Source organism: Peromyscus californicus, unplaced genomic scaffold (genome assembly GCF_007827085.1).
Source record: "Peromyscus californicus insignis strain IS unplaced genomic scaffold, ASM782708v3 Scaffold_17__1_contigs__length_78620276, whole genome shotgun sequence".
NCBI lineage: Eukaryota > Metazoa > Chordata > Mammalia > Rodentia > Cricetidae > Peromyscus > Peromyscus californicus.
The window spans coordinates 78,460,641-78,604,819 of NW_026294469.1; the positions used below are offsets into that span (position 1 = coordinate 78,460,641).

Consider the following 144,179-nt stretch of genomic DNA (forward strand, 5'->3'; position numbering starts at 1 on the left):
AGTTCCAACCAACTCCCAAAATACCAAATGCCATCATTTGGCAGCAAGCATTCAGCACAGAAGCCTGTGGGGGACATTTCATCTTTAAACCTTACCAGATGGGTGACATTCGTATGCATAGAATTGTGTACACGTATTGTACATGCAACATTCAAAGCCAAAAGCATGCTGTATACACCTGCATTAATGAGACATGCCTATAAGTGGTATATAACTTGGCCTCTGAAATTCTAGGTCTATATGCATTATCCCCTAATGTTTTATTGACTCACTTGGTGTCGTGGTTTTTGTCAGCATGACACAAATATAGACATACCTGGGAAGAAGATATCTCAACTGAAGAATTGTGTCAATTAGATTTGCCTGTGGGGATTTTTTTAATTACTAATTGATGTGCAAAAGCCCATCCCTGGGCGGGTGGGCCTGGACTGAATAAGAAATGTACCTAAGCAAGTCAGGGAGAGCAAGTCAGTAAACAGCATTTCTCCATGGTCTCTGCTTCAGTTCTAGCCTCCAGGTTCCTTACTTGGGTTCTCTCCCTGTCTTCTCTCTATGATGGGACTGTAAGGTAAATGTAAATAAACACTTTACTTTTGCAAGTTGCTTTTGGTCATGGTGTTCATTCCAGCAACAGAAAACAAAGTGGGACATTTAGTTTCTGCATATTCCCTGAAAGTAGTGCTTAGAAAACTTTCTTCATTTCCATTACCTATCATTAGGGTACTAAGTAGGATTATCTAGACCCATTTAAATATACATTCCATACTGGATAAAGAATCTATTGCCTTTAGTAATTTAATTACTTAAATAAAATTTGCATTGATATATACTAATTAATTTAAGTTTTAATTCATATACATTAAATTATTTTTAGCATTAGAGTCTAAGTGTTTTTATTAAATCTATTATGGAAAAAAAACATGTCATGTTATATTCCATTTCAATAAATTACTGACAAATTTGTGGCATTTCTTACTTTACATGTTTTATGTCATGTTAAACATGATAAAAAAAACTGTAATTTTTACATTTGCTCTGGATGTCATAACTTTTAAAATATATAGATTCTCTTCTACTCCCCACAATAAACATATAACATATATAGCGGAAGCAAGTCCCCTTCAGAATTAGGAAGAGAGAAGTTTTGAAGCTTGGAGATTTTCATGGCTTCTGTAATTGTTCTCTAAGTTCATCTGTGGGGAGTTTGAACTGATTCTGTCAGAGTTTAGCATGAAGTCATGCTCACATCAGTCACAGAAGAACCTGTCTATGTCTATGTCTATGTCTATGTCTATGTCTATGTCTATGTCTATGTCTATGTCTATGTCTATGTCTATGTCTAGAGTCAAAAAAGGCAGAAATAATGTTGCTACAAGGACTTGAATATAGTTTGTGGCAGTGTCTCTCTTACACGTGCTTTTTTCTGATGGTGGTAACTCTGAATAGAAGCAGGTTTGAAATGACCCTTCATGCTGAGAATATCAAGATTAAGTCACCAGCACATTTAGAACTATCAAGAACCCCACATGTATTACAGACTCCTAGCTTCTCCCTGAATTTTCATTTGGTGAAGTATCTGGAAAGCTCATTGGGGTTTCTTAAGGAGGACATTAATCTCATTCACAAGGTTCTTACCTCTTGAACAAATCTCATGTTAAAAGCCCTATCTCCAACATGTTTCCATATTTATATAAATTTAGGGGGATACAAATATTTAGTCAACATCCGTCTCCCCAAATGACCTCTCCCTTCAGTGCCTTTACCACACCACTTCTGTATGTAGAACCTTAGCTCAGACAGGAGTTTTTTCATCCATGCATGCAGCCTGCTAAATTCAGCTATATACATACTAAATTTAGTAGCTGTTTCTCTGGTTCCTGTAATGAGGAATATGCTATCCTTTCATTTACAGAGGACATGCAAATTTTTCTTTTCCATTTTTGATATGCTACATGTCTGAATGGGATTTCAAAAGATTGGAGAAAAAGAAATATTCTCTGTTTTCATTGTGGTTTTAGTTGTAAACCTTCTCAAATCCTTTGCAGAATAATTAACATTCAACTAAATAATTCCTTTCATAAGACCAACAAATATTTTTGTTTTCCAAAGAAGAGAACTACACAGTGATATTAACAGCTTTGCCCACAATCAAGATGCTTTCATGAGAGGAGGCTGAATGGAGCTTCAAATGAGATTTCACAAGCTTAACACTTACAAAAAACAAAAACTCACTTATGTTTTTAAACCTCACGTTGCAGATATTAATATTAACTATAAGAAAAACAGAACTTCATACATTTTATTTTCTTGTTTGAGATGGTTCATGTTAAAACATGAACCAGAGCTGGGTGGTGGCAGTGTACTCCTTTAATCCCAGGACTTGGGAGGCAGAGGCAGGTGGATCTCAGTGAGTTCAAGGCCAACCTGGTCTACAGAGTTCCAGGTACACAGAGAAACCCTGTCTTGAAAAACCAAACAAAAAAAAACAAACAAACAAAAAAAAAACAGTTCTTATCTCTTATTTTCTTATCTCCTATATTAGGAACATCTAAGTTTTTAAAAGAAAATATTGTTTCTGCTAAAGAAGGGGGCAAACACAGCCACACAGTCCCAAGGAGTATGCCGTCAGATTATCTTTTTTTTCTTTTTTTTAATTTAACAGAATAGTTTATTGTAATGAACTTATAAATAAAAAAATTACACAGTTAGATTAATGTAACTACTCAAGCAAGCACTTGCCCAGTCCCAAATCTTTTTCATCTCAATGAGCTTCTATGAATGAGTGGCCATTCTGTGACACCATGGAGTTTTGCTTACAATTTTACCTTCACTATACATTAAAATTTTATTCACTTATCCACCATAGAAGAAGACAAATCTATAAAAGTTTTAAAGCTAGAAAAACAATTAGCTTTATGTCTTCTTTCGTGGCTATATGTCCCTTTGCCTACATTTTATCCTTCTTCATCATCTAATATTATTCTTTCTTGGTCTCCTTTTTATTTTTTTTTTCATTTTTCTTTATTAAGAAATTTTCTACTCACTCCACTTGCTATCCACAGAACCCCCCTTCCTCCCTCCTCCCACCCCCCAGCCCTCTTTCTCAAGCCATCCCGCATCCCAAATCCTCTAAATCGAGGTCTCCCATGGGAAGTCAGCAGAGCCCAGCACACTGAGCCTAGGCAGGCCTGTGGTGGTATTTTACTTGTACTGAAATGTGATTTTAATTGTATGTTAATAAATAAAGTTGCCTGGGTGTCAGAGCTATTAGAGCCATAGCAAGTGCATGGCAGCGGTGGCGCACGTCTTTAAGGACCTGGACGGCGGTACATTCAGGCAGTGACGAGGCAGTCACATGTTTGGGTTTACAACCAATGAGAAGGCAGAACAGCTAGACTATATAAAGACATACACACAGGAAGTAGGCCCTTTTCAGAGAGCTCTCTTGGCTGAAGAGGATTGCTGAATCAGGAAGGGTGAGGCTCTTAGCTCTGACCTCTTGGCTTTCTTCTCTGAAGCGGCTCTGTGTTTCTTATTTAATAAGACAGTTGGTTATATCTACATTTGGCGCCCAACATGACAAGAATCCATTAAAAACCGCTTAACTTGGCTTGGCGGAAGGTCCGGTTTCCTGCCAGGGCAGCCGGCAGGTCTGGTTTCCCTCCAGGGTGGCCAGCAGGTCCAGTTTCCTGCCAGGGCAGCCGGCTCCCTAGCCTGTGCCCAGGTCAACTTGGCCTCAGGCCAGACTAACCTTGAGCTACTTGCTTAAAGCCGGTGCTACAAACAACTCAGGCCTGCCCTGCGGAACAGGGCCCCTGCCTGTAAAGTCAATGCACGTGGTTGGAGCTTAAGGTAGCCAGAGCCAAGGCTTGACTAGGCTCAAGCGGGAACACGTGGCTGGATTCAAGCTCTTAGGCAGAACTTGCGGCTACGGTTCTTGCGTGTTTTCTCTCTCTTTCTCTCTCTCTCTCTCTCTCTCTCTCTCTCTCTCTCTCTCTCTCTCTCTCTCTGGATTCACACCTCAGACACTAGGTGGCTGTTTTGAAATTCCCTCGGATTGGTACTGTTCTATGAGGACTTGGTAAGTCACTTAACATATCAGATATTTTAAAGGAAACTATTTAGAAGAGAAATTTTTTCCACATTTAAAAAAAAATGGGTTTTCTGTGTTCATTGGAAGAAAATTGGGCTTTGTTTGCAATTTTAGGCAGTCTGACAATGGAACAGCTATATGAGAAGATTAATGTTGATCGAATTATGCATTTTATTACTATGCTTATCCTCATTTTACTATTTAAAAAGATAGTCAATTTAAGTGCCAGGGTGACAGCTTTAGAAAAACTTGTTAAACCTGTAAAAACTCAGACAGAAGAAACTAACAGTGAAGTTGCTTCAAGATTGGATCATAGGGTTACAGAAAGAAAGCCTGTTTTCACACAGTCACCCTTAGTTTGTCCAGTAACCGTACAGCAGTTGCCTGATCAAATGACTACACAAAATATTTGGGCTCCAATTGAAATGTTAGATTTACGAAGGTTTAAGGAGGCAATAGTATCTTATGGCATGCATTCCCCATATGTAAAGCAAATGTTAAACTCTTGGTCAACATATAATAGGATTGTACCACAGGACTGGCAGGAGCTGGCACAAGCTGTTCTTGAACCCAGTCAAAGGCTTCAGTGGCTAACTTGGTTCAAGGATGAAGCTAAAAACATAGAAAAACAGTGGAGGGATAAAGGAATACAAGTCTGCCAGGATCAGCTTATTGGAGAAGGTCAATATGCTTCAGCACAAACACAATGTTTATATGATGTCCAAACCCTAATTTTATGTCGAACAGCAGCCTTGAATGCATGGGACAGAGTTGAGGAACCAGGAAAAAAGACTGAATCATTTACAAAGGTTGTACAAGGCCCAAAAGAATCTTTCACAGATTTTTTACAAAGACTGGCTTCAGCAGTAAAGAGAATGGATTCAGAAGCTAGTAAGATAATAATTGAATCTTTGGCCTTTGAGAATGCGAATGCAGCATGCAAAACAATAATCAGGCCGTTAAAGGCAAGATCTGCACCTTTGGAAGATTGGATTAGAGACACGGTTAATGTTGAAGCTCATGAGCATGATGATACGTGGGTAGGAGAAGCAATTTCAAAAGGTTTGAGGAATGTTAGATGTTTTGGATGTGGAAAGCAAGAACATTTGAAAAGGGACTGTAAACAGGTCATTCCTAGAAACCATGTTTCTTCAAGGAACAATGGCAACAGAATGCCCCTTCCTTCTGGAGTATGCAGAAGGTGTGGTAAGGGAAAACACTGGACCAACGAATGTAGATCAACAAGGGACAGACAGGGTAATCCTTTGCCTCAGTCTTCGGGAAACTCCCAGAGGGGACTTGTGCAGGCCCCAATAGCAAATCCAGTTCAAACCTTTCCTGCAGTCATAGAGGAAACCCCTACTCAGAGCAATTAAATAACCAAATGCCTATTGGAATAAGTCATGCTGGTCAGGATGATGAAACAGAGAGAATAGAAAATTCAGGAGAAAACATAAAGAAAATTTTTTGGCAAACTTCTATTAATGAACAAAGACCAAAATTATCGATAAAAATAGATGGTGTTTTGTTGTCTGGTCTGGTAGACACAGGTGTGGACGTTACCATAATTGCACCAGAATTTTGGCATCCAACTTGGCCTCTTCAGGAGGTAAACGTTCAACTATTAGGAATTGGGACATTATCTCAGGTGAAACAGAGTGCAAGATGGCTTGAATGTATAGGTCCAGAAGGACAGAGAGGAAAATTAAAACCATAAGTGGCTAACATAGCTATGAACCTGTGGGGTCGAGACTTGTTGCAACAATGGAATACTCAGATTAACATCCCTCCAGTCTCAGAAACAAATCATAAACTAGCACATGTTTCTGAGAGAAATATCAGAAAGCAATATTCTGAATGGTCACCAGCCATCCATATTATGCAAGAACAGGGCACAACAACTGATGATCTTCCAAAAACATCAACAGCTCTACCTTTAAAATGGTTAACAGACAAGCCTGTATGGGTCCAGGAATGGCCTTTAACAACAGAGAAACTCCAGGCTTTAGAAGAGCTGGTAGAAGAACAGTTAAATGCTCAGCATATTGAGGAATCAACCAGCCCTTGGAATTCTCCTGTATTTGTTATTAAGAAGAAATCTGGTAAATGGAGAATGGTAACAGACCTTAGAGCAATTAACAAAGTAATTCAGCCAATGAGCTCTCTACAATCTGGAATTCCTTTGCCTACTCTGTTACCAAAAGGATGGCCTCTCATAGTTATTGATTTAAAAGACTGTTTCTTTTTAATACCCTTACAAGAAAAAGACACAGAAAGATTTGCTTTCACAGTGTCTACTTATAATAATTTTCAACCAGTTAAAAGATTTCAGTGGAGGGTCCTCCCACAGGGAATGTTGAATAGCCCGACTCTGTGCCAATATTTTGTACAACAGCCATTGGAAGTGATACGTAAAAAATTTCCTAAATCTATAATTTATCATTATATGGATGATATTTTACTAGCTGACTCAAATGCAGATACTTTAGAAAGAATGTTTGAAGAAGTAAAGAAAATTTTGCCTTGCTGGGGATTACAAATTGCTCCTGAAAAGATACAAAGAGGAGATTCTATTAATTATTTAGGATATAAAATAGAGCTACAAAAAATTAGACCCCAAAAGGTGAAAATTAGGAGAGATTGACTACAGACTCTTAATGACTTTCAAAGATTATTTGGAGACATTTCTCATCTACGAACTATTGTTGGGGTAAAAAATGTTGAACTGCATAATTTGTTCAAAACCTTAGAAGGTGACAAGGACTTAAATAGTCCAAGAGAATTATCACCTGAAGGTAAGAAAGAATTGACCTTGGTAGAAAAGAAAGTACATGAAGGGCACGTGGATCGTATTGATCCAAAGCTGGATTGCATTTTGGTTATTTTACCTTATAGGCATTCTCCTACAGGAATATTAATGCAGAGGGAAGATATTATATTAGAATGGATATTTTTACCAAATAAACCAAATAAAAAATTAAAAACTTATGTGGAAAAAATCTCTGACTTGATTTGGAAAGGAAAATTGAGACTTCGTCAATTAGCAGGAATAGACCCAGCAGAAATTGTCGTACCTTTAACTAAGGAGGACATTGAAAAATTATGGACAGAAAGTGAACCTTGGCAAAGAGCTTGCAGTAATTTTTTGGGAGAAATTAACAGCAAATATCCCAAAAGTGATAGAATTGATCTTATAAATTGAGCTGATTGGATCTTGCCTCGAATTGTACGGGAAAAACCCATATCTGGAGTTCATACATTTTATACAGATGCCAACAAACAAGGAAAGGCAGGTTACAAATCAGAAAATTTAAATAAAGTGGTTCAAAGTCCTTATAATTCAGTTCAGAAATCAGAATTTTATACTATTCTGTTGGTATTAATGGATTTTTCAGAACCTCTCAACATAGTAACTGACTCTCAGTATGCTGAAAGAGTAGTATTACATAGTGAGACTGCAGAATTTATCTCTGATGCTTCAGAATTAACTTCACTATTTATTCAATTACAAGATACAATCAGGAAAAGGAGTCAACCTTTATATATAACTCACATTCAATCCCATACTGGTCTGCCAGGCCCTTTAGCACAAGGCAATGATGAGATTGATAAATTATTGATAGGAAATGTGCTGAAGGCCTCAGAATTTCATAAAAAACATCATGTCAATAGTAAAGGCTTTAAAAAGGATTTTTCCATAACCTGGCAACAAGCCAAAGAAATAGTAAAGAAATGTCCTACTTGTTCCTTCTACAATCAAACACCATTACCAGCTGGATGTAACCCAAAAGGTACTCAAAGGAATGAAATCTGGCAGATGGACGTGTTTCACTTTGCAGAATTTGGAAAACTGAAATATGTACACCACACTATCGATACTTATTCAGGATTTCAGTGGGCAACTGCTTTGAGTTCTGAAAAAGCTGATTCTGTAATCACTCATTTGCTAGAAGTTATGGCCATCATGGGTATACCTGCACAAATCAAAACTGATAATGCTCCATCATATGTCTCTGCTAAAATGAAACAGTTTTTTGCTTATTACAATATAAAGCATATTACAGGCATACCACATAATCCTACAGGTCAAGCAGTTATAGAAAGATCAAACAGAACTCTAAAGGATATGCTAAATAAACAGAAAGGGGTAACAAAAACCCCCAGAAATAGAAACATAATGCTCTATTAACTTTGAATTTTCTTAATGCCAATGAGAAAGGAACAACAGCTGCAGAGAGACATTGGATAATAGAAAAAAACTACAGAATTAAATCAGCCTATATACTTTAAGGATGTGCTGACCTCAGAATGGAAACCAGGGTATGTGTTACGTTGGGGATGAGGATTTGCTTTTGTTTCTACAGGAGAAGATAAGTTGTGGGTACCATCAAAATTGATAAAGGTTCGATTTGAAACAAGAGAAACCTCTTAATTAGAGGAGATGATAGTTCTTCAACCAGCATGAACATCCAATTTAAACTAAGTTATACCAGTAACAAATGTCTTTTCATTTAATCAGATAATAACTTGCCAAAAAGGAACATCCCCAAAATTAGTTTTGGGGAAAGGTTTTTGTTTTTGTCTTTTAGGAGAATGAAGGTTAAGGAATCTGAAGAACTCTGGACAAATGTGACAACTGAAGAAAAGGGACAAATCATCTATCCTATGAAACAGAGTGAAACGGCGTATGGGTATATATTATCTAAAAAATTTTATGTCTTCCTAAATGTTTGTTTCTGCTTTTCTCTAAAGATTTAACACTATTGGTCTTCTAATAGTCCCAGTTCAATTAAAAATTAAAGCTGACTTTGGAGTTGGAGAATGGCTCTCTCCTTCTTTAAACTCAAGCATGTTGTTAAAAGGAAAATGCAAACTCCCTGTATCATGCCAGAATAAAAGAGCCATCTTCTGCTATGGGACAGGAGAAAAGCCAAATTAATTAAGGGACTATTCTATTACTAATCTCAACTCTTTGATTCTATTCTGATTCTTTAAAACTTTTCTTAAAGTATTATAATATATTTATATATATATAGTATATTTATATCAAAATTTATAAGATTAATATATATAGATATATAGATATATATACATTTTAAACTTTGTTAAGATATGAATGGTCATATAGAGTACTAATTAATTCTAGAAAAAAAGGCTTCAATTAGCTGCATATATATGTCTTTGTGTTCGAGTCTCTTATCAGTTTTCTGCAGGTAATCATGGCCAGGCCTAACATCAACTGAAGTCTCCAGGAAGAAGTAGGGGCCCCACAACAACAACAATTCCACGTGGACAATAATAACATCATTAGGCTGACAAACATCATCTACAGATCAGCTTTGAACTACAAGGTGCACAGAGCAATTTTGAGATGACTAGCTGAGATGACCCAGTCTCAAAGACTACTTGAATAAGGACTTGAGATAAACCCTGAACTTTGGCATTATACACAGACTGGATAATGAAGGACATAGTTACCTTTCCTAGAATTTGACAATTAACCTAAAATTTTTCTTTCAGGATAAAGATACCTTCGCCCATACCCAGCAAGAAGCAATTTTAAGAATACGACGCCCACATTCCCAAAGAGGTGGTGTGGGGTGGGTGGTTTTTGGTCTTTTTAATGGGTTTTGGGTCTGGGATAATTTTCATTGTTTAGGGGGGTTGGTTACAAGTTGTTGTCAAGGGTTAGGAAAAAGGCTAAGCAAAGGAGAATAGATTTAAGGTTCTTGTTTAAAAAAAAGAGAGAAAGAAAGAAAGAAGAAGGAAAAGACAATTACTAGTTTTAAATACTTTACATTGGATTGGATTGTTTTTTATTGTATACAAATTATATATATTGAAATTGATATTGTTAGAAAATGCTATATGTATATTTTTAATTGTACTTATACCGTTCATTTAACAATGCAATTTTCTGATCCTTGAATGTTATTATTACCAACTATTAGGATATAAAGAAATGAAAGTTAGTAGTTAGACATTACAATAGAACTTGTAGTCATATTAGATATGTTTTAAAAATTGAGCAGATATATTTTAGACAGGTCATCTTCAAACCCTTCAGAGATCTACAGAATATGGCATTTAAAATGTTTTAATAACTTAGAAAATTTTTCTTTTTTGTTATGACTATGAGACATGTCGGCTCCTGGCAGTACCAATCTACTTCAGAGAAAATATGGGCATTGAAGAAACTGCGTATGGAGTTAACTTTCATTGTGCCAAAAGTTAGCCACTGGACAACAAAGTATCCTTGAATCAACTGCTGACAAAATGGACAGACAGGACATGAAACAAAGGACTACTTATTCTTGCCAAAACAAGTGTGGTTATGGCTTTATCAAAAGGCATCTTCTGAGGCCAGGACAATATGGCACCATCCCTGAAGTGGCCTTCGCAATTCGGAAAAGGTACAGTGCCCTTTTCTTCGAAGGCAGCTGAACAGGCAGTGGGCCGATGGCTTCTGATGTGCAATGGAACAGCAGCTGAAACAGTTATTCTTGAAGAGTAACTAAGCTCATGCCTCTCAATAGTAGACTGGCATTTGATAGAGGGATGTGGAGAAGAACAGAATGCTGAGATGAAGCCATATATACACAGCCAAGAAGAATGGACAGTTGAATTAAAAAACCATCAACAATTTCCAGAATTTAAAATCCTGAATCATGACATGACACTAGTGGAATTCAGGTGTTTCTGGTACATGGACTGCTCTCACCCAATGTGAGGTTGAACTGTTGACCTTGTGTACATCCTACTTCACAAATGAGTCTGTCAGATATGCTAAGCCTATAGGCTGAAGATGAAGCCCCAGCATTGCGGAGAAACCTCAGGTGACTGTCCAGGCAGCTGGCTGTTTCTGTCAACTCACAAATTTTTTGGAAGTTGCTTGCATGCACTTTCTGTTTTTATTTTTGTTAGCTAATATTATTTCCTTCTTGGGTCTCTGAGGGAGTTGAAGATTAGTTGGTTATAGTTGAAGGTTAGTTAGTTATAGTTGAAGATTAATTAGGATAGAAAGTGAATTAGATACATTTTGGACTTAACAAAATAGGATAGATAATGAAATTATTTTTTCTGAATTTGTCAAATACAAATGGACTAGACATTGTTTAGATATTCATTACTTGTATATATTGTATATAGTTATTGTACTTTTGTATATAGTTTTTCTTTTGTTAGTTATAACCTTTTTCTTTTTTTCCTTTTTATTAAAATAGAAAAGGGGAAATGTGGTGGTATTTTACTTGTACTGAAATGTGATTTTAATTGTATGTTAATAAATAAAGTTGTCTGGGGATCAGAGCTATTACAGCCATAGCAAGTGCATGGTGGCGGTGGCGCAAGCCTTTAGGGACCTGGAGGGCGGTACATTCAGGCAGTGACGAGGCAGTCACGTGTTTGGGTTTACAACCAATGAGAAGGCAGAACAGCTAGACTATATAAAGATATACACACAGGAAGTAGGCCCTTTTCGGAGAGCTCTCTTGGCTGAAGAGGATCGCTGAATCAGGAAGGGTGAGGTTCTTAGCTCTGACCTCTTGGCTTTCTTCTCTGAATCAGCTCTGTGTTTCTTATTTAATAAGACAGTTGGTTATATCTACACAGGCCCAAGCCCCTTCCCACTGCACCAAGGCTGTGCAAGGTGTCACACCACAGGCACTGGATTCCAGAAGCCTACCCATAGACCAGGGACAGATCCCGATCCCCCTGCCTGGGTGCCCCCCAAACAGTTTGAGCCAAACAACCGTCTTGCGTATCCAGAGGGCCTAGTCTAGTCCCATGGGGGCTCCAAAGCCACCAGTCCACAATTCCACTAGTGTGGCCGGTCATCTCTGCATGTCCTCCCATTATGATCTCGACGTCCCTTGCCTGAAGTATCTCTCCTCTCTTTCATCAGTTGGATTCCCGGAGCTCAGTCTGGTGCTTGGCCGTGGATCTCTGTATCTGCCTCCATCAGTCACTGGACAAACGCTCTATGATGACAGCTAAGTTATTTGCTAGGCTGGTCACCAGAGTAGACTGCTCCAGGCACCCTCTGGACCACTGCCAGCAGACCAAAGTGGGGTAAACCTTGTGGATTCCTGAGAGCCTCCCCAGCACCCTGCCTCTTCCTATTCCCATGATGTCCTCATCTATCATGGTATCTTCCTCCCTGCCCTCCCACTCTGTCCCTGTTCCAGCTTGACCCTCCCATTTCCCCATGTTCTCATGCCCCACTCCTCGCCCTCTGCCACCCCACCCACCTAGTTCACTCATGTAGATCTCATCCACTTCTTCTTCACAGGGTCATCCATGTGTCCTTTTCTTGTTAGCTAGCCTCTCTGGAGTTGTGGGTTGCAGTCTGGCCATCCCTTCCCTCCCATTTAGTATCCACTTATGAGTGAGTACATACTATGTTTGTCCTTCTGAGTCTGGGTTACCTCACTCAAGATGATATTTTCTAGATCCATCCATTTGCCTGAAAATTTCACGATATCATTGTTTTTTTACTGCTGAGTAGTACTCCATTGTGTATATGTGCCATATTTTCTTTATCCACTCTTCAGTTGAAGGCCATCTAGGTTGTTTCCAGGTTTTCCTATTACAAATAATGCTGATATGAACATAGTTGAGCATGTGTCCTTGTGGTAAGATTGAGCATTCCTTGGGTATATGCCCAAGAGTGGTATAACTGGGTCTTGAGGAAGACTTATTCCCAATTTTCTGAGAAACCGCCATACTGATTTCCAGAGTGGCTGTACAAGTTTGCATTCCCACCAACAGTGGAGGATTGTTCCCCTTTCTCCACATCTTTTCCAACATAAGCTGTCTTCAGTGGTTTTGATCTTAGCCATTCTGACAGGTGTAAGATGGTATCCCAGAGTTGTTTTGATTTGCATTTCCCTGATGACTAAGGATGTTGAGCAATTCCTTAAATGCCTTTCAGCCATTTGAGATTCTTCTGTTGAGAATTCTCTGTTAAGCTCTGTAGCCCATTTTTTAATTGGATTATTCAGTATTTTGATGTCTAGCTATTTGAGTTCTTTATATATTTTGGAGATCAGCCCTCTGTCAGATGTGGGGTTGGTGAAGATCTTTTCCCATTCTGTAGGCTGACATTTGGTCTTATTGACCATGTCCTTTGCTCTACAAAAGCTTCTCAGTTTCAGGAGGTTCCATTTATTAATTGTTGCTCTCTGTGCTACTGGTGTTATATTTAGGAAGTGGTCTCCTGTGCCAATTCGTTTCAGACTACTTCCTACTTTCTCTTCTATCAAGTTCAGTGTAACTGGATTTATGTTGAGGTCTTTGATCCACTGGGACTTGAGTTTTTTGCGTGGTGACAGATATGGCTCTATTTGCAATCTTCTGCATGTTGACATCCAATTATGCCAGCACCATTTGTTGAAGATGCTTTCTTTTTTCCATGGTACAGTTTTGGCTTCTTTATTGAAAATCATATGTTCATAGGTGTGTGGATTAATGTAAGGGTCTTCAATTCAATTCCATTAGTCCACATGTTGGTTTTTATGCCAGTACCAAGCTGTTTTTATTACTATAGCTCTATAGTAGAGCTTGAGGTTAGGGATCATGATGCCTCCAGAGGTTGCCTTATTATACAGGATTCTTTTAGCTATCCTAGGTTTTTTTTTTTTCCATATAAAGTTAAGTATTGTTCTTTCCAAGTCTGTGAAGAATTGTGTTGGGATTTTGATGGGGATTGCACTGAATCTGTATAATGCTTTTGGTAAGATTGCCATTTTTACTATGTTGATTCTACCTATCCATGAGCATGGGAGATCTTTCCATTTTCTGATACCTTCTTCAATTTCTTTCTTCAGAGACTTAAAGTTCTTATCATACAGGTCTTTCACTTGCTTAGTTAGGGTTAACCCAAGGTATTTTATATTATTTGTAGCTATTGTAAAGGGTGATGTTTCTCTGATTTCTTTCTCAGCCCCTTTTTCATTTGTATATAGGAGGGCTACTGATTTTTTTGAGTTGCTCTTATATCCTGTCACATTACTGAAGGAGTTTATCAGTTGTAGGAGTTCCCTGGTAGAATTTTGGGGGTCACTTATGTATTCTATTATATCGTCTGCAAATAGTAAAAGTTTGACTTATTTCTTTCCAATTTGTATCCCCTTGATCTCCTTTTGTTGTCTTATTGCTCTAGCTAGAACTTCAAGTACTATATTGAATAAGTATGGGGAGAGTGGACAGCCTTGTCTTGTTCCTGATTTTAGTGGAATCATTTTGAATTTCTCTCCATTTAATTTGATGTTGGCTGTCAGCTTGCTGTAAATTGCCTTTATTATGTTTAGGTATGTTCCTTGTTTTCCTGATCTCTCTAGAACCCTTATCATGAAGGGGTGTTGGATTTTGTCAAAGGCTTTTTCAGCATCTAATGAGATGATCATGTGGTTTTTTTCTTTCAGTTTGTTTATATGGTGTATTACATTGACAGATTTTCATATGTTGAACCATCCTTGCATCCCTGGGATGAAGCCTACTTGGTCATGGTGAATAATTTTTTTGATGTATTCCTGGATTCGGTTAGCCAGTATTTTATTGAGTATTTTTGCATCAATGTTCATGAGGGAGATTGGTCTGTAATTCTCTTTCTTTGTTGCATCTTTGTGTGGTTTGGCTATCAGGGTAACTGTAGCCTCATAAAAAGAATTTAGTAATGTTCCTTCTGTTTCTACAGTGTGGAACAATTTGAAGAGTATTGGTATTAGCTCTTCTTTGAAAATCTGGTAGAATTTTGTGCTGAAACCATCTGGTCCTGGGATTTTTGTTGGTTGGGAGACTTATAATGCCCATTTCTATTTCTTTAGGGGTTATTGGTCTATTTAAATAGTTTATCTGGTCTTGATTTAACTTTGGTATGAGGTACCTGTCCAGAAAATCGTCCATTTCTTTCAGATTTTCCCATTTTGTGGAGTATAGGTTTTTGAAGTATGACCTGATGATTCTCTGGATTTCCTCATTGTCTGTTGTTATGTCCCACTTTTCATTTCTGATTTTGTTAATTTGGACTCTCTCTCTCTGCTTTTTGGTTAATTTGGATAAGGGCTCAAATTTTCTCAAAGAACCAACTCTTTGTTTCATTGATTCTTTGAATTGTTCTCTTTGTTTCTATTTTATTGATTTCAGCCCTCAATTTGATTATTTCCTGGCATCTGTTTCTCCTGGGTGAGTTTACTTCTTCTTGTTCTAGAGCTTTCAGTTGTGTTGTTAAGTCACTAGTGTGAGATTTCTCCAACTTCTTTATGTGGGCATTTAGAGCTATGAATTTTCCTCTTAGCACTGCTTTCATGGTGTCCCATAAGTTTGGGTATGTTTTACATACGTTTTCATTGAATTCTAGGAAATCTTTAATTTCTTTCTTTATTTCTTCCTTGACCCATTGGTGATTCAATTGGGCATTATTCAGTTTCCATGAGATTGTATGCTTTCTGTGATTTTTGTTGTTCTTGAAATCTAACTTTAAGCCATTGTGGTCTGATAAGACACATGAGGTTATTTCAATTTTTTTTGTATCTGTTGAGATTTGCTTTGTGACCAAGAATGTGGTCGATTTTGGAGATGGTTCCATGGAGTGCTGAAAAGAAGGTATATTCTTTTGTTAGGGTGGAATATTCTGTAGATACCTATTAAGTCTATTTGAGTCATAATCGGTTAGTTCCCTTATTTCTCTGTTAAGTTTCTGTCTGGCAGACCTATCCATTGGTGAGAGTGGGGTGTTGAAGTCTCCCACTACTAGTGTATGGGGTTTGATGTGTGATTTAAGCTTTAATAATGTTTCTTTTACGAATGTTGGTGCCCTTGTATTTGGGGCATAAATATTCAGAATTGAGACTTCATCTTGTTGGATTTTCCCTGTGATAAATATGTACTGTCCTTCCCAATCTCTTTCAATTGATTTTAGTTTGAAGTCTATTTTATTAGATATTAGGATAGCTACACCAGCTTGCTTCTTAAATCCATTTGATTGGAATGTCTTTTCCCAGCCTTTTATTCTGAGGTGGTGTCTGTCTTTGAAGTTGAGGTGTGTTTCTTGTATGGAGCAAATGGATGGATCTTGTTTTTGTATCTATTCTGTTAGCCTGTGTCTTTTTATAGGTGAATTGAGACCATTAATATTGATGTGTATTAATGACTAGTTATTGTTAATTCCTGTGATTTTTTGGTGATAGTGTTGTATGTTTGCCTTCTTTGGTATTTGTTGGTATGGGACTATCTATTGCCTGTGTTTTCATGGGTGTATCTAACTTCCTTAGGTTGGATGTTTCTTTCAAATGCTTTCTGTAGGGCTGGATTTGTGGAGAGATGTTGTTTAAATCTGGTTTTATCATGGAATATTTTGTTTACTCCATCTATGTTGATTGAGAGTTTTGCTGGGTATAATAGTCTGGCTTGGCATCCATGGTCTCTTAGTATCTGCATAATGTCTGTCTAGGACCTCCTGGCTTTTAGAGTCTCCATTGAGAAGTCAGATATTATTCTTATGGGTCTGCCTTTATATGTTACTTGGCCTTTTTCCTTTGCAGCTCTTAATATTTTTCTTTATTCTGTATGTTTAGTGGTTTGATTATTATGTGGCGAGGGGACTTTTTTTTTGGATCCAGTCTATTTGGTGTTCTGTAACCCTCCTGTATTTTTATAGGCATTTCCTTCTTTAGGTTGGGAAAGTTTTCTTCTATGATTTTGTTGAATATATTTTCTGTGCCCTTGAGTTGGTATTCTTGTCCTTCTTCTATCCCTATTATCCTTAGGTTTGGTCTTTTCATGGTGTCCCAAATTTCCTGGACATTTTGGGTCATGACTTTGTTGGCTTTAGTGTTTTCTTTGACTGATGAATCTATTTCTTCTACCGTATCTTCAATGCCAGAGATCTGGTCTTCCATCTCTTGCATTCAGTAGGTTATACTTGCATCTGTAGTTCCTGTTTGTTTACTCAGATTTTCCACTTCCAGCATTACCTCAGTTTGTGTCTTCTTTATTGACTCCATTTCAGTTTTGAAATCTTGAACTGTTTCCCTCACTTGTTTAATTGCTTTCTCTTGGCTTTCAAGGGATTTACTGATTTCTTCCCATTTTTTGTTTGACTTTTCCTCAATTTCTTTAAGAGAATTTTTCATTTCCTCTTTTAAAATCTCTAATATCTTCTTAAAGTCATTTTTTATGGTAGATATCTTCTGTTTCTTCTGTGTTGGGATGTTCAGGTCTTTCTGATGTAGGTTCTGATGGAGCCATGTTGGTTTTTATGTTGTTGACTGTATTTTTGCACTGGTGTCTACCCATCTCTTTCTCCACTTGGTGCTAGCAGTGTCTGTGTCTGAGGGAGACTCTCTTGGTCTGACTGATACTCTTTATCCAGTGGGAGCTCTTGGTCTACTCGATGCTGATGGACTTTTTGTCTTAGGGAGCAGCTCTTAGTCCAACTGGCGCTAGTGGGCTCTGTCTCAGAGAGTAACTGCAGTCTTACCGTGTGGTAGATGGTGGTAGCCTCTTAGTCCAGTTGGGTGCTGGCATGCTCTGTCTCAAGGAACAGTTGCAGTCTCAGAAGATGGGTGGGATTTGGGGGAGGTGGGACTTGGGTTAGAGGGTCTGATGGTGGATGGTAGTAGTCTGTCCTGTGTGCAGGAGGTCTGCCTGCCAACTGGCCTGAAATTAGAACTGCAGTGGGTGGTGGTGTCGGGGCACAGGGTTGTGCCCCTGGGCTTAAAGCCTAGGGGCTGGGTGTTCTGGTATAAAGATAAAGACTCACCTCTTAGTCCATTTGGGTGCTAGCAGGCTCTGTCTCAAGGAACAGTTGCAGTCTCGGAGGATGGGTGGGATTTGGGGGAGGTATGACTTGGGTTACAGGGTCTGATGGGGGATGGGGGTAGTCTGTTCTGTGTGCAGTAGGTCTGCCTGCCAACTGGCCTGAAACTGGAACTGCAATGGGTGGGGGTGTAGAAGCACAGGGTTGTGCCCCTGGGCCCAAAGCCTAGGGGCTGGGGTGTTCGGGTATGAGGATAAAGACTCACCTCTTAGTTCAGTTGGGTGCTGGCAGGCTCTGTCTCAGGGAACAGTTGCAGTCTTGGAGGCCCGTCAGATTATCTTGAGGAATTTTTCTCATATATAACATATATAAATAATGCCATTATTAATACTTAGTTATTAATCAGCCATTTAAGAAATAAAAGTTAAAGAAAATATAGCTTTGTTATGCAGTTCCCATACTGCCAATAGTAACTATCATCTGAATCTGGAATTTTCATTTCTATGTATGCTCCTATATGTTTACTACATAGGCAACTTACCAGTGAGGGTAAACACACAAAACACAGAACCTCATTACTAGACTGAAGCAAGAAGTTAATTGCTGCATATTAAACAGAATACAGAATGAAAAGGGATAGGACCATCTTTAGACTGTACCTCTGAATTGGTGTGAAGCCTATAAGGGACATGCTATTGCTGCTGCCAGAAGTTACTGCTGAGGATCCACTACCACTATGAGGACTAAAGAAATACAGATTAGTCAGCTAGGTAAATAGCTGACCAGAGGGAGTCTGCCAAATGAAGAAATGTTGTCTCCACTCCTGGCCAAAAATGTGTCAGGTAGAGCAGTGAGATGGCTCAGTGAAAGCCAGGAGACCTCAGGTCAAATCTCCAGTACCTATGTAAAAATTAGACATGGCTGCCCATGTGACTTAAGTGTTGGAAAGTGGAGACAGACAGATTCCAGGAACCTCGCTGGCCTGCTAGTCTAACCAGAAAGTTGAGCTTCAGTTTCAATGAGACTCTTTCCCCTTAAAATAAGGTGGAAAATGATAAAGGAAAATATTTCATGTACTCTGCCCACCAGATGCATGGATGGGCATTTGTAACATGCTCATACGCAACACACACACACACACACACACACACACACACACACACACACACACACACACACACACACTTTGTAAAGTGCCAGTTAATAAAATGAGTATCTGGCACTCAACCAGTTCAAGCTCAATCCTGTATGCTAAGATACTATCAAATTCAGTTACAAATAACAAGAAAGAATTCACATTTTGACTCTAGTTCAGGCAGCTGAATAAGGAGCTAATATTCAAAATTCATAAGAGAATTCTATAATTTGCTATCAATCAAATTCCAAGAAACTAATTTTTAAATAAAGTATTGGATATTTCTTGAAAAACATAAAAAGTCATGGAATATATGAAAAGATGTTAGCTGTGCCATGGTGGTTCATACCTTTAATCCCAGCACTCAAGAGGGAGAGGTAGGCAGATCTCTGAGTTCTAGGCCAGCCTGGTCTATAGAGCAAGTTCCATGATAGCCAGGGTTACACAGAACAACCCTGTCTGAAAAAACCAAAGGAGGAAAAAAATCATTATTATCAGAAGAGTGCAAGTCAAAAACCACAGTGTGATACTGCCTTGTATGTGTAAGCTGATGATTTAAAAGATGTGTTGGTGAAGACAGAGAATTTGGAACCTTCTGTTATAAATGGTTAAATCCACTGTGAAAGACAATATGAAGTTTCTTCCAGTGACTAAGAATAGAACTGGCCTGTTACTTAACATTCCTACATGCAGGTAAATATCCAGTAGAATTTAAATCAGTATCCTCAAGAGATACAGAGATACTTGTATTTCCATGACCATTGCAGCCATGTCCATCAATAGATGAACAAAAAGGAAAATAAAATATTTATATTGTTATAATTTTGGACCTTGAATATTCCCTAAATTCACAAATTTTAAATACTCAGTCTTGACCCAGGGATCTATTGAGAACAGAAACTTTAATGTTGGCCCAATTTGAAATCTGTGGGATCTGTGGGAGTTTATTCTTGAATAGACATTAAGACCCCTGCCATGTGATAGGCAGCTTCTTTCATCATTCTCTTCTCTGTCACACACTGTTCTTCCACAGGCTCTAAACAACAAAGTCAGCCACACTGTGAAATCTCACAAACAATTGAGCAGAATAAACTTTCCTCTTTATAAGTTATTATCTCACATACAGTGTCACACACAGCAACAGAAAGCAGATAGCACATGTCTAGAACAGAATTTTGTCAAGTCTCTATAAAAATGTTGAATCTTGGGCCAAGGGATGTTATTTAGTTGGTAGGGTGCTTGCTTATCCATGCACTAGGCCCTGGTTTCAAAGCCATTACCATATAAACCTGACATGGCAGTATATAGCTGTAAAATGTTAGATGCTGGGGGATATCTTTCTGTATGCTGTGGTGAATATATGTTGTTCCCAATGGATAATAAGTAAGATGCTTTGGCCTATGGCAAGGCAGCTTAGAGGCAGGCAGGAAATCCAAGGAGAGAGACAGGAAAGAGAAAGGTGGAGTCTAGGGAGATGCCAGCCTGCTGCCCAAAGAACAACATGCCAGCAAACTGTTAAAGCCAAGGAACACGGGGCAAAATATAGATTACTAGAAATGGGTTAATTTAAGATATAAGAGCTAGCTAGCAAGAGGCCTACCATAGGCTACACAGTTTGTAAACTGTTTAAGCCTCTGAGTGATTATTTTATAAGTGGCTGTGGGACCTAAGAACACTTTCAACTACAGTTAATTTTTCAAAAGATTACAACCTAATAATGATATATAATTGATGTAATTGAATACAAAAATAGTAAGTAATTTACCAGGAAAGAATTGTATCACTAGACTATAAAAATAGACAATTAAAAGGAAAAACTGAAATAAAATGTTTGCATATGAAAGTAAGATTATGCTTTTCCAATGATAGAAGGGGATAGAAGGCTGTTCCTCATTCTAATGAAATAATACAATTGTTCATTTGTAATTCTACCATGAGAGAACTTTCTGTTCCTTTGTGATTCTTAGCATGGTTTGAGTTATGAGGGAACATATCACATTGGTTAGCAACCATTTAAGATTCTTTTCTCAGAAAAGCTTAATACATCATTAACAATCTTCTGAAATTTATTTTTTATAGAAAAGAATTCCCATATGAAAGTATTCCAATTGGGGTTTGTTGAAGAATATTCCTTTACACTGTATGAAGATGAGTCAATGTAATTGGTTTAATAAAGAGCTGAATGACCAATAACTAGGCAGGAAGAGTTTAGGCAGGACTTTTGAGGACAGAGAAGACTTGGAGAGGAAGAAAGGCAAGGTCACCAGCCAGATGCAGAGAAAACATCATGAGTGGTATAGATTAGAGGTAAGCGAGCCATGTGCCAGAATATAGATTAAAATAAATGAGTTAATTTAAGTTATAAGAACTAGTGAGACAAGCCTAAGCTAAGGCCAAGATTTCATAATTAATAACAAGTCTCCATGTCATTATTTGGGAGCTGGCTGGCGGGACAGAAAAAGACTCATTTGCTGTGGGATGTTCTGTATGGCAAATGTGTTGCTGATTGGTCAATAAATAAAACACTGATTGGCCATTGCCTAGGCAGGAAGTATAGGCAGGACAAGGAGGAGAATAAAGCTGGGAAGTAGAAGGCTGAGTCAGAGACACTGCCAGCCATGGCCATGACAAACAGCATGTGAAGAGAGACACTGCCAGCCGCCATGATGAGAAACAGCATGTGAAGATGCCGGTAAGCCACGAGCCACATGGCAAGGTATAGATTAATAGAAATGGGTTAATTTAAGCTATAAGAACAGTTAGCAAGAAGCCTGCCATGGTCATACAGTTTGTAAGCAATATAAGTCTCTGTGTTTACTTGGTTGGGTCTGAGTGGCTGTGGGAATGGCGGGTGACAAAGATTTGTCCTGACTGTGGGCAAGGCAGGAAAACTCTAGCTACACTCATTACAGGGATTTTGTTGTTTTTGTTTGTATTTTAGTAATCTGCAAATATATTTTCACCTCTCATACGTCAGATTATAAATTTAAGAGTCTAGAAATTATATAATTTTCTAGGGTTTTTGCAATAAACTCTTAATATGGTTACGATATAATAACAAATTGTTTTCCAAACACACATCTGGAATCTATCTGTATAAAGATTGCAACAAGATTTCAGAAACTGTGTATCTTTTAATGTGCTATAAGTTAGTAATAAAATCTAAAGTCTACTCTGTGTGACAAGGTAATTCACATGATAGTACAAATAATATAACTGAATGTCTGATAATAACGCTGAGTACTGTCCTTGTCATCTTAAGGAAGTAATACCTAAGTATGCTTTATGCCATAGTGACATAATACCCAAGACTGAATAATTTATGAAGAATAGGGAATTATTCCTTGCTCTTTTGAAGGCTTTGGAAATCCAATGACAGTGGATGTGATTTTGCTGAAAGGGCACTTTGCAGCATCATCTGGAAGAAGGCACAAGGTAAGAAAGGATAAGAATTAGAAAGCAACAAGGTTCTAAACTGGTCTTTCTCTCCCTCCTCCTTCCCTTTCTCACTCCCTCTCTCTCCCTACATCCCCTCTCTCTCCTCTAACCTCCCTCTGCTTCTCCCTCTCCCTCTCTTTCTCTCCAATCCTGCAATAGTGATTTTACATAACTAGATAATCTGTAAGAGCCCTTGGCACCAAATCCAACACATTAACTGTAGGGCCCACATTCAAACTGACACAGAACTAATAAATGATACTCCACACCCTGAGTTATACCTCCAATAAAAAGTGAAGCTGTTAGAGGATGCAGTATTTGATTATTCACAAACTAATGTGTAAAAAGTGTCGAAGAGCAATTGCATGTGGTTAAGGGAGATAGCTGATGTAGAACAAATCACAGAAAAAGATAGAATACCATCTGATTGGCCTACATGAGCTAGCTGTAGGCCTAAACATTTAACATGGCCAGATGAGCAGAGAATGTTTGCTCTCTGCAAACAGAATGGTTCCCAAAAGGGAAACTGGAAGGATAGTAGTTGAATCAGGCATATTTTGTTCCTTCTCTAATTTGTGGGGAGTACATTACTTCAGCTACATTCCCTCATACTTCTATGGGGAGTGACAGAGGGGAAAAGAACACCAATTACAGAAGTGGAGAAGAATAGGTCAGGCCAACAATACTCAGAGTTTCATTCCCTTTGCTGTCTACAAATGTAATGGCAAATCAAAAACCAGGCTTGTTTTCTTAAGAAAGCAAACGCTTTTCAGTAAGGATGCCCACTTTCAGCACTGACTGAATTACACCCTGGAATCCAACTACTGCTCTGTGAGTAGACTTCTGAGACTCAAGTTATGCTCAAGTTATGGTACTATATAACTAATCAATCAAAATATAATAATGCAGAACAATGATTTTTAGTGCTCACATAAAAAGAGTGTGGATATTTTGTCTTTGTTTCAGAGTCTCTGGGTACTTGCCAGCATGATCTGACAGCTGAGGATAACTAGATAGCAGAGAAATCTTCTGGAAGCATCTTCATGAATATGCCTAGTGATTGATTCCAGTTGGGTGATTCTAAAAGCAGAAGATGTCAACTAGTACTATGGGCCAAACACCTACATATTGCCAGTGTGTGGTCTAGGCCTTTTCACAGCCTGGAGAGCTCAGAGTGGTGGGATTTCTTTTTTTTTTTTTTTTTGATTTTTCGAGACAGGGTTTCTCTGTGTAGCTTTGTGCCTTTCCTGGATCTCTGTAGACCAGGCTGGCCTCGAACTCACAGAGATCCACCTGCCTCTGCCTCCCAAGTGCTGGGATTAAAGGCGTGTGCCACCACCGCCCGGCTCAGGGGATTTCTTATATAGCAATTAAAGGCTTCAAAACAAGATGTCCTAAGAGAAGGAAGAAGAAGCTATGTGACCTTTTGGGACTCAGCCACAGAAGTCAGGTATTTCACTTCTGATGCATTCTTTTCTTAAGAAACAAGTTCCTAAATGAGCCCAGACTCAAAAGGAAAAAATAAACCTCCAGTTTACAAAGGGATTATCCAAAGGTCTTTCAGATGCCTTGCCATAGTCTAATAGTTGCCAACATTTGTTTTGTCCCATCAGGATTTGAAATTGGTTAGAAGACTTTGCTGGTTCCTATCTATAATCACAACTTTTGGGAAATAGAGGGCAATGGTCAGTTGTTCAAGGTCATCCTTTGCTGCAGTGAGAGTTTGAAGCCAGCCTGGGCTACATGAGTCAAAAAAAAAATCAAAATGCAAGCAAACACACAAAAATTTAAAAAAGGAAAAATGGGAATATATTGATATGCTCCAAGGCAAATTTCCTATCAAGTTGTAAACTAGCCCTGTCCTGTATTCTATATCAACTCTGTCCAGTTAATAAGTTCAAGAGACCATACTGGAAGAACTTCATGAAGATTAAATGACAAAAATACATTCAGATAGCAAGTTTTCTAAATATACTCAGATAAAATCCCCAACAAAATAGATCAGCTCCACATATTTCATGATTATAATTTCTCATTAGTCATATTTCCAGTAAAATATTAAATGCAAATATTAGAAATGTTCAAGTCCAAAGGCCTCAAAATACAAAGATATGATATCCAAAGTAAAAATCTTGCTCCTGTAAATTAAAACTTCAAAGAAATTATTGTTTTATCCAATTTCTTTTTCTGTTTGTTTAAATTAAAAAAAAAAAACTATCTAGTTCTTAAAGCCTGAAAGGATTTGAATGGTTTAAAAGAGCTGCAAAACAGGAATTTCTTACCAAATTAGCTAGAGTTCTGTGAAGTCTCAGCAATTTCAATCCCAAGCCACCCATCAACCTCTGCAAATACTATAACAAGTTCAGATACTGAAAAGTTAAGACTCCATGAGGCACATGCCAACCGATAGGATCCCTTTAGATAAAATAATAGAGTTTAGGCAAGCATTGGAGGTTTGAGATATTTAGGTGCTGTCTCCATATAGTGTATAAAATGCATCAAGGCCTCCAAAGAGCTCAATGTAGAGTTCCAATGACATTTTCATGTGGCGCTGATTCTTAATCCTACATAAAACCTATAAGCAACTAAGAAATGCTGAGATCAGGAGAAAAAGTGTTCCCCAAGGAAGAACATATCATTTGGTTATCCACTACCAAATGGTCAGTCCTGAAAACATATACATATGAGTAATATTATACAGACTAAGCAGGTTGTTCTTATGTATTCATGAATACATATAAATATACAAGTATAGATGTAACAACAAATAAAAAGAATGATGAATATTAAAAAGAGAAAGAGGATACATGGGATGGCTTGGAGGGAACAAAGGGAGAAAGGGGAAATAATATAATTATATTATAATCTCAAAAAGTAAAAATGTTATTTTTAAAAGTTATCTGAACATGTGACAAATAAAAATTAACTCAAACTCAAATGCATAGTGAATCTGGAGTGTTTGGGACAGCCCAGGCCTTGTAGTTTTGGTTCTGAAGCAGTAAATACGCTCTTTGCATTGCACAAGCCATCATGCCATGCAATAACAATGAATAAATACTACTTGAAACACCTGAGTTCAGATTAAGGCTGTTACATGCTAAGAATGGCAGTGTTTTGGCTGTAATTACAGTGTTTTCTGCTCTTACAGAAACAAAATGGCTGAATTACGAAAAGAAAAGGCTTTTAGTAATTCTCTACCATTTGTGTTCAGCATTTAAGTATCAATTGAGTATATCTTTTGATTATGTCAGAATGTTTGATTTTTAAATTTTCTGTTCTAGATTTTGATTTGAGTTTATTTTTCTTTTCTTTTTTTAAGCCATTAAATGGATCTTTATGTAGGTTAAAACTATACTTCTAGTAATTTCTTAAATGAGCTTGAACATATTTGCTATCATTTATATTGTGTAGTTATGTGAAGCAGCTTTCTTAGCACTGACAAATATAAAAATCAAAATATTATTCAACTCTAAAAAATGTTGAATCATTTTAAGAAGCAGACAAAAACAAAAACAAACAAACAAAACCCACAGGGGTAGACAGAAAATTAATTTCAGGTAGAGACAGAAGTGGAGGTTGAGGTGACTATAAGCTAAGGAATGCCAAGTACTACAGCCCTTCAGAGGCAGGAAGGGAAGATAAAGCTAACTTTCTCTTGGTTCTTGGAGATAACTAGCCCTGAAGGCCATTTAGTATTAAATTCCAGCTTCCAGGAGTGTGATGACAAGAAATGTTTTCATTTTAAGCTTATTGTTGGTGACTTGCTATGCCAAGGAAATCACTATGTAGTTTGACTTTATTTTGTGATGTTTGACTACTGGCAGGTTTTTAACCTCCCATATTTTCCTTCTGCTCTGCATCTGCGAACACTGATAAAGATGTATAGATGCTCCCTCTGGTGTCCCTGGAAATTTCTGACTACCTGTGGGAATCTCAACAATAAATTATGCTGAATTTAGTCATTCCTGTTCACTTTGTGTAGATTAGATAGTAAAAACATCGCTGCTCTACCATGTGGCATTCAATATATGTCTATAGTTCAGTATTGCCCCAGAGCTCTCCTGGTGAGATCTAATTGAAGATACACACACGCACCCCTGCACATTCTTGTTAGGGTAGATTCCCATATCTTGTCCTTATTCCTCATTGCTTTTCTCCTGAGAACAATCCTTCACTAAATCACTTCTACAAGAACTCTGTCTCCATCTCTGCTAAAATATTTCACATTTTCTAAGTTTGGATTTCAGTGTTCTACACATATTGGATAGAATATAAATTGTTAAAAGAAAAACATATCATAAACATATCACAAATACAATGGAGCTACATTGTTTCATAAATAAAAAAATCTAACAAAACATTTCTAACTCACAGAATTGGGACTCAACGATAAAGGGATGCACACAGCACAGTGACAATAATGAGTTTGACCACAAAAGTAGAAATGAACAACATATAAATCTTTGGCTAAGGATATAGCACCATGGGTTCAGTACTTGCCTACCATGAACAAAGCTTTGTGTTTGATCTGCAGCAACACATAACACCAAGCATGGTGATGTTCTCTTATGTCATAATTGAGAGATGGAAGTAGAGGAATTAGTAGCTGTTGTAGAATATTATTTTAAAGTGTGTTGATTTTTTTATGCTCTGGAACATTTGTTTAATGATGCAAAAATGTGTTTGATTAAATAAAATTCACCTGCAGTCAGGAGGCTGAGTCAGCAACTAGCTGACAAGAAGTGGTAGGGAGGAGCCAAGTGGAAAAGGCTTTTTAAGGAGGGGCAAGTAGAAGCATGGGGGGGAGGGAACTTTTTGGAGGACAAGAGCAAGGAGAGGAGGTGAGCTACTTGCTATTCAGCCTCTCTGAGAAGCAGAATTCCACCTCAACCTGTGAATCTTGAGCTCTTTAGCAGAATAGAGATTTAGTTAAGATATTCCCTTCATAGCTTTGAAAGTGTTGGAGCCTGAGGGAACAGAATTCCCTTGGGCTGCCACTCTTGTGGCCAAACCACTGCTGGTAGCAGCAGAGTTAGAGTTGCTGATTTGGACAGCTATGACTTAAAAGATAGCAACAATTTTTAAAAAGCGACAACAAGTAGCCAAGGTTATCTGTGGCTACCCAGCAAATTCAAGACCAGCCTGGACTACCTAAGACCCTAAAAGCTAAAACAAAAATAAATAGAAGTCTTATATTAACTCAGTTAACATTAAAACACTCTCAAGTTGGAGAGTTATTTTTGTTTCTTTCAAAGAGCTATTTAGGAGCTCAATATTTAAGGATACCATCATTCCTTTTGCGAAACAAAAATTCATGTATTTTCTAAAAGCTTCCTCACTACAAATGTGACTGATTCCAATGTTGAATGGTGCTGCATTCCAGTCACTTTAAAAAGTATCACACACTAAAGGATTTTGTACTTTTGATTAGTCTGTGTCCTAAGGCAGCCTTTTGAATCTCATCCCTATATTTATTTATAAACAATTTTCTAATAATCCTAGAAATCATGTAAATAAGGCAATATTCTTCAATAAAAATATTATTTTGTGATAAATGTGGTATTGGACATTAAATGTCAGAAAAGGTACATGTGGTAACAGATGATTAGATTATCTCTTCAGGGAGAAGTAATTGAATGAGTAATAAAAGGGAGATATGTCTGCACCACCTCCTACTGCCATATGGGGTCTCTCCAAGGCAAGGTTATTAAGTATGGAAGACAAGACTCAAAAGACATACATATCCATTTTTGTGGATAAAATTAGTTAGAATAGGACAATACAGGTTTTGCAACATAAGTTAATTTTAATTGCTAAAGTTCTACATGGTCTCACAAGACATCAAAAAAAAATGAGTCACTATTTGTAGAGTTCTAGAGAGTTCTGAGGAATACCACTGTGGATATGCACTTGGTTTTCATTGCCAGATTTCTCTCTCTGTCAAATAAGATGGACAAAGACGCCTCCATGCCTGGAAATGCTAGGATGAAATTTAGATATAGCAAAGACTTACACATTATAGAGCTTGCAGGGAGCCAGATCATCTTCAAAAAAACAAGGATTAGAAATAGACAAAACTAACAGTGAAATGATTGTAAGAAAAGAAGAATGTTTTGATGTGTTGGAGGAAAGAGTGTTAGACATAAAATTAAGTGTAGACAGAAATGTCCTTTTAAAAATGAAATATGTATATTATGCACCACTAATCTCTACCTATCTAGCAATATTTCAGAAATGCATGTATATAAAAATCTTTTCTAAACACTCATGCAGTAAATAATAAAATTACTTATTCCATGACATACAAGAAGTTGATCAAATGACATCTATCAAAAGCCCCCCAGGTGCCTGCCCTGAGGAGATTTCTCCCAGAGTCCTGGGGAAGATGCTACAAGCAGCAGGGGTTACTAATCTGAGGGATATTAAATGAATCTCCTTACACAAAATTCTTTAGTCCATTCACTTTATTCTTCTGAGACAAAATTCTATCTACACAGCTTCAATTCTGTTCTCATACTTAGTTCCTCTCTGTCTCTCCTCCTGTCCTCTAGTAGTTCTAAGTTCTTTACATCTTGTTCTCATCTTTGTCTTCATTCCTAACCCCACCTTCGTTCCTTCCTCTCCTCTCACTGTGACCCATTTCCATATACCTACAATCAGCAATACTCTGGTCCTGCCACTCCCTGGTCTGGCAGGGCAAATCTCTTCAGTTGCTAGGAAACTTGCCTCACCACTTGAATGGACCTGGTATGAAAAAGCCCTTTTATTCTGAGTTAACTGTTGGAGGGGAAATCTGGGGGTGCCACTAAGGCTGTGTAAGAAAGGAGGGTCTGAGCTTAATTTGCCCAAGAAACAAAGCCATGTACCTAATGTGCCTGGCCTAAGCAGTGTCTCCCTATGGATATTACCTTAATTCAGGAGACTAGCAGGTGGTCTGAAATGCTTATTCTGTCTATCATTTGTCCTTGGATGCAGCTAAAGGAGATATCTGAGTCTAATGCTAAAAAGGAGAAACAAAAGGCCTGGAAGCAGGAAGCCTTGCCTGTGTGGCTGTTATCCAAATACCTTAATTGTATATGCCTGAAGAATGATCAGTCCTCACTGTTTAGAAGTTCTTAGGAAAAAGAATCAATTGGGGAAGCTATGATAGCGCACATGAAATTCACAGCAAAAAAACAACTGATACATTAAAAAAGCCAAATAACACCAATACTTCTTGGGCCTTGGCTTCCTCTGGAAAGTCCTTGATCTTCCATGTAATAGCTTTTGTCATAGTTAGCTGAATTCCTACTTCATATTTCTGTGGCCTGCAGCAGACATCATATTTTTGTGTTCTAAATTCCAATTGTTGAAGAAATTAAAAGAAAGACTATGTAAACTTGGTATAAATTTTTAGAAAATATCAGCAGGTTGAGGAAGAAGGCAAAATATATATTCATGCTACACACACATTGCCTACATTTCTGCTAAGCTGCTGATAGTGCAATGGAAAATGTATAATGAATGATGGCTGGAATTATCAATTATTCTTTCAAGAAATTTAGTTAAATGATTGTGATCTTTAGTCTGATAATATCCGGAAAAGCTTGACATTTATCAAACTATGAGAGGAATTAATAAGGTACTTATTTTTGTAAAGATGAATTAGGAAGCACTGCTTTAAATCTGAAATAGACTCAAAATTGTGACATTTGAGTCACTGTAAATAAAACCCCATGGCATTTATGGATTTCTATTTGTGGTTTAAATATATACAGTGCACAAAATGTCTCCCTAGGCAAAGTGATGACAATAATATTCCCTTGATATTGTCTTAATGTGGTATTCAAAACACCCTGTATCATGCTGACGATAAAATGCAGTCTAGATTTGTAGGGGAGGGTTAATGTACTCTGCCATTTAAGCTAATCTCTATGCCCCAAAGATGATAAAAGTGCATGCTTACTTACAGATAGACTAATTGGCTTTTCAAAGCTAGTTACCGCTGTCTCTTAATAAGCCCTAAAAACAGCATCCCTTGAGGCAGGAAACTATTCTGTTCTTCCCAGAGGACAGGTTTACATCAGCTACCATAGCAACAACAGCTAACTGCTTTCTCTGACTTTTTAAGCTTAGTGTGGGTTTCTTTGCAAAATATTATTCTGTATGCCACCAGTCCTGAAAATCTTGTTTTGGAAGAGCTTGGCTTTGTCCAAACTCAATTTTTATTTTAAATAAAGCATAAATCCTGTCATTTCTTCATTTTACTTGCATGCCTGTAACCCTTCCAAAAAGAGATGCAGGCCTTTTGTTAGAACCATTGATGTGAAGCATGTAATTCTGACACATCACCATTTTTGTCACTAACAAAAAAATAGGTACTTCTAGACTTCAAACTTAGTTTTTATATAAAGGTTTTGGCAAAAGTCATCACAATGTAAACACAGTATATCCATGTGATCTAGTTTAAATTCTCCTGTATACATTCCCTTATAGTAGTGGATGAAAAGCCTCATAGGTAAATTCTCATTTGAGGCCATTTTTGGTGTTTTTAATTTCCCACATTTCAGTTAACTTATTGTCTTATGGTTTCTAGTGCTGCCCCCAAAAAACCATGACCAAAAAGCAAATTGGAGAAGAAAGGGTTTATTTGGCTTACACTTTCACATTGCTGATCATCAATGAAGGAAGTCAAGGACAGGAACTCAAACAGGGCGGGATCCTAGAGGCAGGAGCTCATGCAGAGGCCATATACAGGTGCTGCTTACCAGCTTGCTTTCATCCCCTGGCTTGCCAACTTGCTTTCTTTTAGAACCCAAGACCACCACCCCAGGGAAGGCACCACTCACCATAGGCTGGGCCCTTCCTCATTGATCACTAATTGAGAAAATGCCTTAAAGCTGTATATCATTGAAGGCATTTCCTCATCTGAGGTTCCTTCCTCTCTGATGAGTCTAGCTTGTGTCAAGATCACACACAAAACCAGCCAGCACACTTATCTATAAGGAAGGGTTGCCAACTCACTATAATTGAAGTTATATGTGTTATTTTTATAACCTGTGCCGTTTGTCCAATTCAAATGTATTTTGTTTCCAGAATATAGGGATTTTGGTCAAGGCAAACTATCATGAACACAGACTGTAAATTTGGTGGTTGCCAGTGTTTTAAATAGGATAATTTCCACCATCCAGCATCTTCAATGTTTTACTAGAAAAAGCACTCTTACACTCTATTCCATCAAAATTGTGTTTCCATGCCTCTTTTTAAAGGGTTCTTTTTAATATTTTCAAACGTCTGCAACTAAAATTGCCCTTCCTTTCTTTTGCTAAATATCACAATAACACCTCCCACCTTATCAGCTTCCAATGACCACAAGGAAATTGTCAAAGGTGTTTTTTAAAAAAGAATTGTAATTTTGATATACTAAAGATGTGATTCATTGTTCCTAGTGCTGTGGCTGGGGTCTCACTGGCCCTGATACCCAGGGGCAGTTGGTGAGAGAATGCTAAGGCAACGACACAGACTTTGGGAGGTTGCAAGCAAGTTCGTTTATTAAACAAAAGGCTGGGGTATATATGTGGAGCTGTTAGCAGGCTTTCCTTCAAGCTGCCGTGGTGTTTCTTGGTTGGCCCTGGGTTGCACATCATCACTTTGCAGTTTAGATCTTATGGGTCAGGTTTCCTCTGGCCAGAGGACTTGTTATGCATGTCACAGCTCATTGTTTGCTTAATGCATGGCCCAATGCTTCAGCCTTACCTGCCTCATATCATCCTTTTTATTTTATTTTATAGTTGTTAGTAGAAATTAGAGTTCTTTGCTCTAATCTTGTTGTCCCTACCTCAGGGGCCCCCAATATGGTGACTGCCTGTCTTAGGTTGGTCTGCCTAACAGGCTCTTATCCATCTCTGGCTACCAGCCCTTAGAGGGTGGTTCCTCTGGAAAGCATCATGGGTGTTGGCCTTAGTATTCAGTCATTAAAGATTATGACTGTCTATACATGCTCTGATTCATGCACCATCCTTTCTGAAACATAGAAGCTGACAAATATTAAGCAATATCACCATATAATGTCCTCATATCATATGTACCTTCTGGGTCCCAATGCTGGACTTTCTGATATTTTACCTGTATAGTCTGAACTTCGATGGCTGCTATCCTGTTCTGAATAAAGGCCATCACTTTATTGAATAGGCAAGGTCCAAATGTTAGAATAAGGAGCACTATCATAAGAGGTCCCAATATTGTCAAGATTAGGGTGGTAAGCCAAGGAGATGAGTTGTATCAGGATGCGAACCAGCTCTGATTCACTTCTCTCTCTTTTTTACTCCTATTGAGTCTTTCCCTGACCTTCTCCATGGAATCTTTGGCCAATCCTGAGTGATCTATATAAAAACAGCATTCTTCCCCTAAGGCTGCACATAGCCCAGCTTGTCTAGTCCTCACCTATTTTGTAGTACCATTTCTGCGAGGTATGACAGGGATTCCTGTAAGTGGGAGATAGAGTTCTCAAGCTTTTGAATATCTAAATCAGTGGTGGTCCTCAGATTGGAATAGTGTTTCTCTTAGGATATCAAGGAGGCCTCCCCTGTTCCTAGCCCAGCCAGGTGGGCACCCAATAGAAGACTAATTGAGAGTGCTGTCATTGGCTCCCTTTTTATCCTCTTTCCCAGGGCTAAGCTCCATCTAGTAAGGAATTCTTCATCTGAGCGATAGAGGAGCCTGAGAACTAATCTAACTAGCAAACAACATCCCTTTCTGTTGGCAATAACCTGGGTATGAGCACAGGGTGTCAGTTCCATGGAGCAACCCCACCAGGTATCATACTGGGGGACAAGGTAGCTGGACATGGTAGCTAAGGGAAGGGTCTTGTTGCAGAGGGAATGATGAGTAGCAGCTGTTCCTATGCATAGCCCCTTTCCAATTACCTGCTGCAGGGTGAGTGATGCCTTGGAAGTGCATCAGCATTGCTCTGAATTATTGCTGGTAGAGCAGTTTCCCAGTGTGGCTATGCCTTCATAGTAAGGCTGAGCCATATCATAACAGAACCAGCAGGCATTGGTCAAATCAGGCTGTGAGGCATTTAAAATCTTATATGATTTTTCTACCAGATCTATCAGGGGGTTAATGTCATGAGCTTCGGCAGTAACCTGTGTATGGGCAGAGATGGTGGTTGTTTACTTTTTAGACTGTGATATTATGTAAATGTCTATTTCACTCTGGTTTGTGTGAAAAGAGGTGTTTGTGGTTGCTGACATGGAAGCAGTCCCCAGAGAGGGAGTAGATTTTCTTGCTGGGGGAGGAAGGAAGTGTGGGTTCCCTTTGTTGCACAAGTATGGTGTTAGGTCTGCCATTCTGATGTTCCCCTGTGTGAGTCTCAGGGTAAACAGTAGGCCAGGATTATGCCCAGAATGGTATAATCTCAGCTCCCCCATGTTTTTCCAGTAGTCTAATCCTGCTTCTTGCCTTCCTCTGTAAACCTGATGATCAACTAATTGCATTTACCTCCTGGGGTGGCCCAAGGAAGGTTAGGAAACCTTTCCTTGTCCTAGCAGGGACCACAATTTATTCTTTCCTCACCCTTGTAGCAGATGCCCGTGCCAGGCATTTTCATGTCACCTGCATGTTGTACAGTAATAAAATTCCCTTTGGTGGGGGCGCTCCAGGTGATCCATCCTGTGGATTCACATTCCCAGGCAGCACAATAATAGTCACTAGTGCCCCTGCATTTCTTTTGTCTTGGAAGTATCCCGGGCATACATAAAATCCACAACTTCTAGTTTTACTCTGTCCCCCATGGGAAATACAATCATACCCCAGGAACAGTTCCTGGTCGGATGGGTCCCAGGTCTCTCCTATTAAGTCACATAGGTCTACATAGAGGTCAGGGAACCAAGTCCCAGGAAGATAAAAGGTGGAGTTGGTGCTGTTGGCTAAGTTTCCAGTTTCTGTATTAACAATAAGCCAGGTGTGGTTGATTGGAACATGAGGATTACCTATTATGATCTCCAATGACAGGAGGATTAGTCCAATGACATAGATGAAAGGATGTGTAGCTGAAGTTTTCCTGTGTCCCACCTGGCCCATGGTCAGGACAAATCTCTCTCACCCACCGGTCTTGCAGCTGCTTGGACCCAAGTAAACACATAGAGGCTTATATTAATTAAAACTGCTCAGCCATTACCTCAGGCCTACCACTGACTAGCTCTTACATTTAAATTAACCCATAATTCTTATTTATGTTTAGCCACGTGGCTTGGTACCTTTTCTCAGTTCTTCCTTCACATCTTGCTTCCTCTGTGTCTGGCTGGCGACTCCTGACTCTTCCCAGAATTCTCTTCTCTGCTTGTCCCGCCTATACTTCCTGCCTGGCTACTGGCCAATCAGCATTTTATTTATTAACCAATCAGAGCAACACATTCACAGCATACAGAGCAATATCCACAGCAGGGATGTTTTCCTGATCTGTTGCTGGTCTAATGTCCCAGATCAGCACTCATATTGGCTTCATTTGATCTTGTGGGAAAACACAACTATACCTTCATCCCCTGTTAACAAAGGAGTGGGAGGTTGCCAGGCATTGGATAGAAGGTCTCTACATCTGACCAGGGGGAGTGGCATCTCTTTGGAGAGGGAGACCCAATGCTTATATGCTGGACTCAGGCATTTATCAACAAATGATAGAAAATTGCTCTTAAACAGAACTTCTACCAATGCCAAAAATGGGTCCCTCTTTGTTTCTTTTGATAATTTTTGTAGATTTTCTTTTAAGGAATGATTTATCCTCTCTACTATCACTTGTCCTTATGGGTTATATGGAACACCTGTGGTATTGTCAATAGTCCAGTCGTTTAGGAAATCCTTGAACTGTTGGGAGGTATATGCAGGACTGTTATCTGTCTTTATGGCCCAAGGCACTCCTGGACTATCATAGTTTTTAATGCCTTGATGGTCTGTGATACCTTTTCCCCTATTGTACTAGGGCATAGGTAAATGAGAAGCATGTGTCCACTATCACATGTATGTATTTAAGATTGCCAAAGCGGGAATGGTGGGTAATGTCCATTTACCAGAGCGAATTGGGAACAAGGCCCCTGGGGTTGACACCATGTTTATTCAATGGTCCCAAGGGAACTAGAGAGGCACAAGTGGTGCGGGTCTGGGTTAGATGTTTGCATTGGGCTATGGACAGTTTGGGCCACAATTTGTGCAAGTTATGAGGGGACAAATGAAATTGTTGATGGAATAGTCTAATCTATTCCAATAGGGGCAGGTGTACTGTCATGATGAGCTTGTCAACCTTATCATTGCCTCAAGTAAGTATTCCTGGAAGCCTCGAATGAGATCAGATATGGGTTATATACCAGGGATGCCCCTTATTCTCTAGCATGTCTTCTATTGCTTTCGTGGTCATGGAGATGGAATCTCTAAGGGTTTTTAGTTGTTGCTGGAGTTTTCCTGCCTGGCCCACAGTCAGGACAAATCTGTCAACCGCCAGTCCCACAGCCACTCAGACCCGACCAAGTAAACACAGAGACTTATACTGGTTACAAACTGTATGGCCGTGGCAGGCTTCTTGCTAACTGTTCTTACAGCTTAAATTAATCCATTTCCATTAATCTATACCTTGCCACATGGCTCGTGGCTTACCGGTATCTTCACATTCTGTTTCTCATCGTGGCAGCTGGCAGCGTCTCTCTGACTCAGCCTTCCACTTCCCAGCTTTATTCTCCTCCTTGTCCCGCCTACACTTCCTGCCTAGCCAATGGCCAATCAGTGTTTTATTTATTGACTAATTAGCAACACATTTGCCATACAGAACATCCCACAGCACTTCCCCAATTTTTTTTTTTCAAAAAGGAAGGTTTTAACCTTAACAAAGTAAAATTACATATAATTTGGGAATTTGGGCGTAGCTTCTCTTACTACTTCCTGCTGGAGGGGGGCGCTGTATCTTATGGGGATACAAAGAAAATTTTAGGATTATGGAATAGTCCATGAGGGTGTATCGTCTGAGCCAGTTGCCTTCAAACCATTCTGGATGTTGGATCATCTGGGCCATGGTGTCATCGGAGACCTTTCAGGGGGTCTTGGCTGATCAAACCTGATGTACCTTAATCTTGAACAAATCCATAGCCTCTGGCTTTCTGTGGAAACAAAAGCAGAGTCTCCTTTCCAAAGTAACATATCCTTATATCCAAATTTTGAAGTCAAGGTACCTTTAAAATATACATTTTGGCATAACTCAACAGCTTTTACAATCAAATGTTTTTCTGCAGTTAAAAGTCCCAAAGACAACACAATGCAGATTCTCTGTGTAATATCCATTTTTACGTGGCTTATTTTTATACTACCTTTACTGTCTCTTTAAAGACTTTATTTTTTAAAACTATGTATTTGTTTCTATAACTCTATATATCATCTTTTTTTGTCTCTTTCAAGCCTACGTATCTTTTACACACATTGTAAACTATTACATCTGAATCTGTCTTATTGTGAATCTATTGCCTTAAACTGCAGCAGCTGTGGCTGCTGGATCCACCCACCTCAGCTTCCCAACATGGCCATGGTTTACCGCCAGCTCTGGGAGCTATGGGGGGGGGTCTATGCTTTTAGCCAAGCAGCGTGTAGCCCAGAAACCTCCCCTTTTGCTCTGCACCAGCAAAGGCTAAATCCACCATGCAGCTCAAAGTGCCACTTGCAAAGGCCTCATTCCCGCCATAGGCAGGTCGAGCACGCACGCTAGGAACCCACCAGTAGCTCAAACCAGCAGCTGCCGCTCATTTGAGAGACACAATTAGGAACTGTTTTTAGCTCCGTTTTAGAATCCTTTCTCAGGTTTTAGGTGGAAACTCTTGCCACCATGTTGGACGCCATTTGTTGCTGGAGTTTTCCTGCCTGGCCCACAGTCAGGACAAATCTCTGTCAACCGCCAGTCCCACAGCCACTCAGACCCGACCAAGTAAACACAGAGACTTATACTGGTTACAAACTGTATGGCCGTGGCAGGCTTCTTGCTAACTGTTCTTACAGCTTAAATTAATCCATTTCCATTAATCTATACCTTGCCACATGGCTCGTGGCTTACCGGTATCTTCACATTCTGTTTCTCATCGTGGCAGCTGGCAGCGTCTCTCTGATTCAGCCTTCCACTTCTCAGCTTTATTCTCCTCCTTGTCCCGCCTACACTTCCTGCCTAGCCAATGGCCAATCAGTGTTTTATTTATTGACTAATTAGCAACACATTTGCCATACAGAACATCCCACAGCATTTAGTTTAGCAAAGGACAACAGCTTACATGCCTGGGTCATGTATCAGCTGTCTGAAAAATGTTTATGGGTACTGACTAGCTCAACTCCAGTACCTTAAGGATGGCCAGGAGTTCTCCCATTTGGACAAAGCCTGGGTAAAGTTGGATATGAGTTATTTCTTTGCTATTCGGCATTGTGATTAATTGGCCAAAGTTTGTTCTATAGGCATCTGTAAAGGCTATAGCCACTTGAGGAAGATAGACATTCAAGGGGTTAGCATACGGGCTTAAAGTTAACTCAAGGAGTGGCAAGGCTGACAAATGTTTATTTTGGGGAAATTGGTTATCCAAGGTCCCTGAAAAACCCATCATCATTTGTGGTGATATTTTATTTGTATGTTAATAAATAAAGTTTGCCTGGAGATCAGAGGAAATAGCAAGCCACTTTAAGTAAACACAAAAGTCAGGCAGTGGTAGCACATGCCCTTAATCCTATCACTTAGCAGGCAGGTTCTCTGTGTGTTCAAGGCCACACTAGGGAACAGAGCCAAGCATGGTGACACACGCCTTTAATCCAAGTACCAACCCTAGAGACCTGGAGGTCTGTACAGACAGACAGTGACAAGGAAGTGAGGTAGCTGGGCTAAGAGCCAATGAGAGGGCAGAACAGCAAGGCATTAAAGGCATGGGTAGACAGGAACTAGCACACTTTGGAAGCTGCAGTGTGGTGAGGTAAGGTTAGCTGGTGGCTATTCCTATTTCCCTGATTTCTAAGGCTTTCACCCCTATATTTGGCTCCAAGATTTTTATTTAATAAGACCACTTAGAAATTAATCTACAATCATTTTTTGGAAGGGAAGATAGTCTGCTCATAAGGGTTGGGTATTTTGGACAGGGAAGGGGAGGACAATCCTATCTGGTTCATGGCCCATGATTATCCTAGCAGTTGCTCTTGCTTTAATGCCTATCTCAAAGGTAATAACAAACTTCAAGGTGATACTGGATAACTCAGAATGTGACAGATGTATCCATATTAGGGAGCCTGATTGCCACAGTGTTCCCAGTATGCTGCCCTTAGTCCAAAGGACTAGGGCTATGAGGGGAACCTTTGGATCATGTTTCCTCAGAGAGGCATTATAGGCAAGTTCACTAGCCCTCTTTAAGAGATCCCTGGCCCCTGTCAATCATATATTTGCAGAGGGGGAGGAATGCCCTTTGAGGAGAGAAAACAATTGTCTCATGTTTTCATCAGGAGTTGGGAGAAATTGTTTGAGCCAATTAATGGTGCCACAAAGTTCCTGGAGGTCTGTAAGGGAGTAGGACTCTTGTATTATTATAGAGGCATTGAGAGATTGGATGGCTTGGCTGATTTGGTAGCCCAAGAACACAAATGGGGATAGCCATTGTTTCTTTTCTGGGGCCACCTTGAGGCAAAGGGCTCCTAAGTCCTCAAGGAGCTGGGGCAATAACTCCTGAAGTCTCTGTCTCCTCAGGTGCGCCAACAGGATGCCATCCATATAGTGGATCATTAATACCTCACTGGGGACCCTAGCTGAGGTCTGTTGAACATACAACTGGCAGATGACTGGACTATTTTTCATAACCTTCCAGTAATAATGGGAAGCAGGTTTTTGAACATTGGGCTCCCAGACAGTGAACACAGTGCTCTCTGTCCTCTGGAGCCAGTGGCATTGAGAAAAAGCAATCTTTAATATTCATTACAAGAATATGCCATCCTGGTGGAATAACACCTGAGTGCAGTAGCCCTGCCTAAGGGGGGGCCATCTTTTCCATTTGTGCATTGATTGGTCTTAAGTCTTGCAGAAGGCAAAATTTTCCTGACTTTTTCTTAATTACAAAATGGGGGTATTAAACCTACTGCAGGAATGTTCAGTATGGCCCAGTGACAATTGCTCTTCAATTAACTCTCTCAATGCTGATAGTTTAGGTTCTATAATAGGTCATTGGTCTACCCACACAGGCTTCTGTGATGTCCAATTTAATGGTATGGGCCTGGGAATATTTATATCTGGGGGGGGGGGGGGCAGTAGCCCTTAGAATTGGGAGTGAAGGCTAGAATTTCTAACAGATTGACCTGTCATGTCATATGTTTCTATATCCTCATAATGGCCTTATCATTTGTGGTAAGCATAGCCCCCATTTCCTCTAATAGATTGTGACCCCAAAGAGTACATAGTGCTTCAGGCAGAATCGCCCCTGATTGTATCAAGGTCCTTCCAGTGAACCGGGTGAAGGGTTGTTTTAGAAGGCTTATCCCCTCCTATCCCAGTACTGGTTGGGCGATTTTTAAGTTTCCAATGTGGGAAGGCCTGGCCATCATTAAGATATATTACAGAGGCTTCTGCCCCAGTTTCTACCAAACCCTTGGTGGGTCTGCCATCCAGATAAATAGTCATCATGGGAGAATGATGAAATATAGGGAGGGTCCAGAAAACCTTTGGCTATAGGGGGTCCCCTCTTATTTGCCAGGCTGAGGGGTGCCCCTCTTTAAGATTAAAGGCAACTGGGGAGAGCTTCTACAATCACATGCCCAATGAAATTCTTTTTGGCAATTGGGGCATTTGGTCTTGGGTAAGGTTTTAGGGCAATCTCTACAAAGGGGACATGACTGACCACAGCCCCAACAAGAATGGTTAGGTGGGTCCACAACCATTATCTTTGGAAGCAAATAGTGGGTTGACAGAGGCAGTAAGGGTTGCTATGGGTCCTGCCTGAGGGTTGAGATCATGAGTAGCAATCACCCATTTATGAATGTCCTCATTATGCACCACCACAACTGCATGGCAGGTAAGGGCATTAAGCCTTCCTCACATTGTTTAATGAGCATCTCCCTGGTCGGGTCAGGATCCACCTGTTTCTCCACTGCCTCATTGACTTGGGCCATGAAGTCAGTAAACAATTCCCCAGGCTGTTGTATCAGATTATGGAAGTAGGCAGTCAGATCCCGTGGAGTATAGGATTTCAAGGCTTTAAATGCAAGTTCAGAAACCTGCTGAAAATAGGCATGCAGGCCAATTTGGGCTTGAGTCACAAGATTAACATTGGCCCCAGCCAGTCAGCATCTCTAGGGAAATAACAACATTATATTGTATATTGAGGCACGTCTGTACTTCAGCTTGATTATTATAGGCTACCCACTAGTTACGAAAAGTGGTGGGTTCAAGCACTGCTTTCATCAAACAATAGCAGCCATAACAGATTTGAAATTGCATTTCCCACTGTTGCAGTACTTGCTCAAAATACGGGGAGTTGGGGCCTGACTCATTGGCAGCTTTATGGATCAAGGAAAGATCAGCTAGAGGGGTAGGAACCCATGGCTGAACCACTGTGTTGGTGCCAACATTAACTGGAAATGCAAAAGGATTTGTTGGGTGATAACCAGAGAATTTAAGCTGAGGTGTGGTGGTCTCAGTTATCCCTGAGGGGCAATGGGAAGCAGAGAGTGGGGAGGTATCCTGTAAGACTCCCCAGGGATAAATAGTACATCACGGTTTATCATCCTTAAGGACAGATTTCCTGGGTGTTTTCTTGGGGGGAGGTGGATCTGTCTATGAAGTGTCCTCTTCCCCATCTGAGGTATGTTCCTCATAAGGCAGTAGAGAGATGAGGGAAAGTGAGGAACATTTTTGTTCCACACAATGGTCATTAAAGGACCGGAGTACCTCCTCTGTAGTGCCCAATTTTATACATGCTATGATTCCCAAAAGAATTGGGACAAAGGCTGTGTGGGGTGATTTCCCTTCCTGCACTTCCTGTTTCCTAGTTTACAAAAGGTCCCTCATCCATAATGATAGGTCCCAAATGTTTTCAGGTGATATCCAGGGTGTGATAACAGAAGCCTCATTCTAAAATTTTTCTAGATGGGAAGTTTTAACTCTAATTTCCCTAGTCAGAAGCAGAGCTTTAAGGGACTTCAGTTGGAAAGTTTCCCATAACAAAGGAACTATAGGCAGGGGAGAGACAAACTAAAGAAGCCAATAATTCACCACATTTGATTTGCAGTGACTGGAGAATCATGACCGTGAATTTAAGAAATCGGGCACTGCCCTATTGGCTTTTAACTGGTAGTCACATAACTGATTTGCAAAAGAGAGAAGGGTAAACAAAAGGCTACCATCTACACCCTTCAGGGCTGTTGGGACCCTCCCAGGGAACAAAGAGCCTTTCAGTCAATCCCAGAGAGTTGCCCTGGGCAAAAGACACCAGTGGACTCAGAGTTGTGGGGGATCCTCGTGGAATCAGGGGCGTAGAAAAGATTGTGTGTGTGGAGCCGAATGAGAATGCTTTGTGAGGGACTTCTGGTAGTTAGGCCTAGGCCCTATACTCACACTGTGTCTCCAAGAGAGAAAAGACTGGTCAGAGGGTCAATTCTTGATCCCATTTCCTGGGTGACCAACCCTTATGTGGCAACGCCTCGTGGATCGATCGTAAACAGAGTGTACCCTAAAGACAAAATGAACAGGGTAAAGGAATGAAAAGATACATAGAGAAAAAGACCCCAATACTCACTGCTTGGGGGAGGAAAACATAAAACGTGCAAAATGGTCAACTCACCGAGAACAGATGAGGGGGGTGAATTAGCACACCGAGTCGAGTGAGGAATCGGGACAGCAAGCCAAACAGCACTAAAGAAAAAAGGCGACCCAAAAGAGGAAGTTAAAGAGGACCCAAAGGGCAAGATGCAGGTAGTCCATCCACATTAGGGGCCAGAATGTTTCTGGCACCATGGCTGGGGTCTTGCTGACCCTGATACCTGGGGGCAGTGGGTGAGAGGACTCGGAGGCAATGACACAGACTCCAGGAGGTTACAAGTAAGCTCTTTCATTAAACAAAAGGCTGGGGTGCTGTGGGATGGTCTGTATGTCAAATTGCTCTGATTGGTCAATAAATAAAACACTGATTGGCCAGTGGCTAGGCAGGAAGTATAGGCGGGACTAACAGAGAGGAGAAAAGAAAGAACAGGAAGGCAGAAGGAGTCACTGCCAGCCACCGCCATGACAAGCAGCATGTGAAGATGCCGGTAAGCCACGAGCCACGTGGCAAGGTATAGATTTATGGAAATGGATTAATTTAAGATATAAGAACAGTTAGCAAAAAGCCTGCCACAGCCATACAGTTTGTAAGCAATATAAGTCTCTGTGTTTACTTGGTTGGGTCTGAGTGGCTGTGGGACTGGCGGGTGACAAAGATTTGTCCTGACTGTGGGCAAGGCAGGAAAACTCTAGCTACACTGGGGTATATATGTGAGGCTGTTGGCGGACTTTTGCTTCTAGCTGTCATGGTGTTCCTTGGTTGGCCCTGGGTTGCACATCATCATTTTTTGGTTTGGAGCTTATGGGCCAGGTTTCCTCTGGCCAGAGCACTTGTTGTGCATGTCACAGCTCATTGTTTGCTTAAGGTGTGGCCCAGTGCTTCAGCCTTACTTGCCTCAATTCATATTTTTCCCCTCTTCTTTTTCTTTTTTCTCTCTATGGTTCTTAGAAAGCCACACTTACTATAAATTCTAGAACTGTGTTCTTAAACTCCAGTACAAAGACAAAGTTTGTATCTCTCCTTGTCTCTTGCCCTGTGTGAGATCACCTGCTGACTTTGATGTCATGTTAAGTTACTTAAGTTTAGCAACACTTGGGAATTCACATAAGGATCATTGTAAGATGAATTAATAAAAAACACAGGAGCCAGATATTGGGGTTAACCCTGAAAGAACAGAGACAGAACAAGCCACATCCAACCTCATCTTGCCAATTCCTCAGCTGATCTTGTTTCCTCAGACTGGAAGCGTCTGAGTCCTTGTCCAAATGGATCTCAGCTGAACTGCTGCTAAAAGCCTAAAAGCTTAACAAAGACTCTAGTTCCTGGTCCTCAGGCGTTACATACCTTTCTGCTTCCTGTCATCACTTCCTGGGATTAAAGGCGTGTGTCAGCCTGCCTGGCTGTTTCCAGTGTGGCTTTGAACTCACAAAGATCCAGACAGATCTCTGCCTCTGGAATGCTAGGATTAAAGGCGTGTGCTACCACTGCCTAAACCTATGTTTAATATAGTGGCTGTTCTGTCTCTGACCCCCAGGTAAGTTTATTGGGGTACACAATATATCAACCATAGATCATAAACAGGGTGATTTGAGCCTGTGATTCTCTCTGGCCCTCTACACCTTTCCCTCAGTTCTTACATCTTTCCTCTGTAGTTATTTTTATAAATTCATGTCTTATTTTTGTTCCTACATTATTTATTCAATCTGTAAGAGGGTTATGATCAAATAATTAAAAGTACAGCCCCATGCCATCATGTGTTATTCAACTGGCAAGGCCTGATCTATAACCTTGTAATTGACATTGCAAAGATGACTCAAAATACAGATTTATATCTATAGTTGTGGGAACCATGATGTCTTAGTTAGGGTTTCTATTGCTGTGAAGACACACCATACCCAAAGTGTGGTGATATATTATGCACCCCAATAAAGCTTACCTGGGGATCAGAAGACAGAGCCAGACACTAAATTAGACACAGAGGTCAGGCAGTGGTGGCACACACCTTTAATCCTATCACTGGGGAGGCAGACCTCTGTCTGAATCTCTTTGAGTTCAAGGGCTACATGAGAGAAACAGAGCCAGGCAGTGGTGACATATGCCTTTAATCCCAGAAAGTAATATGGCAGGACACAGAAAGGCATATAAAGTGTGAGAAAACAGGAACTCATGCTCTAAGGACTGAGGATTTCCTACAGATAAGAACTTGTGGCTGGCTTGCTCTTCTTCTCTGATCATTCAGCTTTCACCCAAATATCTGGCTCTGGGTTTTTTTTTTTTTTTAATTAAAAGATCATCTAAGATTTGAACAACACCAAGGCAAGTCTTACAAAGGAAAACAATTAATTGGGGCTGGCTTACAGTTCAGAGGTTTAGTCCATTATTATCATGGCAGGGAACATGGCAGCATGCAGGAAAACATGATGCTAGAGAAGGAGCTGAGAGTTCTACATCTTGATCCACAGGCAGCAGAAGGAGACTGTGTACAACACTGCGTGTAAATTGAGCATATAAGACCCCACAGTGACACACTTCCTCCAACAAGGTCATACTTACTTCAACAAGGCCATTCCTCCTAATAGTACCACTCCTATGGACCAAGCATTCAATTGAGGCCATACCTATTCAAACCACCATACACGATACCCTGAAATTTAACAGAAAAATTTAGATGGAGATGATGCCATATTATCTGTGGTCACTCAGGGTTATAACACAAATAACTTGAATGTCACTTGGTAAAAAGCCTTTGAGAAATGCAAAACACCCTTGAAGAAGAATAAGATTTCAAGATATAGATACTATTTCTTGGGCCATTTGTGGGATCCTCCACAGAAGTACTAAATATCCCAAACACAGGATACTCACAATATCCTGTTGGTGCTGTTTGGCACACAGATAGAGATCAAGATATCTTTTAGGAATCAGTATATTTCACTGAAATTAGTTATCCCATTTTATGGATGTTCACATTCAAATAACTAAGATGGCATCAAATAGAAAAAGTTTCTCAGGTCTCATGCCTTGGTCTCAGGGCCTACATCTCCTGTCCAACATAAACCATAGCATCCAAGCTGGCTGTGTCCAGGTTCTAGGATTCTCTGGTTTGGGTAGAGGGAGCAGGATAAACAAAGCTCTGTCTGCTTGAGACAGGATTCAGAAAACATCTGTTTAGTAACCTTAATTGTGTTCTGTTCTTAATCTCCTCAGCATTACAAATGGTGGGGTTTATATATGTTAACTACTCATATGTCCCGCTGGGAAGTGACATGACAATATAGAAGAGGAGAAGCCAGCTAAAACTCAGGCAAATGTCCCCTTGGGTGACTGTTTGTGGCCTCCCTGAATCTAGGGGAGGAGTTAGGGGATAATTGAGGCCTTAGACTGTGTACTTTGCAGACCTCAGTGAGGTTTCACTGATCCCCCCCTCATCACCTATTGTTGCTAGGAGAAAGTCTAGGCCTGGGCCCAAGTAACCATCTTCAGTGCTGTCTGAAGTGTAGCCTCAGATAGAGCATGGGTTGAGATGGAGGAGCATCACTGAGTAGACCCTACAAACCCAAGGTCTGCTCTATGTTTATCACTGGGCTCAATGCAAACCTCTTCAGAGGGCTGCCTTTCACAGCCTTGGGAGACCTTAGAAACTGGAAACTGGAACATATAGGTTCTTAGAATGGTGAAGGCCTAGCCCTGGCCTCTGAATATATGTCAAATCTCCATGGAGAGAAGTTCCACACCTCATTGTTTACCTAAAGCCATGTTGAAAACAATGCCAAAGTGTAAAGGAATAACTCATTACTAAATAGCTCAGGTGGACTTTTTGTGGATTGTTCCTTCAGTTGGTGCAGGAAGGACATAGAGGGTAACTCCTTCTTATACCTTCACCATTTGCAACTTAACTCTCAAGTTTCTCCTTGAAAACAGAGGAGCATTTATAGGAAACACACATTGACTCTTGATTATCCTACCCTACAACTGATTGTTGTGTCTTGTTTACAACTATTGACAGAAAGTTCGTCCCAAAGACCCATACATAGGGGAATCAGGAGAAATGAAATATTTCATTGTGCCTAGGAAAGTGAAAGTAGAAAACCTTAATGACTATTTAAAGGAAAATATTTCTCAAAAATATCTTAAAATAGTAAAACTAGGTGACTGAGAAACTGAAAGTTACTTTTATTTTTTGAGAAGTATTTAGTTGATTCTAAGGCATCTGAATGTTTACTTTTCTTTAATATTAGATATAATCACAGTTTTATAGTATAAAAGTTTTCTTGGAAAGTTTTGAGCTGTACTGATTTTAATAGTCTGTGCTTTTATTGAATGTACTGAGATTTCAAATTTTGAAGAGCATTTGAAAAGCATCCCTCCAAATCCATTGAATAATTAGCACATACCTGAATTAGCAATATTCTGTAGCAGACTATACACCCACTACAGGAATGAATGGTTACTAATGTAAATAATATAATTGTTCATCTCCATGTCCACTGCAATAATCTAGATTCAATGACATTTTAAATGGCCCAACCTAATTTATAAAGGGAACTCACTTGCATAGCTCCTAAAATCAATTTTCCAAGAAAAGGAGCTCAAGATTTTTTGGAAAGATAGGTAAGTCTAGATCAATGAAAAAATAATCTAAGAAAATGTGTTAGTTCTTATATAAGAAGCTAAGGTTTTCTTTAAAGAGTTAATAGAACTAAAGTAAGAGAGAACATGGAAAACAAATTATAGGGCTTGGACTGTGATAATATGGACATCACACATGCAATGGTGTCTGTGGATAACACAAATATATTGAGTTTCCTGTGGTTTTGAGTCCATGCGGTGAATAAAAAAAGATATATATTGAAGAAGCTAGGGAGATCCGAACATTTCCTAGGAAATCTTATTACTCAGTCCTTGTGATATGTCCATACATTTATTCCACCAATAAAGAACAGTCACTCAGCATTATATGTATCACTTAGATGGTATATATTGTGTGGCTCAACAGAATTACCCCATCACTGTGCTTTCTATCCAGATGAAATGTATAAAACAATTACAATCAGCTATCATTTTAAACTAGTATGAACTTAAAACTTGCAAAAATATGAATGACCTATTGTATGTTTATAAGTTCTTAACATTTAGAAGAAAAGATCACAGAATTTTAGCACTGTTGATCAGTAATGTGCTAGCCAGCTACTTGATTTGCATAAACTTGTGAACTTATATGGATAGAGACAACGAAGACTATGAAAAAAATTACAAGAAATAAGGCTTAAAGTGTTTCTTCAGGACTATGGATTAGAATCTAAGTTATTTCCCTGGAATCCCTCTCAAATTTTGATTAGCATCTTCAAGTCCAGAGTGACCTAGAAATAAGTATTTAAAAATTACTAAAAAGAAAATAGTGATAATATTTTAAAATTTTCATATTTTCTAAATGTATAGAAATCTAGCTTATTGTAATGACAGCCTGGAATCTTTTCTGAAACATGCACTCAAGAGCCTACTTAGAATTCAGTATTAAATATATAAAAAAAACTTAGTGCTAGGGGATGTCTTTCTGTACACTGTGAGTATATGCTGTTCCCACTGGTTAATAAATAAGCTGCTTTGGCCTATGGCAAGGCAACTTAGAGGCAGGTGGGAAATCCAAGGAGAGAGACAGGAAAGAGAAAGACAGAGTCTGGAGAGACACCAGCCTGCTGCCCAAAGAGCAACATGCCAGTAGACTTGTAAAGCCAGGGAACACGTGGCAAAACATAGGTTAATGGAAATGGGTTAATTTAAGATATAAGAGCTAGCTAGTAAGAGGCCTGACATATTAAATAATATTAAGCCTCTGAGTGATTATTTTATAAATGGATATAGGACTGTGGGGTGGGACCAGAGAAACATGAGACCTCAGGGCCAGGAGGAACCAGAGAAAACTTCCGGCTACATCTTAGTCTGACTGCATTTATAGTTTAGATCTGAATTCTATTCAGATAGTTCATGTAACCATATAAGCCCTTAGAAACAGAAGAGGCAGGGAGAAGCATCAGAACACTGCTGCTAAAGGGAAAAGGCAGAGAGGAGTAAGTAGAACTTGAACTGCTGTTGCTGGCTCAGGAAGGCAGGAGGAAGTTGGTGAATGTGTCTCTAGAACCTGAGAACTAGTACCCTCTAACAGCCATTAAAGAAGCAAGGCCCTCAGTCCTATACCCTCAGGGAAGAAAACTTCACTGGCAACTTGGAGAAGTCTGGAAGCACATTATTTTGTGGACTCTCCTGAAAGAAGCTGTGTTTCTTACATCCTGATTTTGTTTCTGTGAACCCACAGGCCTTGCTAGTTTCTTTGGCTTTCTAATCTGTAGAACTTGGAAATCACAAATGTGTGCTGTTTAAATTTCACCAACAGAAAACAAATAATACTTTTAGCCTTAGTACTAAATAAAATCATTTAAGTACTAAGTAAAATCATTTAAGAATTCCACATTGGAGGTTCATTATAAACTTTCTCTTTCTGAAACTCTACTAATATTGGGCAAGTTAAGATCTCTGTTTAGGTATTTTTTACATGCTGGAAAGTTGAAGGTATGCTATAATATTTCACTGACTTCATATAAGATTGCCTCAAGGTTTTGGTGGGCAATCTGCCAATTCCTTCTTTTGTGTGCTACTTGAAGTAAAAATTTCTACAACATTCCATCCTAAATTCTTGCACTTCAATTCTTCCCACCTCTTCCTCTTTTCTTTTTGATCTTCCTCTTTCATCTGTAACTATAACTTTTTCATTATCTTGAAATCTGATATGGAATCTGGAATAAAATTCAAAACTATTTCCTGTGCCCTCTTCTAATTAAAAGAACAAAATTATGTGTGGGGTTAGAATTGGTGGGTTATTTTATCCAAAATCCATCATTGCCCCAAGGGGCATGCCACAGAGATTTATTTCACCGTCATGTCAGTCCAGTACATTTTGCATGGGAGGAATTTTTTGATTCTTCAATAGACAATTTGAATAACAAGGAAAGCAGCATGGGTCAGTCATCCTTGTATATTATACTTCTCATTGGACAAACCACAAAGATAGCAGCCAATGAAGGACACAGGGTGGTACAGTTACACATTTACTAACTTATTAGGGCTCAACTTAGATATAAATTATTTATGTAAATTTCTCAGGAGTTATTTTAGCAGAGGTTCATGAACACAATGTCTATAGCATTTTTGCAAAATGCCTTCAATAGAATAATTCTTTCATGTCTTTTATTGGCAACTTCTCATTTGTGGATGGTCTACATTGCGGTGTAACTGATAGTGTTAGCTGCCTCTTCAAAAGATGTCCAGGTCTCTTTGGTTGGGGTTCCATTTGAGAGTTGGAGACTTCAAGGCTCAACCAAAGAGAGCATGAACTTACTTTGACTCTTGCTAATTCTGCAAGCAGCAACTTAAATTAACTTGCTTTCAATTTTCACACTGCTAAATTAGGCTCAACTGAAGGAGAGTCTGAACTGAATTTAACTTATGTCAGGGCTGAAAACAACAACTGTATTTTTCATAAACCTGACATAATTCTTGAAGTAAAAAGTTTCTTATCTGTAGCTGTCTTCAGAATATATACTATTCCAAACTATATAGCCTGGCAACTACCACTACACCAGCATTTCACTGTTATTTAGTTTATTAGCATTATCTTTTCTCTTTATATTAACTCCTTGAGAATTCCATACAATGTATTTTGATCATATTCAGCCCTTCCTTTAGGGAGCTAAGGAAGCCCGGAGTGAGTGAAGTCCTGAGGAAACGTGTGATTTGACATGAGTCCAGCCCGTTGAGGGCTCCAAGACCAATAGGCCCATCATAAATTTTCAAAGCTGTTACTCATATGTGCCAGGCTCAAGAGGGATGGCAAAACTTCCCTCAGGAGTGGTTAAGAATGACTGATCAGTGTGTGCAAAGACCAGCAACTGAAGCTTCCTCTGGATGTTTATAACCTGAGACTGCCAGTATACAGAAATGTCCTATCAAGACTACCTAACCCCTCCCCTTGTGCTGTACTTAATGAACAAGCTGAGGTTCCAGGTTCTGGCCATAGAGGTTAGAGAACCCTCACCTAATGCCAGCTTCATTGCATGTGTGTTTGTGTTTCTGTCTTTTTCGTTCCTTTGCTGACCCTGGCCAGGGTTACAGAACCCAAGTAGCACAGGACACAGCCTAATCCTTTAAACTTCTCCAAGGTCCACACCACCTCCCTGCTTTCATAGCTTGGTATCATTTCTTTAAACCCATCAAGTCCAATTTGTGTTGCACGTATACTCTAGGGTGCATGGCCATCCACTAGAGCATGATTGGCCTCCAAGGAGTCACAACCTTAAAGAAAACTCACTCTCTTTCTACAAACACCTATCAGTTCCCAATACTTCCTCAGCTCAGGGTGGGACATCATGCTTACCTCTCCTCTATAATGTTGGAATTTTCTGAGGAATAAGTTTGTAGAGGTCTTGTGCATGCTGTTACAACATCTGTGACTTCACAGTAAAACTGTCCTGTCTTATTTGGGAAACATTGTTTCCTTGTGTTTATCTTCAACCTTTTGATCTTACAGTATTTCCTCCCTAACTTCTGTAATGACACCTGAGGACTGGAAGAAGAAGTGGGATATAAATCTCCCATTTAGAGATGAGGATTGCATAGTCTCTCATTCTCTGCACCTTGATCAGTTATAGGTCTCTGTGTGTTTTAGTTACCTTTATACCACTATGAAGAGACACCATGACCAAAACAATTTATAGAAGAAAATGTTTAGTGGGGACTTACAGTTTCAGAGGGTGAGTCCATGACTGTAACAGTGGCGACCATGGCAGCAAGCAGGCAGACATGATGCTATAGCAGTAGCTGGGAGCTTACATCTGAACCACAAGCATGATGCAGAAAGACGTCTAACTGGGAACAGTGTGGGCTTTTGAAACCTCAAACCTACCCCTAGTGACACACCTCCTCCAACATGCCATACCTCCTAATCCTTCCCAAATAATTCCACTAACTGGGGCCCAAACATTCAAATATATGAGCCTATGGTCTTTCCTTAAGAACATCTTTTCTATTTTGCTCTTAAGTGAATTATCTGTATAATTTTCTTTCTCATATTTGCCTCTTCTGGGTTTTGTATTAACTTTCTACTGGCCTTGTATGAATTGGTGAATGTTCTCTATTGCGCCTATTCTTGGGAAATTTGAAACAATTTGATAGCTACTTTCATGTGCTAAATTACTGCATTAAAGCATTTTCAGACAGGTGTTAAAATGTTACTCTGTGTCTATGAAAATGTTTCTGAAAAGATTTATCAACTGTAAGAAACTTAGGAAAGTAGGCAGTTCTCTTCAGTGTGGATGGGCATCACTCACATTCACCTTTGATAGAACAAAAAGGTGATGGGAATGCAATCCACAACGTGCTAGACTGTTGCTGCTGTCTGACCTGAGTTCTCAGGCTTCAGAATTACACCACTGGTTTACACCTTCAGATCATGGGACTTGTTTATCTTGTGAACCACCCCCGATAAATCTTTTCCTACTGGTTTTGCTAGAAAATTATCAATAATAACTGATTTTTAAATAAAAATGGAGACTGGATCAGCACAGTTTAGAAACTGAATCTACTGCTTTCTTTATAGAATGATTTCAAATCTAAATCAATTTTTCAATTTTTCTAAAGGCTAATTCTAAAATCAATTTCATTTTTTAATGTTTTTTTCTTTATTTTTAATATCAACTTATAAAGTTGTTCATCCTATTAATTTATGCTACATATATAGTTGTATTAGTTACCTTTTTCATAGCTGGGAAAAATACTTGAAAGAAGCAACTGAATTTTTTTTAATGGTTAGAAAGGGTATATATAATATGACTGGGGAGGGTGCTGAGGCAGAGGCAGGTATAGGGCAACTGATTACACTAGCAGTGAGAGAGCACAGAGCTTAGGTGGATGGAAACATGGAAGTCCTTATCCTAAGGCTCTCTTTCAGCCAGCTAGGCCCCATGTCCAAGTTTTAGAACTTCCCTAAAGAGCACTACCAGGTAAGGAATAACTGCTCAAATGCATGAGCCTGTGAAGGGCATTTCACATATAAACTGAACAAAGGTAACTCATGTTTATAAAATTTGAGAAACAATGTTCCATATTTTATCTTTCCACTAAAAATAAACACAGTTTTTGTTTAATATTTAGTTTCAAATATTTTAAAACCTAACACTGAAATTTAAATTCATTTTCACAAGGTGAAATCTTTATAAGTAAACCAGATCAATAAAATATTTACCTGTATACTCTTGGTTAACCTATTTAAAGATGTTGGGGTAGGGACTGGTTATAGGCATTCAGGGAATACAGAGCTTGTTACATGGTGGATGTTGGTATCTCAACTCTGGTCCTCATGACAGTGCAGAAAGCATTAAGTTAAGCTCTTGGTTATTTTTGAGATTGTGAGAGTAAAAGAGCAAGTACCATTTTTTTTTAATTTGACTTCTCTTGCTCAACATTTATGGTATACATCCAATAAGTTCATAAAAGTTAACTCATTGTTTTTGTTTTGTATGTATGTTTCTTAGCTTTTGGAACAGGGTCCTACAGTGTAGCCCACACTAACCTTGAATTCATGGCAGTCTTCCTTGCTCAGGCTCTTGGGCACTGGGATTACAAACATGGGCTTACCCTGCCTGTCTCAATCATTTCTTATTGTTATATGTAGTATTTTACTATAGAAAAACAACACAACATATATATTCTACTTTTAGACATTTACAATCAGTCCTACTACAAACATTTCTTACATGATTTTCTTCTAAGTATGTGTTTCTTATCCTCTTCTCCCACTTCTACTCCTCTGCCTTTGCATGCTGTTTTCATAACACAAATTCTAAGAACTGGTTTAACCCAAATCCTCTGGTACCTCATTCCTATTTAAGGCATCTCATCTAACTCAGTGACTGCCACAGAGACCGACTTATAAAATGTGTATTGTTTTTATAAATCATTGTGTTGTAGGAAAGGTTGCAGGCTACAACACAAACATTTTATAGTAAGGATTTCGGTCCACAAATAACCAGAAAACAGTAAAAATATAATCAAGATAATATAATTAACTTTTTTTTTTAAGTTTCAGAAGAAGCAATTTTCTTATTTTTATTCTTTCACATTTTCAAACGTGTTTATGATGAACTTGATTCTTCTCATGACTCTATTGTCCCCCTGTGGTATTGAAACTTTTCTTGAAGACCTGCGTGTCCTTTCATGGGGGTGGGGTGGGGTAATGATATACTGAGTTTCATTGTCTTGTCGCAGCTTGCCTGAGCATGGCAACCTACCACTTAAGAAAATGTCACACATCCCATCCGAGCAACCATAAACTGTTGATACCTCTCCCATCCATAGTGGAATAGTAATGAACCAATTTATAATATTCTAACTAAATTTTAACACAGAGGGTGTCAGAGCTCAGCAATCCAGTCTTTTATTTTAAAGCATGACTTCCCACTTACTTATGTACTATCACAGTATACAAGTGTTTTCCCTGGACTTAAGTGACAAGTTTAAAAAGTGTGACAAAACTCAAGGGTGCATGTCGGACCCTACCTCACTTCCAGCACTAAATTCACCCGACAAAGCCATACGTGCATTCCGGGAAGAGTCCCATGGCACACTCGCGCCGTCACAGGAAGTACCCCACACGAATTCGCATCCTCTTCTGAGCTCTGAGGGCGCGAAGGCTCCGTGGGAACCCGAATGCGCATGCGTACTGCTCGGGCGCATGCGTCTCATCCCGCGCATGCTCAGAAGTTACAACCGCTAGGCTACCCGGGGCCTGAGGCAGGCTACCCCACCCTGCCCCGCCCCGGCCAGGCTTGGAGCTCTTCGGCGTGCCGGGTCGTCTTCGCTTCCCTTTCCGGCAGGCAGGTGCCTGGCGCCGGCGTTTCTGTATCTCTGCTCGCTCTTGGCGGGATCCATGCCACGCCCCATGGCCAGGGCTGCGGGACGGAGGAGCTGGGCGACCCTCCCGCTCTGCGCTGCCGGTGAGGAGCAAGCGGAGCGGTGGGGAGCGGTGGGAGGTTGTGCTGGGGATGGAGCCGAGCTGGATTGGGGCCGCGCCGCAGGGTCCCAGTCATCCTCGGTGGGCCGGGCTTCCTCAGCGGAACTCTGCAGTCATATGCCAAGAGGGTACTGCTACCCTCTGCCATCAGGAAGTTTCCTTGACTCCACTGATAGACTGACAAGGATGTTGAACCCCAGCTTGGTGTAGGTTCTGAGTCTTGTTACATTGGAAGGCTTTTCTTTCACTAACTAAGAAAGGAATGACGCCCAAGGGCAAATCCTGGTCAGATAGCCAAGACTATGTTGTGAAGAAAGACCCAGTGTCTTTTAAGCTGTCAGCGTGGTGTATTTGGGTTCTCTGTGGTTCACTCCTGACTCGGCCACCAATTTAGAACCCTCTGTGAGCCGGGCACTGCCCTGTAATAAGTATTAGAGCTGAAGCCCAGTTTTGTCGTCTTCTACCTATTTTGGGGAAATCCATTTGGACTTTGTACCGAGGGGATAAATGTTACTAGAGGAAAAAGAAAATTTTTATCTCTAGGCCAGAAAATTAGGTTAGTGAAAAGGAAAAATAAAATGGGAGTGGAAATATGTAGAACAATACAAGTAACAAGTATTGTGTACTCACCTACATAGTGCTTGCCCTTTGCAGTATGATTACATGCATTGTAAATTTTACTGAGTGGGTGAACTACTTTGCTTTTGTGTCACTTAACACCATGTAATGGATCATTGTTGAGCGTTTTGGTAAATAATAAAAAAAAATTCCAACATTTTATAGGCAATTTAGACTTAAGGTAAAAACAAAGTGATAAATCATTTATCTTCTACATTTTGTCCTTTTGTCCTTTCCAGTTATTTTATTTGACCTGGCTGTCTGTAAAGGATTTGTAGAAGATCTAAATGAATCGTGAGTATACGTACATGTCTTAAATACTGTGTAACATCATTTAACTCAGATGCCATCCAAATATCTACATAGGAATCTAACTTTTCAATAATAGGTGCAGTGGTGACCAGCATTAGCATATTGCCAAATTTGTTTCAGTTGCCTTAAGTGCCATTTGCATGCTAAATGGAGGAGTGCACCAGATAGTTTTGCTAATAGTTGTAAGGTGAAAAACCAGCAGATGTTTCTATATTGTTTCCTTTCTTTTTGTTTAATCATATACACTAAGTACTGGAATTCAGTGTTTAATCTGTAGTATAACAGGTTTATTCACAAGACCTTGCTCACAATAGGTGAGAAGTCTTAACTTTATTGCGAAATTCGAGGTCAGTCTTTCTGCCTGGACTGCACGTGATAACAATCTTTTCCCTGGCAGGCCACATGGGTGCCTTTCCCACACCAGATTTGGTGTACAGTCTCTGGAGGGACTTGTAGTCAAGGACTCAGACCTCCCATGCCAACCAAGCTCATAAATATACCAGCACTCCCAGCCTACTTGTTGGATCATTGGTGGCTTCACCTTTTTCATATACTTTACTACTAAAATGTTCTTATTGAGGTCTTTAACTTAGTTACTTTCCCACTTACAGAGAGGCAGAAGTCTTTTCTTCTGTGCTCCTTATCAGTGAGATGGATTTCCCTGTCTGTGTGTATGACATCTGCCTGATGTTTGTATGGTACTGTTTTCATAACAGAAACAAACAACGCCCATCCAAGGAGTTACCATCCTTTTTTTTTTCATATCTTTCACTGTTAACAGTGGATGAATCAGGACTTGTTACTTCCAGTTTTCTTTTTGTGTGTGGCATGTATGTAGGTATTTGTTTGTAGTTTGTAGCATGTGTGCGCACAATCTTTGCATGCATGTACAGAGGACAGACCATCACTCTGGAAGTTCTGCTTTACTGCTTTACATCTTACTCCCTTGAGACAGGATCTTTCAATGAACCTGGTGCTCACCAGTATCTTGCAAGCCCCAGAACTCTTCCTGTTTCTACCCCTGTAAACTGAGATTGCAAACATGGTGTTAGCTTTGTTGTGGGTGCTATATTCTAAACCCAGGTCCTCTTTCTTGCACAACAAACTCTCTTACTCACTGAACAATTTCTACAGACAGTTAATTTCAATTTTGTTCCTTGTCCCCATCAACCACCTTGCCACCTGACTGTGTGATTGAATTGCTGTAGTGAGTAATATGATCATTTGAATACAGTTACTCTGATGAATTAGCCAGAAGTATGAATATTACATGGGTTATAGTCATAGTAATGGGCCTTGTTTGAAGATTGTTTATAGAAACTGATTTTTGAGGAAAGCTCTTTGATAACAAGAAAGTAGCTTTATTTAACTCAATGGTGTCTTATGGGATATGTCACTATCAGCCACCTTTTCACACTGCTCTAATAATAGTAACTCTGTGTAAGGAGAGTTTCATTTCTAGTAATCACTTTGCTCCTTATGTGGATGTTCACCTGAAAGGCTCTTCCTTTGGGGAATATTAATGATAGAGTACCTTACTTGTTGGCTAAATGAGAAAACCAAAGTGTATCTTGTAGTAGTGCCAGCAGATGTTGCCACTCAGACCCACAAAATTCAGACATGATTCCAGACTGAGCAGGGAATTCAATTGTGAAAAAGCACCAAAACAGTATGAAAAAAAAAGTTCCATTTGTCATATCCCGGTGAAGATATCTCACAGGGAGATTGCTGAAGCTCAAAGTCATGCCGTCCTCACCATTGGAACATGTTGGACCGCTTGTGTTGTCTTAATATTCCTCTGGACCTGACTGCCAGTGATGTGTCACTGAGTTTAATCATCCCCATGCTTTGTGTTGACTTGACCCACTCTGTCAAGCTCATGTGTGCCATTTTGCTTCCTATTGAGGTTGTCTAAGAGTGTAGCATTTGATGGTGGCCCTGGAGTTTTGAATTAGCCTATATATAGTGGGCTCATTCAGGGGAATACATTTAATCCTATGCTGTGTCACACACATCCACAGGACTAGGTGAGTGTTAAGATACACAGTTAAAGGACAAGCCTAACTAGCTGATGGCATTTTACTAGTTTATTATAGCCTGGAATATGAATCTCAGACCTTTGGTCCCAGTACAGCAATTCTAGATTTGTTGCTTTTCACAAATATTTTATGAGAACTGCATTCTTTACCAGGAAATGATGAGACTCCTCTTAAAATCCTCGCTCTTAATACGAACAAGGGGCCAATCTTGTAAGCAGACTTTTCTAAGAATAACCTTGGGCCACAACATTAATTTCTTACATGGATTTAAAATGGAATACAGAAGAGAAGAGGTTAGGAAATACATCATCATCCCTTAGTACTCATGGAGATTAGTTCCAGGATTTTCTGTAGATAATGAAGTCTGGATGCTCAAGTATGTTATATGTATGATAATTTTTTACACTTATCTGTACACATCTTCCTGTGTATTTTAACTTATCCCTAGGTTTTGTGTAACACCTAACAAAGCATAATGTAAATACATTTGCTGTTTTGTTAATGTAATAAAGAAGTAAAAACCAATACTTATTCAGAATAGAGAAGCCCCTTGGTCCAAGTGGAATACCAGATAAAGGAAGCAGACTACATTTGTGGTTTTCCCCAAATATTCTTTCTTTCATTGGAGTTTTTCAATTCTTTGGACAGTTTTCAATTTTAATTCTTAAAATGTTTACTAAATAGGATAAGATTTAGCAATTACTGAGTAAAAATTTCATATGAAACTTTTATTCAGAGCATTTGTTCTGTGTCCTTGTATTGATCAGTTCAGTATTCTTAAATAAATTATACTAGTTATGGTAATAAGTACTATTAGTAGGGATGTTGTTTGTGAACATAAATATAAAATCAGATTTATTTTTCCTTTTGTTTTTAGATTTAAAGATAATCGAAAAGATGACATTTGGCTTGTTGATGTGAGTATGTAAATTTTAAATATCATTTTTGGTCTCTTCTGTGCAAAGAGACCAGTTTGTTTTCTCAGAAATTGCTACTTTTATTCCCCTCTAATGTATGTGTATGTGGTGTGTATGCATGTATGCATGGCTATTTCCAGGTGTACATTCACTTGCGTGAATGCGAATGCATGGTATATGTCTGTGCCTGTGACAGCTGGAAGTTTATATTGTGTCTTCTTCAGTTGTTCAACACCTTGTATAATGTAAGGCAGGCTCTCTCACTGATCCCAGATGAAACTCAAAATTTTCTCTGTTTTGGTTAGGTGTCTTGCTCTGGGGATTCCCTGTCTCTTCCTCCTGTGGACTAAGATATGTAATCATAGTTGCATGTTACCTGCCTAGGTTGTACTTGTGTTTTGGTGATCCAAATTCTGGTCCTTAGAAGTGTGTGGCATGCTCTTAACCCTCTCAGCTATCTTCCTGCCCCTATTTAGGTTTTTATATTTAAATGACCCTGAGAACTTTCAAGCTTCTGGCAAAGGAATTTATTTTCGGTGAAATGCTGGGAGTAGGTCACTCTGGGAGGAAGCTGGGACCATTTCTTACAATGAGGTTGTAGATTATATCTAAGGAGATTGTGTTATGATTTCAGTATAGACTTCACCCTTGTTCCTTCATTTCTTTATAAGATTGATCTATCTTAATATATAATAATACCAAACATACTTTTATCCCAATACTGAGCAAAATTAAATTTGGGGATTTACTTTAACATATATAAAGTATAACCCACAAAATGGAACAAGAGAACAGAGTTAGTTACTGTTGAGAGTAGAAAATAGAGCCTTAGAATCTTCTGTTTAATTCTTCCTCCTTTTATTTATGTTTGAATATTTCGATGGAATCACGTTTAAAATAAGTCTCATTTCATGGAAATACATAAATATTGTATTAATACCATGTAACTAGAGTTCGTTCCTAAGTAAACTCTGTTCGATGATTCTGAAATGGGAAGGGCTGTAATCAACCTGACTTTTCCCTGTGTCAGATCTCTCAGTGATCACCCAAAATCCTGCTAGTGAAAACAGTAGAACTCAGCAAATGTACCTACCTCTGTGTTAAATTTTTGTACTAGGAACAGATATTTTCTATGAATACAAGTTGCATGTGGTATGGTGCATCCTTGTTTATTTAACGGTTTTATTTTATGTAGAACATGGACACATTTGCACAGAATTAAAGACTTTGAATCAATCATGTTTCTATTCTAGGTAGGTATTGATAGTTAATTAAAATGAAACTAAAATAATAGTTTTGAGGTACGCCCTAAGAGGTATGTGATCTAGATTTATATGTTTTATTTTATTTTGTTATATTGCCACTTAAAAACTATCTTGTCTGAAATAGATTAATATTAGATTGCTTAAATAAATTCTTTGAATATTATGGTTGAGCTTCATAGTGGTACAACATTTTAGTGTGTTTTCTTTTTGTGTAGTTTTATGCACCCTGGTGTGGCCATTGTAAAAAACTGGAACCAATTTGGAATGAAGTTGGACTTGAAATGAAAAGCATTGGTTCTCCAGTTAAAGTTGGAAAGATGGATGCTACTTCTTACTCTAGTAAGCTCATAGTTAATTATTTTATTGTTCTAATAATGGAAATATTTTAATTATAACAATATTCAGGGTGAGTAGAAGAGATGTTTTATCACGTAAAGTTGTCTTAATAACTTAAGGCTGTATACTTTGAGTTAAATGAATTAGGCATTAAAATTTTAATATACAGCATGTGCTAATCTTAAGCATAACATAGACATGTAAACCATTATTTGCTCCTAGTTGAGTCCACGTTGATAATCTTATAAGAAGCAACTACAGAAAAGTTGAATTTGTAAGTGTAAGCTGAGGAAGCATAATATGGAAATAAGTAGGCACTTAAAGAATGAATTGAGTTAGAAAAATGTAAGTGAGGATTAGGAACGTATTGAAAGTTGAAAATGAAGTTAATGAGTGGTGCAGAGAACTAAATGAAGCTGAGACGATGGCACCCCATAGGCCAAGCTTGCCCTGCTGCCTGTTTTTGTAAACAGAATTATTGGACTATTGCCACAGTCATTTGTTTATTGCTATATAGTCTATTTTCATGCTCCATTGTCAAAACTGAATTGGGACAGAACTACATATTCCCATAACCTAAAATGTTCGCTAGCTGCCATTTCAGAAAATCTTTACTAGCAAGTGTCTTAGGGGAAATAATAAAAGAAGTTAAGTGTTGTTGTTTGCTTCTGCTGTTTTGGGGGGCCCACCACCCAGTTCCCAAATATATCACACACAGAGGCTTATACTTAATTATGAATGCCCGGCCTCAATTTGGCTTAGTTTCTAGCCAGCTTTTCTTAACTTAAATTATCCTGTCTACCTTTTGCCTCTGGGCTTTTCCCAGTCTCTCTCTTCTGTAAATCTTGCACTTTCTCTGTGACTTGCTATGTAGCTAGCTGGGTGGCTGGCCCCTGGAGTCCTCCTCCTTGTCTGGCTACTCCTTCTCCTCCCAGATTCCTCCTTCTATTTATCCTCTCTGCCTGCCAGCCCTACCTATTTCTCTCTCCTGCCTCACTATTGGCCATTCAGCTCTTTATTAGACCATCGGGTGTTTTACACAGGCACAGTAACAGAGCTTCACAGAGTTAAGCAAATGCAACCTAAGCAAAAGTAACACCCCTTAAAATAATATTCTACAACAGTTAAACTTAAAGAAGTATGAGATGACATATCAACTTGAAAAGAGCATGACTTCAAAGATAGTAATATTGACATTGCCTGTAGCTTTTGTGTGTGACACTGGGAAGGCTTCTAAAGGCCCTAAGCTTTGGCTTTATTGGTAAACATTTAATTGTGACATTTCTTTTACTGGCTATTTTGAAGTTTGAATGATGTGATGACACTTGTTAAATTCTTCATATTCAATAAGATTGGTTTTCTTGTCTTTTACTTATGAAAGTAGAAGTATGTTATGTGGCAATATGCATACTTGCTCTCTTTAAAACAAAACAATTCCCTGTAGTTTGGGCTGGCCTAGAACATTCTTTGAAGTCCCTGGACTCATATCAATATTCTTCCTCTGTCTCCCAGGTACTAGGATTACAAGTATGAACTACCAACACATCCTGCTCTTTACTGTACTTTTTTTTTTTTTTTTTTTAAAGAAAGTCATGTTCTAGATTGTACTTTGGGTCAAGACAGACCTATTGTTTTTAATCTCAGCTCTTATGTCCTATTTTGTGGCTTTGGGTGGGATTCATAACCAAATTTTAGTTATTGAATCTGTCAGAGTGATGATGTGATGATGATTGTATAATGTTTCATACTTAAAACTACTTGGTTCAGTGGCTAGTGCATGTGATGATGCAGAAGGTACCATATTGTTAATGAGTTTACCAGATGAAAGAATGCTGTACATTTTATCATTTGTCAATTGGGAGAAAACACATTTGAGGGAAAGCAAATGTGCTGTGGGATGTTCTATATGCTGTGAATGTGTTGCTCTGATTGGTTGATAAATAAAATGCTGATTGGCCAGTAGCCAGGCAGGAAGTATAGGCAGGATAATCAGATAAGGAGAATTCTGGGAAGTGGAAGGCTGAAGGTTAGGTGCCAGCCCACAGCCCAGGGAACAGCATGTAATGGCACACAGGTAAAGCCGTGGAACACATGGCAGCATACAGATAAACAGAAATGGGCTGAGTTTAAGTGTAAGAGCTAGTCATTGGTAGGCCTGAGCTAATGGCCTAGCAGTTATAATTAATATAAGCTTCTGTGTATTTACTTGGGGGATGCGAGTGGGAGAGGTTTGTCCCGACCGCTGGCAAGCCAGGACACAGTGATATTTACATTAACTCAAAGCTTGCAGTGTCTGATCCCTTGATATATTAAATTTTGTATTCAGCTACAGAAGGCTGAGTCAGGTAGACGCCAGCCCACTGTCCAGGGAGCAGCATGTAACAGCACACAGGTAAAGCCATGGAACATGTGGCAACATACAGATTAACAGAAATGGGCTGAGTTTAAATGTAAGAGCTAGTCAGTAGTTAGCCTGAGCTAATGGCCAAGCAGTTTTAATTAATATAAGCCTCTGTATGTTTACTTGGGTCTGAGTGGCTGCAGACCAGGTGGGACACAGGAAAACTCTCAGCTACACAAATGACTTGATCCAAATGTTTTTGGTAGAAACTTGTAAGATGAAAGAGAAGAATAATGCATACAGAAAGATCATCTATGTGAACTTTTGTATTCTGTGTAGGGTGCTCAGAATTCAGGCTTGAATGGAAGTAGCAGAACCATGAAAACAATGCTGATAGTCATTTGCAAGTCTAAAGTTACAGATTGGATAGATTGGCACTGTAATCCTCAGTTTACTTTCTGAGCACTGCTATATGGCAAAGCATGGTAGTTCTTTGTTTATGTTCAAGCTGTCAGCTAATCTAAATTAGCAATCTTTTAGATTACTGATGTTAATGAATCAGTGATCTAGAATGTAGTCGAGTTGTTAGCTGGAATTCCTGAGTAAGATAAGATAATTAACAAGCCATTGTGGAGGAGAAGGAGAATAATTCGTTTGGACTGGTATGTTTGAATTAATTTTTAACAGTGTTAGAAGGGGTTGGAGAGATGGCTCTGGTAAAGAGCACTTGCTACAATTGCAGAGGACCTGGATTTGGTTCCCAGCACTTACATATTAGCTCACAACCATCTGGCAGCATCCTCTGATCCCTAAGGCATTGTACACATATGGTACATGTTCATACCTGAAGGCAAAACACTTAAAAACAAAATAAAATAATAAATCTAAAAGAAAAACAATGTTAAAGAAGTTTGTGCGTTCAGTGATAACCAATTAAAGTAAGTTCTTGTCACTAGTCACAGCTTGATTACATATGCAGCCATGCATATTTACTCTTCACACATGTTTATTTATGGATGCACTCATTCACTTATTCACTCAATCATATTTCATTTCCTAACTTTATGAACCCATATTCTAATCTTTGGAGATTATTGAAAAGCCAACAAGTGTCACTTGGCCAGCAAATACTTATAGCCTGTTAGAGAGAAGGAGACATAAACTACTAAGTGCCAAAAAGTCTGGAAAAATGGTAGATTTGTTGATCATTTGAATCATTTAGTGGAAAATAAAATGAAAATATAAAAAAAGTCATTGGGAAAAATGCATACATATAGTACATGTAATGCATTTAAATCGTACATATTTTAAAGATAAACTGTGATGCCTCAAGTGATATTTACATTAACTCAAAGCTTGCAGTGTCTGATCCCTTGATATATTAAATTTTGTATTCATTAAGTGACCCTATTAAAGGGGTTCTGTGATTAGAAAAAGTAACCAAAATAAGAGTAAGATATGTTCCTCAACTGTAAAGCACTTACCTGTAATATATAAAGCCAGTAAGTTTTGTTTATAATTCAGGTGAGAAAGTGTTTTATATGCTATGAATTTGTTCATAGTTTTCTTTTTAGCTACTCTATATTGAGACATTTTAATTTCATAGATGTTGTGATTGTTACAATTTATATTTCTTGTTCACATAGTTTTGTTATGTAGAGGTAGCCATACAAGAAACATGTATTTAACACATCATCTTGTACAAACCATGTAACTTTAGGAAAGGGAAAAATGAAACTCATACATATGGTGCATATTAACTGCCAAGTATGTCATGAATTCTTTATACACCTTTTGTAATATACTCTGTGGATATAGACCAGTGAAACTTCTCCACTCTTCCCTTCCAACTTACAGCCCAGCCTGAATAGTAATGCATTTTTGTGAATCTTGTTATTGCTTGAATAGACCAAATATCTATTACAAAAGTCATTCTTTTGAAGAAGAGTTACAAAGTCAGCATTCATTTACCTAGATAATAACCTAGTGAGTGTTCACTATATGCTGGCACATGCCAGGCACATTCTAGATATTGGTAATATACCACTGAGCAAAAGAGAAACTGTGGGGTCTTACAGAACATAAACGATTTAGAAAAGAAAAAATAACAAATAAATATAAATAGCTTTTTTCAGTAGATACACGTTCCTACTATGCTATGCAGAAAAAATGCAGGAAAGCATTGATAAGTAGTCATAAACTACTGTCTAGAGATTACAGACAGAGTTTTGTCCTGTAATTCTCAGTGCTTCCTTAAATACTGCAAGACTTTTAATAGAAACATTTTAATGGAATTTAGAGTTAAATTGATAAAGCACTGAATTTTTTCAAGCTACCTGTCCATATTCTGTTTATTAACTGTAGAATAATAAAGATTTGGCTGTTTCATAGATAACCTCTCCAATGCACATTACACTCATGTGTTTCTCAGAATTTGGTCCAAAAACTGTGCACCTGCATTAAGATTACCTGAGTACTCACAGTCAGTTTAGAGTCCTTAGACTGTCCTATCATGAAGATCTTTCAGACTGGGTTATGAGAATAGTTTTGTAGGCATTCACATACTTTCACTGCAGAACTTAAGTTGAGGAACCATAAAATGCAGTATTTTGGTATGTAGTTACATGATTTGGTTTGATTTCAAAGAGGACTATTCAGAGCAGTTAAGTGTAGAAAAGTCTCTAAGATTCTTTTTAACAGTAGCTGTGTAATTGAACAAATGTCATCAGGTTCAACAAAACAAATGCCAATGTATAGAACTTTTGAAGAGGAACTTTGAAATAGTATGACTTATTTTTCTGTGTTGAAATTGTGCCAAATATTTTATGCAGTTTTAATTAGTAGTTAGTCAAGCAAGTTTTATGCCATCTATACATACACAGAGATCTATTCTTCCCAGGGTGAATGCTAAGAATATTTCTCATTTAGAAGTTAAATTGTATAATTTCCCCTATTGTAGTGTGTTTATTTCTATTGTGGAGCTCCTAAAACTCTGCTTACTCTCTATCCTACGTATAGCCTTGTACAGTCAGAGTCCTCTGCATCACTCACATGAATAAACTTGCACTGGTGTTTGGCTGGTACCATTCCTATTCTTTGTTCTTCTTAAAGCATTAGTTTTGCAAATTTCCTTTCTCGATTACAAACTCTTTTTAACCTATAGTTCATGGTTTCTCAAACTTTGTATTATTGACATTTCTGGCTTCCTCTGTGTGTGTGTGTGTGTGTGTGTGTGTGTGTGTGTGTGTGTGTGTGTGTGTGTGTGTGTGCGCGCGCGCGCGCGCGCTCTGCAGGTTGTTTTCCATGTGTTGGAATTTTTTGTTGTTGTTTGTTTGAGACATGATTACTTCGTGTAGTTTTGGTGCCTGTCCTGGATCTTGCTCTGTAGACCAGGCTGGCCTCGAGCTCACATAGATCCTCCTGGATCTGCCTCCCAAGTGCTGGGATTAAAGGCGTGTGCCACTGCTGTTGTTGGAATTTTTAGCAGCACCTTATCTCTGACCTAGATTGAAGAAAAGCCTCCTTACATCCCAGGTCTTTCTCCTTTGCCAATATGTAGATTAAAAGCATCTTTACTTACCTGAGAATCACTATTTGTGTGCCCTTTCCATATTGGTCATAAAGTGACAAGAAATATGAAGAAAAATAGTATTTTTTTTTTTTAGCTCCTAACTCTACCTCCCCTTTCAGTTCATAGTTAGTAACAGATGATAAATAAACAAAGTGAAAAGACTGATCTCACAGGCCAAAATTAAAGGCCAAGTTAGGCCCAGAATCCACATAAGTTTGTATGTGAACCATTTTTCTTTAGTGTTGGAAGAAAAACAAGTCTATCAGACTGAGTTTCTATTTCACTTTTGCCTGCTTATTTTCATTCAAACAAGATTTCCAGTGTTCCAGAGTTCTGTTGTATCTGAGATTGAACCATTTTTTTCCTCACACAAAATTATTTTGAGCTACATTTAAATGATATTAAAGCCAGTTACAACTATTCCACCTCAGTATATATTAGCTTGTGTACTGTGGTGTGCCATCAGATATCTCTCAGCAGTGAGGTCAGGATCAGGGGTCAGGAACTGGATCTTCAGTTACGGAGTTCTGTGTGCTAGTCTGTGTAGTAAATATTTTCCTTTGTATGTGTTCATTTAAAAATCCTTCTGCACACTTTCATGAGTCTTCAGAATTTTAATTTGTAGATATATGTATGGGGATTATAGATCATGAAACTAGAAGAGGGACAATGAGAGGGAAAGAAGATAATAGAAGAGGGGGAAGAACAAAGTGTAATCATTATTTTGACATTCACTTTTTATCTTTTCAGAGTATTTTCTAAAGTTCATATATGAGATTATTAACTAATTATAATAAAATTTCATGTCTGAGATTTTAATACTTAAAACATTCACTCAGGTTTATATAAATATATTTTTTTTTAAGTAAAAGGCTCATGTTACCTAGTTTTCTGAATTTAAAAAGAACTTACAAATATTTATTCTTTTTCTTATCAAGGCATTGCTTCAGAATTTGGAGTTCGAGGTTATCCAACAATTAAGCTGTAAGTTGAGTGTTTTATGTTTACATGTATATTTTTAATAGTTCACTGTTCTTCATTTTATTTATTCTAGTACTTTCTTTGGAGGGTGAAGTTTTGAGTTCAGCCATTGTTTTTAAGCCGAGTGTATGCTACACCTCTACAGGTCTTCACATTTAAGTGTAGTGTACAGCTTATTCAGTAAACATGTTTTGAGTGCTTACTGTGTACCCTGCACTTACAGGACGAGGTGTATATTCGTAAATTATGAAAGGTCTCCTCTGAAGGAGCCCCAGTTTGTGTTCTGCTTTACAACTGCAAATCACATTTGACATTAATTATACATTCTTGTATAATTAGAGTCTTACTTCAGAGAAAAAAGAAATCAAGAGAAGGAAAATTGATAGATGTTAATTTTAATCAATGAGTATTGATCAAGTCTTGTAGAGAAATTAATTTAGAAAAATGGTATGTTTATTCTAAAGGGAATTGTTTTGTAATGATTTTGCTTCATTTTCCTACTATTTTCATTAACCTTATTTTGGCACTATGAGGAGCTAAGCAGTTGTTTTCAAGGTTATCCCCTCTCCCCAATTATTTTAAAATCCCAAATTTTACAATTTTGAGTAAATATATTTTTCTGGGGTTTTGTATTGCCATTTTTCTTTTGTTTTTTAAAATGCTGTAATTTTACAGTACAGTGTGATGTTAATGTGTGTTAATGATCCTTTCTCTTTGTCATTAGGAGTTCTATTTTTGCTTATTTTTTTATCTGTACAGTCGATTAGATATAACTTTTTATTAACAGGTTAGTTGGAAGATAATCTATGTTTTAGGAAAGCTATTTTTATGTCTGATTCATGATTCGTATTGGAGGGTTTATGAAGTAACTTATATTGGTGAAAATGAGCTTTGCCATCACCAAAGTACTCTTTTATTTCCCACTTGATAGAGTCAAATTAAAACTACTTTGATTTAAACCCTTGACTGTAAATGTGCAGTTACTCACTTTTTAGAAGTACATACTAAAACTCTGCACAACAGAGTAAAATGTATTCCTGTTGTGTGAGTGGAGTATAGCCTTTTCTTATGAATCTTAAGGTGCTGTTCCTCAGAAGACAATTGGATACTCTATTTACACAAGTGTGCTACTCGTAAAGCTTCCCCTTATTTGGTGCTTTGTGCATTTTAAGCTTATATTTCAATAAAGGAGGATTGAGATTAAATATGAAGACAGTTAATTTCCAATTCTTACCTTTTATTTTTAAGTTTAAAGGGGGACTTGGCATATAATTACAGAGGACCACGGACTAAAGATGATATAATTGAGTTTGCTCACAGAGTGTCTGGGTAAGTTGAAAAAGCCTTTAATATATGATTTTAATCTTTGAAAGAAAATATATTTTAGTTGACCACATTGGACATGCATATTTTAGATATGAAATGTGTTGTACGCATTTATGAAAAATATAAGATTATATAGCACATGCAGTGAAATTCTGTAAAGAGATATCGTATTGTATAGTATATGTTAATTTTGTGTTTAAGGCCATTTTATGTTTAGAAGAACCTTTTTTTCTCCAATGAATTTTAATACATTTTCATATTTTTTTATTACTTACACAACAGTGTTTCCTATTTATAAAAGATATCCTAAGCTCCACACCTCACCCACCCCCACCCCCTACTCCCCAATGCTCGGAACTGTGCCTAGTACCACAGCATTTGAACATGCTCTATTTCTTTCTCTTAATATATCTTGTACTTTTAGCTTTTCACTTAAAAGAAGCACTTGATCTCCTTTCTTTATGATCTGGATTTCCAATGTCACTAACTTCTGCACTTTGAATCCATTGTTACACAAAGTCAGGATTACTTGCACTTAAGTCCTGCAATTCCTTCATAAGTTAGTCTGGTAACTCAAAGAGCTATAGAATTGCTAATGGTCAGTTCGTGTAGACAACATGCATACACTGATCGAAGGGGTGATTCATTGGCTTTCTATGTACCTTTGAGGGAAAATAGGTTTCATATTACTCAGAACAGTGCACAGTTTAACTTAGGGACTATTTCCTGTGGAAGTTCCTGTTTAGTATTATCGGACCATAATTGTTATGGGTAATTGGAAACATAGGAAATGAAATTGGGAGGATTACTCTAGCAATTTTGTGAATCTTAATCTTTAAAAACATTTTCCTTATGTAGTGATACCTTATATCAACTTATATTTCTTGTTCTCTGATTTTGGAGTCTTAAGAGAAACCCAGAGTGTTCTTGTTCTGATAGACTTAGGACTCTATCCCTAGTTTGTGGTTCTGAAAATAATTTTTAGATGCAGCTAAATTAATTTTCATCACATTTTATGCCATCTGCAAAGTATTCTGGAAGTATTTGCTTACCAGATGACATAGTTAGAACCCAGTGAGCCATTTGCATTGAATGGACAGATCTTTGACTTATTGTTGGTCAGGAAGTATATCCTTCCACAAGCAATTCTTACTGATTTAAATGTGATTTTTCAAAAAGGAAATATTTATGTCTTGCCAAGGTGTAGAGAATATCAGTGTTTATAATTATATTTATAATATGTTTGTGTGTATCTCTTTTGAAGAACATTTGTCAAGATCAATTAATCTATATTGGCTTTAAAGTTCTAGGGACTTTTTTATTAGCTTGACAAATATAGTGGTAATTATATATAGCTTTAAGTTAAAACAGGATAGTTTGTTGTGTAAAATGATGCCTCAAAATATTTGTGTAAATGCACAGAATTAGGAATAATCTTTGTTAAAGTTTGTGATGCTTATATGTAATTTCCATTGTATTTTCGTATTGCGATTGCATATTCTCTTCATTTACTTTGTGAATAAATATATTTTGAAATGGTTTTATTGGAGGTGAGTGCTAGTGGGATGCACTTGACTCCCCTGTGACTTCAGGTAGCTTTATATTTATCAGTCACAAGTTCATGTTTCTTTAACCCTAAGAAGGAATTCTCCTGATGTAAAGGTGCTGTTGGAGTAGGGGAGATTTCATGACTCAATTCTAGAGTTGCATCACTTGTTAATTATGAAGGATTGAAGCAGAGACTAGGGAGAGTGATGCAATGACCTTAAGAACTGTGTGTTTTGAAAGTGTTTGCTTTTGCAAAATAGGTTCTATTCATTTTGTAAGTTTTTAAGACTGAACGTATGCTAATCTATACCATTTTAAAAGAAGAAAGCATTTATTCCTTTCTTAACTGTGTTTTATAAGTGATATGTTTTATGGTAACCTTTAGGGCAATTCATTTATTCATTTGTTTTTGAAAATGGCTATAATAAATCTTGTAGAATTATTTTCTTTTTGTACTAGAGTAACTATTGCTTCATTCAATTTTTTTAAATAAATAGTAATAATATAAATTGGAAGCTTGAGGCTTTGACCTCCATAGAGTACTTAAGAAGTATGTAACATTTAAATTGACACATTTTATATAAATAATAACTCTTGTTGACTCCTAGATACTGTTTCATGATCTGTTTCTGTAAATAATGCTTTTGAAAAGGAAAGATTTCTGAGTAAATTGTCTTGCTTTTAGCCAAGGACTGTAAATGGGTGATTATCCTGTGTCTCACTAATCAAAAATACTACTGATGGTATCTAAAGAAATGTATTTGGAACTGGCAGATTTAATTCTGGGTACTACATAAAGTATTACTATGTACTACACAAACACCATAGGCTGAAATTTTACTTGGGTGTGTTTGGGATATAGTGCAGATAATTGTTAACACATTAAACATCATCAGCTATCACATAAATTGGAATGAATTGTGCATTGTCTTTAGTTCAGACCCATTTGTTTTGTTTTCAAATAGGGCTCTGATTCGGCCACTTCCAAGTCAACAAATGTTCGACCATGTACGGAAGAGGCATCGTGTATTTTTTGTTTATATTGGCGGAGAATCACCCTTGAAAGTATGAAATTATCCTTTTCTTCCACATAAACAGACATAGTGTAATTTTATTTGGTGTACAGCTATGATTTTGTAAAAACTTTAAAGCAAAATATTTTAGCTTATCTAAGTACTTTTTCACAATGAAAATACTTTATTTGATGATCTGCCTTACTAAATTTGCCATTATGAAATTGAAGTGAATAAAAAATTTGGGTAAATATTGCCTGCCTTAGTAATTTTTATGGTACTAACCAGGTTATTTAATTTTAATACTTTTAAACACCTTAAGTGAAAGAACGGAAACTGCAGTGAAATGTTACCTTTTTAAAGCAAAACACTGTGCCTAAGTTTGCTTAATGTATGTGTTTATGCATACCTTCTCTACTATCATCACCATCATCATTGTTCATCATTGTTAATCTGTTAATAACCTGAATTGACTGTGTTATAACTCAACTCTTTAAGGGGAGGATAGGAACACTTAGTTGATATGATTGTTTGCCTTCACAACAGTATATTTAGTTTGTTTATATTTTCTCCTTTCACTGAAAGGTGACATGGTAGGAAATTCTTACACTGCTTGTAAATAGCTTTGATTGTTAAATGAGAACCAAATTTTGGTCTTTGATATTCAAGATGTCTTTTTTCTGTTTGTATTATCATAGGAGAAATACATAGATGCTGCTTCAGAATTAATTGTATATACATACTTCTTTTCTGCCTCAGAAGATGTGGTTCCTGAGGTAATATTTAATATCTGGTTTAATGACAAAAATTCACTCTTAAGAATTACTGGCTGGGCGGTGGTGGTGCACGCCTTTAATCCCAGCACTCGGGAGGCAAAGGCAGGCGGATCTCTGTGAGTTCGAGGCCAGCCTGGTCTACAAAGCGAGTTCCAGGAAAGGCACAAAACTACACAGAGAAACCCTGTCTCGAAAAACCAAAAAAAAAAAAAAAAGAATTACTGTTTGATTTTATGTGCCTGGTTTATTCATAATGTTGTATGAAAAGAGAGAAATTTTTACTATTGTCAGACTATTTATAATTCATGAGCTAATACATCCATGATCTTGGCATATAGAGACTGCAGTTATCACATTACTGACTTTTTTCTCTGTGAAATAATACTGGTGAGCAGTGAAATACACCAAACTCCAAAGGTGCTTATAAGTAGTAAGTTATGTGTATGCTGCAAATGCAGTCTTCTTCTGACCCCTCGGACCCAGTGGTAAATAAATATTACAGAAACAAGTTTCCATCAATGCTACCAAAGTAAATGGAAAATATGAGTGTTGGGATTTGTAGGGGTGGACAACAGTTCTGCATTTTTTGATCCAAAAAAATAAAGACAGGAAGAAAAGAAGGGAGGGAAGGAGGTCTGAGTAGAAAATATGTGAACTGAAACCTGCCTGATGTGAAAGAGCCTCACACAATTCTATGAACAGAATGTATCAGAAACAAGGAAGACATCATACAGATGCCCAAGACAAGAGAATGCCTTGCCTATTTGAGAAACAGCACAGTAGCAAGTGCTCGTATAGTACTGTGAGAAGGGGATAGAAACATGCAGAAGACAGTTCCTGTCTTGTACATCATAGTATGTTTAATAAGGTTGAAGTTCATTTGAAAATACTAAGAGCACAATGAATTAAACAAGTGTGTGAAAGTAGGTCCAGAGATCAGTTGACCTTTGAGCTTGGGAGTCAATAACAAAGCAGGGGAATATGAAATAACTTATAGAGTGTTCACCTATTGTGCATTGCTTCTCAAACTTCCTAATGCTACAACCCTTTAATACAGTTCCCCATGTTGTCGTGACCCCCAACCATAACATTATTTTCATTGCTGCTTCATAACTAGTTTTGCTACTGTTATGAATTGTAATAGGAATATCTAAAATGCACGATATCTGATATACTACCCCTGTGGAAGGGTAGTTTGACCCCGAAGGAGTAACAACCTACAGGTTAAGAACCACAGCTCTAATACATATCTAGGTTCTTTTAATGGGAATTCTGAAATGATTTCAGTTTGTTGAAGAACCTCTATTTTTGCCAATCTAAATCTACTCCAGTTTACCTATTATTCCAGTTATAAGACATGTTATTTTTCAGAGAAGATTGTGCTAATATCCTTAATTTGCCATTTCTCCTTTTTAAATCTAAGTATTGATGTTTATATTTCACAGTCAGACCCTTTCATTTTAGTGTTCAGGTATATGATTTTTGACGAATGCAAATAGTTGTGTAACCAATACATCTTTGAAGCTGTAGAATTAGCTGGGCAGGATATTATACACCTGAAGATAGAGGCAGGAGCTCAAGGCCAGCCTGGGCTACATGAGACTTTGTATTTATAAAACAACAACAACAAAAACTAAAAAGATAGATAACAGACCTAGCACCCCCTGCAATGTGATAGTGAACGTCAAGGAATGTAGGAGACAGATGGATATGGAACTGGATTCTCTGCTGCAAGTTCTGCGAGGAAGGGCTACTTTGTTGCTTTGAAAGGGAAAAACCTGAAAGTAGAACCTTTTATATCATTTTTGTGGATGAGTTGCTAAGAACAGGTGGATCTAGTTAAGGTTGAGCTTTTTCACTACCTAAGGTAGTTCTTTTCATGATATTGTTTAATTTTTAGTTATAATGTATCAAGAACATTTACCATATTGCCTCTGTGCTGATGTACCTGGATCCCTTTATTTATTGTTATTTTCATGTTTCATGTGTTCATGAGTAATTGCTTAGCCAAATTATTTGTCTTCTGATAGTCATAATTTTACTCTTGAAATAAATGCAAAATAGAAGGAGATACTTTTAGGTGATTCCTTATGAATGACAAATGTGTTTAAAAAGCAGTTTAGAGAATTGTTCTTTCCTATGTCACTCATAATTACCCTGTGAGGTAGATGTCATAGACTTTGTTTTTCTAGAATGAGGCAGTCGACTCCCTAGATAAAGTGGCTGCATATCACATAACTAGTGTGGAACGACATCCTTAGGTAGACTGTTGAAGTGTTGGTCCTGCTGTTCTGTGTTCCAGAACTCTCCATCTTTCCCTACCCAGCATGCTATCTGTGGTCTTTTAGAAACTCTGAAGAGTAGTCTTTGTTTTTTCTCATGTTTTTTGGTCAAACAGGATGCTTCCAGGGAGATACCTGAAAATATTCGGATAGAAAAGTTGGCTGAACTTAAGATTGTACTCTATTTAGTCTTTTGTTGTTGTCTGTATGTGTTTCCGAGTTTTTTTCAGTGCTTTTGAAGTTGTAGGTACTAATTGTATTGTTAGTGTTGAAACAAACTTCTGGTGTTTTTCTGCAGTATGTGACACTGAAAGAGATGCCCGCTGTGCTTGTTTTCAAAGACGACACTTATTTTGTTTATGATGGTAAGTTCCAAAGTTTTAACACATATAAGCCTTTTGTAATTACATTGTTACACGGAGGTCTTTATAGAAGATTTTATAAGTGCTGCCAGTGTCGTAGTTCCCTGTGGTAAATGATCTTTTTAACCTTTCAGTAGTTTTTCCATCAGTGTGCTTTCATCTTCAGTTGCTTCCAATGATATTGTGTGTTGTGAAATTATTTGCCAGTTTAAGATATAAGCTGTATGTGATTTCTGTGCATTAAAGTGTTCAGAATTAATTTTAAGAGGATAGTTAACATTTCACCACACACAGATAAAATAAAACATCCTCAGCAGAATGAAACTCTATACTCTCTCTAAGTATTTTCCCCCTCTGACTGAAAGCACTTCCTTGAAGTGAATACTTCATTTCAGCTAAATTGTATTGTGATATCACTCATACATCATAAAAAGAATGGCATAATAGAACTCTGGTACTCACAGTAATATCGAATGGCTAACCGGACCTACTGCAGTTGCTTCGGGTTTGTTTCTTTTTGAAGCATTTCAGAGCAAATCATAAAGGCATTTTGTCACTGTTTCATTATTCTTCTTTTTGAAAATGTGGGCTACGTTGTTTTAGGTAGCCACTTGGTTATTCTACCACAGAAGACAGCTTTTTTATTGCTTCAGTAAAAGATTATTATTTTGATTATTGTGCTGAGAAAACTAAGCACCTCTATTTTTTTACTATGTTTAATTAAACTAACTTTAATTTCTTGATATATAATTATCACTTCTGTCCATGCAGTTAACCATGCTGTAGGTGTACTGTGTTAACCTACTTAATGTTGCATTGTTATTTTATCCTTTAAAGAATTTATGCAGTGGATAGTATGGCAGATACATGAATGTCCTACATCACTAGAACGTTAGATAAGGAAATTTATACAGTGAAATAGTAAGTCAGTTCATAGACTCATTCATTCAGGGGTTAGTTATTTAATGTTTACAGTTATCTCCAAGCAATCAAATGTTTGCCATCAAAGGAACATGAGAGGAACTTGCACACATAAAAATAGGGAAAAAGAGCCAGGCGTGGTAGTGCACGCCTTTAATCCCAGCACTGGGAGGCAGAGCCAGGTCGATCTTTGTGATTTCAAGGCTAGTCTGATTACTGAGCAAAATCCAGTACAGGCACCAAAACTACACAGAGAAACACTGTCTCAAGAACAACCCCCCCCCAAAAAAAAAAATAGGAGAAAAGAAATAACCCATATCTGTGTCTTTACCTTCCTTCTTTTTGATGACAGAATAGCTGCTAGAAGTACTCAGTATGTACTTGACCATTGTTACTATTTTATATATTTTTAAAGTAGAGTGTTTTGTTTTTTTTCTCCCAAGTTAAAATGCTTAACAGTATCTAAATTCAGCCTTCAAATCTCTTACTCTAGTCCTGCTAAGAAGTCCCTAGCTCAGACAGCTTCCTTTTTTACTTTCTTGGAAATACAAAAAAATAAAACAAAACAAAACAAAACTTGTCGTATCTGTTTAGATTTTATATATTCTTTGTACCTGCCTGAGAAAGTTCCCTTCCTTTCACCTTGCTTCCTGCTTCAGTTGTCTTTTGTGCTTGAGACAGAAATAGTAGGTGTGGTTTCTGCGGGTGTTGTATATGTCCAGCTTTGCTGACATTTCACAGACAGTATTTTGAACCTGTCTGAAGCCTTCACATGGCCAACAGGTCCCATAATAGCTCAGATGTTTATTCTGCTACTGATTATTTATGAATCTGGAAGCATTAGGATGCTACAGGAACAGTTTTTCTGAAGAGATTTAAGTTTATTACATTGTGCAGTCTTTAGGAAATTTGCTCTGGGCATGGAATTAAGATCCTTGCCCAGTAATCAACTTGTAGTTTTAGGTTCAGTTTTCTAATTTCTAAATTCAGCTCTATAAATACTTTCAAATTGGCATCTATTCTATAGGTTTGATTGCTTAAAAATGGTTTGTTTAGCTATATTAAGTGACAGGAAAAGCACACCTTTCAGTCGATGGGTACAATATAATCAAAACACACTGATAGGCGTTTAAAGACCTATACTTGTTGTTGTTTGCTTTTTTTTTTTTTTTTTTCTGAGACAGGGTTTCTCCCTGTAGTTTTGGTGCCTGTCTTGAATCTTACTTTGTAGACCAGGCTGGCCTCGAACTCACAGATATCTGCAGGGCTCTGCCTCCTGAGTGCTGGGGTTAAAGGCACGTGCTACCACCGTCCGGCAAAGACCTATACTTTTAATGGTTTCTTCATGCCATTATCGTGTTTCCAAAAGTATTTCAGAACTCTATTTAATCAGGATGTGATATTTCCCCAAAACATGGTATTTCCTGTCAGCCTAGAAAAAGATGTATTTGATGTTGAAATAAAGCTCATGAACTGTGTTTTATGTTTGTGTTTAAGTTGTACATATGAGAAACAATTGTAAACTAAGATAAAAATCTAAGAAACAGGAGCAAAGAAATTACAGTACGTATTACCTACAATGATAGGAGCCAGGTAACACCTTTACCAGGCTGTCATTGTAGGAGAATGTAACTCTCAGTGTGTAACTATCTTTCCAACTTCATTTTTAAATGAATATTCAGGCTATAATAACTGTTCATATAGTAGTATATGTAGTATAAGTTATTTTTAAATTTATAAATGGACTTTTTTAACATATAAAATATTCAGTTTTGACTTAGGGCATTTTAATTATTTCTTTTATTTGAATTATTTTTTGCTAATTTTATTGGTACTATAGTAAATAATTGCATTAATTGTGTTCTACATCTGATTGAGTAGAATAAACTACCTAAGAACCAGCTTAAGGTTTTAAAATTATGATACTGTATTAGATATTTTATTCACATTTCTGGAACGAGACATTACAGCTATCTTGTACTCTGGTGTATTTCATTTGCTTTGTTTTCAAGAGTATGAAGATGGTGATCTGTCCGCATGGATCAGCAGGGAGAGGTTTCAGAACTATCTTACTATGGATGGCTTCCTGTTGTATGAACTTGGAGACACAGGTAACAAGCATATGGCCATTCCTATTTCATTACAGATTTTTTTCTTTGATTCAGTACTTAATTACTGGTTCTTTTAAAAGCTGCATTTATTAATTAACATAGACTTATGTTTATTACTTCTGCTTTTTAAGAATTAAGACTTACATATCCATACCACGTATATAAATATATGTGCTTCATATGAGGATCAGTGTAGCCAAAGAAAGGGTTTTTCTAATAGCTAATGGTGATGAGGAAGACAAGGATCCTGGATGATTGAGGAATGTGGGGGAAAAAACAAAACAAAACATGAAGCTACAAGTTAAAATGAAGCTTTTTTTTACATTCTTCTAAGATCTTTACTTGTAAGTAGGAATCTATCATATTGTTCATTTCTTAAGATCATATGATAGAAAATTACAAATAAAACAAGAAAGTAAATAGAAAGTAAATATATATAAATAGAAAGTTCAAAACTTCTAGGACACTTACTTTTTTAGGAGAAACTATTGTGTAAATTTAGACCCAATTTTAAGTGAAATATCTATTTATTGTTACCACATGTATTTCCTCTCACAGTTTCATGGTCATGGGATAGAAGTGCAGCTATAGAGAAGAGGCATTTGAAAGTTAAATTAACACAGAATAAAAACTAAGGATGAAATATTTCAAGAAATGAAATAATCCTTATAGACTGATGTTTTCAACAAAAAGAAAACAGTGAGTTGAGATTGTATAGATGTATTATTTTTAAAGATGTGTTATGTAGGGCAAGATTAGGAAAAGCAGCAAAATAACATAGAATGCTATGTTTTGTTTGCTTAATCCTACGTTTGTGTTCCTGCCCTTGTGAAATAATGCTCCAGTATGTTTAGGTGTATAAGTTCATTCAATTTTCCTCATAACTCTGAAAAACTGTTGCTTTCCTAAAATAAATGGGCCTTTCTGGAAGTTAAGGTACTTAGCTAGTAAACAGTGGTGCCTCATCTGTGTTCTCCCAGGGCTTAGTGTAGTGCTGAGAAAATAACACCTTCAACCCACATCAGCACCACCAGAGCACCACTGTTCTATTATTACATCATTCTACCCTCCTGAACATTATCAGTATGCATATGGAGTACTGTTTCACTTATGCCTCAGAAACAGTGTTTCACTAAATTTGATGCTATACGTCATTACTGGTGAATGGTGATCCATTGTAATGGATGTAATAGAGGAAATGGCCACACAAAAGCATCTCCTTTGTGTTATAAACAATTGCTTTTTTAGCACCACAATTTTTATTAAATTTTTTAAAATCAACATCTTTATGGTACAGCTTTCAACAAAATACTGTACCAGTCTGTGGGTCACATAAAACAATTTGAATAGAGAAATTACTACAAATTTATTATTATTTACCTCCTAGAGGAAATTTATCATTTTAACTGACTAATTCATTGGTCCAGGCTACAAGCAACGTACCATAATATATTGGCTTAATTTTGTGTAACATGTAAAGGATGATTGGAATTAAAGTCTAGAAACATATTCTTATAGTTCCCAGTTACAGCAGAAGTAATATTTGACAAGCATATGTAATGTGAGTTATATCATTCTCAATTCCAGGAAATGAAACATATTATTCTTAATTTTAGGAAAGCTTGTGGCCATTGCAGTTATTGATGAGAAAAACACATCACTTGAACATACCAGGTATGGTTGCTTTGAAACGATTTAAGCTTCGAATGTCATCCAGATCTTGTTTTGCTTGTAGCACTTAGATAAGGGCTAAGGATAATGGGATAATTAAACTTTTTAACTGAAGAGGAGAAATATTTATGTATTTGTTCTTCTACAGATTAAAGTCAGTTATTCAGGAAGTTGCTAGAGATTTCAGAGACCACTTCCATAGGTATGTACCTGTGTTCTAAAAGGTTGTCTTTGTATAACTTGGTGTTACAATGAAGTAAATCTAAAACAGATAAATTGAGTATCCCTAATCTCTAAAATTTAAATCTGAAATCTGAGATGCTCTAAGGTCTAAGTGAAGGGCTGTGACATGACACTAAGTAGAAAATCCACAGCTTCCTTCACATGATAGTGGTCAGAGCACAAAATCACTTTTAAAGAATGTGCAAATGTTCCAAACCATGAAAATTTGGAGAAATATGAAGCACTTCTGGCCCCAGGCTTTTAGAAAAGAGAGTCCTTCTCACACTTAGAAAGGTGAATCAAGAATTGCAGTGAATAGCCAGGTGGTGATGGTGAATGTCTTTAATCTCAGCACTTGGGAGGCAGAGGCAGGCGTGTCTTAGTGAGTTCAAGGCCAGCCTGGTCTGCAAAGCGAGTTCCAGGACAGCCAGGATTGTTATACAGAGAAGCCATCTCTCGATAAAAGCAAACAAACAAACGAAAAAGAGTTGCAGTAAATGACCTGGAGCTTCAGGTCAGCATGAGAATAAATCCATGTCACATCTTACAAGTTAGAGAAGATGCATCCAGTCATTTATAATTTATTCCATTCATGCTTCCTGAGGGTGTTTGACATGTGTTTTAGGGTAGGAAAATATGCCCATAGACTTAACAAATTTGAAACAATTCTAATGAACAGTCACATGGCAGGTAGATATTCAAATTAGTGGAATATAACAATTTACTTAGGAATGAGAATTTTTGCTGTATTCCAGATTTTTGTGTTTGTTGGCTGCCATTAAAAACAATAGGAACTTACAGGATTCAGTATTTTCTTCATATTTCAAATCTACTGAAAGTTCATTGTGCAGCATGGTACATGGTAGCTGACCTCTTCTGAGCGATCCTATTTCATGGTATATTAGCTTTCCTTAAATCCATTTTACTTGGAGCACGTTTTCTACCTGCCTTTTAAACATGTAAAATGAGGTGAAATGTCGCAGTTTGTTGCCACTGCTCATGTACTTGTTTATAAAACCCGGTAGCACACACTATGTACATATCAGGGATTTCCATGTTCAGTATTGAAAGTTTATGTGCTTACCAAGGTCATGTTCGTGTTGTATACATTTTTTTTTTAATCTAGTTTTGTGTTCTTTCTCTTCTCTCTGTTGTTGATGGTGTCGGATAGAGATTTTCAGTTTGGCCATATGAATGGAAATGACTACATAAACACATTGCTGATGGAGTAAGTAAAGTGTTAATGGTTTTACTAGCAGTTTTTTTCTTTGATATTTCTGATTTTGAGAGATGGGGAAAGATTTAATTAGCTGGGAAAGAGATACCCAAAAAAACCACAAAAAACAAAAACACATCATTTTCTGATGTCTTATTTTAGTTTATAAATCCTTTTATTTTGAATTTATTGAGATTCAATTTTATTCTTTACTATAGAAGATTATCTACCACTTTAACATGATAACTTAGAGTGTCCTTAAATCATTCTACAACATATATATTTGTGGTTTTTTATAATTCCTACTTTAATAATTTTAATACGGAATTATGGGCTGGTAAGGTTGTTCACTAGGTAGAGGCAATTGCATACAAGTCTGGCAGCTTGAGTTTGATCCCAGTATACCACAAGGTGGCAGGAAAGACCCCATTCCTGAGTTGTTGGCTGACTTCCACATTTCTTAACACATAGTTTAATCAGATAGTAGAAAATCTGAGCTCAAATTAGAATCAGGAGAACATAATTAGCTTAAGTTGCTACATTTGAAGGGTATGTTAGTTTTTTTGTCTCTGACAAATACCTGAGGGAAAGATTTTAAAGGAGGTAAGATTTATCTTGGCTCTGGTTTATAAGTCTCAATGTTGGTGGGCTCCATTGCTTTCAGTCTAAAGGAGGCAGAGCATCATGGCAGCAGGAGTATGTGGCTGGTACTCCTCACTTTAGATGAATAAGAAGCAAAAGATGAGGAAGAGAAAAGGAGACCAAGCATCAAGAGCGTGTTTCCAGTGACTTGGTCCATCCAGCTAGGCTTAGCTGTTGAAGATTCTGCTACCTACCAAGATAATATCACCAGTTGGGGACCAAGGCTTCCACACATGAACCTCAGGCCATTTTATAGTCAAGCTATAATAACAGGTCTTTATGTGCTAAGATATGGCTTGCTTTGATGAATTTTTAAGTATATTGGAAAATACATGTATCCTCTTGTTGGATAGAGTGGCAAGAGACTACAGAGAATTCATAGTAGTGTTTATTCAACATGTTTTTATATGTTAACTCAACATATACAAGGTACCATGTGAATATTTAGCTTGAATTTTCTCATTTAATTGTTTAGCAAGTTAGGTACTATTTATGAGGAGAAAAAAAACTTTAAGCTAAATTACTTGACTGACATCCTGTAATGTTAAGAAAAAGCTCCATATTCAAACACATTGTGACTCCAGAGACCATCCTCTTGCCTGTGTAAGTTTTTGAGTGCCATCTGAGGTAGGGTAAATGTTATTAGTGTTTTGTATAATACTGTGCAGAAATTTATACTTTCTATTTTATTTTAATATAAATATATTTGTTTTTATATTATATACATGTATAATAATTTATAATATAAATATATTTATATATAATTATATTTAATCACTGTTGCTCAGGTGTTGATTATTAGAATATTTTCATACATTCTTGGTTAGTAGTAAATTTGATGGAAAATTCGAAAGGTTAAGGTAGACCACAGGGATAAAGATATTAAAAATCTCTTTTCCTCCTTAACTATAGTTACTAAGATGTAAATGATAATTAGGGTATTTATTATTATTGTACTTAACATAAATTTTTGTTCTTTTTTTTTTAGTGAATTGACAGTCCCAACCATAGTTGTACTGAATACTTCAAATCAACAGTACTTTTTACTAGATAGACATATTAAGGATGCCAGTGACATGGTCCAGTTCATTAACAGCATTTTGGATGGTACAATACCAGTAAGTAGTTCAGATCCATTTCAGAGGGATGAAGGGGAGGAGACTGAAGAAAAGTTAGCAGATCTTTACCTTTGATCCTGAGAAAAATAGGTATTTGAAAAATTGCCTGGAGAGAAGAGAGAATCAGCTTCCACCCACTGCATCCTCCTGTCTCATTCACCTAGTCTGTTAGCACATTCTTCTGTGGCAGAGGGTCATAGGTGCAAATGTCCTTCAAAGAGTTATCTGGAATACCTTGCTTGTCACAGTAATGGGAAAGGTGCTTGGCCTCTAGGGTTAGATTGGAGATATTAAGAGGTATTTGATGTGGAATAATGCTTTTTAGAGAATTTTCATGGCACGTAACACCCTTTTTGGTCAGTTGAATTAAGGATAACTGAAGTAAGTTACCAGAAATAGCAATTTTTTTAAAAAAGCTGTGAAAAACATTAGTTTTCTAAGCATTCAAGAAATGTATTGAGAATCATAGCTCCAGCAAAGAGTTCTAAAAATACTCATGTGAAAGAATTGTTATAAAGACTACGTGATCTTAATTTTCTTTATTGTTCTCTTTGTTACTGTAAATCCTATTGAGGTATTTCTCAAACTAGGTTGCAACTCATAACAGTCATGAAACCTTGCTCAGGTAGAGATCAGGTATCAATAGCACACATCTTAATTAGTTGAAAAAATTCAGGAAGGGTCTTATTTATTGTTTTCTTATTTTTTTTCAGTTTTACACAAACTTTGAAAAGCCAACATGCGTACCTACCTTGGTTTGAAGCCAATAAGTTGGGGAAACTCTCTTAGTCATATAGTAGCGATATGATATATGTAGAAATGATATTTTCATTGAATGAAACTCATTTGTAGTAGTGAGAGCCCTTCTGTTTGTGATTTAGTGAAACCTGATGAGACTTTTATAACAGAAATTGCATTGGTCCTGTAGCTTAGGAATTCAAAGAATGGGCAAGACTTCTGGGATGACTAGATGCCAGGGTTTGATTTCCTCAAGAACTCTCTTGGCTTCTCAGCACTCCCTGTTGAGCTCCATCTGCAGGAGGATGTCCGTACTTTGTAGGAAAGTCTTCTGCCACAGTGTGGCTAAGCAGCCCAAGAAATTCAAGGCTTGTACAAGCCTGGGGAGGGTGGGCCAGCGTCCCAAGCCACAAGGATCATGAGTAAGGGAAGATGAGTTTTTAGGGTGTGTTAGCATAAGATAGGAATATAGGACATGAGGGGGGTGTAAATATTTAACATGAATTTAGGAGGTGATGTGTGTAATATTTTGTAAGTCAACTTTATGACTTCCAGTTACATGATTGTGTAACATAAAATGGAGTACTAGTATGTGCATAACATATTTTATTCTTATTAAATTGAAGGCCCAAGGAGGTGATAGCATTTTGCAGAGATTGAAAAGAATAGTATTTGATGCCAAATCTACAATTGTGGTAAGTTCTGACAGTTAATTTAGTATCCTTGATAACTAAAAAATTGGGGGCTTCTCAGTCACCTCTCTCTTTCTTTCCACTTGTCTTCCTTTCTTTTGTACTTTCTTTCTTTAAATGGCAGACTTAATTGTAGAATTAAAATGTAACAGTAATTCTCTAACAATGTCTTCCTTCATTTATTTATTCATCCCAGCTGTCTTGCTAACTGCTCATGTCATTTTTCATTTGTTGAGGCCTAGGCCACCATGAAAATGTAGCTAGCCTTCTTTATTGATAAGGAGTAAAATTGAGTAATCTGAATTATCCCATACCTAGCATCCTTCTGTTTTTTCAGTCACATTTGGCTCCTTTTTATTTTGTCTGCCAGCTGCCCTCATTTTCATCCAGGTCCACAGTCCCTCTCACCAGTCTTCAATCTGCTCTTCATATTACTGCACAATGTCACAACAGCCATCAGTTCTGAGCACTTTCTTTTTCCAGTGATATACATCAGAAGACCCCATCCATCTGAAATACTTTCCTTACTGGCTTTTATATATTGCTGAGGCTTTCTAGGGATCATTGCTGGTGGTCACATGTTACCTCTGCCTCTTTCTCACTCATTTTTAAATTTCCACCTCTTACTCTGTGCATCAATCCAAAAATGATCTTTTTGTTCTCTAGACTCTTCTTAAGAATAACAGACCTAATCCATGAAATATGTCTTAGTGGTAAACCCGATTCAGTAATTTTTTTTTTTTTTTTCTGAGAGCTGAGGAAATAGCACATAACATAAAAGAAACTAGTAAGTTAATGTGGCTTTACTAGCAACCAGATGACTCATATATTAAAATACATATAGGACTATAAATAGATGGCTCTGCAGTTAAGAGCTGGTGCCTTTTACAGAGGACCCAAATTCAGTTCCCAGCTCACAGAGTAACTCCAGCTACAGAGGATCTGATACCTCTGGCCTCTAGGCACCACCAATACACACAGACACACACACAAATTAAATAAAATCTTAAAAAAAAAAAAAAACTATAAAAGCATGTATATAAACTCTTTATTGGAAAGCAACTTCCTAGAATTCAGACATAGACAGTAATCATCTAAGAGATCATAGGTAATGTGAGAAAAAGAAGGGTCTTCATTAAGTACTTAATCCATTTGGTTCCTTTTCATTTTCCCATAGCCAGTTCTACACACAAGCACACTCACATGTGCGCGTATGAGCATAGAGTTTAGAGTCTTTAACATGGTAGGTATTGCTCAGGTATTGACATGTATTCATTGAAACTAAGTTCAGTAGCAGTGAGTGGAAATCTATTGTGGCATTATATTTACATCATGCTTTTTATGTCAGAATTCTGTTCAAGTACAACTGACTTCTCTCCCCAGTCTATATTCAAGAGCTCTCCGCTTATGGGCTGCTTTCTCTTCGGCCTGCCACTTGGTGTCATCAGCATCATGTGCTATGGAATCTACACAGCTGACACAGATGGAGGCTACATAGAAGAGCGGTATGAAGTGTCCAAAAGTGAGATGGAAAACCAGGAGCAGATAGAGGAGAGCAAAGAGCAGCAGTCCATCCATGGAGGATCTCTAGTGCCTACTGTGCAAGAGCCCAAGGATGTATTAGAAAAGAAGAAAGACTGAGACTTCACAGATAAAAAATATTTGATAGGATTTCAGGTTATAAAGAATATTTATTGAATTTAGAGATTTAATCATGATCTATTTACAAAAGAGAACATGTTATTTGTATTTTGCTAATAAGAACTGCATGAATTAAAGTAATCCTTCCATAAGTGGGAAGATATTTGGAACAGAGAGATGAAGAGTTTGTACAAAACCAAGCCAGATCATTGTGTCAGTTTACCTTGCAGATGCCCATTTTGTGCACACTCCTCTATGTGCATGTTCTATGACAAAGTTAAAAACTTGGACATAATATTATCTTGACCATTGGGGTGGAAGATATGTGGTTTTGCAGAGAGAAATAGTACTTTCACCTACCATATCAATTCTCCTATATTTTGGATAAAATTTATATGAACAAATTAAGTCTTTAAAATTTAGATGTTTTAAGAGTAACTGGTAACTTTTTCCATGTATCAAATTTCAGATTCTGAGTTTAAAAATTGTGTGGTTTTTATATAGCATAGTGATTTTATTTTACTAGTTGTTTTTAAAGGAGAAATGTTACTTTTTTACTTATACTCAGTTGCATTATTATGATATTGGCTTATGGTCCCATGAAGTGAGGGAAGAATCTTGTAATTGGCCTTTACAAAATGACCAGGATATTCGGGGAGTGGTGGCTTCAGTTCCTGTCTTATGCTGCTCAGCAGGGCACACTGTCCATCACTATAGGAAAGAGAGGCCCTGTTAGTACACCTCACTTTTAGCCAAAGCAGCCTAGTATTTTTTTTGTTTTATTTTTATTTTATAACTTGACATTGCTTCTAAAATTTCTATTAATTAAGAATATTTTCAGAAGTAACATAAATCATGTTTTTTATGATATATAAACTAATAATTTAAAATTTACTGCCACACCTCTTGTGGGAGGCCATGACATGTCAGTGATATAATTAGCATGTTAAACTCAGATGTCATGAACAAAGGGAGAGATCCATGTTTCCCTTCTCTAGCCTCTCAGCGTTTCCTCCATGACAGTCATGACCTCTCATCTTTCATCAGAATGCAGTCATGTCTAAGAGTGGGTATTTTGTGATAACATGTTTACGACACATTAATTTGTTAATTTTGAGGCCTTCATTTTAGCTAATTTCAGAATTTTTATTAAGTAACGTTTAAGTGGCTGTTGTTTGAATAGTTTAGGGTTTATTGAAAGGATCCACTGAGCATTTGTAAACATGGTTTCACTTCTAACACTGATGTTACTTAAGCTTCTGCTTTGGTTACCAGGGGAGCTTCTGGTTTCTGAACTGAAACTTGTGTATCTGTAGAGTCAGGGAATTGTTAGTCATAGTTTGTGTCTAGGTGTGCTTTTTATATTTAAAAAAATACCCGTTTTTTATATTTAATCACCTATTGTTAACTTAATTGATAATGGTATAAATATACAGTCACAGGGAATTTCAGAAAATAAAAGAATATTTTCAAATGGAAACTGGAGATAAGCACTGTTAATAGTTGCTGTGACAGGTAAACTCCTCCAAAGAATAAAGAAGACTCTTTGGGAAGGTTCATGATAGTTGTCCCAATGGTCAAGTCTTTGCAGGAGGAAAGACCTGAAGTGCATATAGATGCCTCATTTATGATACTGTATGGTAAGAAGAGAGATCTGAGTAAATAGGAAGTACCACTAATATATTTTAATATTGTTCATCACTATCAAATGTTATGTATATTTTTTCTTATCAATCAAAACTTGTAAATAAGTTCTCAGTAGGAAAAAAGGTAAAGCACAGCTTTGCATCAGGAAACAGAAGTGCAGAGGTATTTTTTGGTTTTTGAGGTTGGGGCTTGCAATACTTTCCTTTATGAATGAGTGCTTTGGTTTTCTGTTGTGAAACAACTATATGCTGATTCTCATTCAATTTGTACTTTTAAAATGTGTTCATTGGGAAAAACAAAATGTGTAAGTGGTTTGTAAGTGAATAGTTTTATTTCTTTTTGTATTAAACTACTTTTTGCTTCTTGAGGAGATTTTTATTTGCATTGTCATGTTGTTCACATAACAAAATTTAAAGTTTGTTCATTCATGTGCTTTTTGATATGTTATCATTCTGTTTGCTTATCAGGAGAACATACTTTAGAATCAGGGCAGCTCTCTTCATAATCTAGGAAAATATTGATCCTCTAATTCAATGGTAAGTCCCATGGTTAAATACCAACAACAGAATCCTTTCAGGAAATTGGAATTCCACCCTTTCTTTCATGTGTAAAGTTCTGATTTCTGCAATTCAAAAATTTAGCTCTTTGGTGCTGAAACATTTAAGTGTACTCCAGAGATTGTTCATGCTTAGTCCAGCATCCTCAGCATCTCTTTCTGAAAGCCTTCTTCATCGTGTACATAGATATTTTCATACCTTCTATTGTTTGAAGCGTGTTTGAGATTTATTAGATATACATGTTTTGTTTTCTTCCTCACTCTAAGGACTCCTGGAACATGGTTTAGAAATGCCAAATGAGTAAAGGTGATGGAAAGGACTCTTGAAGAGCTGAAGCAACTGTGTCTGTTGTTTCTGTTTAGTCAATTTTATTGCCCGTGATGTTTTTAATATTTTGACTTGGTAGCTCTTGATTTTAAAATAATATTTTCATCAGTGTTTTCTGATGAAATGGACAGGGAAAAAAAAATCACTCAACTATTCTTATGCAGAAATTGTTAAACCAGTTTGAGATGTTTAGATTTAAGTGGAGAGACTGAGTTTGCCATTTTATCTTTACAAATATATATTTTTTCTGACTGTTTCTGAATCCCAAGAATAAGCAAAATGATAATAATTTTATAGTTTGGACTAAGCTATAAAGGTTTTTGGAAGTCTGTATTACTACTAACTTGTTGAATTGTGATACTCTGCCTTATGGCATCAATTGCAAACCTTTGTTTTTCTAAAATAAATAATTAAAAATATGATTGCATAATTGCTACCTTTAATATTTATTTTTTTCAGAAGTTAGCAACATGACTAATTCTCTATACAAAATCAGAAGCTACAACTAATATTTCATGAAATATTTTTCTTTTATTAAAACAGTTTATTAATAATTACAGAAATACAATTTTAGATTTTAAGCAGTCCTAGAGGTGAATTGTAGCTTAATTTCTTATAGACTTAATCCCTAACACCCATTTTTCTAGTGTATTTTGATTTTATAAAGGCTGTTTTTTTTTTTTTAATATTTTTTTTTCTCCAAAAGGATGCCTCAACTTTCCTACAAAGCTTAAAGTTAGAACTGGATTTGAATTTTGAATTACTAAATTACAATCCTGGACACAATACTATCCTGACCTCTCGTTTTCATTATCAATGAACAGAGAATTTAAAGCCTTTGGGGTGGGGGTCACTATATTTGATTTTTAATTATTTTTGCATTGAATGGAAAGCATATATTATAAAAACATAAATTTTATGCTGTTAATTTTTAAATTTCTTGCACCAAAGAGATGTGTTTTCATGGAGTGATCAGAATAAGAATAACAAGTGAGTCCAAAACATGAGCTTGCACTAATTTACAAGTTATGAGCAGAGACAGCCTACTGAGCTATGTGTGAGGGGGGTGCCCTGTGTCGGGGTAGGGGACACTACCTGTATGGGATGCTGGTCTCACTTCATGGTTCTTTTTCTTGCTCTACCCTTATGGGATTAGGAAAGCCAATTAACCTCTCCCACTTCTGAATTACCTGTGATTTGAGAATAATGCTACCTTTCTCTAGTTTATGAAGGTTAAATTGACCTGTGACTGGCATATAGCCACAACTCAAAAAATTTAATTGACGTTTCACTTTATTTAGAATTCTATCATTGGTGTGGAAAAAAAATTCATTGTAATGTGAAGTCCTGATACTTTTAACTTTTTTTGGCTAGTTTTCTACAATTGTTGAATTCTAGAACTTTATATAGTGATAGAAAATATTTTAATATTGAAATTAAAATTAAATACAAGTATTTAGGTTTAGTCACCTGTGAAAATCCTCTGACTTTTGTACTTTTTAGATGAAAATGATCACACACAAGAAGGTGTAACTGGTCAGTAAAGTTATTGATTAATATATGTGCATATCTTACTTATATTTCTGTGTGATTTAGGCAGAGTTAGATGTAGGTGTGTCACTGGAGGTGGGTTTTGAGGTTTCAAAAGCTGCCTGTGGATTAGGATGTAGCTCTCAGGTGTTTCTCTAGCATCATGCCTGCCTGCCTGCCACCATGCTCCCCATCATGATGATGATGTGTTCTGGAGCTGTAAGCAAGCCCCTGATTAAATGTTGTTATAAGAATAGAGTTGAAAACGGAAAAAAAAAACAAAACAAAAAAACCCTGGCCGGGCGGTGGTGGCGCACGCCTTTAATCCCAGCACTCGGGAGGCAGAGCCAGGTGGATCTCTGTGAGTTCGAGGCCAGCCTGGGCTACCAAGCGAGTCCCAGGAAAGGCGCAAAGCTACACAGAGAAACCCTGTCTCGAAAAACGGAAAAAACAAAACAAAACAAAACAAGAATAGAGTTGGTTGTGGTGTTTCAGCACAGTAATAATAACCTAAGACAGTCTTGTTCTGCCTCTACCTGGAAGACTACTTTGGACAGGTGATCTGGGGAAGCAGGTTGAGAACAGAGCTGATTTCCACACTGGAATGCAAGCATTTGGGGGGGGGGGGGCGCTTGTGTTTGTGTGTGTGTGTGTGTAACATTGAATTGCTTTAGAAGAAAACTTGCTGAAATGATATTTTCCTGTCTTCTTGGAATGTTAAGATAATAGTTTGCTATGTCAGAGTGGAAGGAAGCAAGTAATCTAAATTAGAGTAGGGATTAATGTCAAAAGTAAGGGGGGAGGAGCTTAGTCCTACTTGACTTGATATACCATGCTTTGTTGACACCCGTGGGCGTCCTGCCGCTTTCTGAAGAGAAACGGGGGGGGGGGGGGGGGGGGGGGGGGGGGGAGGCGTGGCACAGGGGAAGCAGGTCAAGGAACGGAAGGAGGGGGGAGGGAAAATTGGGGTCAGAATGTAAAATAAATGAAAAAATAAATAAAAAGAAAAAATGTACTAAAAAAAGTGAGGACTGGAGAGATGGCCATTGACCACTCTTCCAGAATATCCAGGTTCAGTTCCCAACACTCACGTGGTTGCTCACAACATTTTGTAACTCAACTTCCAGAGGATCTTGTAAGGGGAATTCTGTCATTGGTCTCATAGCCAATTGTCAGTAGTGGCTTGGCCCAAAAGGCGGATTTTTTATTGGAGGGTGCATGACCTGAATCTCCGAATAAAAAGCTGGGGCGGGGTGAAGCACACTCTTGGAAAGTGGAGGAGTTGGCAGTGAGCCATGGGAGGAAAACATGGCTTGGTTAGATTCCCCATCTTCTTTGGAAGTGACAGAGAGCTGGACCCCTAGCGGGAACAGCTAGTAACACGTTCTGGATTCCTCACTTGACTTGTAGTTTTCTGCACAGATTTTGCCTATTAATAAAAGATAGTGCATTTTCCCATGACTTCTTTACCTGGCGTCCAGCGGCTGCCTATACCCACCCACGCAGCCTGCCAACCCAGTCCCCAGGGACGGGCCTCGATCTTAGCGCTCCTTGCTCCAGGGCCCAGAGCTCCTGAGGTGGTTGGGGGCTTGTAGCCAAAAAACGCAGGTGCATTCTCAGTCAGGCACAACCTCTCTGCAATCCAGCAGAGGCAACTGCCTTCCCAGGGCGAACACCGTGCTTTGCAGTTCTGCCTCCTCTGACAAGGACTCTTGGTCCGCCGCTGCCATCCCAGATAGGTTCTGCTTGGCGTGCTCAGGTGCTGCCCCCCCCCCCCCCCAAGCAGCCCACAGTTCACTAAGGCAGGCTCCCCATCTTGTCACCTTGAGCATTTGCACTCTGTGCCACCACCCTTGGCCCTTGCGATCCCCAGCCGACAACCGAGTAATTCCAGTGCATGCTTCTTGTATAATATTAGAGGGGCCTACCTTAATATTATACATCCCAGGGACTCAGGAGAGAAACTAAGAATGGTGAGGACTATTTTCTGGAAACTAGAATCTCAGCACACCGAGCTCTTTAGTTCATTCACTTTAGTTTCCATTTACTTTAATTCATCCTTCAGTCTCTAGCTTTACAGTTATATACTCAACAGTCACAATCCTCCCTTCCAGCCAGGTCACCTGGCCTGAATTCCTGTGTGGTCAAAAAGGCAAGTAAGAGTTTTCTCAGGTAGTGATTTTCAGGCTTCCAGGGTCAAAGGGAGGAGGGGGTGATAAGAATCACCTAGAGGGGCAATAATTGTTAGTTATTTGCAACCCAAAGAGGAAGTGACTAATGAATTAACTAAAGGCTAAATTCGGGTAATATCTAAGAAGAGGGATATTATGTACTCAACTATAATCGTAAATGTGATTGGTAGAAAATGTTAAGAATCTATAAGTTGCTAGGTCAATGGGAGAAAATAAAACTGCCTTCTTTTTTTCCTGTGACTCCTATCTGTCCAAGTTATCTCCCATTTTTCTGCAGGGTTGGGGAAAATGTGCTTGGTCGCTAGGCAACCTGTGTATAGCTGGATGACTCTGGTGATAGTTAAAGGGAGATCTGGAACTAGAGGAAAGATTTAGGAAAGGAGGTAGTTAAGCTTAATTGGTACATCTGCCAGGCCTTCTCAAACGGGTAGTCTGGACGCTTAAGTCTGTTCTAGAGAGTACAGAGCTTTCTTTGATAAGGTACTTTATCTGGGGATGGACCTGGCCAGATGCTGCCAATGATAATAACTACAGGGAGGCTTGAACTGAGGTTCTGGCTGTGCATAGTTGTCAGCACAGAAGGTTATCTAAATATTCCTAGAAGTGGTTAGGTAAGGAGTTAGAGGTCTATAAAGTTAGTAAGGCTGTAAGAAAGGAGGGTCCTAGCTAAATTGTGTAAAGCTATTACTTAAGGTCCACCTGATCTAGGCGGTGTCTCCTTGTGGAATTTACCTTATATCAGGAGACTAACATGTTGTAGTCTGGACTGTTATTTCTGTTAGTCCTTGAATGTGGCTAAGGGAGATACCTGATTCTGGTGCTGAAAGGGGAGAAATGGATGGGCTGGGGGGGAAAGAAGCCTTTCCTGAGGCTGTTCTCCAAATACCTTGAATGTATATGTCCAGAGAGTGATCAGTCCACGCTGTTAGCCCTTCTTAGGGAAAAATCAATTGGGAAAACTATGAAGGCACATGACTTTCATAACAGAAGACAACTAATATATATATCAAGCTAAGTAACGCCAAACGCTCTTGGAATTTGGCTTCCTCTGAAGGAATTCCTTGATCCCTTCAGGTAGTGACTTTGCCATAACCAGCTGAGTTCTTATAATATTTTCCTGCAGCCCATAGCACATGCTCCTCACTCAAGCCTGCTCTTCAGTCTGGGCACTTATAGACACCAGGTGTCTTCACACAGAAGAGCTGGGCTAATTCCAGTCCCTGAACATTCGCTTGGCGGGCAGAGCCTGAGCTGCTTTGGTGCAGCACCTGCTCCACCTGCTGGTCAAACATCTAGAAGGACTATTTTTAGTATTGACAGATTAATGATACCTAGGCCGTTGAATATAAAAATATTAACTTTCCATTTTACCCCCAATTACTGATTATCAAGAATATCAGTAGATAAAACAATCACTAGCTATTTTGATTGAATTAAAAAGCTTCACCTGAAGTGAGAAACACTAACTTAGAGATGTATAGAAAACCTGTTAAGTTAGAACATGGTCAAATGTTCCCAAAGAAAAGCTTTTTGGTTAGAGTCTAAATGTTCATCAAATTATGAGTCCTGGGATAGCAAAAGTACTACTGGATTTATGAGATTCTTTAGAATGTAGACAAACCCATATATCAACCACTTCCTGCTACCCAAGCTAGCACTTGGAGATGGAGGCAGGAAGAAAAACAGTTGGAAGGCAATCTAGGGCATATAGTAAGATCTAGGACAACCAAAGCTACATTAAAGTCTTTATCACAAAATAAAACTACAAAAAGGGAAATTAAAAAAAACTTTTATCAAGCTTTAATATGCAAGAGTCTACAAAATGCCTTCTTTCTCTGTTGAGAAATTTCAGTATCATTCTCCCATATGATCCACCATATCTATTACCTATCTATCTACCTATCTATCCATCTATTTATCTATCTATCTATCTATCTATCTATCTATTTATCTATCTTCTATCTATCTACCTGTCAACTGTCTATCTACCTACCTATCTGTCTCTCTCCATGTGTGTGTGTGTGTGTGTGTGTGTGTGTGTGTGTGTGTGTGTGTATTTCTTTCAGAATATATGATCATGCTAGAGTAAAGGAAAAGGTGACATTGAGAGAGTTGTTTGTTGGAGCCCACAACTTGAAAATACAGGATAGACACCATTAAAGTATTTTTATTATTTCTTCATAGACATGTAATAGGTTGGTATTTCTGACACAATAGTAAAGTGAAGGCACTGATTGTATATCTCTGAACATTCCTGAGATGAGGGAGTCATGCTAGATCAAGACTCACATGCATATATAACAGTATTATAGTACTTTTTACTGTTGCTTTCAGGATTTTCTATTTGAGTGCTGATTTGCCTATAAAACTAAAATCTTTCTCATTAAAATTGACTATATTAGAACTATTGTGAGGTTAATGATGAAGACTAGCCTTCACCTTTACTCTATCTACCATAAGGTGAAACTAAGAAATATTCCTTACTCCCTGACTAAATATTATCAACTTCACATATCTAAACTTTGTTACCACTGAGAAATTTTCTTCATAAAGAGAAGAAATGATTTAGTGTATTTGGAAGGAAATAACCATTTTATAGAGGAAAGAACTGTTTTAAGAATGCAGACATGACTGTATTTACATGTTTGAGGGATGTAGATTTGAATACTCACCATCATAAGTCTGCTAACAATACAGGAAGATAGATATACTCAGAATAAAAAATGACAATAAGGACAATTTTATGAAATTCCTTAGTTAAAGAATTATAGCTTGGAAGATGGTGATGACCACTAAAGTTATAATCATAACTAACAAATTACTTAGATCTTATAGGAGTGCAAATATAAGGTGTCTATGTTCAGCCTTCAAATCTTACCTGGAGCTCATGGTTGGTCAGATACTTGTTTGGAAAAATTCTTGTACCTCTGCAGCATAATTTCCCTCTGAAAAGTTAACTTTCTTATTAGGGTTCATATTTCTTTTATGTTGACAAACCTAAAAGTTTTCTAGAACTCATCTCTTTCTCCACAATGAAGTTGTCTTGCCTGACACCTACAAAGCATCTGCTGCTCTTGATATTAATTAGTATAATATCTATCCTCATTATCAGCCACAATATCTATTAAGATTAGAAGTATGAAATTTTAAGAATATGTAGAGGATCCTGTGGAGGGTCCAAAACAGCTTGACCACACAGCTGCCATGACAGACTTGGAGGCCCAGACACAGCTTCCATGACAGGCTTACTGGAAGGCAACACCTGGATCCAGGAAAATCAATAAGCTGACATCACCCAGGGATCCACCTAGGGATGGGCCAACATCTAAGGAGAAAAACCTGACATCCCAAACATTCCAACCATCAGGTAAGATTAGATAAGATCACCAGATGTCCCTGAGGCTAGCACATACCTATTTTACTTTTAGAAATACCCCTAGACAAATGTCAGCCAATCAGGGTCCTGAACCCTAAAAATCCCCTCATCCCAACCTCTGCTATGATAAAAACCCTATCTGCCTGAGCTTGGGGCTCTCTTTTCTTACCACTGTGTCACACAGAGAGAGAGGCCAAGCTTGAGTTTGTAATAAAGGCTCTTTGCTTTTACATATGGGATTTGGTCTCAGTGATGGTCTTTTGGGAGTCCCTGCAATCTGGGCATAACAGATCCCTAACTGAAGGAGTAGAAGTTGATGTGAGCTCTGATTTTGAGTGGCACATTTCAATGTCCCTTCAAACCTCAGTCATTATGGTAAACCCACCCACAACAATGATGATATTCATTTAAGGAAAGTTAAAATCAGTCTTCTTAAAGCTAAACTGTGGAATTTATTATCTACTCACATAATGATCCTTCTTGAAGGCTAATCTTTCAAAGTAACTGATCAGCTGGAACCTCTAGCTAACTCCTGCTTGATACAGAAAACCTCATTCCTCTCTCCAAATCCCACCCTCTCAGAGATCCTCCAACAAAGAAAGGGTTCCAAAAAGTCCAGTTCTGAATTCTTAGTGGCTGTAGCAGCTCCTCTCCTGATGTTGCCAGTAGCCCAAGACCCCACCTAAAGCATTCAACTTTTGATCATACTTGGGCACAAACCCAGCTTATGGTGGACATGTCATCATCCCTTGCCTACAGGGTACATAAACTCCCTGCTTCAATTCAGGTGTGTGATTTCTCCTGCCTCAATCACTGGGGCTGGAGAACTCACACAGGGTTGCTTTGCTCAAATATACCTGTTCTTTTAGTTTTTCAATTTGGCTTACTCTGGCTTTGTGTATTGACAGAGAAATCTATTATCATGCTACAGAAAACCTATTATCTTAGTACTGAAAACCTAGAAGGAACTGAGCCTTCCTGCTGAGTAGACCCAATTCCCCCTCCCTGTAGGGGGCCACTCATCTCCCTTTATCTCTCTCTCTGCCAGATGTGATAATTTTTGACTTGGGGAAAGTCACCCATTTCCCAGCCACCACTTACAGAGGTGCCAGGTACCTCTTCTGGGTTAAGACCTCTTCTGGGTCAAAGACCTCTGGGATCCCCTTGTAGGGAAAAAGGGCTGGCTAGAGAAACCCACCCTGACCCTGGAGCCCAGAATTAGGGAAGTATGGCTCAGATAAAGCCAATGAGAGAAACACAATTTAGCTCAGATCAGAGAACCCTGTCCAACTGACTTGTGAAAACAACCAATCACAGAGCAGGACAGTAGAATCCTGGCCCTAGGGCCCTGAACCAGGGAAAGAAACACAGCCTGTGTTTGGGACCTGAGCCAGAGAAGTGAACACTTTATTCCCAAACCCAGAACCCAGGAAATATGCCCTGACTCTGAGACTAGTACCAAAATAACACTCTTGGCCCCTAGTATCAGAGTCAGTGAAAGAAATGTGCCCTGGCCTTAGAGGTAGTGTCAAAAAGCCAAGAAAGGCCAGTGAAAGAAACAGTTTGACCCTGAAATCAGGGCCATCTCTGCCCCTTGCTCACAAAACTGGCCAATCCCTGGGCAGAAAATAAACTAACCAATCACAGTTGACTCTGCCCCCTAGACGTCCTATATAAACCACCCTGCCAGGTCAGTTGTGAGCTGTTCTCTACACCCTGGTAGAGGCAGTTACTCTCCTGGACTACTCCTTCCCAAATAAACCTCTTTCTCAAAAGAGTATTGGGTGAAGACCTTCATTGACTGCTGAACAGAAGAACCTTGCTGGGACGTCCCATAGTGGACTGAGCAAGGGGGAGCTGAACAGAAGAACCTTGCTGGGATGTCCCATAGTGAACTGAGCGAGAAAGAGCTGGTAACACTGAGCCAGAGATTGTGGCTCTCCAGGAGAGGAGCAGGATTGCTGTGTCCTGCGGGGAAACCATCCCCCATCATACCATCATACCAGGTATATCCTGACCTTCCCGAAGAGTCAGGATACCCTGACTTTCCCGAAGAGTCAAGATACCCTTCCTTGATGAAGCAGTTCCAGGCCTGACTCTCCCGAGAAGTCAGAAAACCTTCCTTTCCAAGGTTGAGCTGTTTCTTTACAGTTTCAGCCATCACTGCTATGCTAAACAGCTTCAGGTGTCCGGGACACCTTCAGGGCAGAGCTCTTGTCCTAAGTAGCTCTGAGGTGTCCGGGATACCTCGCCCTCTAGGGCTGAACTGTCTACAGTTCTGCCACCACAGCTGTGCTAAACAGCTTCAGGTGTCTGGGACACCTTCAGGGCAGAGCTCTTGTCCTAAGTAGCTCTGAGGTGTCCGGGATACCTCGCCCTCTAGGGCTGAACTGTCTCCAGTTCTGCCACCACAGCTGTGCTAAACAGCTTCAGGTGTCCAGGACACCTTCAGGGCAGAGCTCTTGTCCTAAGTAGCTCTGAGGTGTCCGGGATACCTCACCCTCTAGGGCTGAACTGTCTCCAGTTCTGCCACCACTGCTGTGCTAAACAGCTTCAGGTGTCCGGGACACCTTCAGGGCAGAGCTCTTGTCCTAAGTAGCTCTGAGGTGTCCGGGATACCTCGCCCTCTAGGGCTGAACTGTCTCCTCACAGTTTCAGCCATCAATTTACTTACATTTGGTGCCGAAACCTGGGACACCAAACCCAGAGCTTTTGCAGTTTACTAACATTGGTGCCGAAACCCGAGACACCAAACCCAGAGCTTTTGCAGTTTACTAACACCCCTGCCACACAGCAGCCATGCCAGGGCAAGCCCAATCCATTTCCAAAGTAAAGACAGTCATTGCTCTGGAGGACCTTCATATTAGGAGATATCCTTCCTAAAGGCTACCCCCACCCCTACCATTCGACCCCAGGCTATTATGGGAGATGCCTCTCCCTGGGCTTTGATCTCTGGCACAGGCTTGGAAATGGACAACCCCAGGTCTAAACCTGATCCCCAGGCACTGCAAAATTTGTCTGCTGCAAAATTTATCCAAACTGGGGCTGTCTCACACACCAAATGACCAAAACACCTGATTTTCTTTTGCTATTTCTGCCTGTGTATGGACAAGTAGTCTAAACTCTCTTACATCCAGGGTTTTTTTTAGCTCTTCATTCCTGCCCCAGTGCTTATCCAGTGCTTAGTGGCCCAAGTTTCATTGGCTAGGGTTGTGGTGGCTCCATGGGGCCTTTTCACCTAGGAACTGACCCTGAGCCCTGTAGCCTGACTGGGTTGCCTGAGCCACTGGCACCACCCACCTCTCTTCTTCCTCTTGTCTCTTCCCTGTTCTGTTTGTATACCTATCTCTCTCATGTCTCCACTCCAAGATGGTCTTTTGCTGTTTCAATCTCCCCATTCCCCAATAAACCTTGCACTAACTCTGCTGTTCATGGTTTGTTCTCTTAGTAGCATATCTTGGCATGGCCCACCAGAAGATACCCATTTTGCATTTTTTACTCACTAGGCTTTCCTGGCATTTGGTGTGGACATGCTGGGATTCTACCCACTCTACCTGTAACAGATCTTATCTCCCTGTTTGTTTCTGTCTTCTCTCCAATCCTATCATGCTGGGATCCTACCCACCTGCTCTATCCACCTTGATCCAGCCTCCCCAGTGGAAGCCACAATCCTGGCTATTTATTTCATTTCACATTTTCTAGATATTAGAAAAAAAAAACTAAAAAGGCTGAGAACATTTCCCAAACCCCTTTACAGAAATATGTGACAATGGCTTTTAACATTTTTAATGCCCGAGGGAAGGCAGCTGACTCTTTCCAGCATTCTTTGCTGCAACAGAAGGCTATGTTCCAAGTTCATGCCTTGGCAGTTGCCTTGGGGCCATTGGTACTCCCTCAGAGGAAACAAGGGAAGTCCACCAGGGGCCTGCCTCAAATGCAGCCAGGAAGCCCACTGGTCCCCATGTGCCATGGACTGGGTCTCAGTAGGAACACCAGACTGAGGGAGAACAGGTCAAAGGTACTCAGGATAAGTGAGATTCGGCGAATGACAGACAGACACAGACACGAGAGTATGCTGTGAAACTGCTGCAATTTTACTCAGATCAAGCAGTGTTTTTTATACAATCATTTGAGGAAACATGGCAATCAGCCAGTGGGGCAATAGACATAGAATCAACAATGTGGTCACACAATTTTCTCAGAATGATTAACAGATCTCATGAGTACAGGTGTTATTTCCTCTTTTGTGGTCCCTCATCCAGACAGAGAACATTACGGCCCTAGCTGAAGTTTTCTTTCTACATAATCATTAGACCTTTGTTTTGTATCAAAATTAAACTCTTCCCACCATCGTTCTAACTATGGTTTCATTTGTGTGAAAATATTTAACCTTTGCCTGCAGGTGAGAAGGCACCAGGGGGGTTGGGACCTAGCTATTCTTTCCATGAACTATAACTTATGTCATTCTGTTTTCATACTATTATGATTCACCCATTGGTTCTCATGTTTATCATAAGCTCCCATAAAGGGCAATGGCTCCAAACAATTATTATATCTAGGATTAAAGTTAGGGGGTTGCCACCACCGACCCTTGATGAGAAACTCTATTTGTCCCTGGATAATTCCTGTAGGAATGACTAATTCCTGTAACTGCTTCCTTGCAGCTGCTGTTGGCTGCACGTGTGGATTGCTTATGAGTTCCTGGACTTTTACTTTCATTCTCTCCTTGCTAGAATCTTTGTCCCTCTGAGTCATAAGTTCTTTTTGTTCTAAATCATTCATAAATTCCCCCAAACTTCTAGGACCCTCTTTAACTGTTTGCCTAAAAGCTTGAATTATAGGTGGGGGTATTGAGGCCACTTTTGAGGAATCATTATTCTCTTTATGGGGCACATCAGGAACATTGAGAGCCAACTTCCTGAAATCAATACACAAGGAAACAGCAATAGTCACAGCTGCAAAGAGAAAAAAAGCAGAATGCCAGCCAGCCTCTGCAAGCAGATTTTGTGTGGTTCCGTGTAGCCTGGCACCATGATTCGGGCAGATTGATAAAGGGTCGCCGGGGGCATAGACCCGAGGGCCGCGAGCCCCCCTTTCCCACGTAACCACCTCATCCAAGCATTTGTCACACGGGCGACACCGTCGTGGGCGTGGCACCCATGCTCCCCCAAACCTCAGCTGCCAACAAGGTAATGTCCCGTCTGCTGGCAGCCTGGCCACTGGAAGTCAAAATGCCCCCATGTGGGCTCATCCTCTATGCCATGCCATGGAGGTCCAGCCCTATTAGCACAAGCATCTGAGACTTTTCCGGCCTTCAGGCTCCTTAGCCTGGTGGAGGACTGTTGTTACCCAGATTCGGAGACTCTCTTCATTCTCGCCAAGCCTAGGGTAATGCTCCAGGTAGTGGATAAGCCCATCACCTTCCTGGGTACATGGGGGCTGCCTTTTCTGTTCTTGACCTCTCACTCAGGTCCCACAGTTCCCTTGCCATTTTCTGTCATGGGAGTAGATGGGACCTCCTCCTTTCTGCCTAAGACCCTGACACTTCCCTGCATTCTTACAGGATGATTCTTCTCACATTCTTTTCTAGTCATACCCATTTGTCTAGTACCTTTACTTGGTCATGATATCCTCAGTTGCTTTAGAGTCACCTTCTCCTTGGCCCCCACATTCTTCTGACTCTCATCTTTTCCCCTTAATTGCCTCACAGATCCCTGTAACCCTCCTCCCTGTCCCTTCCTCCTCTGATAGCCCTTCCCACTCCTGCCCAGAGGCTGGGGAGGCCTTACACTCACCTCAGCCTGGTTTCCTAGATCAGCCCTTCACAGTCCACCAACTCACCTGACTATAAACATTGAACAACTAATTTTTACTTTGTACAGTTACCTTTTCTTCCTTCTGTGAATAGTCATGAGTGAGGAGATAGTAACGAGGTTATAGAACATATTCCCCACAATCTTTCTCCAAATGCTTCTATAATGTGCCATACTACAAAATTAAATATTTTCTTCTTCTTCTTTTTTTTTTTTTAGAGAGTCATCCTTCCATCACATCCAGGAATAAAATTTGTTGGGTGAGTATGAGTACTTTAAACTTTTTACTTCATAGCTTCACATGTCATGATTTTCTTCTTCATTCCTATATTTTTAATGTATCTAGCACATCTAAGCTAAAATATGAGCATGATCATAATTTGATTACATGAAGTATCCAGCACAGTCCATGTTCCACTTTAATCTTCTTATAGCATTGGTATTCTAACTGCTATATGAAAATTGAAGAAAACCTTTCTGAAATTTTAAGGAAATATTTTTAATTCCTGAAATTAGAAGTGTAACTAGCTCTGTATCTGTGTTTACCCATGAAATCTCAACAGTATATCATCTCAAATATTCAAATACTTATTTCAAGGAAAAATAAACAAAAAGAATATGTTCTAACATTATATCTAGGTAGACAGAATAAATGATAGCTATAATAGCTTCCAAAACATAGCACAATTAATGATATCCTCATATATTTACACAATGGAAGTTTTATTAGCTCAATTTGCCATCCAAGCAGACTAGGGAAGAAACAAACACTGTTAATGAAACTCACACTGCAAAAGAATTCTGCTCAACTTTATCAATTTCTCAATAAGAAAAACACTAAAATAAATATTTAGATGCCACGTGTTTTTATGAAGATACTTATCACATTTCCTAACTGAATCCAAGAATTATTTAAATCTGACAATGTCTTTCACTATGCTCAACAGACTATGCCACTAGATGAGATTGTTATTGAGCCACCAACATTTGTTATCATTGTAAGTTAATCTTTGTACCTAGTGAACAAAAAGCTATGATCTCTTTTTAAATTTTTGGATCTAAGAAATAGTTTGCATTAAGTTAGAATCTCTGTGGTGATATTTTATTTGTGCTAAAATGTGATTTTATTTGTATGTTAATAAAGTTGCCTGGAGATCAGAGGTAAAAGCGAGCCATTAAGCAGAAGTCTGGCGGTAGTGGCACATGCCCTTAATCTGATCACATGGCAGGCAGAATTTCTGTGTGTTCAAGGACACAGCCAAGCATGGTGACCCAAACCTTTAATTCCAGTACCAACCATAGAGACCTGGAGGTCTGTATAGACAGGCAGTGATGAGGAAGTCATATGGTTGGGTTTAGAGCCAATGAGAAGGCAGAACAGGAAGGAATAAAAAGACAAGTCACAGAGGAGAAGGTCTCTCTCTCTCTCTCAGAGGAAGAGATGGCAGCAACTGCTAAGCTAGAGGTAGTCTTGGCTCTTGGCTAGTGCTCTGAACTCTTTGGTTTTAACTCTGTATTTGGCTCTGTGTTCTTATTTAATAAGACCATTTAGAATTTTGTCTACAATTGACACCCATGTGGCAAGAATTCATTAAAAAAAACGTTGATGGCCTCATAGGCCAGGGGTTACAGGCCCCAGCTCGGCCAGAATTTACAGGCTCCAGGACTGGCTGGAGCTATAATTGGTCCGGTCCAGCTGCCGTGGCCAGAGCTGCACTCGACCAAAGCTACTAGTGGCTACACACAGCTGGAGCTACTTGCCGCCAGATTGCCAACTCACATGGTTGGAGCTTAAGGAAGCTGGAGTTGAGGCCCGAATCAGCTTAAGCAGTAGCATGTAGCACATAGCTTTTTTCACTTCTCCTGGTAGATAGTAGGCTCTCTCTCTCTCTCTCTCTCTCTCTCTCTCTCTCTCTCTCTCTCTCTCTCTCTCTCTTTCTCTCTCTTTGGATTTCCATCTCAAACACTAGGTAGCTGTTTTGAAATTTCCTCAGAATTCTACTGTTCTATGCAGACTAGGTAAGTCAATTAAGATATCAGCTATCTTAAAGGGAGAAACTACTTAAAAGAGAAAAATAGGAAATATCTTTACAATAGAAGGAATTGGTCTTTGTTTTATAAAACATTAGGCAGTCTGAAAATGGAACAATTACATGAGAGGATTAATGTTGATGGGATATATGTAACATTAATTATGCATATTACTTGTTTACTTATACTTATTTTACAATTTAAAAAGGTAATCAATTTAAGTGCCTGGATAAAAGCTTTAGAAAAACCTGTTAAATTGAATTATAGAGAAATTCAGACTCAGACAGAAGAATTTAAGGGTGAAATTATTTCAGGATTGGATTATAAGGTTACAGAAAGAAAACCTTTTTTCAAACAATCAAACTTAATTTATCTGGCAACCGTACAGCAGCTACCTGATTAAGTGCATGTACAAACTAATTGGACTCCAGTTGAAATGTTAGATTTAAGAAGGTTTAAGGAGGCAATAGTATCTTATGGCATGCATTCCCCATTTGTAAAGCAAATGTTAAACTCCTCCTCAAGACTGGAAAGAATTGGTGACTGCTGTCCTGGAACCTGGAGCACAGCTGTAGTGGTGCATGTGGTACTGAGATGAGGCTAAGACCATAGAGAGTCAGTGGAAAGCTAGAGGTGTGGAAATTTTCCAGGATCAGCTTCTTGGAGAAGGCCAATATGCTGAAATACAAAGACAATGTTTATATGATAACCAAAACTTAATTCTATGCCACATGGTAGCCATGATGCATGGAACAGAATTGAGGAAGCAGGAAAGAAAATTGAGTCATTCACAAAAGTTATACAGGGCCCAAAGGAATCCTTCACGGATTTCTTACAAAGACTGTCTTCAGCAGTACATAGAATGGTCCTGAATTCAGAAACTAGCCAGAAAATAATCAAATCTTTGGCCTCTGAGAATGCAAATGCAGCATGCAAGACAATACTCAGGCCATTAAAAGCAAAATCTGCACCCTTGGAGGATTGGATCAGGTACACAATTAATGTTGAGTCTCATGACCATGATGATATGTGGATAGGAGAAGCAATTTCAAAAGGTTTGAGGAATGTCAGATGTTTTGGATATGGAAAGCAAGGACATTTGAAAAGGGACTGGAAACAGGGCATTCCTAGAAACAATATTTCTTCAAGGAGCAGTGGCAACAGAATGTCCTTCCTACTGAAGTATGCAGAAGGTATGGTAAGGGAAAACACTGGACCAACAAATGTAGATCAACAAGGGACAGACATGGTAATCTTTTGCCTCAGTCTTTGAGAAACTCTCAGATGTAGCTGGAGAATTTCTCTCCAGCTCCCACCAAGTCCTGTCAGTCCCAGAGCCCACTTATAAAATAAACACACAGATTCTTACATTATTTAAACTGCTTGGCCATTGACTCAGGCCTATCATTATCTAGCTCTTACTCTTATATTTAACCCATTTCTAATAATCTATACTTTGCCACGTGGCTCGTGGCTTTTTGGTACCTTACATCTTCCTTGTCCTGGTGGCAGCTGTAGGCAGTGTGTCCCTCTGCCTTCCTGTTCCCTCAATTCTCTTCTCTATTAGTCCCGCCTATACTTCCTGTCTGGCTACTGGCCAATCAGTGTTTATTTATACAGAGCGATATCCACAGAACCCAGAGGGGCCTGAGACAGGCTCCTACAGCAAATCCAGTTCAGACATTTCCTGCCATCATAGAAGAAACCCCTACTCAGAGCAATTAAATAACTAAATGCCTATTGGAATAAACCAGGCTGTAGCTGAAATATTCCCCAGTCCTGCCTGGCCCACAGTCAGGACAAATCTCTCTCACCCACCAGTACCGCAGCCACTTAGACCCAACCAAGTAAACACACAGAGACTTATATTGCTTACATACTGTATGGCCGCAACAGGCTTCTTGTTATCTAGTTCTTATATCTTAAATTAACCCATTTCTATTAGTGTATAAGTTGCCACATGGCTCGTGGCTTACCAGTACCTTACATCCTTCTTGTCATGGTGGCGACTGACAGCGTCTCTCTGCCTCAGCCTTCCACTTCCCAGAATTCTTCTCTTCCTTGTCCCACCTACCCTATCCTTCCTGCCTGGCTACTAGACAATCGAGTTCTATTTATTAACCAATCAGAGTAACACATTTAACATACAGAACATCCCACAGCACCAGGCTGCTCAGGGTGATAGAACAGCTGAGACAGAGAGAACAGACAATTCAGGAGAAAACATAAAGACAAATTTTTGGCAAACTTCTATAAATGAACAAAGACAAAAATTAACAATAAAAATAAATGGTGTTTTGTTGTCTGGTCTGGTAGATACAGGTGTGGACGTTACCATAATTGCACTAGAATTTTGGCATCCAACTTTGCCTCTTCAGGAGGTAAATGTTCAGCTGTTAGGATTTAGAACATTATCTCAAGTGAAACAGAGTGCAAGATGGCTCGAATGTATAGGTCCAGAAGGACAGAGAGCAAAATTAAAACCATATGTGGCTAACATAGCTATAAACCTGTGGGTTTGAGACCTGTTGCAACAATGGAATACTCAGATTAACATCCCTCCAACCTCAGAAACAAATCATAAACTAGCACATGTTTCTGAGAGAAATATTAGAAGTTATCATTCTAATGAGTGGTCACCAGTCATCCAGATTGTACAAGAACAGGACACAACAACTGATGATCTTTCAAAGACACCAACAGCTCTACCTTTAAAATGGTTAACTGACAAGCCTGTATGGGTTCAGCAATGGCCTTTAACAACAGAGAAACTCTAGGCTTTAGAAGAGCTGGTAGAAGAACAGTTAAATGCTCAGCATATTGAAGAATCAACCAGTCCTTGGAATTCTCCTGTATTTGTTATTAAAAAGAAATCTGGTAAATGGAGGATGATAACAGGCTTAGAGCAATTAACAAAGTAATTCAGCCAGTGGGCTCTCTGCAATCTGGAATTCCTTTGCCTACTCTGTTACCAAAAGGATGTAACATATATCCTTTTTTGTATAGTTATTGATTTAAAAGACTGTTTCTTTTCAATACCCTTACAAGAAAAAGACAAAGAATTGCTTTCACGGTGCCTACTTATAATAATTCTCAACCAGTTAAGAGATATCAATGGAGAGTCCTCCCATGAGGAATGTTGAATAGCCCAACCCTGTGCCAATATTTTGTACAACAGCCATTGGAAGTGATATGTAAAAAAAATTCCTAAATCTATAGTTTATCATTATATGGATGATATTTTACTAGCTGACACAAAAGCAGATACTTTAGAAAGAATGTTTGAAGAAGCAAAGAAAAGTTTGCCTTGCTGGGTACTACAAATTGCTCCTGAAAAGATACAAATAGGAGATTCTATTAATTACTTAGGATATAAAATAGGTCTACAAAAAATTTAGACCCCAAAATGTGCAAATTAGGAGAAATTGATTACAGACGCTTAATGACATTCAAAGATTATTTGGAGATATTTCTCATCTACAAACTATTGTTGGGGTAAAAAATGACGAACTGAATAATTTGTTCAAAACCTTAGAAGGTGACAAGGACTTAAATAGTCCAAGAGAATTATCACCTGAAGCTGAGAAAGAATTGGCCTTGATAGAAAAGAAAGTACATGAAGGACATGTGGATCGTATTGATCCAAAGATGGATTGCATTTTGATTATTTTGCCCTCTAGGCATTCTCCTATGGAAATTTTAATGCAGAGGGAAGATGTTATATTGGAATGGATATTTTTACCAAATAAACCAAATAAAAAATTAAAAACTTAGGTGGAAAAAATCTCTGACTTGATTTGGAAAGGAAAATTGAGACTTTGTCAATTAGCAGGAATAGACTCAGCAGAAATTATTGTACCTTTAACTAAGGAGGACATTGAAAAATTATGGACAGAAAGTGAACCTTGGCAAAGAGCTTGCAGTAATTTTTTGGGAGAAATTAACAGCAAATATCCCAAAAGCGATAGAATTGATCTTATAAAGAGAGCTAATTGGATCTTGCCTCAAATTATATGGGAAAAACCCATATCTGGAGTTCATACATTTTATACAGATGCAAAGAAACAAGGAAAGGCAGGTTACAGATCAGAAAATTTAAGTAAAGTGGTTCAAATTCCTTATAATTCAGTTCAAAAATCAGGATTGTATGCTATTCTGTTGGTATTAATGGATTTTTCAGAACCTCTCAACATAGTTACTGACTCTCAGTATGCTGAAAGAGTGGTATTACATATTGAGACTGCAGAATTTATTACTGATGAGTCAGAATTAACTTCACTATTTATTCAGTTAGGGTTAGGGTTAGGGTTAGGGTTAGGGTTAGGGTTAGGGTTTTTCCATAACCTGGGAACAAGCCAAGGAAATTGTAAGGAAATGTCCTACTTGTTCTTTGACAATCAGACACCATTACCAGCAGGATGTAACCCAAAGGGTACTCAGAGGAATGAAATCTGGCAGATGAATGTGTTTCACTTTGCAGAATTTGGAAATTCAAATATGTACACCATACCATTGATACTTATTCAGGATTTCAATGGGCAACTGCTTTGAGCTCTGAAAAAGCTGATTCTGTAATCACTCATTTGCTAGAAGTTATGGCCATCATGGGTATACCTTCACAAATTAAAACTGACAATGCTCCAGCATATGTCTCTGTTAAAATGAAATAGTTTTTTGCTTCTTACAATATAAAGCATATTACAGGTATACCACATAATCCTACAGGCCAAGCAGTTATAGAAAGATCAAACAGAACTCTAAAGGATATGCTAAATAAACAGAAAGGGGTAACAAAAAGCCCCAGAAATAGACTGCATAATGCTCTATTAATTTTGAATTTTCTCAATGCCAATGAGAAAGGAACAACAGCTGCAGAGAAACATTGGATAATAGAAATAAACTACAGAATTAAATCAGCCTATATACTTTGAGGATGTGCTGACCTCAGAATGGAAACCAGGATATGTGTTATGTTGGGGACAAGGTTTTGCTTTTGTTTCTACAGGAGAAGATAAGCTGTGGGTACCATCAAAATTGAAAAAGGTTTGATTTGAACAAGAGAGATCTCTTAATTAGAAGAGGTGATAGATAGTTCATCAACCAGCATGACCATCCAATCTAAACTAACTTATACCATTAACACATGCCTTTTCATTTAATCAGATATAACTTGCCAAAAGGGAACCTCCCAAAAATTAGTCTTGGAGAAAGGTTTTTGTTTTTGTCTTTTAGGAGAATGAAGGCTAAGAAATCTGAAGAACACTGGACAAATGAGACATCTGAAGAAAAAGGACAAATCATCTATAAAAAATGTCCCAAGAAAAAGAGTAAAATGGCCTATTGGTATATCATCTATAAAATTTCATAAGTCTTCCTAAATGTTTGTTTCTGTTCTTTTCTAAAGACATTTAACACTATTGGACTTTTTGTAGTCCCGGTTCAATTAAAATTTAAAGCTGGCTTTGGAATTGGAGAATGGCTCTCTCCTTCTTTAAACTCAAACATGTTGTTAAAAGGAAAATGCAAACTCCCTGTATCATGCCACAAGAAAGAGCCATCTTCTGATATGGGACAGGAGAAAAACCAAATTAATTAAGGGACTATTTTATTACTACTAATCTCAATTCTTTGATTCTATTCTGATTCTTTACATTTTTCTTAAAGTATGAATTTTATATCAATATTTACAAGATTTATATATATATATTAAACTTTGTTAAGATAGTAATGGTCATATAGAATACTAACTAACTCCAGAAAAAAAGGCTTAAGTTAGCTGCCTATACATGTATTTGTGTTTGAGTTTCTTATCAGTTTTCTGCAGGAAATCATGGCCAGGCCTAATATCACCTGAAATCTCCAGGAAGATGGGGCCCCAGAGCAAAAACAATTCTATGTGGACAATAACAATATCACTAAGCTGACAAACATCACCTACAGATCAGCTTTGGACTACAAAGTGCTCAGAGCAATTTTGAGATGACTAGCTGAGATGATCCAGTTTCAAAGACTACTTGAATAAGGACTTGAGATAAACCCTGAACTTTGGCATTATGCTCAAACTGGACAATGAAGGATATAGCTACTGTTCCTAGAATTTGACAATTAACCCAAAATTCTTCTTTTCTGAATAAAGATACCTTCACCATATCCAGCAGGAAGCAATTTTAAGAATATGACGCCCACATTCCCAAAGAAGTGGTGTGGGGTGGGTGGTTATTTGGTCTTTCAATGGGTTTTGGGTCTGGGATAATTTTCATTGTTTAGGAGGGTTGGTTACAAGTTGTTGTTAAGGGATAGGAAAAGGGCTAAGCAAAGGAAATTAGATTGTTTTTTAAAAAAAAGATGCATAGAAATGATAGAATAGAGGGTAGATTATTGAATCTACTCAGAAAAATAAAAAGAAGATATAATACTCACCTGGCAGGGGAGATACCATGATCACGAAGGTGGTTTTCCCAGGGTGAGGCTTATCCATTGCACTCCGGATGTGCTGACCCCTGCGATTTCCCCAAATGCGGGAAACTCGACTGCATAATTTGTGGTAGTGGGGGACTGCATTCGCGCTCTCCCCTGTAAAATAAGAAAAAAAAGAAGATATAGATATGATATAGATAAAAAGATAGATTATTGAATCTACTTTTAAAAGACAATTACTAGTTTTAAATACTTTACATTGGATTGAATTTTTGTATATTGTATACAAAATACAATATACATATTGAGATTGATATTGTTAGAGAATACTATATGTGTATTTCTAATCTTGTTCAAGATATGGTACTTATACATTTCATTTAACAATGTAATGCAATTTGCTGATCCTTGAATGTTATTATTACCAACTATTAGGATATAAAGAAATGAAAGTTAGTAGTTAGACATTACAATCAAACTTGTAGTCATATTTGGTATGTTTTCAAGGCTAAGCAGAGATTTTTTTTCAAGATAGAGCAGATATATTTTAGATAGACAGGTCATCTTCAAACCCTTCAGAGAGCTACAGAATATGGCATTTAAAATGTTTTAATAACTTAGAACTTTTTTCTTTTTTTATGACTATGAGACATGTCGGCTCCTGGCAGCACCAATCTACTTCAGAGAAGATATGGGCATTGAAGAAACTGCGTATGGAGTTAACTTTCATTGTGGCAAAGGCTAGACACTGGACAACAAAGTGTCCTTGAATCAACTGCTGATATATATGACAAAATGAACATACAGGACACAAAACAAAGGACTACCAATCCTTGCCAAGACAAGTGTAGTTTTGGCTTTAGCAACAGGCATCCTCTGAGGCCAGGACAATATGGCACCATTGCTGAAGTGGCCTTTGCAATCTGGAAAAGGTACAGTGCCTCTTTCTTCGAAGGTAGATGAACAGGCAATGGACTGATGGCTTCTGGTGTGCAGTGGAACCATAGCTGAAACAGTTATTCTTGAAAGAGTAACTAGGCTGATGGAGTCTAACCTCTTAATGGTAGACTGGAATTGAAAAAAAGAGATGAAACCACCCACAAGCCAAAAAGAATGGACAGCTGAATTCCACAAACACCAACAATTTCCAGAATTTAAAATCCTGAATAATGACAGGACACTGGTGGAATTCAGGTTTCTCTGGTACATGGACCACTCTCACCAAATGTGAGGTTGAACTATAAGCCTTGTGTACATCCTACTTCACAAATGAGTCTGTCAGATACACTAAGCCTATAGGCTGAAGATGATGCCTCAACATTGTGGAGAAACCTTGGGTGACTGTCCAGGCAGCTGGCTTTTTCTGTCAACTCACATTTTTTTGGAAGCTGCTTGCTTGCCCTTCCTGTTTTACTAGGTAATATTATTTCCTTCTTGAGTCTCTGAGGGAGTTGAAGATTAGATAGTTATAGTTATAGTTAGTTGAAGATTAGATAGTTATAGTTAGTTGAACGTTAGATAGTTAAGTATAGTTTTCCTTGTTAAGAATTTCAGAAAAGAAACTCACTAAAGAGGTGTAAGTGTATACATTTGAAAGACACTGTAAGATAGTTCTCTGTTAGTAATACAAGTTAGCATAAAAAGTGAATCAGGTACATTTTGGAATTACCAAAATAGGATAGATAATGAAATTATTTTCTCACAGTTTGTCAAATGCAAATGGACTAGACATTGTTGAGGTATCTATTGCTTGTACATATTGTGTATAGTTATTGTACTTATTATATATGTTTTTTCTTGTATTAGTTGTGACTTTTTTCTTTTTATTAGAATAAAAAGGGGAAATGTGGTGATATTTTATTTGTGCTGAAATGTGATATTTTATTTGTATGCTAATAAATAAAGTTGCCTGGAGATCAGAGGTCAAATAGCCACAAACAGAAGTCAGGCAGTGGTAGCCCACGCCCTTAATCTGATCACATGGCAGGCAGAGTCTCTGTGTGGTCAAGGACACAGCTAAGCATGGTGACATGAGCCTTTAATCCCAGTACCAACCATAGAAACCTGAAAGTCTGTATAGACAGGCAGTGACAAGAAATATGTCTGGGCTTAGAGCCAATGAGAAGGCAGAACAGGAAGGCAATAAAAGCACAGGTTAGGCAAGAAGAAACTCTCTCTGTGGACGCTACTGCTGGTGATAAGATAAGGCTAGTCCTGGCTATTGCTCTGATCTCTTTGGCTATTACCTCTGTATTTGGCTCTGTGTTTCTTATTTAGTAAGATTGTTTAGATATTTGTCTACATTTTATGATTCCTGTTTTAAAAAATATGCTATAATTCTCACTGCTTTGCCTTTCTAGGTGGCTTGTTCCCTCTTCTATGCAACTTTCAATTTTTTATTTGAATTTACATTTGGAGTTTTAATTATAACATGATTTTCCCTGATTTTCTCTATTTAGTGTTTTTTATTTATTTATTTTTTTTTTTTTTTTGGCTTCTTGAGATAGGGTTTCTCTGTGTAGCTTTGTGCCTTTCCTGGAACTCACTTTGTAGACCAGGCTGGCCTCAAACTCACAGAGATCCGCCTGCCTCTGCCTCCCAAGAGCTGGGATTAAAGGTGTGTACCACCACTGCCCGGCTTCTATTTGGTTTTCTTAATGTTCCTGAATTCTATGTCATCACTTTTTATAGATTTTTTTTAGAAAACTTTTTAGAAAATTGCATGATTTCTTTGTAGATCATTTATTTATTTTCTCCTCTCATTATGATTTATAGTGCAAATTTTAAAGTGTCCCACAGATGCCAAATGTTATTTTCATAACTTATTTTTTAATTCAGAACTATTTTCTCTACTATCATTTTTATTTCATACAATGAAATAAAATTGAAATTTTCATACAATGTATCTTGATAATATACACCTCCCACTTTTCCTTCCAAATTCCCCAATGCTTTCCTGTCTGCCTCATGCTTGGTCAAAAAGCAAATCTCAACAGATACAAAAAAATTGAAATAACCTCCTGTGTCTTACCAGACCACCATGGCTTAAAGTTAGATTTCAACAACAACAAAATTTACAGAAAGCCTACAATCTCATGGAAACTGAATAATGTCCAATTGAATCACCAATGGGTCAAGGAAGAAATAAAGAAAGAAATTAAAGATTTCCTAGAATTCAATGAAAACGAATGTAAGCTCTCCAACTACACCACTTCCTATAATCTTATGGGGGCCACTTAAATTCAAACCTCCACCAATATTGAGGAGAGGAAAGGTAAATAGAAGTTGAAGTTGCAATGTTGTTAGTATACACAGAGTTTAACTATTACTGCTGTGGAATTTTGGTTAATTTATGAAACTAAGAAAATATTGTGGAAAGAGATGAAGTGAGGCAGAAATTAGAGGTATAGGCTTTCATGAATAGGAAGAATTCTAGTGGGAATATGTGGAAGAAAACAGAAAAGTTATGAAGCCCAATTTAGCAACACAAGAATGTGTGGAAGAAAATGAATGTACAACATACCCAAACTTAGGGGACACCATGAAAGCAGTGCTAAGAGGAAAATTCATAGCTCTAAATGCCCACATAAAGAAGTTGGAGAAATTTCACACTAGTTGCTTAACAGCACAACTGAAAGCTCTAGAACAAGAAGAAGCAAACTCACCCAGGAGAAACAGATGCCAGGAAATAATCAAAATGAGGGCTGAAATCAATCAAATAGAAACAAAGAGAACAATACAAAGAATCAGTGAAACAAGGAGTTGGTTCTTTGAGAAAATCAACAAGATAGACAAGCCCTTATCTAGACTAACTGAAAGGCAGACAGACAGAGAGAGAGAGAGAGAGAGAGAGAGAGACAGAGAGAGAGAGAGAGAGAGAGAGAGAGAGAGAGAGAGAGAGAGAGAGACAGAGAATCCAAATTAACAAAATCAGAAATGAAAAGGGAGACATAACAACAGACAATGAGGAAATACAGAGAATTATCAGGTCATACTTCAAAAACCTGTACTCCACAAAATTGGAAAATCTAAAAGAAATGGACAATTTTCTAAATTAGTACCACATACCAAAGTTAAATCAAGACCAGATAAACAATTTAAATAGACCAATAACCCCTAAGGAAATAGAAACAGTCATTAAAAGTCTCCCAACAAAAAAAAAATGCCCAGGACCAGATGGTTTTAATGTAGAATTCTACCAGATTTTCAAAGAAGAGTTAATATCAATACTCTTCAAATTGTTCCACACATTGGAAACAGAAGGAACATTATCAAACTCCTTTTATGAGGCTACAGTTACTCTGATTCCAAAGCCACACAAAGATGCAACAAAGAAAGACAATTACAGACCAATCTCCCTCATGAACATTGATGCAAAAATACTCAATAAAATATTGGCAAAAAGACTCCAAGAACACATCAAAAAATTATCCACCATGATCAAGTAGGCTTCATTCCAGAGATTCAAGGTTGGTTCAACATACGAAAGTCTGTCAATGTAATACACCATATAGACAAACTAAGAGAAAAAAACCACATGATCATTTCATTAGATGCTAAAAAAGGCCTTTGACAAAATCCAACACCCCTTCATAATTAAGGGTTTAGAGAGATCAGGAATACAGGGAGCATACCTAAACATAATAAAGACAATTTACAGCAAGCTGACAGCCAACATCAAATTAAATGAAGAGAAACTCAAAGTGATTCCACTAAAATCAGGAACAAAACAAGGCTGTCCACTCTCCCCATATTTATTCAATATAGTCCTTGAAGTTCTAGATAGAGCAGTAAGACAACAAAAGGAGATCAAGGGGATACAAATTGGAAAGAAAGAAGTCAAACTTTCACTATTTGCAGATGATATGATAGTATACATAAGTGACCCCAAAAATTCAACCAAGGAACTCCTACAGCTGATAAACACCTTCAGTAAAGAGGCAGGATACAATGTTAACTCAAAAAATCAGTAGCCCTCCTATATACAAATGATAAAAGAGATGAGAAAGAAATTAGAAAAACATCACTCTTTACAATAGCCACAAATAATATAAAATACCTTGGGGTAACTCTAACTAAGCAAATGAAGGACCTGTATGACAAGAACTTTAAGTCACTGAAGAAAGAAATTGAAGAAGATATCAGAAAATGGAAAGATCTCCCATGCTCATGGATAGGTAGGATTAACATAGTAAAAATGGCAATCTTACCAAAAGCAATCTACAGATTCAATGCAATCCCATCAAAATCTCAACACAATTCTTCACAGACCTGGAAAGAACAATACTCAATTTCATATGGAAAAACAAAAAACCCAGGATAGCTAAAAGAATCCTGTACGATAAAGCAACCTCTGGAGACATCATGATCCCTGACTTCAAGCTCTACTATAGAGCTACAGTAATAAAAACAGCTTGGTACTGGTATAAAAAATGACATGTCGACCAATGGAAATGAATTGAAGACCCTGACATTAATACGCACACGTATGAACACCTAATTTTTGACAAAGAAGCCAAAACTGTACAATGGAAAAAAGAAAGCATCTTCAACAAATGGTGCTGGTATAACTGGATGTCAACATGTAGAAGATTGCAAATAGATCCATACCTGTCACCATGCACAAAACTTAAGCTCAACTGGATCAAAGACCTCAACATAAATCCAGTTACTCTAACCTGATAGAAGAGCAAGTAGGAAGTAGTCTTGAATGCATTGGCACTGGAGATCACTTCCTAAATATAACACTGTAGCACAGACACTGAGAGCAACAATTAATAAATAATTAATAATTAAATAATTAAATAATAAAAACCTCTTGAAACTAATAAGCTTTTGTAGGGCAAAGGACACGGTCAATAAGACAAAACAATAGCCTACAGAATGGGAAAAGATCTTCACCAACCCCACATCTGACAAAGGGCTGATCTCCAGAATATATAAAGAACTCAAGAAACTAGACATCAAAATACCTAACAGTCCAATTTAAAAATGGGCTACAGAGCTAAACAGAGAATTCTCAACAGAAGAATCTCAAATGGCTGAAAGACATTTAAGGAATTGCTCAATATCCTTAGTCGTCAGAGAAACAGAAATCAAAATGACTCTGAGATACCATCTTACACCTGTCAGAATGGCTAAAATCAAAAACACTGAAAACAGCTTATGTTGGAGAGGATGTGTAGCAAGGGTAACACCCCTACACTCTTGGTGGGAATGCAAACTTGTACAGCCACTTTGGAAATCAGTATGGCAGTTTATCAGAAAATTGAGAATCAATCTTCCTCAAGACCCAGCTACACCACTCTTGGGCATATTCCCAAGCAATGCTCAATTATACCACAAGGACACTTGCTCAATTATGTTCACAGCAGCAATATTTGTAATAGCCAGAACATGGAAATAACCTAGATGCCCCTCAACTGAAGAATGGATAAAGAAAATATGGTGCATATACACAATGGAGTACTACTCAGCAGAGAAAAACAATGACATCATGAGGTTTGCAAGCAAATGGATGTAACTAGAAAATATCATCCTGAGTGAGGTAACCCAGACTCAGAAGGACAAACATAGTATGTACTCACTCATAAGTGGATACTAAATGTAAAGCAAAGGATAACCAGACTGCAACTCACAACTCCAGGGAGGCTAGCTAGTAAGGAGGACCCTAGGAAGGACACATGGATTGACCAGAAATGGAGTAATGGGTCAGATCTACATGAGCAAACTAGGGGTGAGGGCAGGTAATGGAGGGTAAGGGACAGGGGAACAGTGTGGGAGAGCAAGGAAAGAGATACCATGATAAATGAAGATACCATGGGTATAGGGAGAAGCAGAGTGCTAGGGAGGTTCCCAGGAATCCACAAGGATGACTCCATCATATACTACTGGCAAATAGTCAAGAGGGTGCCTGAGCTGGCCTACTCTGGTGATCAGATGACTGAATACCCTAACTCTCATCACAGAACCCTCATTCAGTGACTGATGGAAGCAGATGCAGAGTCCCATGGCTGGGTCCCAGGCAGAGCTCCAGGAGTCCAGTCAATGAGAGGGAGGAGGGTTGCTATGAGCAAGAGATATCAAGACCATGATTGGAAAAAGTACAGTGACAACTAGCCAAACTAGTGGAAACACATGAACTGTGGAGCAGTAGCTGAGGAGCCTCCATGGCACTGGACTAGTCCCTCTGGATAAGCAAGACAGTTGTTTAGCTTGAATTGTTTAGGGGCCCCAGACAGTGGGATCAGGACCTGTCCCTAGTGCATGAGCTGGCTTTTTGGAGCCCCATGCCTATGGTGAGACACTTTGAACAGCCTTGGTGCAGGGAGGAGGGGCTTGGACCAGTCTCAACTGAATGTACTAGGCTCTGCTGACTCCCCATGGGAGACCTTGCCTTGGAGGAGGTGGGAATGGGGAGTGGGTTGGAGGGAAGGCTCAGGGGCAGGAGGAGGGAAGACAGGGGAATCTGTGGTTGGTATGTAAAATGAATAGAAAATCTCTTTAAAAAATCAGAAATAAATAAATAAATAAATAAATAAATAAACAAACAAACAAACAAATAGTGGAACATGGCAAAATGGAAATGGAAAGGTCCTGAAAGGTTCTTGTCTATTGACAAGATTACATATGGTTGGAAGGTTTTTCACAATTGAACAATGAAGAAAAATAATGATTAGTGTTAGACAGTTGAAAAATCATCTCAGCTACAATAGTAACTGGTTTGGCAAGACATGTTCACCGATGTAATAGTGGCATTAACATTATGGAAGTAACCAACCACTTTTTTCTTGGATTTAAGTCCTGATTCACAGAATAAAACCCAAAGCCACCACTATTAGTTTGTTAAGATCATAGGACTAGACAGGTCCGAGTCCCTAAAGAATAACCTACTACTATTATACTATTATGATGCCAAATGGACATAATATAAAACCAACACCTAATTATTTATTTTTATACAAAAAGTCTATCTCTTATGCCTCATTTCAGAATCCACTATTTGCCATAAAGGGTAAATAACACAGTGAGACACAACTGGCAAAGGTGCATAAAATATGAGTTTGAAGAATTTGCTGCTCCAAAGGGAAAATGTATACTACATTTCCCTTCCAAGGCTCATAGGTCACTACAGAAAAGCAGAGAGAAAGAACTTAGAAGGCAAAAGTAATTGATGAATACATGGAGACATTTGTAGTGGGTAGCCATTCCAGCTTTGGTCTGGAAGTTTCAACCCCCACTGAGGCTTCGGTAGCTATCACACCTACAAGGCAGGGCAAAGGGAGGGCCCTGAAGAGCTGAGATCGGGATGTGCCACACTTTCATCCTGCTTGGACCATGGATGCTGGAGGTAGACCGAGGAGAGTTCTCCAGAGAACACCGCCGGACTGCGCTGCGTCTTTCACAGAACCTGCAACCTACCTATCCCTTCATTTGTAAGTTATGCCATTAAATAAATATCCCTTTTAACTATGTGGAGTGGCCTTAATAATTTCACCAATAGCTGGTGCTCATGTGGGGCAACTTCCAAATGCCTCGGTAGCTCCTGCCCTCAGCTTCCTCGCCAGTTGGCGGGCACTTGAAGCTGCAGGTTACCGCCTGCAGAGTTCCATAAAACCAGGAAAAACCTACATGGTTCCATTCCTAAAAAAGAACTATCCGATCTCAGTTCTGGCAAGTTTAGTCCCAGATCAGCGAAATCGCTGTGAGTGGGGCTCCCTGAGTGCTGGCTCCCCGCCCTAGCCTGAGGCTTCCACAATTTCACCTAGTTAAAATAGACAGGGCACTGACCCCTGTCCCAGGTGGGGATTTGTGCCTGCTGGCAGACCTATTGTCTGTAGAGGCAGAGGGGGGGCTTAGAGCGGCCTGGAAGTCTCCACACCCTGAAGCTCCAGGGTGTCACTGGAAAAACTGCTGGCTGGAGGTGCTCACTCTGCTGCCAGCCAAGGCATTCAACAGGACCTGCTTTAGTGCTATACCAATGCCTCCTTGTGGCTGAAAAGTCCTACTACACCCCCAGAACCGCGGAAAGGTAAGATAGGTTGAGAGATTCTTCAGTCCCATATCAGAAGAGCCCTCTGGTGTGAGACAGAAGGAAACCAATAAAAAGGGACCATTGTCTTCAAGATTCTAGTTCTCTCCATGCTTACTCTTGATTTATCAGAATCCTTCCTTACATGTTATGTCCTCTTTAAATCCAAACTTTCCATTTTGATAACAAATAAGTTTTTCCAATAGTTGCGTCTTTCACAGAACCCGCAACCTACCTATCCCTTCATTTGTAAGTTACGCTATTAAATAAATATCCCCTTTAACTATGTGGAGTGGCATTAATAATTTCACCAATAGACATTAACTTCTAGACAAATCAGGACAGCTGCACTTTTAAATTCACCATGTTGGGATAAAATGTACAAAACCTGTGCAAGCCAAAATGAGAAAAAAATCTGAAAATGGAGAATGTTGTTAGACATATAAAATACCACTCTAGCCATGACAATAGTGGCAATTTTTATCACCTGGGATGTGAGTATGCTGAGCATATGCCGGGCTACAAAAACCAAAGATGGTGCTGAGAGGAAGTGAGCTGGGCAGAGACCTAACTTGTTTACCAAAAATTATGATTGACTCTTGGGATCAGGAGAGATGACATAGATGCATGACCTCCTTGTGATCATCATGCTGAGCTATGCCTGGAGAGGCTCATGGACACATGACCTTTGTTGTGATTGGTAGAAGGAAAGCTGGCTTGTGGTTTTGTGCTTTATAAAGGGTGTGCTGATGCTTAGTCAAGATCAGCCAAGGGAGGTGGGCCTAATTCTTCAGTGGGGTCAGAGAAACCCCACAGCTGGCACCTGAAAATGTACTCAACAGAACGTTTGACAGCAGCCAAGTGGTCAGTTGGGGTAAATGAATCCCTTAGCATGGGTAATGCAACTTCCACCATCTCTACTCTCAAGGTGGCATTCCACCCAGAGTGGGAGGAAGATTTGACAGAGGGAGAAAGAAGAGACTGAGAGGAAAGGAAAATAAAAGTGAAAATCTCGGGCCCTGAGGAGAATGGTCCCATCCTCTCCCATACTGTCCCAGGACACAAGAGGAAGGGGAAAGAGGAAGTGAAGCAAGGGAGGCTGTAGAGCCCTATAAGGCCCTCAGTAGGGAGTTATGGGACCTTGACCCCTATGGTCAGCCCTTTGCCAATGGAGGAGCGTCTTGGGAGCCTACCTACACAGAAACCTACATGGCTAAAGCTAAGGGCCAGAAGAGGAGGCAGGGAGAAAATGGGGTGCTAGACCTCCAAGCTTTCCCCGTTAATTTGGCCCCAGGCCCAGGTAGACCTTTTGAATGGTACCCCTGGAAAGCAAAAGACATCAAGGACCTCTGCAAGGTGGTGATGAAGGATGGACTGAACTCCCCTTGGCCCCAAACCTTGCTGCAGGACATTACATATAATCCATGTGTCCCTAAGGACTGGATGGACCTAGCAAAGGCAGTGCTCACCAGCACCCAGTACATCAAATGGTGTGCTTACTATAAGGAGGAGTGCTGCACCCGGGTAGAAGCTAATAGGGAGGCCCATCCTCCATTTCCCATCACATATGGCATGCTGGCAGGCACAACTGAACATGCTGGCATTCAGCAAGCAGCAGTGGCCAGTCCCTACAGGGATCAGGTGAGAAATGCAGGGCTTGCTGCTTGGTACAAACTAGATGAGGGACCCATTGAATCCTTAATAGCCAAGGTGAGGCAAAAGCCCAGCGAGTCTCTGGCAGAGTTCATAGATATGGCCCAATGAAGCATTAACTGCAAGTTGCCTGCCAGGCTACTGAGAGAGCAATTTGTCAGGATCACAGTGTGGGATGGGATGAATTCTGCCCACTGCACAGCCTTACAGGACTTAAGGATGCTTCCATGAGCAGATGGATAGTAGACAACCAAGACATAGGCATGGCTCATGAGCAGACTCTGGCCACAGCTCTGCAGTCGCAGACAGAAGCCATCATGGAGGCCCTCTCTAGGGCCCTTACAGTCCAGTATCAGGGTGTACCCCATAAGGGAGCTCAGGCTAACTGGACAGTTCCCCTGATAAAGGAGCACCGTCCAAAAATAAATCTGGTTATTGGAGGAAGGATATTCACCTTCCTGGTGGACACAGGTGCTAATAGGATGGTTATTAGAAAGGAGGAGATCTCTGAGTTAGAGTTGACATTGGGACCCTGAATATTGAGAGTAGGGGGAGAACCCAGTCACAAGAAACAATCTCTTTGATGAAGTGGGTTAGCCCCAATGGGGACCAGGGGAAGATCTGCCCCCTAGTTGCAGAAAATCTCTCAGCTAATTTGTTGGGCCCTGGCCTGTTGTCCCAGATGGAGGTGATTCTTACCACTGACTATCGGGCCTTCTTTAATGATATTGTGGAGGAGGCAAGGGTACAGGGAAATGATAAGGGAATAGAGGTCTTCACTAGGCTCTGAGAGGACTACAACCAAAGTGACAGGTGGGACCCCCAATTCTAAGGGCCACTGCTCCCTGGTCCCTGCAATTAGATGGAAGCCCGGGGGTGCTGTGGATATCACTCTGTATGCTATGAGTATGTTGCTCTGATTGGTTAATAAATAAAGTGCTGATTAGTCAGTAGCCAGGCAGGAAGTATAGGCAGGACAAGCAGAGAGGAGAATTCTGGGAACAGGAAGGCTGAGTCAGGAACCGCCAGATAGACACAAAGGAAGCAAGATGTGAAGGCAGAACTGAGAAAAGGTACCAAGCCACATGGCAAAACATAAATAAGAATTATGGGTTAATTTAAGTGTAAGAGCTAGTCAATAGTTAGCCTGAGCTAATGGCTGAGCAGTTTTAATTAATATAAGCCTCTGTGTGTTTACTTGGGTTTGAGCAGTTGCAGGGCTGCAGGAGCCAAGCAGGACCAGAGAAAACTTCAGCTACAAGGGAGCCCTGTGTGGGTGGAACAGTGGCCACTCATCAAACCCAAACTAGAAGCATTCCACTCCTTAGTTAAAGAACAACTAAACCTGGGGCAAATACGCCCCTCGATGAGTCCATGGACTACATTAGTATTTGTAATAAAAAAAAGGCTAATCAGACCTGGTATATGCTGTAGGATCTTTAAAAAGTTAATTTAAAAAAATGGAGATAGTAGGAACCCCTTTGAGATGCCTTCCTTGGATTCCCGCAACCCTGACAGAGTACATCATCACTGTCCTGGATGTTAAGGAGTATTTCTTTTCTATTCCCCTCCATCTGAAAGATTGCTCTAAATTTGCATTCTCCATCCCTTCCTTAAATTTTTCACGTCCAGATGAGAGATATAAATGTGTGATGTTACCCCAAGGTATGGCCAATAGCCCCACCTTCTGGCAAAATTATCTGACCTCTTTGCTGAGGCCTATTTGGGAGAGATCAGGATCCCTGATATACATCTACATGGATGATCTTATTGTGGGTCATCAAGACCCACAGCAACAACAAATTCTCCTAAGATGGGTCCTTGACCCCCTAAGTAAGAATGGACTTAAGGTGACAACTAATAAGATTTAACATGTGACACCCTTTAGAGTTGGAGCCAAGTTTACCTTAACAAAGACCTGCCCCCTTAAACCTAGGTTGGATATCCCCTCTCAGGTGACTCTGACTCAGCTCCAGAGTATTATGGGGGAGATAAATTGGCTACTACCCTGGATGCCCATTTCCAAGGATGTCCTTCTCCCCCTTTATGACCTACTGAAGGGCATGGGACCCTCGGATAAGGTTACCCTCATGCCTGAACAGCAGACTGCCTTCTCCCACGTTCAGAGGGCCCTTGATAAGGTCTCTCTAAAATGCTTCTCAACAGAGAAACCTTTGGCCCTTTGGCTTTTTACCAGAGCTTCCTTGGTTTCCGCAGTCCTAACCCAGGAGGATAAGCCCACAGAGTGGGTCTACCCCTCGGTTGGAAACACCCCTTGGGTCTACACTCAAGCTGATCAGATGGCATATGCTATAATAAGAGGGAAAACACAAGCTCTGAGACACTATGGTGGGAACCCCATACAATCATCTTTCCCTTTAGAGTGGCAGACATACATTGGCTCATATGGGCCAATGCTCATCTTGCCCTAGCCCTGGAGGGATTTATGGGGCAATTAGCTTGCCATTATGGGCCTTCTCCTTGGACCACCATGCTTTGGAGGCTCCCCCTAAAGCTTCCTAATATGTTTCCTTCTAAACCTATTCTGAATGACACGCATGTTTTCACTGATGGTGGTTGCACAGGCTCGGCTTATACAGCGTTTAAAGATGGGTCAGATCCCTGCGAGGGGTCGGCCCAATACAAGAAAATGCTGGCCATAATTCTGGTCATGCAGGACATACCGGGCCCCCTCAACTTGTACGAGGACAGCCTATATATGGCCAATCTAATGCCTCACTTACCTGGTGCACACATTCATTTGAATGTCAACCCCATTTCCCCGCTTATGGTTGCTCTACAAGGGTTGTTAGAGGGTCAAATCCATCCCATTTATTTTTAGCATATGAGGGAACACTCTTCACTTCCGGGATTCCTATCCCAAGGCAATGCACAGACTGATAAACTGACCTCTGGCAACTGCACCATGATGCTCCAAGAGGCAGCTCAACTACATGACCTAACCCACATCAACTGGAGGGGGCTACAACACCGATATTCTCAGATCCCCATTAAAGATCTCAAAAAAAATAGTTCATACATGTAAATTCTTCCAACCTTACCTACAGGTACCCCCACTGCAAGGCCCAGGGGTAAACGCTAGAGGCCTAAGGACAAATATAATATGACAAATGGATGTATCTCATTATGCACCCTTTGGAAAGCTAAAATACATATTTGTATCAATATATACATATTCTGATGCCTGGTGGGCCACAGCCTACACAGGAGAGAGGTCCAAACATGCACATTCTCACTTCTTACAATGTTTTGCCACATTAGGCCTTCCTATTCAGGTGAAAACAGACAATGGACCTGTTTTGTTGGAAAAGCTTTACAGAACTTTTTTACATAATGAAATGCCCATGTCACAGGGATCCCTTATAATCCTCAAGGACAAGCAATTGTTAAAAAAAAATCAATGCCTCAGAAAACAAATTCAAAAACAAAAAGGGGGAATTAGCCCCCATATACACCTACAGCTAGCCCTCCTTACCCTTAATATTTTAAATTTGCCCTAAAGGATGCTGGAATCCAGATTTCAAAATCAGTGGGGTCAATTAAACTCCAAACCACAGATGTAAGTCAGATGGAAAGACCCACTGACATTCAAATGGAGGGGACCAGATCCCCTGCTTACAATGGGAAGAGGATACAGATTCATCTTCCACATTGGGGAGAATGCCCTGATCTGGCTACCAGCCAGAAACCTCAAATTCCTTCCCTCCCTATCCTTACAGGAGGATGCCCAAGACACCCAGGACCCATATGACCAATAAGGAAAGGAAGGTCCTTTGGTGGTCACAGTTTGTTTTTTAGAGGAAAGAAAAACAAAAACAAAAAAATAATAATAACAATAAACAGATCCAAGGGACTCAGTCCTTGACTGTTTCAGATGGAGGCCCTCCTGCGGTGACTCTGCTATCCCTGATGATGACTGCTGCCCTCCAGAGGAACTAACATCAGGCTCAACTGATAAGATGGGAGGTGATCAGTGCTGGTACTGGTGAGATCCTCAGTGCACCTGAGAAGGAGGCAGTCCCAGGCTCCTGGTGGCCAGACCTCATCTTCGACCTCTGCAATCAGGTCAGGAGATCCTGAGATGTGGATGACTGGACCCCAATCCATGAGGAAAGCTATTTATAAAAGTCTCTTGATTCTCTTGCTCAATGACTCTCCACAACAGGAGAGGCTTAGACCTTTTCTTACAGCAGGGAGGTCTATGCGCAGCGCTGGGAGAATGCTGCTTTTATGTAGACCATTCTGGAGTTATTTACATAATCTTGATGAGGTACACAAGGGAAAAATTTAAATATGCCTTGGTATCAACAATGGTTTAAATGGTCTCCTTGGCTAACCACAATCATTTCCACACTCTCTGGGCCTCTGGTTCTTTTATTTCTGGCCTGCATTTTTAGGCCTTGTTTATGGAGAAAAGTAATCAAATTCTTCAGGGTCCCCCCACCAAAAAAAAATACAGCTCATGACTCTTTGCCATTACTATGACAGGCTCGATACTAATGACTCTTCCCTGACATAGAGGGTGAACCTCATCTTAGGTGCCAGAGCACAGTGCAAACCTTCATAGTGTGCGACCAAAGCTCCTCCATTTTTACAGAATAACAAGTTAATCATGTGATGGTGACTGTGTGACCATGGAATGTCTCAATTCTGGTCTCCATGGTGATTGTTTAACCACAGAATGTCCCCACCTGAGGGCATCCAATGAGAAATGGTGATGGGCAACCACCCACCTAGCAGTAAGATAAAGATAAGGTTTCTGGAAAATCCCTAGAAGCAAGTCAGTCAGAATTGTTCCTGTACTAGCATCCCTAACAGATGTAACCTTGTGGTTTTTGCCTTTAAAAACTGAGCTTGCAGGGGAGCAGACACTTCCTCCAGCCTCCACTGCATTGGATCTGTTGAACGAAGTCCCTGCCTAGGTTTTGTATTGCTCTTAGATATGCCAAATTAAAGCCGTACTTTTGCATTCCAGTATGCTAGTCTTCGGTGGTCTCTCTGGGGGTCGCGATCTGGGCATAACAGTAGAAGATGCCTTGCCCATACCTAACCCAAGGTGGACTTTCTCAGAAACAGAAAAGGGGGGTTTGTGGGTATACCAAGCACATGTCGGGCTGCCAAAGCCAAAGATGGTGGTAAGAGGAAGTGAGCTGGGTGGGGACCTAACTTGTTTACCAAAAATTATGATTGGCTCTTGGGATCAGGAGAGATGACATAGATGCATGACCTCTTTGTGATCATCATGCTGAGCTATGCCTGGAGAGGCTTGTGGATACGTGACCTTTGTTGTGATTGGTAGAAGGAAAGCTGGCTTGTGGTTTGGTGCTTTATAAAGGGTGTGCTGATGCTTAATAAACAAGTTCCTGCTTGACTCGGCTCCCCCACCCCCCACCCCGCATTACCCATCCTCAGTCAAGGTCTGCTGCGGGTATGTGGGCAGTGGGCCTAATTCTTCAGTGGGGTCAGAGAAACCCCACACTGAGAGATGGAGAGACAATTTTGGGGTGGCATAAATTGGTTTTGAAAGACTAAAAAGACACAAAGTTGAATGAATAAAAAAGGGAACTGGATTTAGGAAAATGTGGGGTATGGATGAATATGATTTTTAAAATGCATAAAACACTCAGATAATGAAAATGAAACTAATAAAGTGAAATTAAAGAAAAATTTATAAATATTCCATCATTGTTCATCACTTATTAGGAGATCATTGGCTTTGGCTTGCACAGGATTTGCATAGTGTCTTAGCTATATGAGTTCATATGTGCCATTGCTCTGCTTTGTTCAGAAGTTAGTTTTTAACTCATGCCATCTCTGTCTTATTTCAAATATAAACTGTGCTTATGGAGAATTAATGTCCAGTTTATAGTTGTAAATCAAACTTTTGGAACAAGACTTTTGCACTTTTTTAGTGTGTCAACTGAATATTGATTGCCATTTGTGCTAATTTTCTACTCAATTTAAATAAGGTATCAGCCCTTTCTTAAGTTTTCTCCAGTCCCTTAGCAGCGAATGTTATTTGGGGGAAGTTTTTATTCATTATTTTCTACATGTGGCAGATGGTCATACTTCCTTTGTTTGTGTTCTAAGTCAAAAGAATGTATGTGATTGCTTCAAAGCTATTCATCACTTTTCTGGAAATGTTCTTCTTACCAGAGTGGGAGCTCTGTCCACATCTGCTTTACTAGTCTTCACAGATCAGGTCAGTTTGCATGTGGCAGTGACATAGTTCTAGAATGACTGCTCTGAGGTCCATAGACAGTTTCAAACTTCTGCATTGTTGCTCTTTCTCATGGTATTTTCTCACAGGGCCCCCAGCAACTCTCAATATCAGACGTCACAATGCACCTTACCCTCAAAGAGCACAGAAACTTCTCACTACCCATAGTGATCCCATGTCCTTGTCATATCTCCCTCCATCTCATGTTTCTGGTACAACCTGTGTTCATGGAATGCAACAAGAGGAAGAACTTCTCTGATAGTTCTAACTTTGAAAGCTGTGTTGTGTAGCTTGCAAAACCTCCCTGCTTCTTTGCAGAAATATGACCTGCTTATCCTCTTCATTCTCAGTAATTCTCCCCTATAGGAAAAGAGACTATTGTTTATGGTGACTGTTTTCTTCTGTGAGTTTTAATGAGTTGTCTTCTAAATTGCTACTTTACTCAGAACCTATACTTTGATTTTATTAACTCCCACACTGTCTTCCTCTCTCTTCCTGTGGCAGAATGATAAATTCCCATTTCTGTTTTCATACTCCATAAATTCCACCACCCTCTTACATCCTACTTTTTCCCACCTTTATGTCTCATCCTTTCTTCTCTTAGTACCTTCGCTCCTTTCATGTCCTACACACATATGTAATAAGAAATTTTTCCTTCATATATACCACATTGTTCTTTTCCTATTCTTATTTCTTTATTTAATTTTCAAAGTACTTTTTAAGTATGTATGGCTTGGAGTATTTGTGTGCTCTATTTTCTATTATGTTTCTTTAATTATTTATTTATTTAATCTGCATGGATGTTTTGTTTGCATGTATGTTTTTGTACCACTTGTGCATATAGTGACCTTCCATGGAGGCCAGAAGAGAATGTGGAATCATATGGAACTGGAGTAATGACAGTTGTGAGTCACCAAATGGGTGGGAATTGAGCTCTGTATTCTGGAAGAGCATCCAGTACTCTTACTGCTGAGGAATCTATCCAGGTCTCTACTGATTTTTTTATATCTGTTATTGTATCTGGTTCATAATTATGCTCTATCAACATACATTAAGTATAGCTGTGGTGCCACACACTTGCAATCCCAGCACTCAAGTGTTGAAAACCTGGGGACTAGGAGTTCAAGACTTACTTGGCTACAAGAATTGAGGTGTCAAAAACAAAGAACAAAAATCTTGATAAATAAACTGACTTACTGTATGCAGTCATTAAGAAGTTTAAATTTGATTTCTTATCTTTTTGCTCTTAGATTTTTAATTTTATACAAGAATTGCTTTAATTCTGTGAAGGCAGATTAATCTTTGTATTGGCATTGGGCTCACACTCCATGTGTGATACAGTATGTATACCATGGTTTTTAGGACTGTGCAGCCTGGCTGACTCCAGATATCACTTGGTTCCAGCTGCTCTACCCTGATTACTCATTTGAATAAGGAATGAAGTATTCTGTAAGTTTCTAACTTCTGCTATCTTGAAAGGAGAAGTGCATCTCCAACTTATCAGATAGTTTATAATTATGTCAGCAATTTTACTCAAATAAGAGAAAACCAGAAGTTTTTATTAAGAAACAATGTGACTGGATACCCATGTTGTCAGAATCAAGGATTTGTCAAACATTTGAAGTTGTGACCTTTCTAAATGGCCTCTGGCTCTGTGGATGACTCTCATTTGTTCTTCTTCCCAATCTTTCCTGTCACTCACTTAACAGATTGTGGCAGCTTCTGATTGGTGCACTCTACACATACTGTGTATCTATTATGCACATTGCTGGAGTCTAACTGGTCCTACTTTTGGATTTTGATTGTTTGTGAGTTCTACTCTTCCACTCATGATCATGAAGCTTATGGTTCTCCTTTTGTCAGTTTGTGTCTCTACTGTCCTGATCTCTTGCTGTAAGTAAAGATTCTTTCCTGAATTTAAATTTTATGGTACAATATATACAGTTACCCACTCTATGGGGCATGAATTTAGTGATACCTACATGTTTGTATTTCCAATTCTCTTATTAGTACCTGGTTACATCTCCACTCTTAATTAGGATAATTTTCAAATGATAATAATAATCATTATTATTATGTTTATATATATGGGAACTCATGTATACCAAGCATATGGCAAATCTGAGACAACTCATAGGGACTAAAAGCATTATAGGATAGATGAACTCAGAAGAAAAACTGATGTACATGCCTTAGTGGTACCAATATCATTCTAAAGAAGAATCGGTATTTTACCTGGAGCTGTTCCTCCTCATTCCAGTTGCCTCTGCAAAGAGCTCAGTTGATACAAGCACCAATATGGCTGGTAAAGAACTCCCTGGGCCTCCCGAAGTTATAGACTCCATTGAGGAATCCAAGGACCCTGAGGAAAGCTCTGAGGACTGTAATAACATGTTTTCGTTTGCATGTGAGTTCTTTATTTGGCTCTTGGAATCAGTAGGTTCCCTGTGGCCACATAGCACAGAAATTGCGTGCGACTTTTCTCTTTCTTAATTCTATTTTCCTTGCAGACTATTCTAAAAATGAAAATAGAAAAGGGATTTGTAATGAAGTCTTCCATGTGTGACTGTTTTAGCATGGCTTGTAAGAATTCTAAGAGTTTAGAAATCTTTCTGGACACTTTTCAATTCTGGGTTTGCTGTTGCCAGCCCTTCAAGCTTAAACTAATATTAAGTATAGTATTATACACTATAGCTATTTGTCAGGTATCACGTGATAAAAGTAACAGATTTAATGAAATTTACATGTCTAAAATGTACTCTAGGACATAAACATTGTAAAAATGAAAAAATGTGAAGCTTCCATTGTATTGATTTCTCCTGCATGAAAGCATAGTGACAGAGCATGGTGTTTGCTTTCAGAAGATGAGTTCTGAAGAAATTTTAAATATTGCTCTCTGCTCTTAGATTTTGCTTGGTACCTGGTTCAATTATCTGTACTAGGTGGATAGTGTATGAGTGCATGTTCATCATTTCCTTATCAGTCGTCCAGAATTCTTATGGATTACTTTCAAATATTGGAAGGAAAACTGATACACATTGTCCTCATTTTAAAATCCATAAGAGTCTAGGCTAATTTTGCTCCATTCCAAACTTCATTACCAAATTTTTTGATGGAAAATGAAGGTATGTCTATTTACATAGAACATATATCATCTATTTTTGTGACAAACTTTTAGAATGGTAGCCAGATGGGCATTGAATTCTTTATCCTCCTGCTTCAGCCTCTTGAGAATTGGAATAACAGACCTCTACCTTCAGATTATGCTGAGTTTTATCATTGAGGGCTAAGGTTTCATTTTTTTTCTTCCTCTGCATTTATAGGTATTAATTCTTCTTTAGATTAAAAAAGAAATAGAAGCTTAATTGTTCAAACTATCGTGTATATTTAATTCATTTTTTTCTTTTATAGGTGCTAATTTTGTTGATAAGATTGATGAATCCATACTTACCATCTTCATGAATCTGGGAGAAAGGCTATTTTACTGAAATAGGATGTTTTTGTATTTTCTACCATTACAACTTCTGGACCAAACTAGACCATGCTCAACTTTATTTCCTCTAAGTACTTACTCAGGTGACTGTGTCCTCCATCTCTTAATAATCTTATTTGAAATAAATGAGAGTCATTAGCAGCATCCAAAATATATTTACATATATGTGTTGGTGGTAACTTTCTCAAGTGTAAACAAACCATTGGAAAACTCAATGTTTCATAGTAGTTCCTTGAGTCATTTTTAATAATTAGATTTTCTATCAGTTAACCTGAGAGATATTTTTGTTGTTTTTTAATTTTGGCATAAATAATAGGCATATTACTAAAGTCTTGAGCTTTTTCAACATGTATGTACTAACTACTACTTCATTGGGTTAACTTTTCACTTTCCTTCCTCCAAATTCTTCTATCAAGTGACAAGGAATTATTCTGCTTATGTGTACTAATTTAGGGGCGATAGGGATGACCATAAACTCTGGCTAATACACTGACACAGGAAGCCAGGTTTTGAAGGTGAAAGAAATGATCTTATAATTGAGATATCCAGTGAGATTTGGATTTTGATCAAACTCATAAAACATTGTCATCAGACAGGTTCCCTCAGTGACTATATTGGCATTTTTACCTGTGGATTATTATGAAGATATTTCCTCCTATGCTGTACTGTTTAACTGAAGCAAAGATTTTATACAATAATAGTGTTAGTTTAAATAGGATTTTGATGATTGAGGGTTTTTTAATAAATGTAATAAAGAATTGTGATAATAGTTAATTTGGTGGAAAATTTAACAGAGGTAAAGGTAGTATAAAATATTGCCCCGGCCTCTGGCTAAAGCAGAGGCTGCAGAGGATAAAATATAAAACAAGGAAGTGTCACACAGCTAGAACATGTGAGTTTCTATTGAGTAGCTTTATAGACTGTGGTTTAGGTTAATAATTAAGAAAAACAATTGAGTCACAGTAACCCAGCAAGCTTAAATTCTTTTAATCTTAATGTTGGGAGCTGTGTTCACAGATTTCGAAGTGCATTATACCTGAAACAAAGTCTTAACATGACTTTGGTTAGGTTAAGATGTTTTGATAATAGCTTTGAGATGAAAAGCCCAAGAAGACAATCTAAAGTTTTAGAAAGATAAATAGTTGAGTAAGAGGCTCATTAAGGTCAGGGAATAAGAACAAGCCAGCCCAATTATTATTAGCTGACATGCCTTTCTTGATAAGATTGGTTGGTGATCAAAGATGATGATTAATTCTTTGTACCCATTTCTGGCCCCAACTTCTCAATATAAAAAACTGTTGATGAGTGGGTATGTACCCTGAGGATTTAAAATAGAGCTGACTGATTCTTTTTAATAGATAAACATTTAGATTTTTGTGATTCTTCTAAGATTTCTTATAAGATTACCTTTCAGGATAAATAATAAAGTGATTGATTCTGTCTTTGTAACTGCAATATGCACCCTGCCATTAAAAGAACTGAGTGAGAATAACACACTGCTTGCTTACACTTGTTAATCTATAACAAGTTGCTTGAACATGAATGTATGTGGGTTCTTAGAACAACTTGTTTTTCACCTGTAATATATAAAATGTTTAATCATGTAAGTGATATGGAAAACATGTTTTTTTACTTGTATTCATTGTAATCATTCACTTGAAAAACAGGTTGTAACCACATTGTCATTTTTATGTTGCTTGAAAGATTCTACTGTGATATATAAGTTGCCATAAAAAAAAATAAAGTTAGTTAGAAGGAAAACATCAAGAACGAGAGAAGGAAAACACCAGGAAAGATGTAGAGGAAAAATAAGAATAAAAGATTAAAGAAAAAGTCAGAAGAAAATCATCAAGAGAGTGTGTGAGTCTTTCCCCTCACTCCCTCAGTTTTTTTAAAAAAAATACAACATTACCAAAAAAACAAAAAAAAAACCCTTTTAGTTTGCTGACTCCATGGATCCCCATCAAGCCTCATGCTGCTGGAGGCTGGTCCTCAGGGCAGCAATACATGTGAATGAAGGGGAAGATTGACAGACTCACAGGTTGCCCTTCAATTTAGGTTTATCCTTGATGAAAGCTTTACAGTCTGTCTTCATAGCAACATCTCCCCATTTCTGTTTATGATCCAACACGGTTAACTAGGCATGCTTCTTTGACTTTGGGTTCCTTGGATGTAGATAGAGCCTATAATTGATAATAAAAGAACAGGAATGTCAATTAGAGTAATAATAACAGAACTTGTGAAATTTTACTATAAAGGAGATTAAAGGGAATTAATTGCTAAAAGTTTTCGTAAAATGGATTAGTGAATTGTTCTTTAAAAAGAGTAGAAAGGTAAAGACAATCTAGCATTAAAATCTCCTGATGTGATTAATTTAGGTCCAAAGTACTATTATTTGATAACCATATGACCATACATCTTCCAGTTGATTAGTAACGTGCTCCCAGAAATAATCATTTTCATTATACTTTAGGGCTGAGATACATATGTATGATTGTAATGATAATTGGTGATAAGGTGGTAAGACTGTTTTGAAATTTATCCAGTTCTATGAAATCAATAAAAATCTTTCCTTGAACTCTATTTTAGAAATATTCTGACTGGTTTGAAAACTGAGCTGTTTTCACTTTTTGTTTTAGTGCTAAGGCGCCAACTACAGAGCCTGAACAATTCTTATAAGAATAAATACTTAAGCTAGCAGTTTTCCAGTGAATCTTTTGGGATGTTTTCTTAAAACTGTTTGTATTTTCCAAGTATTGGATTGAAATTCTCAGAACTCTATGCCTTCATTTAATTTTACTGAAAACCAAGAAAAAGGAAGCTGACAAAACACAAGTATCATATTATTTACTGTGTTATTAATACATTGAATTAAATGACAGTTACTGCATGTTACATGGTATAAAAATTTACTATACTGGATTACTGCGCTTCCTGTTACAGACACATGAGGAAAAAACTACACAAGCCTTTGCATATAGGATCCATTATTTATAGTATCAAAAATAAAATTAGTAGTATTTATGGTAATATTCCCACTAGGAGGGATAATGACTCTGATACTAACTATTAACAGTCACAAAGAAGTTTGATATGTTCTTTATATTGTAAGATAGGTGAGGAAACATTTGAGCCATGCCAGTGAGAAATGCAACCATTATAAGATTCCTTTATATACCATAATTTATCAGGCTGGAGAGATGGCTCAATGGTTAAGAGTACTGGCTGCTCTTCCAGAGGTCCTGAGTTCAATTCCCAGCAACCACATGGTGGCTCACACCATAATTTATCAGACTGTGTAAATTATACGAGGCCCAACCTAGTACTTACACAGGTTTTGATGACAGATTCCATGTTATATTCAGCTTACACTTAACAAAATGAGGGAATAATAACGCAGTTGATTCTTGTACTCAGTTGGACAGGGAGGCAAGTTAGGTATTTCTTTAATAGCTGTTAGGGTTTTTGAGGTACATGTTTTATTAAGTTTGATTTTAATAATGTGTACAGGGTAATCTTTATTCTTTCACATTTTTTAGCTGCTCAATGAAAGCTATAGCATTATTAATTTCTATGCATCCAGGTTTAATGTTATTCATGGCAAGATATATTGGTGGATGAGAATCCTAGCCAGTAAAATCATATTTCATGCTTTCTGAGTAGTCCATATTACTGGGAATAGATAATCCTCCAGTAGTTCTGTGGCATTATTAAATATGGGAATGGAAAGGTTATTCCAAGAAGATATAGAAATGGTGGATATGTGATAAAATCCCATTAGATCCTGTTAGCCCCTGTTACAGGCAACTATCTCCTACCATAATCACAGCCACTAAGGCCACTGCAAGCCAGATAGGGCCCTATGGGTTCCATCTTTATTTCCATAGATTTCTAGAGCCTCAATGCAAGTGAGCTTAAAAGCTTCCCATGTTATCAGACTGGAGGACTGCTTTCTTAGCTACCAGTTTTGTGCCTTTTTCTTTCTACTGCTATACTTGGGTTCCCAAAACTTTGGGTATCCATGTTGCCTCTTCCTGGTTTGTTATTTTCATTTACTGAAGGTATGTGTGAAGCTCTTCCACCTGGGAATCTGACATTCCTGCTTAAAATCCACACAGGTCATTGTGCACTTTCTGAAAAAACACAAGCATCTTTTCTCTCAAGTGTTAACACTAGATGTAGACCATTTTATTTCCCTATTTCAGTGTTTTCCACTAGACTAAAGCTGCAGTCTTTGGGCTATACTGAACATAATGTAACTCCATGGGTATGTGATCATCCACACTGTCAGTGGAAAAAAAGGAAAGTAATCATAGCTAGATATAAGAATTTATGTGAAGACAATGACCCTATGCAGTTTTCTCCCATTTAGCTTTCTGTATTTGAAGCTTTAGAGGAGTATACTCTTGCTTTATACTGCTTAATCCTGTGGGTTGTAAGCTATATCTGTCTTATGAATAATATTCCATCTTGCACAGAATGCTTGAGAGGTTTACTAACATATACTGGGCAATCATTTGTTTTAATCTCTTTGGGAATCCCCATAAAGAAATATAATGTAGCCTTAAGTGATCACATGCATAGCTGATCCATCAGAAAGAGCCAAGTACATATAACATGTGGACAAGTGTCAATAGAAACATGAACATATTTTAATTTTCCAAATGCAGGTTGAGGCATGAGCCTACATAGGTATATATACATATATATATATATATATATATATATATATATATATATATTAAGGGGATGCTATGGGGAAACAGACTCACTAATACAAAACAAGGTAGACATGCTGTGAATTAGCTGCTGATCCAGCTTCCATTCTCCTCAAGGCCAAAGAGGACCAATTGCAAGCGGCACGACCCCCTTTCTCTCTCCTCTTAAGCAGTCATGAATGCAGACAAGAAGCCATGCCCCAAGGCTTGTACCCCAAAGCTATTGGCGGAGCGAACTATAGAGCTGTAGTTACCTAAGAATAAGTGTATAGAAACAGACACAGGCTAATGGCACATATTTCCAAGAAATAAGTCAATCCATTGATAGTTATTAATTATTTTCAAAGGCAGCAAAACAGACAAATACTGGAGAAAAGACAAATTTAGTAACTGATTTTAGAAAACCTTGATGTGTACATGAGAAAGCAGAGGCCTGTTTGGTCTACATATCGAGTTTCAGGACAGCCAGAGCTGCAGAGTGAGTGAGAACTTGTCTCAAAATATAAATTGAAACCTTGATCCATTTTCATTACCATGTACAAGAATTAACTGAAAATGTGTCAAAACTCTCATTTAATACCTGAACCCCTGAAGGAACTAAAGAAATACAAGAGAAACATTTCAAGATAAAGGGAAAGGGTGATGGCAGATTAGAGCAGGACCTCAACGTAAGGGTGAGTGAGAAGTATCATCAAACAAGGAATGGGCTATTCCAAACAGAAGTACTAGAGAAGCATGATAACTCACAGAAAGTAGTTGTGAGATATGGAGGAAAAGAAAGGAGACACCATGAAAAGGAACAAACAGCCATGCTCTAGCCATGGCAGTGTAGGAGCAAAAGCAGAAATCTCACCTAAAGAAAAGCCATTGAGTCTGGGAAAACATTCTTCTCTCATGGTTGTTTACTGTAGATAGTAGCTCCATTTTGTGAGTATTGAGACCTCAGTATTTTATGATGGGTCTCGTCTTAATAGACAATCTATTGGTTAAGGCTGAGCTTTGTTGGAGCACTATAACTAGCAAATGTATGTCAGAGTCTTGTGACAGTCTACTACAGGCCCAGAATATAAGACAATCTTAGGAGGTAGTCGTGAAGAAGGGTAAGGATGGACAAAAAGTCACAGCAAATGTCAAGTGGCAGAAGGTTCAGCTTCAGCAGTGAATGGTATGTGTGTTGTAGGCCAACCTTGTGACTTTAAGCAGAGTTTATCCCTTGAAGATAATTGCAGATAGCTTCAAGACTAAGAGCAATGATGTGATTAATTTCTTAACCCAGATATCTGTAGTAGACTTCACTGGCAAGTGGATCAGAAAACTCTGAAATTCCATTAGAAAACTTGACTCCCACAATTACACCTCTCTACCATGATGGTGTAGTGAGATTCTTAGTGGGTTTTTAGTACACAGAAATTGATCTATCTGTAGAGATTTTGGTGTTCTGTTTAGTTCTTGTTTAGTTTAGGGTTGCTATCATTGCAATTTATATAACCATGTGTAAAAATTCATAGACTTTTATATACCCATAATATGCATGAAGATAAAAAAAATTTAAAGTATCCCACTCATAGTATCTTCACTGCCACCACTACCACCATCACCATCATACACATACAGGATATTAAGCAGATTGTAACAAATTAGTAGCCATGATAGACATTATGGTTGGGTTCCTTCTTCATAGTCAACAACCTGTAAAACAAAGGACAGGATTTTAATTTCTGGTCAGAAGAATGAAACCTGAGTTGTATGTCCATGTTTTAAAGGTCAGAAGAATTTATATCCAGAATATCTGAAAGGTCATTGTTAATTGACATAGTGGCATAAACTGGCTCCAGGATAAACTTCATAAGACTATTGTATGACAGGAAGCTTTGTGATGGACTGAGATGCTTCTTCTAAGAGTCAGTCCAAACAGACCTTTGGTTTACCTGAAGAAGACAAAGATCTTAAGTTGTTGAAAAAAGTAGCATAAAGGGTGCTTTAAGTGTACATTGGTGCATTTGTTCAACTTCTCAATTTCCTCACTTGAGAATGTGCTCTTCTAACTGCTAGTAAACTCTGCCAATTTGTTACACTACATTCCCTATGCCTCATGTGAACTCTTGTGGTTGAGGTCACAAGGACCAGAGAGGTGAAAGGAGGCAAACTGGGAGCACAATAATAATCCTTAATGTTCCTTCCAGCTATTATTGGATTCTTCATCTTTACTGCTAAGACATCAACAACTCTCCTTAGATAAATACTGTGGGATCCCTCCTTTTTCTTCTTCTTTTTTTGTTTTACATTTTTAAATTATTTTTCTTCTCCCAAATCCAGACTATCGTTCCCCTCTCTCCCTTCCCCAGTCCCTCTTTTTTATTCCTACAACTTCCTTCTGGGCAGTGACTCTGTAACAGTATACAAGAGTTGCATGACTTGTGTTTCCAGTTTTGCTCAGAACCATAATTTGATGTTTTGACAGTTGTTTCCTGGAGTACAAAGACTTTTCTGCAAAAATGATCACTGTTTTTTTTATAGGCTACACTTTTATTTTTTGGAATCCAGTATCTTTTGTACATCCAAATTCTCTCAAGCAAAATTTAGTGATATCTCTGTTAGTAGTTTCTGAAATACCTGTTTGAGTGATGAGACATTATACTCCGTCCATCTTGTCTGAAAAAGAAGAGATGTTAATGACTACATCTGCCTCTGTGCTGATATTAGTCTTTTTTACTAAAGGGTTATCACTAACTGTGGCCCTCCAAAGGCAAATAGTGCCTCAACTATTGGCAGTCACCAACAAGGGAAAAAATAATAACGTTATTGGCAATTAATGTTTTAAATATGCTGAACCTGGACACTTTAAAGGCAGTGTTTACTAGGATGACAGAGTACTCCTCAGTTCATGGAGGCCAAAGCCCCAGGTTTTTGTCTTCACTACAAATGAAAAATTCATTAGTAAGTGAATGTAAATCTAAGAGGGACAGTGGGTGACTGCCTTCATCTCAGGGAAAATGGGTCACTGGCCAGCTCCAGGCCCCATCAAAATTTACGGTACATCTAGTAACAGCTCAAACTTATCCTCAAGAGAAAATGTCAATCTATAAGCCCTTCATAGTGCCCAAGACTCCTATATATCAAAACTTTTCAGGACAAAAACAGTGCCTGATGTGATGTCAATGATCCCTCTAGATCCACACTAACAGCAGAAATGCAGGTACAGGCCAAACCTACTGGTTTATTGAGAATTGCCATGAGAGCAGCTAGATTGTTAATAGGCAGAACTAGTATGACCATGAAAGTCTTGCAGGACTTACAGATTGTAATTATATTGGTGAGATTAAAGTTATGGCATCTTCTAATAGCACTCAAACTATAGAAAAAAAGACAACATATTGTTCAAATGATATTAGTACTAGTTGTCAGTGTTTAATCTGGTAAAGTCTTCAGAATTGAATGACAGAGGGTTTTGAATCCTCAGATGTATGCTGGATTTAATCAATACTAAAGAACTACCCATTATACTTCTATGGATAAATGTTAAGAAATTTGAATGATTGTTGAACACTGGTGGCAATGTTTTGGTTCTTTCCTATCACACATGGCCCTTTCATTGACCTTTTCAGAGCACCTAAGCAGAGGCTTCAATGTATGTTCAATAGGAGTTTCTCATGGACCTCAACAAAGTTCCAGAATTCTTAGTTGTAAAACTAATGATGATCAATCAGGCTCTTTCCATTAAGGGTTGGCAGTTAATTTGTGGGGAAGAGATTCACTACAAACTTGAGATTGTATCTCTCTGTGCTTAATTCCCCTGCTGAACAGATGATGCTCTCACATGGATGAATACTTGGAAATGGTTTGGGAAAAGCACGGCAGAGAATGACTGAATCTTTAAATCCCATTCCTAAACCTAACAGACACAAATCAGGGTATTTGGGGGATGCTGAAAAGTATCATGCTTATCCTATTACCTGGCTTTTGGAAGATCCTACCTGGGTGGATCAGTGACCCTTTATCAAATACAAAATAATAGCTGCCCAGGTATTAGTCTTGGAACAACTAGAGAAAGGGCATATTGAAGAATCTAATGTTCTATGGAATTCTCCTATGTTTGTGGTTAAAAGGTTAGGAAAATGCCATTTCTTGCAGGATGTTCATCAAGTAAATGTCACCATTGAATTAATGGGGCCTATACAGCCAGGTCTTCCAATATCTGTTACTATTCCTAACAAATAGCTTATTGTAGTGTTTGATTTAAAGGACTGTTTCTATACCATACCTTTGCATCCTAAAGATTGTAGCTTCTCTTAATCTATCTAAACCTATGAAAAGATGTCACTGGAATATTCTGCCTCAAGTAATGGCAAATAGCTCAATTTTGAGTAAAAAATTTGTTGCTACAGCTTTAGGGAGAGCTAGAGAGCTGTAGCCTCTTTTTTTTTTATTATGGACTGTATGGATTATATTCTGCTTTCTGCTGAATATAATAGAATGCTGGAAAATATGTTTGCAGAAATAAAATTTGATTAAACTATTATAGATTGGTTATAGTTCCTGAGAAAATTCAAACTTTACTTCAATATTATACTAGAAAAACTGATAAAGCCTTCAGTGTTTGCTCTTCAGAGTGGAAATTTAAAAGGAAACTTTAAAACCATTAAATGATTTTGAAAATCTGCTAAGAGATATTAATCAGATTCAAGCAATGTTAAAAATTTCTACACCAGAACTGCAATCCTTATTTGGTGTTCTTAAGGGAAATCCTGATCCTTTCCTAGAAAATGGACTGAGCCTTCATATACAGTATTACAGCAGGTGAAATTTTTGCTTTGGAATGTTCAACTTCAGTGTATCTCAACTCTATACACTGTTTCTGTGTTGTTAGTTATCCCATCTCCCAACACCCCCACAGGATTGCACTGGGATGAAGGGCCAATAAAATGTATACATCTCTCTTTCACTCCAAAAGACCATCATTCCTTATTAACTTATTGTTGCTAAATTAGTAATTCTAGGCAGATCTTGTTCAAGGCAATTATTTGGACTACAACCAATAAAAATTTTATTCCTCATGATGAGAAACAGTTGGAATTTTTGATAAATACTTTGGATAACTTAGCATTGACTTTTGTTGTATATCCTTTTCAATTTGATAATCATTACCCTTCTATGAAGCTTATTGATTATGCACCAAAACATGCTATTTAATTTCCTAAAAGTACTAAGCTTCAGCCAATACCTTCTCCACAAGTAGTATTTCTAGATGCCACTAAAAATTTAAAATGTACCCTAGTTTCTAGTGGTGCTTCACTGATATTGATTCCCCCAGGTGCTTCCATACCACAAATGTAATTACACATGATATATATTGGCTTACAATGTTACCTCAACCTCTAAACTTACATTATGATTCACAATATGTAGTGCTGTTGGTGCAACATCTAGAAAAGGCATGAATTCATTCATCAGGCTTTGCTATTCATAATTAACTACAATTAATTCAACAGGAATTGCAGATACAAGAATATTCAGTTAATTTTGAGCACATTCAGTTACATTCAAAATTTTAAGAACCTTTGTATGATGGCAATGAAAGGGCAGGTTCCCTTTTAACACTGTCTCTTTTTCAAGAAATTAGTAACTTAAAGGAAGCATGGAACTCTGTTGCATGTTTTCATCAAAATGCTTCAGCATTAAAAAAATAGATTTTTCTAACTAAAGAACAGGCTCACTCACTTAACATTTAATGAATTCCCTTCTTATGTGAAGGTTAAAATCATGCTTTTACCCTCTTATACAATGATGCCCTAAGGAATAATACAAAATTATATTTGGTTCAAGAATGTTAGTCATGTCCCTAGTTTTGGGAGGCCAAAATATGTACATGTCATTGTTAATGCTTATTTTTTGCTCATTTTTGCTACTCCCTTATTGGGAGAAGCAGTTAAAGGTATTATCACTTCCTTACTCAGAGCTTTTGCTATTTTAGCCCCCTGTAAAATATTAAAATCTCGTAATTCTCCAGCATATACTGCCAAGCCTTTTTGGGAATTCTTTCAACAGCATGATGTAACCCATATCCTAGGTATTCCTTAACAACCTAAAGACTGATCCTTTGTAGAAAGAACTAATGGAAAACTTAGAAGTTATTTAAAAATAAAAGAAGGGAAAGAGTAATATGGATATTTCTCACAATATTACATCTTCCATTATTAATACTTTAAATTTTGGGCAGGGATGGCCTTCCTATAGCAGAATACTTTTGATCCCCTACAAAAAAATTCAGGGTCACAGTTATTTAGAACAATGTTATGACTGCCCAGTGGAACAACCTGGATATAGGAATTCACTGGAGCAGAGGTTATGTTTCTGTTTTTCCTCAGAGTATTGTGAAGCCAGTGTGGGTAACTGAAAGACTGGCTTGACCTGTGAAAGATGGACAAAAAAGTTCAAATGTGTCTGCAGAGGCTTTTTACCCAAAGAAACAAGAACAGGACAAAGAACACAGTCTGCCTAGTAACAATGACTCAGATAAAGAAACTAGTGACTAAGAGAAAGCATTGGTGAAATCCCAGGGGAAGGGTGTGACTACAAAATTGGTGTTACTTGCTATGCTGTCTTTGTTGAAGGCATCTCTTACTGCTGAAAAATATTGGGCTTATGTACATGATCCTTCTGTGTTTCACATTGTTATTTGGGAAGAAAATAACATTCCTGTTTATGTCAATGATTCTCAAATCTTGTGTGTCCCACTGCTGATCATATTGCCTCCTAGGCTAAGATGGTTAACTTTATATATGAGGTTATGGTAATGCCTTTGTTTCATGTCAGTCAATGATTTTCATCTATGTTTGCATACAGGATCCCAAGCTCATAGGAAAGTTTTCTGTCATGATCAATTTTTAGACATGTTCTAGATGACTAAAATGTAAGGAATATTTGTGGTGTATATATTTTCCACAGAACATAGAATATGACATCCATGTGAAAATGCCTAGATATATACAAGAATCTTAAAATATTCACCTGAATCCCCTATACCACATCCCCCACTCTGTGACCCCAGGAGATATGTGTCTTTTCTAAAGCAGTGTATCATAACATATTTTGGGTTCACAATGCCATTTTGAATCAATTTCTTCTTGATCCAGAAACTTTAAATGACATAGGAAAATTTTCTTTTTCACTCATGCAGGATTTACTACAGGGATTTGGATTTACCTTGACAGACATGCTGCTATAAGTTATATTACATTTGATTTTGGAGGATAGAGAATTTCCCAAGTTACCTGTCAGCCTATGAAAATATCTCAGTTAGACATGTGAGCGCCTGAGTAGCATATCCTTACTTATAACTATTTGGAAAAGCTAGTCAGTTTGAGGTTTCTGGCTATGTTTAGTGGGATATAGAGATTACTTACCAGGAATGTTATTTGAGTAATTTCCTTGATGAAGCTGACCCACAAAATAATGTGTTTATAGTTCAATAGCTCTCATACATTATTTTACTTGTGAAGGTACCCGAGCCATAGTATGATGAATTAGGTGTTCAGATTTTAAAAGAATTTTTTCAGTTAATGCACACAAAAAGAACTATGGGATTGATTGTATTTGGTCTTACTGCTATTGTTATACTCTTAGTCTCTGCTATTACTAGTGTTGTGGCTCTAGCTCAAAAAGTCCATAGAGATAGATATCCTAATGACTTCTCTAAAAATCTTTCATATGCTATGCAGACATGGTTAAAAGAGTTTAGGATATTGAAACTCAAATGCATTAGAAGAAGCTGATTGTCATAGGTAATGAGTTATAAAACCTGAGAATGAGAAACTATTTGAGATGGCATGCAAATTATCATTGGATTTCTGTTACCAATGCTCCTTATGATGATTCTCAATTTAATTGGAGTCAGATTTGCAGTCATATTACAAAAATATGGTCACATGAAAATTTAAGTTTTGATGTTTGGGACTTGTCTGATGAAATATCGAGCATTCAGCATTCAAATTTAGATGAATTGTCTTCCTCCACTGCTGTGCATAACTTAGCCAAGATTTTTCATCATTGTTTTTCTGTCTCTAATTGGGCTTCTTAACTGTGGTCCATAGATATATATCTGGGGGATTTTCTGAGTGATTATACTAGGAACCATAGCAGCCTTAAGATCAATTTGCTACTCCATGTTTGCTGTGAAGAGTGACTTTAATGCCCTGAAATTAAAAAATAAAAGAGGGGGAACTGAAGGAAATCATGGAGTTGGTCTGGTCTAGGTACCTTGATAGTCATACATAATGGTATATTTGAAGTTTGAGCCTCTGGCTCCTGGGGTCTTTGTATGCTTTTCAGTTCTTGAGAACCTGATGCAACTCTTCAGTCAGTGAAGCACAAAGGCCACCTCTGTGACTCTGTGATCTATAATATTTGGCAAAGCATTCAGAACTTGACTGGACATTTGGTAATAGACATTAATCTTTTAGATCCTGTCTGGCTTGCCAACTACTATTTTATTCTGTTTTGATAAGTGTATTAAAACTCAGACTCTTTGAAATGAATTTATCTCACTCTTCCTGAGATCCCTCCAAACTGGCCTGTTCATTCCTGGTACTTTCTAACCAATTTATTATTTTATATGGCAATGCTGATTTTTGCATTTTGATTTTATAGTCCGAAAGTCTATTGACTCTATTTACCAAACTTCCTTGTAGATGTAACCAACGGTCTTATTAAATAAGAAACACAGAGCCAATTCAGAGAAGAAAGCCAAGAGGTCAGAGCTAAGAGCCTCACCCTTCCTGATTCAGGGATCCTCTTCAGCCAAGAGAGCTCTCCGAAAAAGGGGACCTACTTCCTGTGTGTGTCTTTATATAGTCTAGCTGTTCTGCCTTCTCATTGGTTGTAAACCCAAACATGTGACTGCCTCGTCACTGCCTGAATGTACCGCCCTCCAGGTCCTTAAAGGCGTTTAGTTCTGTATCCCATTTTTAAAATTAGATTATAAAGCAGTGGAATCATGTTGAATTTTGTCAAAAGTTTTTTTCTGCTTCTAGTGAGATGAAAATTAAATGTATTTAATGTGGTCTTTTGCTTTTGTTGATATCTGTGTATTGAACTAACATTAAATTCCTTCCTGAATTGTTTGTGTTTCTGAATTTGGCAGATAAAATTTCTATCCATGATTATAAGTGAATTGGTCTGTATTGGGATATTATTCACTTTGTAGAATGGGTACAATAGCTTTAGCTGCATTCCTGCTGAGCTACACCTGGTCTGGCTCCAGAGCATAGCACCTAGCCCTAATCCATCCTTTGTTTGACTGATACCTTTTGTTTCTCTAGCCGTCCTATGTGAATCTTATCTGAGAGACTCCTAAGGATACAAAGCCTATGCAAAACTTGGTTCAGGAAACCATGGTACCTGAGAAATCTAGGAATTTGCACTTGGCATTGTTTCTTTGGGAGCTCCTTTCAGGTTGTTTTGAGTATATGGAAATTAACTGGCTAAACTGCACATATAGAGAAAATAAAAATGCTCTGGGCAAAGGGAAGGGACTTTAGTCCTTTGAGGCTAGACCCCTCTGCAACCATGAAAAGCTAGATTCATTCTTAAAATGCCTTTGAGTCTTCTTTCCCTGGAGCCGCTTGAACTCACACACCCATGCTGTGACAATCTGTGACAAATAGCGTTACTGTTCTCTTATTTTGTAGAGAGTTTGAAGGGAATTGATGTTAGGGAGACTTAATTATGGTTTTAACCTCTTTTGATTGCTGTCATCTGTTTAAATTATTTGTATTCACTTGATAGGATTTTAGTAGTCATATGTATTTCAGAATTTACCCACATTTAGATTTTCTGGCTTTTGGATAATAAAATTTCCAGGATTGCCTATATGATCTTCTAGACCCATTGAAATCTCTCATATCAATTCTCTTCTTTGTTTCTTGAGGGAGTCCCTGCAGGCTTTATGTCAGACAGAGAAATCATCCATGAAGAGGCAAAAAGAAAAACTCTGTTCAGCCAGATTAGCCAAGCTCAATCAACATTCGGGGTCATTTATTGTCTGCGTATTTAAACAACGTACAATCTGGGAAAAAAGTTTCCTGGTCTAAAACAATCTCCATTGCACAAGGAGGCATGATTCCATCAAAACTCAGCTTAAAGTACATGTCATTTCTCACAAGAAGATAGACTTTAGAGAGAGACTACTTGTATTAGCTTCAGAGCCCAGGAAGATATGTGGTTTGGTCT

General features: G+C 38.4%; 1 protein-coding gene, 1 long non-coding RNA gene and 1 other non-coding gene across 5 annotated transcripts; 2 read left to right on the forward strand and 1 right to left on the reverse strand.

Moving 5' to 3' along the window:
* Positions 1 to 19,085: 19,085 nt before the first annotated feature.
* Positions 19,086 to 53,944, reverse strand: LOC128113056 (uncharacterized). 3 transcript variants are annotated; one of them, XR_008219330.1, is made up of 5 exons: positions 53,814 to 53,944; positions 44,760 to 44,850; positions 42,228 to 42,298; positions 42,002 to 42,116; positions 19,086 to 19,446 (listed from the first exon to the last, which is right to left on the reverse strand). It is a non-coding gene; the product is annotated as an uncharacterized LOC128113056 (long non-coding RNA). The 3 variants fall into 3 exon arrangements; XR_008219331.1 differs by lacking the exon at positions 19,086 to 19,446 and adding an exon at positions 31,035 to 34,525; XR_008219329.1 differs by lacking the exon at positions 19,086 to 19,446 and having other exon boundaries at positions 35,940 to 42,116; positions 53,814 to 53,943.
* Positions 53,945 to 54,062: 118 nt separating this feature from the next.
* Tmx3 (thioredoxin related transmembrane protein 3) lies at positions 54,063 to 86,943 on the forward strand. Its single transcript, XM_052742741.1, has 16 exons — positions 54,063 to 54,250; positions 55,125 to 55,179; positions 58,114 to 58,153; positions 59,634 to 59,757; positions 66,605 to 66,650; positions 67,896 to 67,976; positions 70,487 to 70,586; positions 71,233 to 71,310; positions 73,891 to 73,957; positions 76,888 to 76,986; positions 78,603 to 78,660; positions 78,806 to 78,859; positions 80,051 to 80,107; positions 81,726 to 81,855; positions 83,220 to 83,288; positions 84,669 to 86,943. Exons 1-16 carry the CDS (start codon positions 54,184 to 54,186, stop codon positions 84,924 to 84,926), a joined length of 1,383 nt encoding a protein of 460 aa, XP_052598701.1. The 5' UTR covers positions 54,063 to 54,183; the 3' UTR covers positions 84,927 to 86,943.
* A 21,868-nt stretch (positions 86,944 to 108,811) lies between these two features.
* LOC128113119 (U1 spliceosomal RNA) lies at positions 108,812 to 108,975 on the forward strand. Its single transcript, XR_008219345.1, has one exon. It is a non-coding gene; the product is annotated as a U1 spliceosomal RNA (small nuclear RNA).
* Positions 108,976 to 144,179: the final 35,204 nt, after the last annotated feature.

Bases quoted from the DNA above. Each gene is read 5' to 3' on its own strand.
- Tmx3 (XM_052742741.1), top strand. From the start codon at position 54,184: ATGCCACGCCCCATGGCCAGGGCTGCGGGACGGAGGAGCTGGGCGACC. The intron at 73,958-76,887 runs GTAAGTTCCAAA...TTTGTTTTCAAG, and splicing joins CACTTATTTTGTTTATGATG to AGTATGAAGATGGTGATCTG. The intron at 76,987-78,602 runs GTAACAAGCATA...TCTTAATTTTAG, and splicing joins GTATGAACTTGGAGACACAG to GAAAGCTTGTGGCCATTGCA.